The sequence below is a fragment of a genome, unplaced genomic scaffold (assembly GCF_019419815.1).
Source record: "Pyrus x bretschneideri cultivar Hongxiangsu unplaced genomic scaffold, Pyrus_bretschneideri_v1 Contig27, whole genome shotgun sequence".
NCBI lineage: Eukaryota > Viridiplantae > Streptophyta > Magnoliopsida > Rosales > Rosaceae > Pyrus > Pyrus x bretschneideri.
Window position 1 is genome coordinate 1,346,076 of NW_025999579.1, and position 108,512 is coordinate 1,454,587.

General features: G+C 36.3%; 11 protein-coding genes across 18 annotated transcripts; 6 read left to right on the plus strand and 5 right to left on the minus strand.

Annotated features, from left to right (window-relative positions):
* Window positions 1-620: 620 nt before the first annotated feature.
* On the plus strand, window positions 621-6,040 carry LOC103950644 (synaptotagmin-5). 3 transcript variants are annotated; one of them, XM_048588058.1, is made up of 15 exons: window positions 621-832; window positions 994-1,228; window positions 1,772-1,846; window positions 1,936-2,043; window positions 2,392-2,424; window positions 2,534-2,623; window positions 2,781-2,906; window positions 3,040-3,183; window positions 3,399-3,806; window positions 3,990-4,124; window positions 4,213-4,428; window positions 4,541-4,813; window positions 4,934-5,071; window positions 5,174-5,476; window positions 5,604-6,040. In XM_048588058.1, exons 2-15 carry the CDS (start codon window positions 1,028-1,030, stop codon window positions 5,823-5,825), a joined length of 2,472 nt encoding a protein of 823 aa, XP_048444015.1. In that variant the 5' UTR covers window positions 621-832; window positions 994-1,027; the 3' UTR covers window positions 5,826-6,040. The 3 variants fall into 3 exon arrangements, with proteins under 3 accessions (XP_048444015.1, XP_009360151.2, XP_048444016.1); XM_009361876.3 differs by having other exon boundaries at window positions 621-1,228; XM_048588059.1 differs by lacking the exons at window positions 621-832; window positions 994-1,228; window positions 1,772-1,846 and having other exon boundaries at window positions 2,534-2,615.
* Window positions 6,041-7,125: 1,085 nt separating this feature from the next.
* On the plus strand, window positions 7,126-12,171 carry LOC103950646 (CRM-domain containing factor CFM3, chloroplastic/mitochondrial). Its single transcript, XM_009361879.3, has 9 exons — window positions 7,126-8,153; window positions 8,787-9,252; window positions 9,337-9,467; window positions 9,872-10,216; window positions 10,469-10,625; window positions 10,706-10,998; window positions 11,103-11,162; window positions 11,414-11,497; window positions 11,708-12,171. The coding sequence occupies exons 1-9, from the start codon at window positions 7,305-7,307 to the stop codon at window positions 11,795-11,797; spliced, it is 2,475 nt and encodes an 824-aa protein (XP_009360154.2). The 5' UTR covers window positions 7,126-7,304; the 3' UTR covers window positions 11,798-12,171.
* On the minus strand, window positions 12,081-14,652 carry LOC103950645 (cleavage stimulating factor 64). The gene is made up of 7 exons (XM_009361877.3): window positions 14,493-14,652; window positions 14,284-14,361; window positions 13,809-13,847; window positions 13,137-13,718; window positions 12,955-13,047; window positions 12,553-12,732; window positions 12,081-12,448 (listed from the first exon to the last, which is right to left on the minus strand). Exons 1-7 carry the CDS (start codon window positions 14,583-14,585, stop codon window positions 12,323-12,325), a joined length of 1,191 nt encoding a protein of 396 aa, XP_009360152.1. The 5' UTR covers window positions 14,586-14,652; the 3' UTR covers window positions 12,081-12,322.
* A 710-nt stretch (window positions 14,653-15,362) lies between these two features.
* Window positions 15,363-18,034, minus strand: LOC103950648 (protein CUP-SHAPED COTYLEDON 1-like). The gene is made up of 3 exons (XM_048587981.1): window positions 17,697-18,034; window positions 16,724-16,989; window positions 15,363-16,409 (listed from the first exon to the last, which is right to left on the minus strand). Exons 1-3 carry the CDS (start codon window positions 17,848-17,850, stop codon window positions 15,720-15,722), a joined length of 1,110 nt encoding a protein of 369 aa, XP_048443938.1. The 5' UTR covers window positions 17,851-18,034; the 3' UTR covers window positions 15,363-15,719.
* A 5,610-nt stretch (window positions 18,035-23,644) lies between these two features.
* Window positions 23,645-31,269, plus strand: LOC103950649. The gene is made up of 8 exons (XM_048587888.1): window positions 23,645-23,981; window positions 24,098-24,255; window positions 27,837-28,074; window positions 28,191-28,672; window positions 28,792-29,139; window positions 29,246-29,623; window positions 29,791-30,011; window positions 30,357-31,269. The coding sequence occupies exons 1-8, from the start codon at window positions 23,836-23,838 to the stop codon at window positions 30,603-30,605; spliced, it is 2,220 nt and encodes a 739-aa protein (XP_048443845.1). The 5' UTR covers window positions 23,645-23,835; the 3' UTR covers window positions 30,606-31,269.
* A 2,452-nt stretch (window positions 31,270-33,721) lies between these two features.
* On the plus strand, window positions 33,722-35,647 carry LOC103950650. The gene is made up of 4 exons (XM_009361881.2): window positions 33,722-33,888; window positions 34,113-34,293; window positions 34,410-34,476; window positions 34,941-35,647. Exons 2-4 carry the CDS (start codon window positions 34,154-34,156, stop codon window positions 35,220-35,222), a joined length of 489 nt encoding a protein of 162 aa, XP_009360156.1. The 5' UTR covers window positions 33,722-33,888; window positions 34,113-34,153; the 3' UTR covers window positions 35,223-35,647.
* Window positions 35,648-41,429: 5,782 nt separating this feature from the next.
* Window positions 41,430-48,516, minus strand: LOC103950651 (kinesin-like protein KIN-14P). 4 transcript variants are annotated; one of them, XM_048587592.1, is made up of 23 exons: window positions 48,155-48,516; window positions 47,109-47,312; window positions 46,858-47,015; window positions 46,662-46,754; window positions 46,300-46,516; window positions 46,039-46,166; window positions 45,857-45,955; window positions 45,654-45,731; window positions 45,480-45,572; window positions 45,342-45,371; window positions 44,631-45,188; window positions 44,470-44,551; window positions 44,292-44,387; window positions 44,032-44,211; window positions 43,781-43,887; window positions 43,510-43,688; window positions 43,244-43,408; window positions 42,888-43,141; window positions 42,593-42,756; window positions 42,403-42,503; window positions 42,016-42,276; window positions 41,813-41,913; window positions 41,430-41,711 (listed from the first exon to the last, which is right to left on the minus strand). In XM_048587592.1, the coding sequence occupies exons 2-23, from the start codon at window positions 47,221-47,223 to the stop codon at window positions 41,653-41,655; spliced, it is 3,318 nt and encodes a 1,105-aa protein (XP_048443549.1). In that variant the 5' UTR covers window positions 47,224-47,312; window positions 48,155-48,516; the 3' UTR covers window positions 41,430-41,652. The 4 variants fall into 4 exon arrangements, 3 of the variants coding, with proteins under 3 accessions (XP_048443549.1, XP_048443550.1, XP_048443551.1); XM_048587593.1 differs by lacking the exon at window positions 48,155-48,516 and having other exon boundaries at window positions 45,857-45,940; window positions 47,109-48,122; XR_007259644.1 differs by lacking the exon at window positions 41,430-41,711 and having other exon boundaries at window positions 41,835-41,913; window positions 42,016-42,079; window positions 42,185-42,503.
* Window positions 48,517-52,881: 4,365 nt separating this feature from the next.
* Window positions 52,882-54,766, plus strand: LOC103950652 (NADH dehydrogenase [ubiquinone] 1 beta subcomplex subunit 10-B). 2 transcript variants are annotated; one of them, XM_009361885.3, is made up of 3 exons: window positions 52,882-53,267; window positions 53,353-53,394; window positions 54,552-54,766. In XM_009361885.3, exons 1-2 carry the CDS (start codon window positions 52,979-52,981, stop codon window positions 53,382-53,384), a joined length of 321 nt encoding a protein of 106 aa, XP_009360160.2. In that variant the 5' UTR covers window positions 52,882-52,978; the 3' UTR covers window positions 53,385-53,394; window positions 54,552-54,766. The 2 variants fall into 2 exon arrangements, with proteins under 2 accessions (XP_009360160.2, XP_009360159.2); XM_009361884.3 differs by having other exon boundaries at window positions 52,926-53,267; window positions 54,421-54,766.
* A 7,999-nt stretch (window positions 54,767-62,765) lies between these two features.
* LOC103950654 (zinc finger protein CONSTANS-LIKE 6-like) lies at window positions 62,766-64,907 on the minus strand. 2 transcript variants are annotated; one of them, XM_048587945.1, is made up of 3 exons: window positions 63,769-64,906; window positions 63,590-63,720; window positions 62,766-63,187 (listed from the first exon to the last, which is right to left on the minus strand). In XM_048587945.1, the coding sequence occupies exons 1-3, from the start codon at window positions 64,634-64,636 to the stop codon at window positions 62,897-62,899; spliced, it is 1,290 nt and encodes a 429-aa protein (XP_048443902.1). In that variant the 5' UTR covers window positions 64,637-64,906; the 3' UTR covers window positions 62,766-62,896. The 2 variants fall into 2 exon arrangements, with proteins under 2 accessions (XP_048443902.1, XP_009360161.2); XM_009361886.3 differs by having other exon boundaries at window positions 63,590-64,907.
* A 4,230-nt stretch (window positions 64,908-69,137) lies between these two features.
* Window positions 69,138-71,279, minus strand: LOC103950655 (ethylene-responsive transcription factor ERF118). Its single transcript, XM_009361887.2, has 3 exons — window positions 71,098-71,279; window positions 70,680-70,880; window positions 69,138-70,460 (listed from the first exon to the last, which is right to left on the minus strand). The coding sequence occupies exon 3, from the start codon at window positions 70,283-70,285 to the stop codon at window positions 69,260-69,262; it is 1,026 nt and encodes a 341-aa protein (XP_009360162.2). The 5' UTR covers window positions 70,286-70,460; window positions 70,680-70,880; window positions 71,098-71,279; the 3' UTR covers window positions 69,138-69,259.
* A 36,030-nt stretch (window positions 71,280-107,309) lies between these two features.
* LOC103950685 lies at window positions 107,310-108,047 on the plus strand. The gene has a single exon (XM_009361912.2). The coding sequence runs from the start codon at window positions 107,310-107,312 to the stop codon at window positions 108,045-108,047; it is 738 nt and encodes a 245-aa protein (XP_009360187.2).
* The last annotated feature ends 465 nt before the right edge of the window (window positions 108,048-108,512 follow it).

Sequence of the window (108,512 nt, forward strand, 5' to 3'; positions counted from 1 at the left end):
AGGATCCTCGCCGGATCATCTTTGTGATGATCTCGGAGATCCTCCAATCATATTCATTTATCGTACATCGTGTTGCCAGTTTTTTTTCAGGTACTATTTATATTCAATTTTAAATAAAAAAAATTTACAATGATTTTTGACCGCACAATGTATGATGAACATAGGTGATTGCAGGATCCCTAGGATCCTCAAAAAGAGGATGAGGATCCTCCTGGTTCAAAGACCAATAGGTAATTAGTACTGGTTTGGTACTGATGTATTTTTATAAAATGTGGGTATAAAAAAGCTGAGCTCAAAAAATTAAAAACGTGAAGCAACAAAAATGAACTTACTCTCACAGTACATTAGAAGCAATTTTTTATTTTTTTTAAAGCACAGTACTACCAAACCAGTGTACTGGTCGAGCTCCAACGTTGAATAGCCAGCGGCCAACGAGTTCTGACATCACATACGCCCACAGCCGATCCTCAGCCGATCCTCAGCCGTCGGATGGATTCCACCGAACACACGATTCCTCCACCATCATCAGAGGACAAATACTAAAAAAGGGTTTACGTGGGGTTCACATAGATAAGTGCTTAAACGGGGACCAGAAGCACTTTTCATAGTAGTTAACGAATTCTGGAAAGAATAAAAAAATAGGTCATTTTCATTTTCTCTTCCCCGTCTCTCTCGCTTGACTTCTCCTCTCTCCTGTTTCTCTCTCTACAAAAGTGGAAAGCCGGAGCAGCCAACTGCTTCTGATTTCTCTCCCAGATTCTTTCACCATCTAAAAGCTTCTTCAACTGGCTCGTTCGAAAAAAAAAAAAAAAATGCCTCTTCTACTGGCAAAGTATCTCATAAATATTTCTCAATTCTCCCTACAACACCTCACACCTAAAAACTGAGAATTTGTTTTTTGTTTCTGGGTTTTTATTTGTTCCTCAATAAAGCATGAAACTTTGGAGATTCTAGTCAATATAATTAACCATATATATATTTGTATATATTTAGGGGAAAAGTGAAGTGTGAAAGTTGGTTTACTTAGATGCCTGCTCAGATGAATAGAAGGAAGGGGAGAAGGTTGAGCCTTGAGGATGCAGTGGAGTTCTTCAACCATGTGATGGCAGAGAAGCCTTTTCTTCCATTTTTGTTACCTCTGGTTTTGTTTGTCTGGGCTTTTGAGAGATGGGTTTTCTCCTTCTCCAATTGGGTTCCACTTGCTGTTGCTGTTTGGGCAACCCTACAGGTAAAAATTGCTTCTTTTTGTAATCGTGTTATGTATTTCTCGATTTTTCGATTCGAGAGCGATATTCTACGCTAAATTAATCTAAACTTCGGAGAGCGGAATTCTAACTGCGGATTTTGGATGATCTATATTTGTAGGTTACGTTAGTGTTTTTTTTTTTTTTTTTTTTGAATACATAGATATTTTTACACTAAGGGGAGGGTGTTCGGCTAAAGCCGAATAATGGTCAACTTAATTTGGTATTGAATTTGCCATCCACGATATTCGAACCTACGACCTCTCACTTCCAAGGGAAGATGAATACTATCGGACCGTAGTACTGAGTGGCAGGTTACATTAGTGTTAAGTGGAAGAAGAATTTACTGGTCAATTGTTCAGAATATGGTGTTTAATATAATCTTCGGTTTTCGTTTGTTCATTGGTTGTGATTATCTACTGACTTAGCAACTGTTCCTGTTGTGTTGCATTTCATAATCTTTAAGGATCACAACGATCGAAATCATACTAGGATGTAACATAAGTTGTCACTAATTCTGTCTGCAGTACGGGAACTATCAGCGTCGGATACTTGTTGAAGACCTGAACAAGCAATGGAAGAGAGTCATATTGAACAACTCGGTACCATATTTGTTCCAGAATTTTCCTTGACTTGTATGACATTTGAGCTTTATTGATGCTGAATTTTAGCTTTGTGGTTGTTTATATAGTCTACGACTCCACTGGAGCACTGCGAATGGCTGAATAAGCTGATGACGGAAGTATGGCCCAACTATATGAACCCGAAGCTCTCAATAAGGTTTTCGTCCATTGTTGAGGTGAGAATGTGTCCTTGTGTATCAGCCGGTTATATTAGTTTTTCTGTACGAGGTTAACAAGTTAAGTCTTCCACTTGCATTCTGTGACCATGTCATCCTTGGCCATCCAGTGGCTTTCTCATATTGCAAGAAAAATCATCTTAAAATTTCAGATACTCGTTGATTGTCGATTTTCCTAAATTACTTTTGAATCCACTAACTGAATGCTTATAATGCTGAAAGAAGTTCCGGTGATTATCATTGCCATTTTCTGATTTCGGTAGGATGTCTCGGTCTGTCCGTTAAACATTCACGAACACAAGTTTTGTTAATGGATCATGCTAACTTGTGTAAGTTTTGTTTATGCAGAAACGGTTGAAGCACAGAAAATCAAGGCTTATAGTAAGTGATCTACGCCTTTTGTTTGTTCATAACAATTTGAACCCTTGAATTCATCCTGACTGTATTGAATATCTGATAAGTAATTAAAAAGTAACTGTTTTTTATGCAGGAAAAAGTTGAATTGCTGGAGTTTTCACTAGGTTCATCCCCGCCTAGCTTGGGTCTTCATGGGACTCGTTGGTCAACTTCAGGTGATCAGGTTTGGTTTCTATATATTTTACTGTTTTCAAACTTTATTACGATTCTTTTGTAGTGTTATCTTAAAGTATATTGTTTTACTTTTTCTCGATGGCTCATTTGTATGACTACTAAATTCCTGACATCTTCGTATACATGGTCTCTGTTCATTTTGGCAGCGGATCATGCATTTAGGTTTTGACTGGGATACAAATGATATGAGTATTTTGTTGCAAGCAAAGCTTGCCAAGCCACTTATGGGGACGGCACGGATAGTTATAAATAGTCTCCACATCAAGGGCGATGTATGTAAAGTCGCTTCCTTTTCCATTTTTCTCATACGGTTCAGCTTTGAAAGGATTCTATCAAAAGAAATTAGAAGCTGTGCAATTATCATTTTTTGGTAGCTATATTCACTAAATTGCCTCTTTATTGCAGCTTCTCCTGATGCCGGTCTTGAATGGGAAAGCGATTTTGTACTCATTTCTGTCAGTTCCTGAAGTGAGGATAGGAGTTGCCTTTGGAAGTGGCGGAAGCCAAGCACTGCCTGCTACAGAGCTTCCCGGCGTTTCTTCTTGGCTGGTTTGACTCCCAACCCTGAAAGTTATTTTGTACTGCATTATGTTTTGCCGACTTAATTCTTGACCAGGACCATTTTAATCGTACATTTCTCTCTAAAATACAGTAGTATGTTCATAAATTAGTGTTGCTGTAAACAAACATACGGCCATACATCTAGCTACATTCCAAGCAAAGCTTGATAATTTGATAAATAATAAATATTGATTTCTCTATAGGTTAAAATTTTGACCGACACGCTAGTTAAGACAATGGTTGAGCCTCGCCGCCGTTGTTACACTATGCCAGCTGTGAACCTAAGGAAAAAGGCTGTTGGAGGCATTATATACGTGACAGTCATTTCTGCAAGTAAGGTTTCTAGGAATGGTTTGAAAGGAAGCCCGTCCAGAAAGCAGTTTGATAGAAGTTCAGATGAGCAGTTTGTCGATAAAGATCTACAGACATTTGTGGAGGTTGAACTTGAAGAGTTAACTAGAAAAACAGGTGTGAAGTTGGGTTCAAACCCTAGCTGGAATTCGAAGTTTAATATGGTGTTACACGACGAAACAGGAAATCTTCGATTTAATCTTTACGAGTGTACGCCAAACAATGTGAAGTATGACTATCTGGCGAGTTGTGAAATTAAGGTACTATTTTTACGTTGCAAAATTTAATCTTTTGACAGATAGTCATGATCACCATATGATACAGAGTTTTTATTTTCTTCTTTGTTTCCGACCAGAAACACATGATAATATATATTCTCTGCACATAAGTTATCATCAACTTGTTGAGTGTCAACTAAGTTGAACTTTTCTTCCCTTGAATAGGTGAAGTATGTTGAGGATGATTCAACGATATTCTGGGCAATAGGACCCGACTCTGGAGTGATAGCAAAACAAGCTGAGTTTTGTGGAAAAGAAGTTGAATTCGTTGTTCCATTTGAGGGGGTCAATTCGGGGGAGGTAACAGATTTTAAGGTTTATGACTGATTTATGTATCCCTTATTTTTATTTAATTTTAACATATGTTTTTTCTCAATGCATCATGTAGTTGACGGTGAAGCTTGTCCTAAAAGAATGGCAATTCTCCGATGGTTCACACGTAGACAACTCTCTTCTTACCTCACGAAGATCACTTTTTGGGTCATCAAATTTTCTACCAAAAACTGGAAGGAAAGTTAACATAACTGTTCTGGAAGGAAAAGATCTTGTTTCAAAAGACAGATCTGGAAAGTGCGATCCATATGTTAAATTGCAATATGGAAAGGTAGATTTTTTTTTTTCCCTCCCTTGATGATTTCCTCTCATGTGTAAATTAAAGTCTATATTGCAGAAACTAACATTATAAACACCCTATATTGCCGTAACCTTCTTTCCAGATTCTCCAGAGAACAAGGACTGCTCATGATTTAAATCCCGTCTGGAATCAGAAGTTTGAATTTGATGAGATTGGAGAAGGTGAATACCTGATGATAAAATGCTTCAACGAAGACACATTTGGTGATGACAACATTGGCAGCGCACGAGTTAATTTAGAGGGACTGGTCGAAGGGTCAGTCAGGGATGTGTGGATCCCTCTAGAAAAAGTGAATTCCGGAGAACTAAGGCTTCAAATAGAATCAGTCAGAGTTGAAGGCTCTGATGGGTCAAGGGTATGGAATCTTTTTTCAGTCTGTTTGGTCATATGCGCGGGAATCATTCTGCTCTCAGTGTGTGTTGTTTAATATGGTTTTGTAACTTTGTTCCTCCTTTCCCCTTGTTGGAATATTCAGGGTTCGGCCACGGGTTCAAGTAATGGTTGGGTTGAACTTGTTCTCATAGAAGCAAAAGACCTTATTGCTGCTGATATGAGAGGGACAAGTGATCCATATGTGAGGGTTGAATACGGGAACTTGAAGAAACAAACAAAGGTTTGAGCAGTCACATTTATGTTCAAATATTGTACAAATTGTCATTTTTTTCCTTATTACTTTGCTTTTGATCTCTTATTACTTTGATGTCTTGCGTTGCAGGTTATGTACAAAACTCTGAATCCGCAGTGGAATCAAACCTTGGAATTTCCTGATGACGGCAGCCCCCTACTCTTGCATGTGAAAGACCACAATGCCTTATTACGGGCATCGAGTATAGGTGATTGCGTCGTGGAATATCAGAGATTGCCTCCGAATCAGATGGCAGACAAGTGGATCCCTCTTCAGAATGTGAGTAGGGGGGAAATCCATGTTCAGGTCACACGAAGAGTCCCGGAGTTGGAGAAAAGAGCAAGTTTGGATTCTGAACCATCCATAAACAAAGCACACAAAATTTCCAGTGAGGTGAGAAGACTCGTTTTTCGTTACTAGTTTTTCGCCTTGGGCCACATTGTTAGCATTGTACCTAGGAACAATGTTTTGAACGAGTTCAGTTCCTTTCTGACATGCAATTTACAATGAGTTTGGTCAGATGAAACAAATGATGATGAAGTTTCAGTCTCTAATCGACGATGGAAATATTGAAGGGCTCGCAACGGCTATGTGTGAGCTAGAAGCCCTAGAGGATACACAAGAAGAGTACATGGTTCAACTGGAGACCGAGCAAGGTCTACTTCTTAACAAGATAAAGGAGCTTGGTCAGGAAATCCTGAACTCATCTCCTTCCATCAGCAGTAGATTTTCCGGAACCTGAGCCGTTTGTTTTCGGTTTTGAGTTTTGTTGACATGGTTATATCTTCCGGTGTGTAAGTAATTTCAGTTAATTAACAGGAGTGCGTTTACAGATAAGAGTATGTACATGGAGTTCTAACAGTTCACGTCCATCTTCATGCTGTGTAATTGTGTAAGCTCCTTGATGCTTGACCAATTTTTCTGCAGCACTTCAAGTCAAATGTTCAAGTTTTTAGCTTTGACTTTCATGTATTACATTTACATTACAAATTTACACTTGTACCAAGAGAGATAAACGCATCTTTTATATTTAAGTTTTAATTTTATAGTTTGTGTTCTTTTCTGAATTTTCATCTCTAGATGAATCGAAGGATCCTTCGGCTGGAATTCGTTTACTTGAATGCAACCAGATCCGTATTGAATATTTGACCACGCACATCGTACCTTGTTAAAAAAAGAAAAAAAAAAGGGATCTCACATTTGCGAAGTGCGAAGAATAACAGTTTTCTTAATTGCTGAAATCAATCAAGAAATAGGGGCTTCTATTATGCACATCAATGCTTCATGAATAGCTCATATCGATTATTTAAATTTAGGTCATCTCCAACCGAAGGAGGGTCAAAGGGCTCCCTTTAGTTTTATAGGCTATAGCCCTATAAGAAATTATATTTTAATATAACCATATTTTATACCATCTTCAACTGAGGGGGCCATATGCCAAACATAGCCAATTGACAAAAAATCATCTCTAACCGAAGGGGCCAAAGGGACATAATTTATTATTTTAATTAAATTAATATGGTTAATTAAATTAAACTATCATATTAAAATAAGATTTTTGGATATATTTTGAGTGCCACTTGTCGCCAAATGAATAAGCCTTTGGATTTCTTATCTTTATATAATATCAATAATTTTTTTGAATAGGATTTTAAGTGACATGTGTCGCTGACATGAGTAACATTCTAGATTTCTTATTTTATGTAATCTTAATAATTTTTCGGATAGGAAATGGTCAGCCCGCTAGCCTAATTTGAAAGTTTGGGTTCGATGGGTCCTACAAGCCTTTTGTCCTAGCCCTCGGTTAGAGACGATTTTCGTTTCATTCCGAACTATTTTTAGCTTTATAACCCTTTAACCGGATCGGTTGAAAATAACGTTAAGTTCAATGATATGTGTAATCCGATTGTTAAATTCAGCAAGTTATGTCATCTATTGATACGCTCGATAATTTCCGTACTAGTGCAAGAATGAGAGCTCTCCGCCCACAAAATTACAGACCTGCCCTCGATAATATTCCATATGTACACAAGAAACAGATATACCCGAAATTTTCCCAGAAAAATTATCTTATCGTCTCCCTCCAAAACTACAAACACAGTCTTCGTCTCCAGCCTCCCGTCGCTCCACCGCTTTCCGAGTTCCGACCAGCCAGACAATGACAGCGCACCGCCGTCAACAGCGACAGTAAGCGCACTATTTAATTCAATATTCACCACAAATGGCCTTCACAACCGCGAAAATATCCGAAATGCCACTCATGAACTCACTCCCAACCACCTCTCACTCGCCCTCCTCCCTCAGACTCCTGTTCTCGGCCCCAAAACCGTCATTTCGCCTCGTCAAAACATTCTCCTTCACCGTCGGAACCACCGAGCACGGTGGAAGTGCGAACGCCAAACCCCCGCAGCACAAATCCAGACCCGCCTCCTCCGCTCCCTGGCTCAACAAGTGGCCCAATCGTAGCTCTCCCGCCGAATTGTCCCGCCAGAAAGTCAACGATAAGGTCAAGGAGTCGCATGAGCAAGATGGCAAGGCGGATACGACTCGGTACTTCGACAAGGATAAAGGCCAGAGCGCGATCGAGAGAATCGTGCTTCGGTTGCGGAACTTGGGGTTGGGGTCGGACGATGAGGAGGAAGATGATGGTATTGGATTGGACGGTCAGGATCCAGTGCCGGCGGCAAGCGGAGAGGAGAAGCTCGGGGATTTGTTGCAGCGGGAGTGGGTCCGGCCGGATTATGTATTAGAGGAGGAGAAGAGCGGTGATGAGGTGGCATTGCCGTGGGAGAAAGAGGAGGAGGTGAGTGACAAGGAGGAGGTGAAGGGATTGAGGAAGAGGAGAGGGAAAGCACCGTCGTTGGCGGAATTGACGATTGAGGACGAGGAACTGAAGCGGCTGAGGAGAATGGGGATGGTGCTTAGGGAAAGGATCAGTGTGCCAAAGGCCGGGATCACGCAGGCGGTGCTAGAGAAGATTCACGATACCTGGAGGAAGACGGAGCTGGTGAGGCTCAAGTTCCATGAGGTGCTGGCATTGGATATGAAGACAGCCCACGAGATTGTTGAGGTTTGTGAAGTTCTCGAATTTTCTGATTTTGGTGTTATATGATCAATATTACATTTGTATATAAGTGTGTTGAGTATAAATTATAACCACTGTTCTAAAAATTCCACCTAGCCCAAGCTAGGCGGCTGACCACCGTCCTGATTAATGCCTAGACGTTTGAAAAAGTAAGAAATGGTGCCTAGACCGTCTAGCACCCGACTAGCCCGTCCAGATTCGCCTATGTTCCGACTCACTTAGACATAAAATAGATAACTTTTATTTTGCATTTTATTTTTTTTAATAAATTGTAAGAGACTTGTCGTATACTTAAATAAACATACTTGTTCCTATGTTTTCATTATGTTCCAATACTTTATAATATATATGTCATTATATTTTCTAGTTTATGATGAAATTATAAATATTTTAAGTATGAACAGGCATTTATTTACACGAAATATAATAGATTTACTTAAATCCGCATAGTCCGCCTAGGCCCCGGCCCGCTGCACGATTAGTGGCTAGCGTCTTTTAGAACCTTGATTATAACATTTGGTGAATGCAACTTAGAATTGTATGTCTATAGTTTAGAAATGAACATGCAGAAGCATTTTACTTTCGTAATGTAACTGACTGCTTGTAGTGATTGGTCAGCGTCGAACAGGAGGGTTAGTTTTATGGCGGTCAGGAAGTGTCATGGTTGTGTACCGAGGGAGTAATTACAAAGGACCTTCTCAATTCCAAACTGTTGATGGGGAAAGGAGTGGTCTTTTTATCCCAGAGATATCGTCATCTGAAACATTGGAGATGAGAAGTGGCAATGAAGCAACTTCAGGTCCAGATAACACTGAGCAAGCATTGAAAATCCCAGAGCGTGATCATAACATGACAGAGGAGGAAGCTGAGTTTCACAGCCTCTTGGATGATTTAGGTCCTCGTTTTGTTGAGTGGTGGGGTACTGGAGTACTTCCTGTTGATGCTGATTTGCTTCCCAAAACAATCCCTGGTTACAAAACTCCTTTCAGGCTTCTCCCTACTGGGATGCGGTCGCGGCTGACTAATGCAGAGATGACTACTTTACGGAAACTTGCCAAATCGCTTCCTTGTCATTTTGCCCTTGGTAGAAATCTTCTTCTATGTACCTTTCTTCAGTTTTCCGTGTCAGTATTTGACGTAACACTTCATTATTAATTTCTTGATGAAGGGAGAAATAGAAACCATCAAGGGTTGGCATTGGCTATTATTAAACTTTGGGAGAAAAGCTCTGTTGCGAAGATTGCTGTCAAACGAGGTATCCAGAATACAAACAACAAGTTGATGGCTGAGGAGATAAAGGTCTGTCCTACATTGTCTCTTATCCTACATTACCATCAAACCTTGTATTTTTTGTGTGACTGTTTACCTTTCGTTCGTGTCCGTTAGGGCACTTCTAGTTCTTCCTGCTAAAACTTTCTCAAGCTTAGTCTGCATTATTATTTTTTTTAAAGGCCAAAACGAGAAACACCATCCTCCTAATTAAGGAACCTGTGTAAATCTGTTAATACTTGTTAATGAGTTTGCCGTTATGCGCCTCTGCCTTGCATTTTCTACCAAATCTAAGGTTGAAGAGGCACTCAGCATATTTGGTTTTCTCTTTTCGTCAAATAGTTTTGAGGTTTGTTTTTGTAATCTTTTTTCTGATTGTTACCTATGGAATAATACCAGAAGTGTACTGATTTAAAGCTCCTTCAATTTTGCAGAATTTAACAGGTGGTGTTTTACTGCTCAGAAACAAATATTATATTGTCATTTACCGTGGGAAAGATTTTGTCCCAACAAGTGTCGCTGCTGCTCTGTCTGAAAGACAGGAACTGACGAAACAGGTCCAAGATGTTGAAGAGAAAATGCGGATTAAAGCAATAGATGCGGCTTCTTCAGGTGCAGTGGAAGGACAGGCACTTGCAGGGACTTTGGCTGAGTTTTATGAGGCTCAAGCTCGTTGGGGAAGAGAAATATCTGCTGAAGAACGGGAAAAGATGATTGAAGAAGATTCAAGAGCTAAGAATGCTAAGCATGTCAGACGAATTGAGCATAAACTAGGTGTTGTAAGTTTTTTCTCTATCTTTCTATTAGTGGACGAGCCTGTGAGGGTCTCGTTCTCACTCCTTGTGAATACAGTAGTTTTGGAATTGACTCGACTTAATGAAAAAGACCCAGGTACTAGAGTGGTACCTTTTTGCAACATGTTTTTATCCAAAATATATCATTAACTTTCATTAGACATAACTTAGTTGCGGAAGAAAGGATATATGTGGATTCATACATACCTTAGTTTGAGATTCTGAATTCATTGACAGGCCCAAGCCAAAAAGCTAAGAGCAGAGAAACTGCTATCCAAGATAGAATCGTTAATGCTTCCTGCAGGTCCTGATTATGATCAGGAAACAATCACTGATGAGGAACGGGTTATGTTTTGTAGGGTTGGTTTGAGAATGAAAGCATACTTGCCTCTGGGTAAGTAATCTTCTAATTTTTGAGGTGAAGATAAAATATTTAGCTGAAACACTGATGGCCTTTATTACATTTTGTACCAGGTATACGTGGTGTCTTTGATGGTGTCGTCGAGAACATGCATTTGCATTGGAAGCACAGAGAACTAGTGAAATTAATAAGCAAGCAAAAGACTCTTGCTTTTGTTGAAGATACAGCTAGGTTATTGGAATATGAGAGTGGTGGTATACTTGTGGCAATAGAAAGAGTTCCAAAGGGATATGCTCTCATTTACTATCGTGGAAAGAATTATCGGCGACCCATTACCTTGAGGCCAAGGAACCTTCTAACTAAGGCTAAAGCATTAAAACGCTCAGTGGCCATGCAACGCCATGAGGTTACTATTTTTTTTCCCAGTTTTTTGTTGAAATACATTTCCGCTGATATTTTTCTCTCGTTGATGTCCTTCGCCTCACACTAGATCTCATATGTCCCATGCAGGCTCTCAGTCAGCACATATCTGAACTGGAGAAGAACATAGAACAAATGAAATCGCAAGTTGTAAGTTATAATTTCTCGTTACAGCACATATCTGAAGCACTGTTGATAAAATCATTGACCACTATATGTTTATTCATCTTCATCTGTTCACTGTGCGATCCAAGCGTATGCCCCCCTCCCACACGGCCAACTTGGTGTTGCTATTACAGTTATTGTTTCTCCAATAATATGCATGATATAATTTTGTGTTTTTGTATGGGTGTTTGCTCATGCCCATGACCATTGACCATAGCTTTGTTGATTGTGAACAGGGTATTTCTGAAGATGATGTTGATGAGAGTTCCTGGAGCTCAAGAGATCCCGAGCAGATTCATCGTGCCTTGGAATTAGTCCAAGTGAGATATTATACTGTTTCTCATTGCCATCTATTTACTATCAAGTGGTCCTGATCTCCAACCAGATTGTTTGTATAGTTCTGTGACCGGTTTAGAGGGCAAAACATGAGAATTTAAATTTTTAGCATGCCTCTTCTAGACAGATTTTGGCTTTCCTTAACTATTTCCTTATCGAGCAACGAGAGTAAAATGTTTGGTTCTTATCTGCAGAGCGAGGGTGAAGATGAGGATGAAGATGAAGATTCATACGTGGATTCAGATGGCAACGGTGAAGATTCTGATTGGGAAAACGAAGAATAAAACTTTCGCGCATTTGAACGCATGATCAGTTTCGAGCATGAGCAAGAACTGTTGACGACGGCAAAACATGGGATGCTTGTAAGAATTAGTGTTGCAGTCCTACCTGGTGGCTTCTGTCTAAATATGTGAATGATTATCTGCGACTCGGAGCGTAAGATGGTTCCAATTACTTCAAAGAGGACTGCGTTGGAAGCAAGGGAGTAAAACTCCGACATTGAAACAGAAAGGCTTTTAGCATAGACAAAATTCTGATGTATTTCGTTGCTCGACGACATTTTGTGCATACCACAAATGGATGTAGATTTAACATCTCAAGATTAGTTAAGTTGTAACGTTCTGAAACAGGAAAATCAAATTTTGAAAAGTTAAAACTACTACACGTCGTTTTTACAAGACTATTGCATCAAGTAATAAATTAAGTCGCACAAGTTTGGATCACTGAATGGTACAACGATATCTGGGAGCAAAAATTGAAGTAAAACGCGGTCCCTAATTCCGGCTGAAAATATTGAAAAATTCAAGAGTTTATTGGCGCAGTATCTGCTGTAGCTGTAGCACCTGATTCCTTTGTTCTGGAGGCAGGAGGTTAATTTGTTCCGGTGTGAGGCTCATGACCTGCTGAAGCAGTGCCTTCTCCATCTCAGGGGACAACTGCACAAATGCGCATAAGAGTTGAATGATGAATAATAGGAAAACTCAACCTATAAACAAAAGCTCCGGCTCAAGTCTAATATGAGAAGTAGCAGATATCTTACCGGTGCCTGGCGAGGAGGCTGGCCGCCAGGGCCCATTTGACCAGGACCTAACGGTGGCGGTGCTGAAAGTTGTGGCACTGTCGAACTCTCTGGTGGACCGGACATCCACGATCCTCTATCAACTTGCATGGAAGATCCAGCTTGATTGTTGAACTCTGAACCTAAATGCATGCCTCCACCCTGAAAGATAAAAAAGCCTTAGGCTAGGTTAGATTTTTGTCCTCCACCGATCCTTCAAACATGGGATGACAAAGAAAAGTGGAGTAAACAGGGCATGCGTTTTTTATTCTAGAAACTACTGAAACATTACCTAGAATCAAAGCATCCTTAACTAATAAACTAATGATTTACAAGGCAGTTGCAAAAGAGAGAATAAAAAAACATAAAACCAAAAACGTATACCTGATACATAGATTGAGGTGGTGGTTGACTTGGAAGTGGTGGTTGTCCCTGTGGAAATGAAGGCCCAGCGCTAACAGGGGGTTTCGTACCTGACTGAGCAGATAAGAAATAAAAGCAATTAACCTAATCACATATATGCCATACATTTGATAACGACTGGTGAACTATAAACTTCAACTTACATGAAACATGGATTGTGAAAGATGTTGGGGAGGAGCATGTTGGTAACCCATGTTGGGCCCCATTTGCGGCGGATACTGGTGATGGAAGTTAGGCATTGAAGGTGGTCTTGGTTGTGGTGGCAATGGTGGTTGCAACGGCATATGAGAAGACACTCCAGATGTCTGTAATGACTGTTGCAACTGGCTGGAAACAGCAGGCATTTGGGTTTGATGAAGCGAAGGTGGCTGTGAAGAAGAATGAAGAGGATGTGCAGGCATATTTGGGAGTTGAGAGGACTGTGGAAGAGAAGTCGGTGTCATTTGAGGATTTAGATGTCCCTTAGGCTGCTGTGGGCTCAGCAGGGGACGTGAAGGCATAGGCTGAGACTGAACATTTATAGATGGAGCACCAGCTGATGAACTAGGCATTGCTGGTTGGTTTTGGTATTGCTTTCTCAGAGGAGCTTGGATCTGAGATGGCCCAGTTTGGTCCTGCAAACCAACTTGACCGGGCAATGAGGGAGCAGCCTGAGTGCTTGGCTGCTGAGTTTGTTGTGTCGACTGCTGAGAATTATGTGACGTCAGTGGCTGAATGCTGGGAATCTACAGACAACCTCAATTTAGCATGTAACATAAGTGGAAAAATATGAAAACACTTAAACGACAAGCTTTCTGGAAAAAGAAAAAACATACCACTTGAGGTGGCCGCACCATTCCAAGCATAATCTGCGCCTGTGAACGAATACAAAATGCAGAAACACAATCAGCAATCATATCAGTAGTTAAAGGTAAAATCGATAATTCCAGAGCAACAACCTACTTAACAGCGACCACGAATCAGTAATCGCTTAATACAAATGCCTAACAAATATATTCTCCAAACTCTCAAACAGCATGATACAAAAACATAAATCACACATTAATTTAGCAATTAACAAAAGGAAAATCAAATTTTCTCATTCGGAACTAAATTAAGCAACTTCCTAACAAAGCCATTCGTACCATTTGAACTTTGAACCCTAATCGCACAAAATTATCTCAAGAAAAGAGAAAAGCACCAAAATTGACACAAACGAAATCCTAACTACACAAAATCCTCTGAATCAAAACCAAATAAAAGGGGAAAATTCGAAATAAAGGAACCCTAAAACCCTAAAAAATTAGGAACCTGGAAAAGAGCTTTGGTGAGGGGCGGATTCTGAATGAGGATCTGCCTCGCCTGCTGCTGGTTCTGTTCTATCAAATTCTGCATTCAAAGAAATAAAGAAAACGAACGTCGACATTATTCGTAGGTCAATTTTGGGTGTTTGGAGTGACAGAAAATTTCGGAAGGAAAATTGGAGAAGAAATAGAAAATTCGAGGGTGGTAGGGGATACCTTCATTTGAGACATGATGTCGTAAAGCTGGTTCTTCGACATTCCGGCGATGTTCGCCGGTAGGCCGTCGCCTGAGAGTTGCTTTCCCGCCATTGTGCACTGAGACTGCGAGAGAGAGAGGAGAGAGGAGAGAGACGGAGACTAGAAAGCGCGCTTCTGGGGTGTGCTGGTTATTTTCAACGGTTAAATGGGCCTGGGCCGCGTTTTTAACGATAATTTGTTATGATTTGGGCCGCGTTTTTTATTTTCATTTTTATATAGTCGACTCGATTTGTTCCATCAATAAAATCCTGACCGTTGAAATTATGATGATTTATGATTCTATAGGGGTAAGTCGTGGAATCATCGGATGAGTTAGGAATAGGTGGAGAAGAAATTAAAATAGGATAAACTATTCTCTCATAATTATTTAATTATTGAAAACAAAACTATTCTCTAATAATTGATTTAGTTACATTTTTTTTTACATTGTAATGTACGTATTTGTTGGTTTCATATTTGTTACTAAACGTAGAGAAATCATGTATCATATTTATTTTAATACTGAATACAACTCATTCCAAATAGGTTCATATATACAAATATTCCTTGAGAATGTTTTAGTCGATTTAAAGATAATTAAATTTTTTTAAATGTGATTAGCTAGGTATCTCGTTCATACACAATTAACATAAATTCACTCCTCATTAATTAAGACATTGTGTAAATCTGAATAGTTTATATTTCTTTTGAGATCTCGAAATAACTTTGCATTTATCTGCTAATTTGGTTCGAATTTTGCAATAATATTAAAAAACATTCATTTTCTTAACCATCACCTTCATTGTGTAGACTACCGTAAGAAATTTGAGGGAGAAATGTGTTGAGATGTTTGACCATGAAAAAGATGTTTACATAATATAAGAGGGCACAAATTGAACATAGGGAGTTTTCTCTATACCAGCATGCATTGATCATATCTGGACCAACATAAGTAACAGTACTAACTCTTCAACATAATTATACCCATAAACTAGGGCAAGAACCCTATTATTTTTCGATATTAGTCCAACATAGTTATAAATATATGGAACATTATCGAACTTTACTGCGTGCATGTGAGAAGTCTACTCTCCCTGTGGTACTGCATTTGTTTCATAACCAGTACTTCAGGATTAATACAGCAACGATGCTGAACTTTACAAGATGTGAGCTTATTCGTTGGATCAGGCCGTACACTTCACAGCTTCACCAGATGGAGTCCAAATTGAATGGTTGCTCCGAATGCTGCAGCGGCATCGATTCCATCATTTGATCATTAGTACTCGACGAAGAAGCTTGGAAATTTGAATTTATATGATCCATAGTAGTACTGGATCCAAAGTGATGAGACATTGACGGCATCATTCCTTGCTGCTGGATATGATCATATGATGAGTAATCTAGAGTACTAGTGCCTGCTGTAGCTTGAACATGATTAGTAGCTCTTGGTTGATAATTACTACCATTATTATTAGTACTACTCCTAAGTTGTAATGCCCTAAGAAGCAACGAATTCACCGAAAGATTCGAGGGACTTAGCAAGCTTGACGGCAATGAAAGAGCGTTGGCGGCTGCCTCTCTTGCCGCTGTTGCTGCCCAAGTCATTTTCAAACTCATGTTGGTAACGTCGTTTATGTTGTTCTTGCTATGATCAAGAATATTGCTGTAATAGCTTTGGGGTGAAGAAATGTTGTTGCTGAACCCGCTGGATGAATTTGCGTTAATATTGCTGTTTAGGTTTGGCAGCTCGATGTCTCCGAATTCGTTAACAATTGAGTTCGTATCGTCGCATGGAGACTCGTTGGTTGGCTGCTTCTGTGAGGATGTTGTTGCTTGTTGTGGCTTTTTCAATGCACTAATGTTTTTTTGGAAAACCCTACAAACCACCCATTCTTCCTGCATAAATTAAACCTAGCAAGTTAAGGAATTATATATAATATAATCGAGTTATAAAGGCCAAGTGTTTAAGATTGTTTCTTAAATGGCTTAAAGCACTTTATGGCAGCCAAAAGTGCTTATGACTATTTTTTACAGAAAAAGTTTGGAGTTTTTATGTTTAATAGAAGACTTCTCTGAACAAACACCTTTTTAATTTAGAAGAACCTCCAAGTGTTTTTCAGGCACTTCTAGCAAAAGTGTTATCAGTCGAAGAGGTTTTAAGATAACAGCCCCAAACGATCCAATTGTTGTACTTCTGTAGTAATTTGTACCTTTGAGGATTTGAAAGGATGCTTGTTTTCTAGTCTGTATTCATGCATGACCCAGTTGCTTTTCTCACCCCTTGGAGCTCTGCCCTTGTAGAAAACTAGGGTTTTCTTCATCCCAACCAGCACACCTACACGACGTATTTCCTTGTCTTTCCCAGTTGTTTTCCAGTAGCCGGCTTCCGTGGCTCGGTTGGTTCGAAGTCCAGTTGGATATTTTCGGTCTCTCAGGTTGAAGAAGTACCATTCTTTCTCTCCCATCGAAGCCTTGCCTGCACCAACCGCATAATAATTTAGTTTGTTATAAGTTGCATATATCCCTTAAATACTTTACCGTAAAGAAATTATTCCTATCAAAATTATGAATATTTAAGCTAAGAACGTTCGGAAAACATAGTATTCAAGTATATCTTTTGGTAAATTAGTATAAGAAAAAATGCATATTGTGAAACAATTTTTAAAGGTCTACTTGCATTTTTTAATAAAAAGATCTACTGTAAATCTAAGAAAAGTCCACTATATGAAAAAATGTCGGGGGAACTGTGTATTTGGTGTGGTTGGCAAACAAATCAGAAAGGAAGGAAGAGAATGGAACATTTCATTCCCATTTTGATCCAAGCAATAGTCTATATTGAAGTAACCCAAATTGTAGGGAGAGAGACTCGAACTTAGTGCTCTAGTCAACTTACTAAGCCTAGATCTGCTCCCCAAACTATCCCTTCTTCCTTTTTGGATTACATGTAGTGTTCAGGAAAGATTGCTTTACTTGCGTAAATTCAACAAAGGCAAATTTAAGAAATACAGATTGTGATCTCATCAAGATCGTTACTAAAAGCAAGGAATGAGAAACGAAATATCATAGAAAATTAGGTATAATCAGATGAATTTAGATGAAGAGGCAAACATGTAAGGCTGATATACAGAAGAATAGGGTTGAATATGATGCACATATAAACATATAATCTGACCATATATATACCTGGGAGGTCCCAAGGTTCACACTTATTAAGATCAACGACTGCTACTGCTTTCGACGTGAAACTAACATCGGAAACCTTGTGGCACAGATAGTGCGTTATCAGTTCTTCATCTGTAGGATGGAATCTGAACCCTGGAGGAAGACTCTCTTGCATTCTTGATTCGATAAGCAAACCAAGTGGATTTGATTTCGATGCGAAATTAAGAAAAGGCAAGCAGCTAGCAGAAACCCTAGTATGGATATCTGATGCTAGCCGGCCAGCTTAAAAGTAAAGCTCAAGGTGATCAGGTATTAATGGTTTGTACTTTGTGTTGTATAAACTCAATCTTCAACAAGAAGCAGCCTAGCCATTAGCCACATTATTCTTATTATATTTTGATAACTACAGCTAACACTTTGACAAAGATGGTAATTGGAAAGTCCTACTTTTCTTAAGAAATTAAATAATTGAATTTACCAAAACACCCCAGCTACTACTATACTTGAACAAGTAAGAGGGGTATGTATATTTTCTGGTAGTCGTCTCTGAGGCTTGAGATTATTACCAAGCTCCATACGGCTGTGGCATTGACTACGAATGATTCAATCAAGGTGGATAAGACAATTGTGTCGTTTTAAATGAAATTTGGTAGAAGATGAGTGGCAAGGCATGAGGTTTTCTCTTTGTTGTACCAGATTTCATGTATTTTGCTTCTAATTCCATGATCCAGTCCAACAACCTTCACCCATTTCTACCCACCAAACCTTGGCTACGCTATTACCACGTACTATCAGTCCAATGGGAACCTGGCAATCTATACAGTATTATCCCTTTTCATCCAATCATAAATTACCGACATTTGTCATCAATTGACATCTTAAACAAGTTGAGGGGAAAGTTCAACTCCTTAAAAGAACACATGTAAAATCCCTCAATTTCTTGACATGAATTCACATTCTCAACACACCCTTCATGCATGATACTATTTAAGTCTAAAACGTAGACAACACATATTGGAAGCAGATGAGCAGTATATCATAAATGAAGTTGATGTTCTACCATAAAAGTGAAGAAAATTGAATAACAACTATAAAACCAATTGACAATAAAAGAAATCACTCAACTCTTTATAAACACGTATATAATTCCTTAATTTCTGTATCAGATTAACACTCTAAACAACATCATCTCTCTTCTAATTGTGAAAGTCGTTGCAACTCTTTGATTACTATAGTATATGAAGTTTAATTAGTTTATTTATTATCTTAAACAATACCAAATATAGCCTATATACGGATACATTCATGGATAGATTGCTTGATATGCTGCAAATTTTAATTAATTAGATTGCATGTTTGGAAGTTTGCATGATATGATAGTTTGTTTATGGCAAAGAATATTGCATAATTGACAGTTCAAAGATCTTTCAATGCATATATAATGGTTGGCTGTAGGTGTAGGCTATAGGTGTGGCTTATGTTCTGATTCTGATTTATTTAATTAATTATAATCAGTGTGCACAAGTTTACCAAGAGTGGTTAAAATGGTGACCAACCCGCACGACCGTATCTAAAGCGTTTCTGTTGGATCTTTTTCTTCATTCACTCACTCACCTCCTTTTGTCTTCGAAGCTTTGCATAAAATTCAATCCTAACTCCAGCTTTTGATGTAGTACTACATCCATCTTTCCTGCATGCTAGGGTTTCTAGAAGACTAGAAACATCTCTCTCTCGGGTGCTCATTATTATATCTTTGGGTTAAAATTTACACGATGATCACTGTATCATTACCTTTTGCATAAGTTTGATGATAAGAAAAAATAAGGATGGTGACTTTTGGTCAAAGTTCTAAAAGACGTTAGGCACGGCTGACAAAGATTTAGCACCTAGGTGTCTAGGTGGTACTTTTTTATAATTAAAATATATAACATATAAATAAATGTCTACTCATACTTAAACAAATACATAATTATATGAGGATATATAAATTGCAAAATAAAATGACACATAAGTTATAAAGTACTATAATATATTGAAAACATTGTGAACAAGCATGCATATATATAATGAGCATTTATCTAAGTACCTAGCAAATAGCTTATGATTTATTGAAAAAATAAAATGCAAAAAATTGAAAGTTATTTATTTTTTGTCTATGTGAGAGTCGAGACTTAAGTGGTCTAAGAGGGTGTCTAGGCAAGTTTAGGCTGACCAGGTGGGTACCTAGGCAGATATAAGCATCATTTTTTATTTTTTAAACTCCTATGAATTAATCGTGGCAATCGACAATTGTCTAGGCGATATTTTTTAGAACATTGCATTTGATTTGAAAATTTAATTTACAATGCCTTTTTGAATTAGAAGCTGGAAACTCCCTCCTATTTTATTAAAAAGACTTTTTATTAACAAAAGCGTTATTTATTTATTTATTTTTTTTTTTTGTGAAAAGAAGAAAGAAGACGTGATGGTGATCTTCCATTGGCACCTCCTCCTTGCCTGATGATACCACCAGCTAGTCCATCCCCACTGCATCCGACCACCTATCCACCAATACATCTCCTTTATCTCTCTCTCTCTCAATATCGAAACTCCCTTCATTTTTACTTATTACCAAAACTTATTGGTGCTTAATTTGAACCGAATTGAATAACTCACTACATCCAAGCTACTTTGAAAGAAAGAAACAAGAAATGTCGTCCAGTTTAAAAGTAGAAGAATGATGAATCATAACAGTTTTACCCTTCATAGAATCATGCAATGGAGCTTTCCGTGAGTTATATGGTGAAATTCTGTTTACACTCAAGAATTGTCTTTTGACATCCAATTTTATTAAAAAGAGTTCAAGACAGTTTTACCCTTTTACATGTAGGAGCCCCTCTATCTAATAACAATTTATTAAAAGTGTTAATAATTTTTTTATTTCATTTATTTTTAAATTTTTTTTGTAAAAAGAAAAAAGAAGACATGATGGTGATCTTCCATTGGCGCCTCCTCCCTACCTGACGACACCACCAGCTAGTCCATCCTACAGCATCCAACCACCTATCCACCAATACTTCTCCTTTATCTCTCTCTCAAAATCGATCCAATGGTGGTGGTGGTCCTAAAGGAGTCCTTATGTGCTTCATAGCTGAACAGTGAACACCATAGCCTTCTTAGCCACTGCTACTCACTCCAATCGCCCGACCTCCTCTTCTCAATCCTAGTGCAAGGCACTCTCTCTGGTTAGTCCATAGCCAAAACAACAGGCAATTACTCAAAATTAAAAAGGAAAAAACGTTGCTTGAAAACCTTGTGCATACAAGGTGTTCCCTAGTCTCTATCCCCCCCTCTCTTCCAATGGAGGCTTGGCCATCAAAAACTCTAATTTTCTTTTCTCTTTTTAATTTTGTATTTGTTTTTATCAGTGTTAGGTTGTGCAGGCAAAGATTGTCAAAGGAAATAAGTGTCTTTATGGTCAACATAGTTCGGCCATCTGAATACTAAACTAAGAAGTGCAACTGAGAGCAACCGTTCATAAAACACCTCACTTTGTCAGGGCTAATGAAGTGACCCCGACCTAGATGTAAATAGAAAACCAACCAACCAGAAACAGTGTTGTTTACTTGTCCAAAGTGAAGATGCTTCTATATCACTCAACTTTCAAGTTCCAGTGTTGCTTACTTATCCAAACTAAAGATGTCGCTAGTTGTCAATGCAGTGATGTTTACTTATTGAAAGTGAAGTTGTGTTGATAAGAGCATTAGGATAGTATTTTTCTCAGGGTTGTGAAACAAGTTTGGGCTGTGAGAAGGGTTTTTTGTAGAGTAAGGGTTTTCAAGTAGAGCATTTTGAGTTGTTTGTTGAGTTGAAGAGATCTCTACATTGCAAATCCTCTCATATTTATAGGAACAAATTTTCTTGATGCCCAAGTATGCCGAATTGTAATATTATGATAATATTCCAATTCCTCAGCATATTCTTTGAATATGTTCAGAATAATTTTTGGCCAAAACTCTAGCACTAATTCTCACCCTTTTTTTATTAAAACTCTGAACCTAAACTTATTATGTGACTTATTCATTCTTCATCCCACCAGCCACAATCTTCAATCTTTAGAATATTCTGATTCTTATCAGAAAACATCTCAATCTCAACGACTCTAACTTACCCGAGACTCGGCTACTCCATCAACGATGCATTTTACTTCTGGCCCGAGACTACCGAAACTCAATTCTGCCAAAATCATGATTTAGGCCCAAACACGTTCCTTGAAAACCCTTGTGCATACAAGATTCTCCCTAGTCCGTCTCTCCCCTCTCCAATGGCGGCTTGGCCGTAAAAAAATTTCATTTTTTTATTTCTAGTTTTTTTTTTATTATTAATTTTCAAATTAATAAATCTTTTTTAAAGGTTCTAGTATATTCTTAAATGTGTTTGGGTGTCCAGAGAAATTAAGAATAATTAGGGGTACCCAAAGAAATTGTGTGTCTAGAGACAACTTTGGGTGTAAACAGAAATTTCCGAGTTATATTTAGGAATGTATTTAGTATTGGGGAATCAAGAATTGGATAAATTTTTCAGTGTGGCTAGAACACGAACACATACGCCATATGTCACTTGAAAAAAAAAAATCCCATGACCAAAAAAAAAAAAAAAAAAACACAACCCTCCATTTGTAGAACAACATATGGCGTATCACCCCGTGTTTCCGGCCACGTTAAAAATCTCTTTAGGAATTGATGTTTTTGGGGCTTGTCAAACAAAGGTACGAAGTTATAGTTAAAAGCTCAGTCCATTGTAGTCACTTAATACTACGGTCTAGTGATATTATATTCCTCTTACCTTGTAAGTGAGATGTCTTACGTTCGATTATCGCTAAAGCGAATTTGAACCACATTATTGCTAGCCTATTGTGAGACGCTCACTCCCCCACCCCTTTATGCGGATAATATCGTTTGTAAAAAAATAATAATAAAAGGCTTAGTCCAGTGTAAACTAATTAATTAATACAAATCATAGTTTAGTGCTTCATATTCTGGTGATTTGATTCGTGCCTGATAAAGTAATCAACCGCTGATTGGATCGACAAACATGTCTGCAGAAATCTTAATGGCAAAGTTAAAGACAAGAAGAAACAACTAAGAAGATTTCCAAAAGAGAAGCTCCAATTGACACCGCCTCTAATTCATAGCTTTATAAAAAGGTTCTTTATATATTATAGGAGGCAAAGAATACTAATACCTTCAAGCCTCCACTAATTATCTAACCAAAACCTTGTCCAGAAACTTATGTCATGTCCTCTTTTTTTTTTTTATCTAATTACCTAATTGAAATTATTATTATTTTTTTCGACTTCTTTTTGTTTGGAAATAATATTATCCTAATACTTCTTTTAAAAAGTAGCATGCATACATGTCTACCAATGCGTGTGGCTTGGTTTTGGTCTCTTCCTTTTATTTTTGTTTCTAGTTATATTTGTTTATTTGGATATATCATAGGCTCCTTTCTTGTAGAAGAGGATCACGATTTGTTTCACACAATGTGAGCACATGCAAGAGAACTATTTTCATAGGATTGACCTTCTACTTCTACCCAATTAGGAATAGATTTTCATAAGCAATTTACTCAGTAATTATTGTAATCTCTTTTAACAAAGAATAAAAAGAATAAAAAGTTCGTGCAATCTCAACAATAGTTGTTGGTGTTAGTGAGAAATACTTACAAATCAAAGTGCAATCTCAACAATAACTGTTGGTGTTAATGAGAAATACTTACGAATCAAACTTTAGAGAATTTTTTTTTTACTTCTATGATGTTAACAATAGTTGCAATAATAGTTGAGTTTAAGAATTTCTTTTTCTTTTTTTTTTTCAAATAGTGTTTTAAGTATTTTTTACTATAAAATAGACAATTTAAGCGACTTATATACAATTATATCTAATTATTAATATGGAACATATATAAGGTAAAGTTGGCACTTGCAATATTGGAGGACACATGAGACATTTCCTTGGAAATCAAACGAACTATTTCGACCAACAAGGAAGAGATTTATGAAAGCAAACCAAAGCAAAGGCTTTAACTTTTTTCAAGTACTACTCCCATTTTGCCGTTGTGCTTTGTGAAGGAGAGAGACTACGAGAGAGGCTCCATAGAAACTCATTTTTTGGAGAAGAAAATGCCATGTTCAGCTGAGGAAGCACTTGTTAGGCTCTTCTACAACACTTCCTCCTCCTTCCTCCTCCTCCTCCTCTTCCTCTACGTCTCCTCCATTTTTCTTTTCAAACTCTTCTACTTTGTCGGCAGCAACCCTATTTTCCCAAGGTTTTAATTATATACTAAAGTTTTAAGTTCTTAACTGCATGCTCGCTTTTGTGTTTTACTTCTTTAATTTACTTAAATCTTCACCCTTTTGTATGCATTTATTTGTTGGATTGCAGAAGCCAGAATGGTTGCGAAGACTATGTGTTTTCGGATGAAGAAGAGGAGGAGGAGAAGGAGGAAGAAGAAGAATTAGAAGAAGACGAAGACGAAGACGAAGAAAGGCAGTTTCATGTTCATAGTCACCAATACTGCAGAACCATAAATTTTTTTAAATGTGATTAGCTAGGTATCTCGTTCATACACAATTAACATAAATTCACTCCTCATTAATTAAGACATTGTGTAAATCTGAATAGTTTATATTTCTTTTGAGATCTCGAAATAACTTTGCATTTATCTGCTAATTTGGTTCGAATTTTGCAATAATATTAAAAAACATTCATTTTCTTAACCATCACCTTCATTGTGTAGATTACCGTAAGAAATTGAGAGAGAAATGTGTTGAGATGTTTGACCATGAAAAAGATGTTTACATAATATAAGAGGGTACAAATTGAACATAGGGAGTTTTCTCTATACCAGCATGCGTTGATCATATCTGGACCAACATAAGTAACAGTACTAAAACTCTTCAACATAATTATACCCATAAACTAGGGCAAGAACCCTATTATTTTTCGATATTAGTCCAACATATAGTTATAAATATATGGAACATTATCGAACTTTACTGCGTGCATGTGAGAAGTCTACTCTCCCTGTGGTATTGCATTTGTTTCATAACCAGTACTTCAGGATTAATACAGTAACGATGCTGAACTTTACAAGATGTGAGCTTATTCGTTGGATCAGGCCGTACACTTCACAGCTTCACCAGATGGAGTCCAAATTGAATGGTTGCTCCGAATGCTGCAGCGGCATCGATTCCATCATCTGATCATTAGTACTCGACGAAGAAGCTTGGAAATTTGAATTTATATGATCCATAGTAGTACTGGATCCAAAGTGATGAGACATTGACGGCATCATTCCTTGCTGCTGGATATGATCATATGATGAGTAATCTATATCAGTGTTAGGTTGTACAGGCAAAAACTCTAATTTTCCCCTCCCCCCCTCTCTCTTCCAATGGAGGCTTGGCCGTCAAAAACTCTAATTTTCTTTTCTCTTTTTAATTTTGTATTTGTTTTTATCAGTGTTAGGTTGTACAGGCAAAGATTGTCAAAGAAAATAAGTGTCTTTATGGTCAACATAGTTCGGCCATCTGAATACTAAACTAAGAAGTGCAACTGAGAGCAACCGTTCACAAAACACCTCACTTTGTCAGGGCTAATGAAGTGACCCCGACCTAGATGTAAATAGAAAACCAACCAACCAGAAACAGTGTTGTTTACTTGTCCAAAGTGAAGATGCTTCTATATCACTCAACTTTCAAGTTCTAGTGTTGCTTACTTATCCAAACTAAAGATGTCGCTGGTTGTCAATGCAGTGATGTTTACTTATTGAAAGTGAAGTTGTGTTGATAAGAGCATTAGGATAGTATTTTTCTCAGGGTTGTGAAACAGGTTTGGGCTGTGAGAAGGGTTTCGTGTAGAGTAAGGGTTTTCAAGTAGAGCATTTTGAGTTGTTTGTTGAGTTGAAGAGATCTCTACATTGCAAATCCTCTCATATTTATAGGAACAAATTTTCTTGATGCCCAAGTATGCCGAATTGTAATATTATGATAATATTCCAATTCCTCAGCATATTCTTTGAATATGTTCAGAATAATTTTTGGCCAAAACTCTAGCACCAATTCTCACCCTTTTTTATTAAAACTCTGAACCTAAACTTATTATGTGACTTATTCATTCTTCATCCCACCAGCCACAATCTTCAATCTTTAGAATATTCTGATTCGTATCAGAAAACATCTCAATCTCAACAACTCTAACTTACCCGAGACTCGGCTACTCCATCAACGATGCATTTTACTTCTGGCCCGAGAGTCGAGACTACCGAAACTCAATTCTGCCAAAATCATGATTTAGGCCCAAGCACGTTCCTTGAAAACCCTTGTGCATACAAGATTCTCCCTAGTCCGTCTCTCCCCTCTCCAATGGCGGCTTGGCCGTAAAAAAATTTCATTTTTTTATTTCTAGTTTTTTTTTATTATTAATTTTCAAATTAATAAATCTTTTTTAAAGGTTCTAGTATATTCTTAAATGTGTTTGGGTGTCCAGAGAAATTAAAAATAATTAGGGGTACCCAAAGAAATTGTGTGTCTAGAGACAACTTTGGGTGTAAACAGAAATTTCCGAGTTATATTTAGGAATGTATTTAGTATTGGGGAATCAAGAATTGGATAAATTTTTCAGTGTGGCTAGAACACGAACACATACGCCATATGTCACTTGAAAAAAAAAAATCCCATGACCAAAAAAAAAAAAAAAAAACACAACCCTCCATTTGTAGAACAACATATGGCGTATCACCCCATGTTTCCGGCCACGTTAAAAATCTCTTTAGGAATTGATGTTTTTGGGGCTTGTCAAACAAAGGTACGAAGTTATAGTTAAAAGCTCAGTCCATTGTAGTCACTTAATACTACGGTCTAGTGATATTCCTCTTACCTTGTAAGTGAGATGTCTTACGTTCGATTATCGCTAAAGCGAATTTGAACCACATTATTGCTAGCCCATTGTGGGGCGCTCACTCCCCCACCCCTTTATGCTGATAATATCGTTTGTAAAAAAAATAATAATAAAAGGCTTAGTCCAGTGTAAACTAATTAATTAATACAAATCATAGTTTAGTGCTTCATATTCTGGTGATTTGATTCGTGCCTGATAAAGTAATCAACCGCTGATTGGATCGACAAACATGTCTGCAGAAATCTTAATGGCAAAGTTAAAGACAAGAAGAAACAACTAAGAAGATTTCCAAAAGAGAAGCTCCAATTGACACCGCCTCTAATTCATAGCTTTATAAAAAGGTTCTTTATATATTATAGGAGGCAAAGAATACTAATACCTTCAAGCCTCCACTAATTATCTAACCAAAACCTTGTCCAGAAACTTATGTCATGTCCTCTTTTTTTTATCTAATTACCTAATTGAAATTATTATTATTTTTTTTCAACTTCTTTTTGTTTGGAAATAATATTATCCTAATACTTCTTTAAAAAGTAGCATGCATACATGTCTACCAATGCGTGTGGCTTGGTTTTGGTCTCTTCCTTTTATTTTTGTTTCTAGTTATATTTGTTTATTTGGATATAGCATAGGCCCCTTTCTTGTAGAATAGGATCACGATTTGTTTCACACAATGTGAGCACATGCAAGAGAACTATTTTCATAGGATTGACCTTCTACTTCTACCTAATTAGGAATAGATTTTCATAAGCAATTTACTCAGTACTTATTGTAATCTCTTTTACCAAAGAATAAAAAGAATAAAAAGTTCGTGCAATCTCAACAATAGTTGTTGGTGTTAGTGAGAAATACTTACAAATCAAAGTACAATCTCAACAATAGCTGTTGGTGTTAGTGAGAAATACTTATGAATCAAACTTTAGAGATTTTTTTTTTTACTTCTATGATGTTAACAATAGTTGCAATAATAGTTGAGTTTAAGAATTTCTTTTTCTTTTTTTTTTTCAAATAGTGTTTTAAGTATTTTTTTTACTATAAAATAGACAATTTAAGCGACTTATATACAATTATATCTAATTATTAATATGGAACATATATAAGGTAAAGTTGGCACTTGCAATATTGGAGGACACATGAGACATTTCCTTGGAAATCAAACGAACTGTTTCGACCAACAAGGAAGAGATTTATGAAAGCAAACCAAAGCAAAGGCTTTAACTTTTTTCAAGTACTACTCCCATTTTGCCGTTGTGCTTTGTGAAGGAGAGAGACTACGAGAGAGGCTCCATAGAAACTCATTTTTTGGAGAAGAAAATGCCATGTTCAGCTGAGGAAGCACTTGTTAAGCTCTTCTACAACACTTCCTCCTCCTTCCTCCTCCTCCTCCTCTTCCTCTACGTCTCCTCCATTTTTCTTTTCAAACTCTTCTACTTTGTCGGCAGCAACCCTATTTTCCCAAGGTTTTAATTATATACTAAAGTTTTAAGTTCTTAACTGCATGTTCGCTTTTGTGTTTTACTTCTTTAATTTACTTAAATCTTCACCCGTTTGTATGCATTTATTTGTTGGATTGCAGAAGCCAGAATGGTTGCGAAGACTATGTGTTTTCAGATGAAGAAGAGGAGGAGGAGAAGGAGGAAGAAGAAGAATTAGAAGAAGATGAAGAAGAAGATGAAGAAGAAGACGAAGAAAGGCAGTTTCATGTTCATAGTCACCAATACTGCAGAACCATAAATGATCATGATCTGGTGGCTGACATCATGCGCGGCAACGAATCACTAAGGTTTTTGCCCAACAATAACCTTCAGCATCATCATCAAAAAAAAAATTCCGAAGACCAGTTCATTAGCGCACGGGAGAGCTTAATAATTGAAGAACGCCAAGATGAATCTTTGCATGAGTCACCACAAGGTTCAGAATCTGAATATGACGATCAAGGTGTGGAGGAAATCCCAGTGAAAGAAACAGCGTCAGTTCTCAATTCTGTCGCGAATGATCGAGTGTGGTCCACATCTCCGATAACTATAGAACCACATAAAAGTGACAAAAATGGTGACGGTATGTCACATTATATCAAGCACCAAAGTTTGTTACACTTAGCTAGCTAGTCACATGATGTACTTCTAATACTTGTACTATCTGCAGCCTGACATTGCTTATGTTATTTGATCATACAGATAATTGTGATGAACACAACACTGAAATCAATAGGGCAGATCAGACGCATTTATCCGGTGACGAAAATTTTGTTGTTTATGGGCCATCACAATTGAAGAACAAGAAGTTCCAAGTTCAAGACAATAAAGAGGATGAAATTTTTGGTGACTCAACCGTTGGATCAACTTCTAAGAGCTCTTCTGAATGGAGAAGCTCAATTAACTGCAGGGATTCTGCCACTGAAGATCCTTTTTCCTCCTCGTCCCGGAGAAGCTGCCCCAAATGGGAGTCTTACACAGTCTTCCAAAAGTATGATGAAGAAATGATGTTCTTAGACAGAATTAGTGCCCAAAAGCTCCATGAAACAGGTAATTTTAAATTTAGTTTAATTTAGCTCTATTTTCTTCCTTTTTGTAATGATTTGTTTTATTAATATCTTAAGCGGACATTATACGTGCTATATTTTTATTTTAGAATCACTTAAGTCTATTCAAGTTTGTCCAAGATCAATTTCGGAAAGGATAGTTCATAGAATCTCTATGGCAACAAAAAGGCCGCCTGATGTACGTCACAACCCTTATCATGAGCTGGAGGCTGCTTACGTTGCACAAATTTGCTTAACATGGGAAGCACTTAATTGGAACTACAAGAATTTTGAGCAAAAAAGGGCATCACGACGTGATCAGTTTGATGCCGGCGTTCCTGGCGAATTAGCACAGCAATTTCAGCAATTTCAAGTGCTTCTACGAAGATATGTAGAGAATGAGCCTTATGAACAAGGCAGGAGGCCAGAGATTTATGCCAGGATGAGGCTTTTGGCACCAAAGTTACTTCAAGTGCCAGAATATCAAGGTACATCTGCAGAGGAATTGTACTTTAACTTCTTTTAATTCACTCTTATTCTTTAAAAATTTGATCAATGTTACATGATAGGATTTTTAAAGTTGTACCAAAGATATGTAAAATGTCTAGGGATCAAACAAAGTTAATTAACTAATGCATGACTTCTATGTCTTAAGTTTCAGAAGATGGTGAGCATGAAAAGGACGAAGGTTTTGGCTCAAAAATTTCATCAGCTGCATTTTTAATGATAATGGAAGACGGAATCCGAACGTTCATGGATTTTCTCAAGGCTGATAAGATAAAACCCTGCCAGAAATTAGCATCCATGTTCAAAAGAAAACGTAAAGGTTCAGTTGATCCCACTCTTCTCCATCTGATGAAGAAAGTAAATCAAAAAGTAAGTTAGTGTGTGTGTGTGTGTATCACAATTCTTGATTATGTTATCATTATTTATTACCATACCAAATAGAATCTAGAATGGAAGTCCATCATTTATTAAAGAACTGACAGTCGATATGTCAATAGTAATATCGATAATACTAATACCAAATATAGTCCAGAACGTAAATCCTTTATTAAAACTGATTGTGGATATGTCATTAATAATGTCAATATTACTATTGTAAAAGCGTACCAACATGTGATTGATACATTCTTAACAATATCAATGCACGTCCGTTCTTTTAAGTTAATGTATAATAATTTTCAAATATATTCTTACTTCTCCCAATTTCATGAGCAGAAGAAGATGAAAATCAAAGATCTTCGACGTTCCCACAAATGCCTGAGAAAGCGAAGCTTGAAGGTGGAGGAAGAGATGGAGATACTGATGGGTCTAATTGACCTAAAACTGGTATCTAGGGTTTTGAGAATGACCGATCTAAATGCAGAACAATTACATTGGTGCGAAGCAAAGATGAGCAAAGTGAGAGTTCTGGATGGGAAAAGATACCAAAGAGATTCCTCCCCACTTTTCTTCCCAGCACAATGACCCACGTACCACCATTGTGTTGCCTTTATGACTAGACATCGTGACATGAATGTGCATGCATGACTGCGCAAAGAATGAATGAATATCCTACCCACCCAGCAGCAGGTACCCTTTTGTAAATACCACTCTAATATATAATATTATGTTATGGAGGTAGGGCCTATAACTACATATCAAAGTAATAAGCACACGAAGGTGACATGGACTTTGAAGATTTGGAATCCAGGAAAGAATGTTAGGAGAGAGAGAAGGAACATGAAGAGATAGAGACATGAGGAACTTTAGCTTTAGCTTTTTTAAGGGTTTATCTACAAGCAGGGATTTGAGCTGAATCAAAAGAAGAGAAGACTGAAGAGGAAGAATAGCAAGAAGGCTGCTGCAAACACATGATGAAGATGAAGTGGAATAAAAAAAGGTAGCACATGGTACATTCAAGGGATTAGGGTTATGTCATATATTTGTGGTTAATTTAGGGTTTAGGACCCACTTAGTTGGGGGATGAAAAAAATAAATAAAGTCTAATAAATCAACATCTTTAAGATTTTTGGATCTGGAGGGTGGAGCTACATTGAGATTTCATGACTTTTTTTAAAGGTAATGTCCGATTGACTATTGTAGTTGGGCAAAGGAAATATATTCATTTTATACTTAGTTAATTACCGCATAAAAATTTGAAATATAATCTCAAATATGAAATGTCATAGATATGATTTGCTGAAAATTTTGTAGTATGACATAGCTCGGAGTATATTTGAAAATCTCGTCACTACAACATCAAAACAAGAATGTGTTCCTTAATCCATTACAATTAGAACAGCTAAAGTTAGTCTTGTGCACATGATGTCAATCGTAACTGATACCTGATTATAATTCATACGCAACAATAATCTGATATCAGCTGCACGAATTTGCGCCATCAACCCTATCACTCTCCTTAATTTATCATATAAATTATAATCAATCATTGTTTTGTTTGCTAACTAACAGTATAATGCATACTAGGGTTTGGGAATTCCAATCTCTCTTTATATGGTTCGTATCACTTACGCATATATTTCAGAAGATTGAAATAATAAAAATAACAACAAAAGCTTGAGAAACTACTTACCAAACTATTGGTTGCCAAGGTTGTCCCCGGCCACACCATCTGCCTCTGTCTTCTGAAACATCATCTCCATCTGGAATTGGCGTTGCGCCGAAGATCGAGTTCAAACGTAGAGAGACAGGCCTATCAGGCCCTTAATCTAGTTTAGTGGGCCGTGCTTAAGCCTACCCAAGACATTGTACAGGCCTATCAGGCCCTTAAATAATGATGAAAATACTAACCAAATTAAACTTTTTTTTTTTTTTTTTTTTTTTTTTTTAAGTACAAGATATTTTCTACACTAATACTCATTAACGGGAGCGTGGAGAGTTTGAATCGATGATGAAGTGAAGATGAAGATCCTGAATATAAAAAAAAGGGTGTATTACTAGAATAACATACATAGCACTGGTACGTCATTAAATGACGCCATGTCATGGAACAATGACATATGAATAAAAATTTACATATATTTTTATTTTATGAGTAATGCTAGTAGACCAAATTTATAAACTATATGATATGTCATTCATAAAAAGTAAACATGTTAACTAGCACTTAAGTAATAATTTAATCGTTAACAACCACGTTATACGATTTATAAAATTTAGTTTAAATAATTAGTTTCTCTAATATTATTCTTATCTTATAACACATTACGTCACCGTAACGATGTATTCGTTTTGAATAAATATAACTCCTAACTTTACGAACATCCCCAAGGCAGTGGTATGTGGAAGAATCGAACATAAAGGAAAGGGTATGGAGCTGTGGTTCCCACTTCCATTCTGTATGTTACAGACATGTCTGTCCTCTCCAACTTGGATTGGAATCATTCAGGTTCCTTTGCAATTAGCCATTTCTGCAAGCCTTAACCCATCGGAATCTAATTAACGATCATCTGCCATGTTTTTTTACCCCCTCTTTTTTGTCGTCAAACTTTGATGTGCTTCCTTAAACTTTGGCTAATAGTTTTCAAATTCAGGTTTGGCAAAGTAACGTACTCAAAACCACGTTCGTGTAATTTGTGTCACTTTCATGGCTCCCCGAATTGCATTTCGCCTATTGGGTGTAGCACCACTTTAAGAAAAAAAAAAGTGGTTACGACAATCTGATCATGTCATTTGTACGTTATGTTTTATAAAAAGGGATTTGCTATCTACATATCATTTTTTACTTTTCTCATATTCTTTGTTAATTTCTGTCATTTAATCTTATTCAATTCATCCGAGCAGACGATCGAAAATTAAAAAAATGTGAGATAAGTAAAAAGAGGTATGTGAATATCACACCCCTATAAAAATTTGAACACTATATATTTTGATCTCACATGGTCATATTTAATGTGAAAAATGATCTATTAAAACAACGTTTCTGAATTTTTTGGACAAAAAAAAAAAAAAAACTGCGTTACTGAATTTCTCACTTATTTTAAAGACTCATTGCATCGTCCAAAGAGTTGTTCAAACCGTGCAGATACATTTATCTTCTTTTTTGGTTGATTATCCATTTCAACTTGGTCCAATCAAATAAAATAACAAGAAAATCTGCACGACTTCAAATTTAAGAGTTAGATAAAGATTTGAGTTTCCTTAATCATAATCTTTCTTTAAGTTTATCAGAAAATTTAAAAAAAAAAAAAATAGTTGGTCAGTGCACTGCACAGAGTTAATGGGCACTGGTCAATGGGAAATTCGCTATAAATAAATAGGAAAATTAATAAAAATATTTTAAAAACTTTGAATTTTAATAATAAAGATAATATAAAAAATAAAATAAATAATCACAATATTAATTTTTTAATATAAAAATATATTTTTTCATTAAAATAAGCGTTAACAGAATTTTTCGTTAAAATTTAGATATTTTCCTTTGCAGGCTTGTGTTAAAATAAGAATATAATTAATTATTTATAGTATTATACTATTATTACAGAAGAAAAGGAGCTGGAGATCCCGACCACGTGGACCAAATCGAGCTCATCTATCACCAATCTCAACATCATCCAACGGTCCATAATATAGATCGTCCTCTGTTTTCTCTCTCCGTCCCCTGTTTCTACGAATCATAAATACTCAGCCTCCCAACCCTTATCTCTCTCTCCCTCTCAGACGCCCAGAAAAAATCTCTGTTTTGCAGACCCGGTTTCTTCTTCCCCTCAAATCCTCCCGGAGGAGCCTCCTGTGGCTGCAGCTCAAGGTTCTTGCTTCCTCCCTTTATATCTTGAGTTTTCTGCAACTTTTCCATCAACAGATCTGCAACTTATTAAAAAATCACGAAGAAAAACCGATAATTTCCCATTTTTTCCTTCTGGGGTTGTTTAACAAAAGTCATATTTTATATTTAAATCTTAATGCAAAAGTTTGTATTATTTTATTCTGTTTTTGGGGTTGATTTTGATGAAATGAAATCTGGATGTGCAGGCTTTATTGTTGGTGAGATCTCTCCAACGGAAGAAGCGAAGATGATGAGCAGGTGCGGTTACGAGCAGAGCGCCATGGTAGGCTGCGAGGGGATGGATTCAGTTGTGTGCCCAAAACCACGTCGTCTGAGCTTTCTAACTCCATCCTTCAACGACAACGTCAGACCCTTCAGATACTTCAAGTACGTACCTTTTTTTTTTCTCACACTTCTCTGTTTTTTTAAGGTTTGAATTCGTGGGTCGAGTCGAAGGTTGTTCTTTCTTGGGTGTTTGATTTTTGTTGTTGCTGCTGCAACAGTCACAACCAATCGGAGATTGGAGATTCTGAAGCTGGGTCTGAGATTCTGGATATTATTCTCGCCAAGGTTCCTCTCTTCCCCTTAAATTTATTGAGCTAATATTCATGGGATGTATTTTTGAGCTAAAATTCAGAGAAAATGATTTCTACGTGACGCAGAACCGAGCGCAATAACGTTATAAGATTCATATAGCCGGCCCCACTTAACGGGAAAAGGCTTTGTTGCCGTCGTTATTCAGAGAAAATGATTTTCGCGCACCTCTTTTTTTCCGTGCACCCAGACTAATAAAGTGACATAAGTAAACCGTGGTTTGTAGGTTGTGCAGAGAAAAAGAGCGTGCGGAAATCATTTCTTGTATTCATTTTATATTTCTGGTTTGGTGGTTTGAAATTTGTTTTTTTTTTATGGGCAGGAATTAGTTTATTTTTACTTCTGTTGTCATGTTTTAGCTGAATCTTCAACATATGAAAAAATCCCTAGAACAAAAGCTAATTATTTCATCCTGTTTTGTGGTTAATTTATGAAAACAGGGGAATTGTGATGATAGGTTTAGTACTAATCAATTGGCTTCGTCGCCGCCGTTTTTCTGCGGGTCTCCGCCGAGCAGGGCATCAAATCCTGTAATCCAAGACGAGCATTTCGGCAACAGCAGCAATATGGCTCCGTTTTTGCCGACACAGCCCATGTTGTCATCGCGCAACGGAGGCTGTGTCCGGATGAAATCCGGGGACAAGCCAGTCGCGGTGCGGATCGAAGGGTTTGATTGTCTTAGCAGGGACCGCAGGAACTGCAGCATCTCTGCTATAGCTTAGACACAGTAAGGGTATGGAACAGAGCCCTCTCAGTTTCGGAAGAAGCAAGGTTTTGTGAGAAAAGTAGAGGGCTTTGTGCTTTGGGAAAATATCAAGAGGAGGAGGAAGAAGATAATGTTTTTTGGGGGGGTCTTTGAGATGGAGAGAATGTAATTTTTGTATATACAAGTCATGTGAGTTGATCTAATTTGCTTGATTTATGGTGAAGTTTTTTTGTGTAAAACTCAAAAGACGTATATGTAAATTAAGGTGATGGGAGATGTTCCATTTTGAGGAATAAAAGGGAAGAGAGGGGAGAGAGAGAGAGAGGAAGGCTTAAAGTCTTTAACTTTCTCTCTCTAAGGAGTAAAGACTATGTTTGGATTCTCATAATCCTCTCTTTGTAATTGTATCTTGGAGGAAATGAGGATTGGATCTATTTGGAATTTGATGTGTTATTGCATGGTTTATGCATTGTAACTCTCTCCTTTGGCAGTTTATTATTGACTTGGACTATTTTTACAGTTGAATCTTCAAAATTTCTTCTTGAGAAGTATGTGGATGTCATTGTAGCATTGCAACAAGCCATTCACACATTGACGTGCGTTTTAACTTTCTTAAATAGTATGTGGTGTGTCTGCAAGACCGTCACATTCGCATCTCCAAAAATATCTTCTTGAGATGCAATTGCGTTGTTATAAGATGCCATAACTTTTTCACATAACAGTGAGCCGGTGTAGCAAACATTTTCCATGAAAGGCACATGGTGTTTTAATACTTAAGTCATAAAGCTTTAAATTAAATTGATGGGTCAATGGTTGAGTAAAATAAACAACATTATTGAGAAGTGGTGGTCTTTGTGGCCGCCTAAATCTAAATTAAATTGAGATCTTAATCAAATCAAATTTCCAAGTTGCATTTGTGGAAAAAGGGAGGATTGGGAAGGTGGGTGGGAGGAATATAGGAGGGCGAGTGTGGGGTAATGGGGTTTCCTTGGAAGCATCGCATAACATGTGGTGGGACTTGGCCTCTTTGTTTGTTTGTTTGTTTGCTACTGTTTGGCCTGCTGGCTTTGGCTGACTTGGTGTTGGCGTGGAGGATTGCTGTTAGGGATTTGCACTTTTGAATGGTTCAACTCCAAAGGGTGACTAGTCAAATGTCTGGTAGCGAAAGCTGACCTACGCACTTGTGAAGGAGAAATATTTGTGCAAAGGCGCCCTAATCACGGACATTAACTTTCATAGCACTGTTATGCAGTTGAAACTCCTCTTCTTAATTATAAGAGACTATAATTTGTAGTTAGGGTATGTTTCTTCTATATTTGGAGAGATATACGCCAACTCAAGATTTCTGCCTCATTGTCTTTCCAGCTTCCGGAAGAGATGGATAACTGTGGTTTACTATCAGTTGTCTTCCTTAAAAAAAAAAAAAAAAAAAAAAAAAGATTTCCGCCTCACTATATGTCATTTTTATGGTATAATTTATGTATCCGGATACAATTATATGTTTTTTTTTTAAATATAAGTAGACATTTTTTTATATGTTGTATAATACATTTATTTAACATTAGAAACAACTGCCAAGACCTTTGCATAGACCTTGCTTAGACGTCTAGATGCTAGACTCTTACCTACTGTCCGATTAACGCCTATAACCATTTACAACCTTGACTGTATATATGTTTGCATGAAATAAGTATCATAATACTGCGTGTGAAGCGACAGAAGGGATAGAACATACCTTTTGCAACCTACCACATTCAAAGACCCATGCAAATCAAGCTCTTCTTGTCAATGTTGAGGTAAAAACACATATCAGAATTAACGAAAGAAGTAATACTTTGATTTGTTATTGTTTTTTGTTTTAAATTTCACTCGTTATGCTTGGGAGGTATATTCAATTTAGATTTTGAAGGGTTTTAATGGATTTATATATCCATAAATTTTGATAGAGTTTATTTGATTTTTAGAGATTCTATGTAAAATTTTGAGTGAATAAATATTTGAAAATGCTTAAAATACATTACGAAAAAATCTCTCTAATTCCCTCGATTTTCCCAACTTAAATTTTTTTTTTTAAATCAATTTCAAATTGGATACACCTGCAATGTTATAAAATCTTTTGAAATCCTGATTGAATACACTTAGAGCTCATTTAGATGTGCTTTTAAAATGGTTGAAAGCGCTTTTGGTGAAAATATTTTTGGAACGAATCCTTAGTAAAAATGCAAGTAAATTCTGGAAAAGCACTTAAAGTGTGACATCCCGGCACAGGCCCCCACTACATTCCAGACTCGACTCCACCGTATCACGTTATTGTTCGCTTTGGGCCCCGACCATGCCCTCACGGTTTTGTTTCTGGGAACTCACACGAGAACTTCCCAGTGAGTCACCCATCCCTTAGGGGCCCGACGTCCTCGTCAGCACACATCTGGCCAAGGATTGGCTCTGATATTAAGTGTTCTCTGGAAGAAGCACAAAATTGGTGCTTCTTGCAGAAAACACTTTAAGTGTTTTTGGAACCAAAAAACATTTTCTCTAAAAGCGTTTTCAGTCATTTTAAAAGCGCATGCAAACAAATCCTTAGACTTTCAGAGAACCACTTGAAATCTTAATCAAACACTTCTAAATTTGAGTGTATTAAGGTTAATTTTACACTTTTGAGTAATTTGAGTGTGGATATGGGGGAAAATTGTATTACTGATCAATGTTGCGGGCTCTACACACCACCAAATGTGACAATCTTCAACTGAGTGGGCTTACACATGGCGAAAGTCCGAATGCACATATTAGTATCAACGACTGTCAAACTGTCGAGGTCTCCAACCTTCATATTTTTTGCACCCGAAGATAGTCCGAACACAGATGGAATCGACATCTCTGCGTCAAGTCATATCAATACCCACGACTCCATAATTCCAACTGGTCAGAGCTCACACAATTCAAATTTGAGAAAGAAAATTTAAAATCCCTATTTGGTATTAATCCTTTTAGGAAGGGTTTACTAATTTTTTGTTATTAAAATTTTTTAATTAATACAAAAAAAACTACCATTTTGTCATTCAATCATATTAATAAGATTTTTACTTAAAATTTTAGTCAACCAAGGACCATAACCAAAGTTTTCCAATAAATTAATAGGAAAACTAACGAAAAGTCAAAAAAAAAACTTTAGTTTTAATGAAAAATGAAAAATAAACGTGTACTGAATAGTACCAGAAAAATGTAAAAATATGGTTTTTCATTAAAAATGAACAGTAGTAGGAGTGTTCCGTTAAAACTCTCTAAATTAATACTCTCACAAAGCGCTGCGCTAATTAAATTCCTAAACTCAATATTCATGCGTATAGCGTGGGAAGCTTAGGATACGGTGGTGCTCAAGAGAGAGTCGAAGAGATTCATGTGATGCATTGTAATTTCAGTAGCACACAAAATGGAGCTAGAATTAAGAAATGACAACATATTTTTATAATTAGCTTTTAATGATACTATAACTAAAGAAAATAGATAGATGGGAGATGGAAGAGAAAAAAACTAAGTCTAAACATCTCTTATAAGTTCACTAATTACTTAATTATTTATTGGCAGGTCTCTTTGTATGTGTTGTCTGGAAAGATGAGGACTCAATGATTATTCGTTAGCCAGAACTAGAAGTTAAAATTTTGGTACATAGGGTTCCCGTAAAAACTTCTTTCGAGGAATGGGCCAGACCGGATCATTTCTCAAGAACAATAGCTAAAGGATCTGATATTACCACTTGGATTTGGAACCTACATGCTGATGCTCACGATTTTGATAGCCATACCAGTGATTTGGAGGAGATCTCTCGAAAAGTATTTAGTGCCCATTTCAGTCAACTCTCCATCATCTTTCTTTGGCTGAGTGGTATGTATATTATAATTATAGTTTTCGATTGTGTTATGTGACTCACTTTAACTATTATGTCATACTTTTGTTAATTTGATTGTTGACTAAAATGTTCAACTCAACTACAATGAAACAGTTTAAAGAAATTGACATAATGACTGAAGTAGGGTATGTGATACAATTAAAAGGTCATCAAATTTAAAACTGAAGTTACGACCAAAGTGAAACACAAGTATTAATCAGTAGATCACTATCGCAATTTAACCCTAAAATAATATAAATAAAAGTAAGAGAGTTTGAATGCTATGAATATCAATAATAAATCATAAAACTCTCATCAACTCACTACATTTGGAGTTCAAAATCTCTTCATCTCTTCAAAATAGTTTAGTAGGAATATCGAATGTATTAAAAAATTTAAATATATTGCTATGGACACACAATAACATTTATTCATTAAAAAAAAAAGGAAAAAGAATTTAAAAAAATATAACACAACGATTCCGCTGCGTATCGAACCCAGGAATACTAATTTGGCAAACCAGCGCCTCACCGAATGGGCCACAAAATACTCAATAAAATTATCTACCTTTTATCATTAAATTAGGGGTGGACATTTGAAACAAAAAACTGAAACTGAAACACGAATCAAATCGAATTGCACCAAACAGTTTGGTTTTGCGGTTTTAAAACCGAACCGAAAAGTTGGAAATGGTTTGGTTTCGGTTTTAACTTTTGAAAACCACACCTCAAATTAAATGTCATGTTTTAATAGTTTGTTTGTTAGTGTCCATACATTTAGTATGGACTCAACCACACTAGAATGTCATCCTTTTCCACCCTTGAATCTATTCAACAATGATCACTTATCAATGCAGCCTTTCGAAGAGGAAGAGCTATCATGCATTTCTTTAGGAAAATGATATGGCGTGGTTAGCAACAATGTTCCAAGGATGAGCTTCAACCTCTGGTCTGCTATCAAAGGTAAGATGTGAATTCTTGACGAAATCCTCCTTACTCTCTATAGGCTATAGCAGATGGTATGTTTTGTGTCAAGCTTTTCCAGAATCTCATGATCATTTATTTTGTTGATTGTTCTTGCTATGATGAATTTGATGATACATGGTTTAGAGGGGGTGGTAAATATAGAGTTCATGGAAAAGGTAAACAACTGCATTCTGCAGTCAAAACGCTTCGCTTGGCGAAGATTGTGAACGAGAACAGGCTTCCCATGGTTGTGTTGTGCACGTACTCGTCTAGCCTTTGACTTCTAAGTTTTTCGATTATTCAGAAATGGAGTCTCTTTGTGGAATGGAGTCAAATTCTTGACCAATGGTGTAATTAACATGTAATTTTTTTGGTGCAAATTTACATACAATTTTTTTGGTATTATACCATGTCAGTGATTAACATGTAAAGGTGTAAATTTTAAAATGTATATTTTTTCTCAAAAACCAAACCAAAACCGTTTGAAACCGCACCGAACCAAACTAAACGGTTTGGTTTCATTTCGGTTTTGGTTCACAAACCGCATCGAACTGCATCGCAAAAAGTTTTGGTTTCGATTGCGGTTTCACTTAAAACCGCACCGAACCGAACCGTGCCCACCTCTACATTAAATATTCTCCTATTCATAAAAAAGGAAAAAAGTGTAAAAAAACGTTGCAACGCTACTGAGAGTCGAACCCGAAATCTTAGTTTCATAGACCAGCGCCTTATCCACTGGGACAAAGAGCGGCAAAAGGGTGAACATCCATCACTTTTTTATTTAAATAAATAACAATAGTAACCCTAAACCCAAAACCCAAAACCTGAAAGCTGAAACAAAAACCCTAAACTCGAAAGCCTAACCCCTAAATCCTCAACCCTCAACCCTCAACCCTCAACCCTAAGCCCTAAACCCTCAACCCTAAACACTAAACCCTAAACCCTAAAAACACTAAACCCTAAACCCTAAACCCCAAACCCTAAACCTTATACCCTAAACCATATACTCTAAACCCTATATCCTACACCCTAAAAACCCTAAACCCTAACAAACCTAAACCCTATATCCTAAACCCAAATAGTAAAATTATCAAATAGAACATTGGCTCAAACATGTATTCTAACCCTACAATAGTAAAATACGAAACAATATAGCCAGTGGAAAGTAGTTACTATATAACATGGTGTTTTCATTTTACAATTACACTATTACATGGTACTATTAATTACATGTTTAATATTTAATTAATGGACTTTGAAATGCTTAAATGTGATGTTTCAGATGAAGATTAGTGTTTTATATAAAGATTAATAGGTAATTTAATGATACGATTTGGGTTTGGGATAAAGATTATTAATTTGAATATAATTGATGGAAAAAAAAAATGGGATCTTGATTAATTGATTATACACAACGCTCATTGGTTTGATTATATACATTTACATAATTGCATTAGAGCTCACTCAACAAAAAGTTAAGTAATTAGAAAGCTAGGGTAGGAGATGTTAAAATTTTCAAAAAATTGCAACTAAGCAAAACTCTATACATGTATATAAAAAAATTGAGAAGAGAAATTCTTGTAGTGACAGAGTTCTAATTATTTCCAACTTTTCGCAACCGGCTTCAGCGACGAAGAACTGTTACTTTTTCTCATACCTGCAACAAGTGATTGTGACATGTTGAGAGATGTAATATTGTTGATAATTAGAAGGCAAACTGAAGTAGTAATTGGTGCAGAGAGCTCTATTTTCACGTACCTGACGGTATCTTCGCAGCGCTCTTTGATCCTGATGCCGAAGGTGAAGAAGTTGTTCCTGGTTTAAGAGAGGGTCGCGGAATCCTACTAATCCTTTTAGGCCTGCAGAATATGAGTCATTAGTCAGAGATGACCAATAGCATTTCATATAGGCCTCGTTTGGTGTCTGGATAATGCATTAGATTCAGTGCAAGTGATGCTTACCTTTCCGGGGGATCAGATTTCGTGCTTTCGGGATAATTCATGCTGTCGGTAGAGCCATCAGTTTCTGTTCCAGCAGAAAGACCACCGTCAGATAAGTCACTTAATTTCCCCTCAGAATCTGCATCCCCAGATGCTAAGTTCTCAGCATGATCTGTAGGTTTATTCTGACCTATGTCATCACCTCCGGCAATCTTTGATGATTGCCCGAGAAAAATATTTTGCTGTTTAATGTCATGCATGGACTTCTGGAGCTTATGAGTACTGTACAAAAACACAGTTTTCAGGATCAGAAGCTGCCTTAAGTCCTAAGCCTTTATCCCGCCACTTAACGGTGTTTGGTTTCACTTCCCACCTCTAGAAACTCTGCTTGGTTGCGAAGATTCATACCTAAATGAGCTCGTCCCATGCTTCTCACTGTGGCCATCAAGTAATTGCAATCGCTCAATCTCGCCATCCTTCCTAGCAATCGTGTCTTTGAGAGACGCTACCTGCAGAGGCAAGAAAAATTTAAAACAACAATTTTTTTGTAGAACATTATTTATACATATTTTCCCAATTATGCATATGAAATGAGAACCTGTTCCATTAATTCCCTAACATCCCGTCCCTCTTTGTTGCTTTTCGCAGCCCCTAACTCAACTCCGGCAGCCCTCTCAGCAAACTTTAGAGTACTTAAACTTTCGGAAAATGAACTTGCGTCAGGATTTAGCTGCACAAACATAAGCGTTTTTGCTTGCCCACCTGTTGTAAAACACCATAAATATTCTAGCATTACTACATATCTTATAAAACTTTGCATAAATCTTAGAGAAAAACAAGAGCAACTTTATTATGAGTCTTCGATTCAATGAAACTAACTAGCGAAGAAGTACCGAGAGAGCTTTGAAGGACTTGAGTGAGCTTGCTATTTCTGTAAGGTACATGAGGGCTCTTTTGTGCAAGAGCAGATATGACATCTCCAAGAGAAGATAATGATTTGTTTATATGTTGTGCTTCCTTGAGCCTATCTCCTGTTACCTCAGAACGGTCTACTCTTTCACTTCCCGCGAGATCTACAAGATGAAGGTTACCAATCAAAGCGGAACCAGTCTTCAAATCCTTCCCACGTACATGTACTGTAACAACACTGTATATAGACATTCAAGCTAAAATCATACACACCAGAAAATACATAACTAACATTTATATATGTACTAGATGGAGTTTTATGAAGATGAGATGTACAAACCTATGAGAGCGACTACTTCTTTCGTTTAAAGCAGTGGCACTAACAGCTCGGTTCTTAAACCCAATTCCCATCAATTTTATTACATCTGAGGTTGATTCCACGGGGTGCATGCTTGCATCTGGCACAGCTAACCCGTTGGGTTGAGAGTGGGTCATAATCCCAAGTGTTTGCAAGTCAAGGCAAACAAAAGACTGATACCAAATTAACTCAGACGACATATAAGTATGCAAAATAATAGGAAGCGCATTTCATAACGACAAGGATATTTCTTCTGAGCACCATCACTGGATAGCAAATCGCGCACTTGTTCGTTGTATATTTCAACCATTTGGACACCAATTTCATATGTAATGGAGCCTTTTCTACATTGAGAGATGTCAAAAAGGTCGTTTAAGGCCCGGTAGTTGACCCCCCAGTTCTCCTTAGTTGCTTGATTAGGACCAGTCTGAGAGGAGACAATAGACATAAAACATCAAGTCAGCATCCTTTCAAATTATTGTTCTGTGATGAAAATTAGGATATAAAGATGTTACATACCATCGTGTAGGTTTTCCCGGATCCAGTTTGACCATAAGCACAAATACAAACATTATATCCATCAAGCACAGATCGTATCAACGGTTGTGTGTCAGCGTATACTTCAGCTGCCACAGTTAAATAAAATGCTCAAGTTCAGAATCGTAATGTATGTCACTATACAATCATGTTCGGAGAAGAACATTTTCAAGGAGCATCAACAGATGAATCGAACAATATCTATCCAACATTAAAGACACAAAATAGAGAACCTTGAGTTGCATCTGAACCATAGACCTTATTAAACTTGAACAATCGATGACTCTCTTTTCCTGGTTTGGAGCGGTCTGCAACTACCAGTTCCCCATTTTCACCAATATGTTCTACTGATGTCTTCTTTTCTTTTTGTCCAGGAAGAAATGGTCTTATTCGACAGAAGACTCTGATGTTTCCTGTGAAAGAAATTTAAGAAGTGAACTCTAATGTTTTCCATAAGATGTAAACAAAGTAACGCTAATTTATTTCGTAGCACCTCTTAAATCCTGAATTTCATTAAATAACTTCCTATTTTCAGCGAGAAGTGCATGATAGTTCTCAGACGCGTCTGCTAATGCTTGAAGCTTCACTCCTGAAAAGCAAAGTTATAATGCATGAAACTCTTCCAGCACAAACTGCACGAAACAGATGAAGTTTTCGATAGACAACCCTACCTAAGTGATTAAAGTTCACCATGTAACTCTGTCCTGCCGTCAAAACTTCTTGCTTAATGGATTCGGATGATAACCTTAATTCCTGAATATTTCATAACTTGATTTAGAATGTGTACATCATATACAATTAAATCTTGAAATACAATTTGATCTAAAGATACCTTTAGTGAACCAAGTTGAAGATCCATAGAGGTCTCGTAAACACGCAGTTTCTTGGTCCAACTTTTATATTTTGAATCTGAATTCGCTAAAAGCTGCTTCGCCTCATTCCTTGAATCTGCCAAGAGGCGTTCAAGTTCTTTTATTCTCCCTTCAAGCTCTGCTTTAGAAAACTGATATTTGGACTCGGAACTTGCCTCGAGTTCTTTCACTTTATTCCTTGATTCTGCCAAAGAACGTTCAAGTTCTTTTACTCTCTCTTCAAGTTCTGCTTTATTAGACTGATGTTTTGACTCAGAATTTTCCTGGAGCTCCTTCACCTTACTCCTCGACTCTGCCAAGAGACGTTCGAGTTCTTTTGTCCTCTCTTCAAGCTCCGCTCTAGCACCTTTTGCTTCTGTTTCCATTTGCAAGCAACGCAGGTCATATGTCTTTTTTGCTATATCCAACTCTTGCCTCAGTCCTAAAATTTCAAGGTTGCATTGATCCTTCTCTTTCATTAATCTGATCACATCCTCATCATCGGTTTTCTTCTTTGCTTCCATTCGGGTTCTCTCATTCTGCCAATTGTAAAACATTCCCACTTAAAGATATGCAGAAACTTATATATCAAATGAGAAAAACTTTGTAACCGCAGTTTACAAGTAAAATTATACGTATTCTTTGACTGCTAAACACCAGCAATATGTTTTTTCATTGTCTGCGAAATATACCTTTATTTGCTGAAGATGGTTCATGATAAGCTGTGACAGAAAATTTTCACTTTAAAAATAAGACATTGGCTCCACATTGAAACATGTTTACGAGAAGCTGTCAACTCCTGATCTAATTTTTCGAAAAATGTTTCATACCTCACTTTCCTCACTGTTTCCGGATGCAAGTGTTTCAAGTACTCTGATCCTTGACTGGTATTTCTCTTCACGAGCCTTAAAAAGGTTGTTTTGCTGCACGAAACCATAGCGAAGTTAACACGAAGCACTTCCTAGTAAGGCTAGCAGTGAAAAGTATTCATAAAAGCATATTACAGTTCTTAAATGCTCCGCTTGAGTTGATATTCGCCGCTCAATCTCCTGGACAACTTTTCGCAGAAGACAAGATACACGCTGTGCAAAAATCGCAATGTGTCAGAGCAGATTTTCAAAATCTACATTTCTTGAATATTGTACATACTGGTATTTGTATAGATGAACTTATGTTTTAACGATCTTGTGCTTTCGGATTTCCATACATGGGGTATTTCACCATTCTTTCTTTCAACACTTTCATCGAGGATTCCATTCACGACACTCAAAAGTGACTGCGTTGGAGCGTTCTGCAACAGGAGATGCTGAAGTGCATTAAAAATAGATTAAACTGAAGAGATCACAAAAGGAAAATCTGATTCGATTTCAGGGTCCACCGAGGACTTACATCTAAACTGTTTGGTTTCATCATTTCTGAAATTTTTGCAGCAGGAAGATCCGCGTAGCCTCCTTGCTTCAACTGAAACACCTCGTGGAACTTATGTCCGACATGATGCATGAGTAAAGGTGACGTCTCTGCACAAGGTAAATTTGCGTCAAACACCAACTGTTTGAATGACGAAAACATTATGTAAAAGTTTATCAACTTAAACATATAAAAGTATATCGGCAAAAATAAATTTTGATCTGTTCAAGACCATAGCCATACCTCCTGACATAACAGGACTACGCAACGCACGCTGAAATTTTGACTCAGACAAGACTTTCCGTGTGTCAGCTACGGATAATGGAGAAAGCTGGACACGGGAAGATTGGCTGCCAGATTTAGTCGTCGGACTAGTTATAGATACACCATAACCCATGACATTTGGCATAAATCGTGCTTTAAGTGTTAAAAGACATTCTGTGACAGCCTTCATAGAACCCTGCATAATATTAATCCCCGAAAAATGAAAACCATATTGAATGTCAGCAAACATGTAGAAATTCCTCAATATCGAGACCTAAAAACTAGATATCATGTGCACATTGCAAGGGATCTGTATGCATACAAATTACATTGATAGGTACCTTCTCTAGGTCGGACATATCAAACTTCGGCAGCCCCAGTGCATCCATAGCTGCCAGAAACCTTGCAACTTTTTCTGAGGGTGGAACCGAGTTCTATGAACATTGAAAGTACAAAACCAGACATTCGATCACCACCTTGTCGAAAAACTCTTCAATAAAAAAAGGGTGGGGAAAGCCTATCAAGTTATCAACTAACCTCATCAACAAGACCAGGTCTAAGCCTGTTCAATATCCAACATAAAACAGTACCATCGATCAAGCACGATCTCAAGTCCTCATCAGGAGCAGTTGTTGGTAAACCTAGATTAGGAACTAAACTATTTAACCATTCTACTAAGTATGCTCGCCGCTTGCCTGCAAAATAAACTCGAAGGCGAAAAAAAATTTAGATCATTAAGCATTGGAGAAGTATATCGGGAACAAGTGGAGATGGCTAAATTTCCTTACCTTCAGTCTCATCATTACCATTTACAACTTGTTCGAAACTATTACTGGTAGCAGGAACACTTGAGCTGCTAGTTCCTCCATTTTCTTTTCTGCTGTAATTGGATGCGGAATCCATGATCAGCTACTTGGGCGTGGACTAGCTTCGGAGCTCAACTATAAAACTCATGCTAAACAACATAAATCCTCTGTTTAATAAGAGCAACCCTGCGAGTTGGAAACACATTACTGATGTAAGGGTACTAACAATGAACCGCGTAAAGCGAACAAACAATCTCTCGAAGAAACAAACACGGAGCAGAAATGCTATCGTGTCCCAAACGAAAGGAGATGAAGATTAAGGAGGGGTTGCACCAGCAATCATGCACACACACACACACACAAACATAGATACATACATACATACATATATATATATATATATATTCATTGCATATTTCACTGCAAATTGTAGAGGTCATGCCCCAAGTTACTGATTACTGTATTCAAAAGAAACGAAAAACTTATGAACATGGCAGGTTCGAACTTCGAAAATCAAAGATAAAAATAGCAATTACAAAATGCGAGAGACAATTTGCCCGAGCTGCACACTGGCTACAACAGAACTTCTATATGGAACAAACTTGACTTAGAACCCATATACATTGAACAACTGATTACGAAAAGGAAACGAAATCTAAAAATGAAATGGTTATCAAGCACGCCCTTAGCTATTCATACGAAACATGTGAACAACATGGTTATCAAACATAATGCCCTTAACTATTCAAACGAAACCTAAAAACAAAACGGTTATCCAACGGGCCATTAATATTCATACAAACATGATCAAGATACAATGAAGGAACTGGTTATCAAGCATGCCCTTAGCTATTCGTACGAAACATGTAAACAACATGGTTATCAAACATAATGCCCTTAACTATTCATATGAAACCTAAAAATAAAATGGTTATCAAACGGGCCGTAACTATTCATACAAACATGATCAAAATACAGTGAAGGAAATACAAGAAAAAGTGAATTAAAGAAAAGAAACAGAATCCCACCTGAGAAAACTCAAAGAGACTTGAAGCTAATGCGGCGTTGATTAAGGCTAAACCAATTTTTTTGATCCATTTACTTTAATTATTTTTACTTTTAATCATGTTTTGTTCAGATGTTTTTTGTTTGGAGTATTTTGGTTTCCACCGTTGATCTTCCAAGAGAGCTAACAACCATTGCGTGAAATTAGGAGCACAACTCTCTCTCTCTCTCTCTGCTCTACGTCTCTATTTCCATCAGCTGGGTTTCTGTCACCTGTCCTCCACCCCTCCGTCTTCTGTGCTTCCTATTGGTGGACGTCAATGGCACGTTGAAATTGGTCTTGAATTTTCACCTCCATGGCCCAAATCCATCGTTCGCCCAAGAAATTAGTGGCCTGTGTGTTAAGGATCTCTTTCATATTGCGTTCCGAAGGGTTGAAAGTAGCTTTTTGAGAACTAACATCGTTTTTGACAGCATGTAATTTTCGGTCATAAAAGTAATTTTTGGGTGAAGCACTTAATCTAGAAGTTGCTTTATTAGTTTTAATCTCACGTGTCAACCATTGTTACCAGTACAAACCAATTGCGTCGGGGGTAGGGTAGTTATAGGGGTAGGGTTAGTTTTAATCCCACATGTTAGCCATGGTTTGCCATACAAACCATAAGTGGCAAGGGTAGGGCATTTATAGGGGGTAGGTTTAATTTTAATCGCACAGGTCGACCATTATTGTCCGCACAAAGCATTGGTGCCCAGGGGTGGGCAATTATAGGTCGTTATCAATAGGGTGTAGGGATTAGTTTTAATCTTAGAGGTCAACCATGGTTGGCCAGACGAAGCATTATTATTAAGGGTTGGACATTTATAAGCTGTTATCAACCATGAAAGAATTCACACTAAAGTCGTAACTTTTAACATAGAACCCCTTCTTAAAAAAAAAAAAATAATAATAATAAAAAACATTTCTCCACTGTGCTGCGGCGATGGAAAAAATTCAAGTGCACCAGGCGTTGAAACACGCGGAACTCACAGTGTTATTATTCACACGCCCTTAAACACTTGAACTCAGGGTGTTACTATTCACACGCCCCTAAACTCTAAACCTCATTGGCCTCCACTGCTTCTACTACGCCCTGGACCTTCCTGAGGGCATGAGTTTGGGCTTGGGCGTGAGTTTGAGCTGCGTCTCCCTGCACCTAAACCATTAATTAATTTATTTTATGTTTTATTTTTAGTTTTATTTTTGTTAAATTTTCATTTTTCCCATACCACACCACCAAACTATCATTTTCATGTTATAAAATTTATCTTCGGTGAAAGTTTTCAAACAAGGATATAAATCTAAACCTAAATCTAAAGGTATTTGAATCAAAATAAAGTAATGTAGGAAGAAAAAAATTCAATGGAAAAAGAAAAAAAAAGAGGGAAAAAAAATGAAAATGATACAATTGGTACTTTGCTACCGACCCCTTTCGAAGGGTGTCGCTAGTATATGAGCGGCGTCAATGATACCAAGTCGCTATCTTCATACATATCACTCCTTGTCAATTTTTATTTTTTTATTTTTTTTGTTAATTTTTTTTATCTCTTACCATAACAACAAACTATCATATCCATATTCTTCAAAATATATTTTTCCGTGCAAAATCTATTATAATTCATATTGAAACAATTGAAATCAACGATTTAAAACCTAAATTTATAGATATTTTTATACTTTTCAACTTTAAAAATCAATAAAAACTAGTTTAGGAACTTAATAAATGGTAGGATCACGTCCAAAGTTCTTGCAATATTTTCTTTAAATCCGACGCAAATATTTCCTAAAAGTAAAAATAAAGTTTTTTTTTTTTTTTTTACAAAAACTATGAGTTATATATATAACCCACATTTTTTCAATCGATTTTGAGAATTTTTACAACATTCGTTATAAACCAAAGTTAGAGTCATATTTGTGCCACATGTTTCCTAAAATTAATTTAGGACATTCTCAAGATTTTGGTCACCTACCAATCTCTTTGGGGGCCCCGGTATTAGCTTTCATTATTTTTTCCATTTTCAACTTTAAAAAATCAATGAAAAATAGTTCCGGGACCTAATAAAGGATAAAATCACATCCAAAGGTCTTGCAACATTTTTGTCAATGCCGACGCAAAATATTCCTAAAACTAAAGGTTTCAATTTTTTTACAAAAGCTGTGAGTTATAACCCACGTTTTTCAATTGATTTTGAGAACTTTTACAAGATTCATTATAAGCCAAAATTTGAGTCATTCTAATTGCACCACATGTTTTCTAAAATTAATTTAGGACATTCCAAAGATTTTTGACACCTACAAATCTCTTTGGGGGCCTCGCTATTAGTTTATATTAATTTTTTTCAACTTCAAAAATCAATAAAAAAAAGTTTCGAGGCCTAATAAACGGTAAGATCACATCCAAAGATCTTGCAACATTTTCGTTAACTCATATGCAAAATATTTCCTACAACTAAAAATTTCAATTTTTTTTGCACAACAACTGTGACCTATATAACTATCACATCCCGCCCCGGGATGTGACAATTTTGTAGTATCCCACATCGCCCGTGAGGGCGTGGTCTTTGGGCCTTATATATCCATTGCCAGCATGTACCTTTCAGTGAGGCCTTTTGGAGCTGCGGCTTGCAAAGACAAAACCGTGAGGTAGCCCTCTGCTGCGACCTAGTCCAGAGGGGGAATGCCAAAGCGGACAATATCACTGCGAGGGAGGGCTGGGATGTGACAAATTTGGTATCAGAGCCTAACCCTAACCGTGGTGTGCCGACGAGGACGTCGGGCCCCTAAGGGGGGTGGATTGTGACATCCCACATCACCTAGGGGAGTGGATCATATAAGTCTTATATGTATATTCTCATCCATAACTAGCACAAGGCCTTTTGATTTAGGTTTAGATTAATTATATTTAGGTTCAAATACCTTTTTTTTTTTCCATTGAATTTTTTTCCTACGTTATTTTATTTAGGTTCAAATACCTTTAGATTTAGGTTTAGATTAATTATATCCTTGTTTTTGAATTTTTTGACATGGATTATAAGAAGATTTTTACCGAAAATACATTTTGTAGAACTAGGAGTTCATCCCGTAAACCTCAAAGTATTGCCCGTCATTTTTTTCTTCTTGGTGCCAAAATCTTGCCCGATGAATAAAAGTTTACCCTACGAATACTTTCCGTCTCGTAATATGTAAACCCTAAATGTTGACCAAATTTCCTCTGCAAACTGAATATTTCGTCGGGTAAAGATCTTTTAACCAATTAAAAGAGTTTCGGCGTACAAGCTGTTGTAGGGCACCTTCTGGCAAGGTAGAATTTTCTTGTGCTTACTTTTCGCTGTGTATTCGTTACGTGTTTAAAGTAGTCAATCTAATGATGCTTCTATTAGACCTTAATTCCATGAGGCTGAAGTGATTGAGACCTCAGTCTATCTGCCTTTTTCTTCTGATTGTTGTGGTTGTCTCCATATGGATGCTATGACAGCATACACTTTTGATAAATTTGATATCTAACTAGTTGTGTCATTGTGGTGTAGTGTGGTGTTGCTTTGTTATGAATGTAATCTAATAATGCCTCGTAAATATCGTATCGTAATCTAATAATGCCTCGTAAATATCGTATCGTTTCTGAAAAAAAAAAACCTAATTAGGCATATCCGAGATTTGATTGTAATAATCCATGTAAAGATAAATTATATCTTACAATTTTTGTTTGGTAACATATTTTCATATACCGTGATTCAACTTTAACAGTAGAGTACTTATCCTCAGCAGGATATAACTTAATTCTTGCTCTTTACTTCTCTTAATAAAACCAAAAAACTAATATAATTATTTGAATAACTGGAGAGTTTTCCGGTAATATTAGACACATATCCTTCAATTTTCGTATCGAATAAAATTTAAGGTCTGTAATTTGAGTGAGTAGAAGTGAGAACGAACCTCGTTTACCCTGTTCAACCTCACCCTGCCCCTTCAATCAAGTTAGTACTGAACCAATCATGACAATTGTCAAGTCAAGCAGTTGGATTCTAAATAAAGGGCTCCGACCATAACATTGGAAAAGGATCCACTTCGGATCCTCTTTGTGGGAATCCGGAGATCAATCAATTACGTCCGCTTATCATAAATCGTGCGATCAGTTTTTGTTAGATACTATTTCTATTTAATTTTAAATTTTAAATTTTAAATGATTTCTGACCGCACGATGTACGATGAACGGACATGATTGATTGATCCCCGGATCCCTACAAAGAGGATCCGAAGAGTATCCTTTTCCCATAACATTTTGTGTATCACAAACATCAAAGATGGATGTGAATGATATTTTAAGTTGCTCTCGAGCAATCACATGAATTCAAAGCCTATTGGAAAAGGAAACGGATATTGATTGTCACTTTCGTTTCTTCTTTTGCACTCTATTTTTCCCCCTTTCTTAATTAGGCAAATGCATGTTAGACGAGTTGGTCAAGGAAGTATACCAAATCACTTGCGCTCAAGTTCAAATAGTGCTTAGAGATGAAAATAGAGTGTGAAAATCACTAACATGAAAATGCACTTCGAAGTAGTCAGCACTACTAAGTAGCAAAAAATGGATGGCTAAAACCGAATTGAGAAAATACTATTTTTCTCGTCAATCTAATAGGCCTAGTGCTTTATCAATGGAGATGAGCCCAAAACTAGAGCCTCACGAATCGTAAGCCCAAAAACCCAAAAGCCCAAAAACCAGAAGCAGCTGCAGACAGCAAAGAGCTGCGAAACTGCGAAAATCGAAGCCAAAACGGAGAGAGAGTGAGCAATCCAAAACTGCGCGAGAAAAATGGGGCGGAAGAAGGGAGTGGTGGACTTCGACGAGTCGCCGCCGGACGACTTTGATCCGGCTAATCCGTACAAGGACCCGGTGGCGATGCTGGAGATGAGGGAGCACTTGGTGCGGGAGAAGTGGATTGACATCGAGAAGGCCAAGATCATCAGGGAGAAACTCCGTTGGTGCTACCGCATCGAAGGCGTCACCCACCTCCAGAAGTGCCGCCACCTGGTCCACCAGTACCTCGAGTCCACTCGAGGCATCGGTTGGGGGAAGGACCACCGTCCTTACGAGTTCCATGGTCCGCCAGCGTACCCTATCCTTTCCCGTCATTTGCCAGTTTTCTTAATTAATTGACATTTTGTTTTTGTTTTTGAGAATTTCAGGTCCGAAGCCGGAGCCTGTGGAGTCTGAGTGATCGATTTCAGGTACTTGTTTCTTGTGTTTTGAGCTCCCAATTTGGTAATGTGATTGCAATTTTTTTTGTTTGGATTTGAAATTTCAGTTTTTGGAGTGTAATTTTAATCAAGTTCGGGGCTTTTCGATTCCATTTGCTCGTTTCTGCTTCGAATTAAGACCCGGGTTTTCGTATTTTGATTCTGGTGAGGCATATGATTTAGGGTTTTAGGTTGGAGTTTTATTCAAACAGAAAACGCTAGGAAACATGAGAACACTTGGATCGAAACGAGACTGTCAGCAGGAACAAATGCTTAACAGTTTTAGTTTTTGAGAATTGATAGAATGGTCAATCCAATTCTGATGAATCTTTGCTACCTAGCGATAGTTCGATTCAGATAATAAACATGAGAACACTTGGACCATAAAACCAAAGACATGAATCTACAAACTTCTGGGGTTTACTCCTGCAACTTCCTTTATTGCGTTATGGGGCATTTTTCCTTTATGATTCTTTGCATATAATGTCTATTTTTCCGCATCTAAGTTTTTGGACGGTTCATTGAAAGGCTTGAGCAAGTTGAAAGTCTTCAACTTGGAATGCTTATCATCTTTAATTTGGTAGGGTCTACGGTAACTTTTGGAAACAGAGTTATGGTAAACAAATCGGTAATGGTTCAAGTTGAGAAAGCATAAAGCATGCGAATATTGTGTATATATGCGTTCTGGTGTTCAGGCCTGTTGGTGGTATGATCTTCAAGTCTCTCAATCTACTCATTTGATTTTGACTTTGGAGTTGAGTTATGGAACTAAGAAGGTTGCTTGGGCAATCTTGCTATGAACCTTCATTTTGTTTTGAACATTTAAGTCAAATTTGTTGAATGACATGAATACTGAGCTTTGCTAGCATCACTCTTCGTGCAGATTTAACATGAATTGTGAAATTTGTTGCTCGACTTGGAGTCCAAAATTTCTGTGGTGTGATATGTTCGGTGTTGTATGTGAATGAAGAGGTCGGCAGTTATAACTGGTTTACTTATTATGTTTTCTTCATGCAGGTGAGTAAGTTTGGGCTGCAGTGAAATGCAGAAATTGGAGGGAAGTTGGGGATCACAACATCACGATTTCGTTGTCTGTTATCATCTCTAGACTTTGTAAAACCAGTCTTATCTCTTCTTTGTTGTTACAGATTTCGGGCCAGATTTCAGGCTTCGACTTTTCACTAGATTATCTTGCTTGTTAGCTTCCAAAATCTCGATTTCAACCAGGCCTCTGCCTATATAGAAAAGAATAAGTTTCTTGTTTTTTGATATGTAAGAATGATGGATCATAAATCTTGAGCACACTCAAGTCTCACGGAAAAACAGTTGCTAATTCTCTAAAGCATTACAATTTGTGTTTTTATTGCGGTCCTTTCGGCAGTTGTTGCTCCTCTCAACTTGAAGGTTGTAACCCGACAATTGCCGAGTACTTCAAAGTGTTGGTAGTTTAACATGCAGGGTGATTGGAAGAAGAAAATCGGAAAACCCGAAAAGTTTTCAATTTCATCCGGAGCACACGTTCTTGTGTTGAGTAAAACCGCATCATCCCCGCTAGCTCCAAGTCTCCTTCTTCTTTCCTGTCAAGCAGATTAATCAAATCTTAATGAAAATTAAGATAGTATAAGTAACATCCGACGATTATCAGCGACGAGAATATGACAACTATGAGAATGGTTGGTCTTTAAAGCAGACAACAGAAAGAAAAGAAAATCATACACTTGACTCTGTTAATTTGGCGTCATGATGCCGGTGGTGGCCGGAGCTCCCTTCAGTCCAATGGGCAGACCAAGCGGAAGGAGTTGCTCCCACACCGTGCACCGGGCCAAACCCTTAACACTCAGTATATCGATCATCTCTCATGCAACAGCTAAATTGAGTTCTACAGCTGCGCAGGCAGCACAGCAGGCTCCTAGGGTTGGGAAAAGTAAAGGGAGTAGCCAAATGCATGAGAGGACAGCTCTAGCCACTCCTCAGCCCTCTGAATTGGTCCGAAGGGAGTTCCCTCTCCGTCGATCCATCATATTCACATATCGATATCAGCTCCTCAAGATCGATCGCTTATATTGCAAGTAATCTAGCTCGTCCCCTCGCTCTCTTCTCTCTCAATGCTAGAAAATGTCCCTCTCTCTCTCTCTCTCTCTCTCTCTCTCTCTCTCTCTCTCTCTCTCTCTTCCTTATATAGTACACAACGAACTTTTAACTCCCGATGCTAGAAAATGTCCCTCTCTCTCTCTCTCTCTCTCTCTCTCTCTTCCTTATATAGTACACAACGAACTTTTAACTCCCGATGATGATCACAGTATGGGAATATTCTTAACCATGATTCTCTCTCTCTCTCTCTCTCTCTTTCTCTCTCTCTCTCTCTTCCTTATATAGTACACAACGAACTTTTAACTCCCGATGATGATCACAGTATGGGAATATTCTTAACCATGATACATAATAACGTATTGAGGAGTGATAGGTTTTGTCCTCAACAAATATATCTTCTAGTAAGAGCAAGGAGACGCATGCACCTCATTGCTTTGTTGTTGACATTCTAAATGAATCATTCTACACTGATCATATGTAATGAAAACGTAATTTAGAAATTACATTTTGAAGATTACATGATAGCATTTTTAGTGCATGCTCGTATTAAAAAAAAAAAAAAGAGAGAAAAAAAAAAGGAAGAAATAAATATGAAAACTGGTTTTACATCATGGTGGCTTTCTTGTCATCTTAACCTTCTTCGGGCACGCCACGGCAAGACAACCAATGAACCGAACAGTTATACAAGATTTCTTTTCAACGTTTACTAACGGCACTGGAAGGTCTAGATATGACATATTGAATCAGGGTTTTTTTAAAGAAAAACTTATAGAATCAGAAGTGATCTTCACACTATCTTTTGACTTTATATACTTTCTACTTAGTTATGTCTCTTATTTTTCGTTAAGAATAAGCTACCCCATGTCCTTGAGTGGGAGCAGAATCCAAAGTATTAATCTAGACTCTTAACAAAGTGACTTTGTTGTATGATCGCTCTTAACAAATTGATTAGCTAGTTAATATTCAAGTTACATAAGGGTTCGTTTAGAAGTCCTTTTAAAATAACTCGAAGTATTTTTGATGAAATTGATTTTGAGTTTCAAAAACACTTTAGTTGCTTTTTAGAAAAATGACTAAATATATGTTTCTTGCAAAAAGTACTTAAAAGTTTTTTTTTTTTTTTTTTTTTTTTTTAGGGTTCACTTGAACTTTTACAAAAGATTGGTTTCAAAAGTATTTTTCCCCAAAACGATTTTAATCATTTTAAAAGTACTTCCAAACGAGCCATAATTCTACATCCTACATATACATAATTGGTTGTGAGGCAAACACTACATCGAACTTCAATAATCCAAACGGTCTATTTTTCAGGTTGCACCTTATAAATTATCCGTGCAAAATATTAGCCAAATCGGAAATATGTAAGATATCTAATTGAGTTCAAAGAAATTAATGAACACTTTGTTCTATAAGACACAATGAAATTTCATCGTGATAATTAAATAGGCAAATGGTTTCGAATTGAATTGAATTTTTACAAGCATGATCTATGAATAGAAACTTACAAAATCAACAGTTAGGATTGTTGAAGTTCAATGTAAAGTGAATTCCACAATTAATCCCTATTTAAAAAAAATAATAAAATGAAATCTCATTGCATAAAGAACCTGTATGTATGTATATACACAAACCTACGTGTACTTGTCGATGTCAATATAAGGCATATAATCAACTATAAAAATATTATGGAAGACGTGTAAGAAGAAGACGTAATGGAAAATTTTGATTAATTTTACATATAATTAGTCTAAAATCTTGATAATAAGCTGTATTTTAAACTATATTAGTAGTTCACATCGCATCCCATGTATGCAAAATTATAATAATTGTGTTGATTTTGTATTTATTTTTTATATTACTTGACTTGAGAAAAGGATTGGTGGTTGATTGCTTTGAAAGAAGCTCAATAAACGAATAACCTTCTTAAAATCATAAAAAAAATATTCCTGTTCCAGGTTGAGATCAGTTATATATATATAGTAACGAACTCCATGTTAGAAAAGGACTGGTGGTTGATTTTGTATTTATTGTTTATATTACTTGACTTGAGAAAAGTATTGGTGGGTGATTGCTTTGAAAGAAGTTCAATAAACGAATAACCTTCTTAAAATCATAAAAAAAAATACTCCTGTTCCAGCTTGAGATCAATTATACATACATACATACATATATATAGTAACAAACTCCATATTAGAATAAGTTATAACTTTTCTTTATCTCATCATAATTAATGAAACACGTCTCCATATATTGTCAATCAGTAAAAAAAAAAAATAATGCAATATCACAAAAAAAGTTTAAGATGAACTATAATATTTATCTAAACTAGTTTGGGACAATGCTTTAGTTTTAAGAGTTGATGCTATAAGCTTGTACTTACATATGTGCAAGAAATAAAATACTTGGCGCCCAAGAAATTCTATTTAGAAAACACTAGCATTTGTTAAGGGTAAATAAGTCAACAAATAATAATTTTTAACTACACTTTTATTAATATAATAACATCCCTAGCTATAGATTCGATTTGGTCACAACTTTATAACTTTATAGAAGTTTTACTATACTAAAATGGTAATGGAGTTGAACGCTGCTTAAGATGTTTCCATTGGGCTTTCACTAGAGTGGGCCTAACTCCAAGCCCAATTGGTCATCTATGGTTGGTAACCCCACTGCAAGTACTCCATAGTTTTCTCCAAGGTTTTCAAAGACATAAAGCGCAAATCGGGTAGTGAGTTGGGGCCTAGTGGTTAGGCGGTTAGGCAGGGCTAAGGCGGACTAGGTGGATTTAAGTATATATATTCTATAAATAAGTGTTTATTTATACTTAAAAAAAAAAACGTAATTGCATTATATAAAATAAAATGACATATAGAATAAGGTAATAGAACATGTTAAAAATATGGGGACCAAGGTGTTCATTCAAGTATTCAACAAGTCTCTTACAATTTATTGAATAAAAATAAAATGCAAAATAAAAGTTTTCTATTTTCTGTCTAAGTAAGAGTCATGACCTATACAGGTCTAAGTGGGCAAAGTGGGTGCCTAGTTGGACACCTGAGAAAGCTTAGGTGCCCTTATTAATTTTCAAACTCTTAAGAATTAATCGGGAGGCAACGCTAAGTGGTGATTTTTAGAGACGTGGTTTCCTTTATGTATTATCTTATTTTTAGTTTTTTATTTTCTTTTTTTTGGTTGTCACCACCACCACAATACTACTAAACCACTACCACCTCAACCATACCCGCTATTACTACTACCACAACCATAAATGCCAGTTTAAGGACTGAATTAAAAAAAAAAAAAAAAAAAACACCATTCATTCATTTATATCCATGTAATAATTCAGAACCAAATCAGTATAGAATGGGGCTTAGGGTTTTTGTTTGGTGGTCCTCACCCACGTGCATTATCACTTTCTCCTTCTCTCGTGAGAAACACAACCACGTTTTTCCTTTTTCCACAAGACTCTATTGATGCAAATATCTGACAAAAAAAGATCGTCTTCTTATTGGTATTGCTTAGCTAGTAGGGAGAAACCCTAATTCTTATTCCAAGACATTTATTTGCGTTAACTGAATCTACCAATTAACAACTGCATGAAATTTACAGTGGTGAATGTCACCCAATGCTGGAATCTGTTGATCAACTTGGCCAGGTTTTGTCAATCTTTTTTTTCCCTTTTCTCTCTTCAAATTTAACTTTTGCCAGTAAAATGAATCAAAATTTAACCGTGCTCCCAAAAACGTGGATAAAAAAAAGGGAAAATTAGGTTCACATCTTTCTTTTTGTTACTCCATTGATTAAAATCCTATTCATTTTGAATTTCTGATCAAGGTCCTTGGGTATTAATAACATCATTAATTATTTGAATAATAAAATGTTTTTATTTTTAAATATATTCCTTTAGTGTTAAAAATGTTACAATTAGTATATTTATATTTATGGCTAAATTTTTATCATATATTTTTATTTTTAATTTGTACCTATTTTTAATTTGCAAATATTTTTTAATTTGTACCAATTTTCTTTTCATTTTTAATTTGTACCCATATATTAGTATCTTTTTGTGCCCATATTTTTTAAAGTTTTATTTGTGTTTGAACTCATATGTACATCATCACGTAACATTGTATATTTAATCAATGGTAGAAAAATTACATATGGTATATTTATGTTTCATGCCAAAACTTTGTATCATATATTTATATTTTTAGTTTGTACCCACTTTTAATTTGCAACATTTTTTTTTTAATTTTTAGTATTTTCTTTTTAGTTTTATTTTGTACCCATGTATTAATTTCTTTTAGCGCCTATATTTTTAAAAATTCATTTGTACTCCTAATTTTTAATCTTTTATCTATACCCTAATTTATTTATAATTTACCACTTTGTTATATGTGAAATGTACCAATTTTTTTTAACACTATGGATACATTCTTTTTCCATTTATTCAATCAAAATGTTTGAATTTTTTTATTGTAACCATTTCTAATAGTATTATAATGAGAGATTTTAAATTTATAGGATTATAAATCTCATAAAATATCAAACAATTAATGTCAAAACTATAAAAATATAAATATTAATAGTAATATAATGAGGTTTACAAAGTCAAGGGACCTTGATCAAACTTTGAATACTATTAAGGTTTTAATCAAAGAATGTTAAAGATTAGGGACCGCATCCAAAGTATTCCTAAAAAAAATATATTGTGACTTGGTTTCTGAATCGTGATTTCTATTTCAACTTATGTGATGGCTGTGCACAAAAGCTTCTTAGGGTACTTATCCACGAAATTGACTTATCAATATATACATACATACATACATACATATATATATATATATATATTGTACCATCATATTCATAACAACAAAGATATATATGATATTATGATTGTACGTGTATTATCTATGTCTTGCATCAAGTGTTTGAAAGATATTTTTTGTATCTCTGTAACCGTTACGACTTCGTTTTTGGTTGAACGCTCACATTTAGGCATTCTAATAATCAACTTTCAATTGCCAATTTGATTAAATGTGATGTAGAGAAGTAAACTAAAATATCATTATCAACCCAGGAGTACCGTTAAGTAAATTGTCAAAATACTCCATGAACTTGTATTTGCCTTCTGATTTACTCTTAACTTTTCTTTTAGTAAATTACGGACTCAAATTAATGTTTGTAGCCAATTTCCCCATACCTTCTATTTTCTTCACATTCCATCCAAATTTTCATTAGATGAAGGCATGCACAACCCACATAAGGGTAATAAGAAGTTAAGTACGTATAAGTTCAGGGGGGATTTCAAAAATTTCACTCTTCTGTACATTTAGAAAACATGAATGTTGTTACTCAAGTCTAGTAGCTATTGCCAACAAATTGTTAGCTATACCCCTCTGCCTAGTAACTTACGCCAACAAACTCATGCAAAAAATGAGGAAAAACATCTGATTAGCCCTTTATAACACTACCTCTGTTTCTGTAACAGATTACCCTAACGCTAGACTAACAATAAAAAAAAAAACATACATAAATTAGCACACATATTTTCAAAGTTATATTGGTTATTGTATTTTTCTAAGTATAAGAGAGACAGAGAGAGAGAGAGCTCTTCTGATCTTGTTCAGTGAAGCTTCGGATTTCCAGGACTAGCTAGTTATTAGTAGTGAAAAAGAAGGACTAAGCCCTAATTTGGTACCAATGGCGAAGCTAGAAATTACCAGAAGGAGGGGCGGAATATAAAAGAGTAAACTTTTTCATTTTAATTATGTATTGCATTTTAGCCAAAGGAAAAATTAATAAAACATAAAATACAAAATACAAAATAAGCAATGTCTGCACCGCCCCCAATGAATTATGATCTGCTTGATCACAGCTGATTTGGGATGCAGAAAGAATGCCATAGACTAAGTAAACAATCCTAGAGAGAGAGGAAAGAAGGCAGGGAATGTCTAAGAAATAGAAAGATACGGACACGCTTCCAAGTTTTCAACCCAAGAAGGAAGCGAAGTTTCAAGCTTTTATTCAGTAAAACGACATCGTTTCAAATTAATTTTAAACCCCGGTCCAAAATTGCATCGTATGACTTGTGTATTAAAAAAAAAAAAAAAAAAGAACCCTAGCAGCCCCACACAGAGCAGTGCAGCCACTGCAGAACCAGATTCTCCGACGAGCAAAGAAGAACCAGAGGGGCGGTTCCTCAATTTCAGTGTTGATTTCCGGCAACCGGAGGGGCGGCCGCCCCTCCTTGCCTCTACGTGGCTTCGCCACTGTTTGGTACTAAGATGATTCCGAAAAAAGTGACTATCACATATTTGGGTGAAAAAAAGCCAAAAACACAAAGCTGCAAAACTCAACTTTGAAAAACCAGCTTTTTTTCACATCTGTTTTACAAAAAAGTTTATCAAACACTATAATACTGCTTTTTTTTTTTTTTTTTTTTTTTGCAAAAGCACTTTTACAAAAAATTTTACCAAACACTCTGCTGCTTTATTTCATAGCTGCTTAGGGTTGGTTGGGTATTACTGTGCTTTGAAAAAAAACTGCATCTGCTTTGCTGCTAGAATAAACAATTGTGAAATAAAGCAGCAGAATGTTTGGTAAACTTTTTTGTGAAAGTGCTTTTGAAAAAAAAAAAAACAGTATTATAGTGTTTGATAAACTTTTACGTAAAACAGATATGAAAAAAAAATTGGTTTTTCAAAGCTGGGTTTTGCAGCTTTGTGTTTTTGGCTTTTTTTCACCAAAAAATGTGAAAAAAAGCTGAAGCTGAATGTTTACCAAACATAAGCTCCTAGCTTTTTTTTTATAACCACTTTTTTCAGAATCACCTCAGTACCAAACTAGGGCTTAGGGCTGGTTTGGTATTTTTGTGCTTTGAAAAAAAGTTGTTTCTGCTGTACTGTGAGAATAAGCAGCTGAGTGTTTAGTAAACTTTTTTGTAAAAGTGCTTTTGAAAAAAAAAAGCAGTATTATAGTGTTTGGTAAACTTTTATGTAAAACAGAGGTAAAAAAAAGCCAGTTTTTTAAAGCTGGGTTTTGCAGCTTCTTGTTTTTGGCTTTTTTTCACCCAAAACTGTGAAAAAAAAGCTAAAGCTAAATGTTTACCAAACACAAAAACAGCTCCCAGCTTTTTTCAGAATCACATCGGGACCAAACCATGCCTTATTCTCACAGCACAGCAAAAACAGTTTTTTTTTCAAAGCACAGTAATACCAAACCAACCCTAACTGTGTTAGTTATAAGCTACCAACTTACTTCATTTATTCTACAAATGCAGGCCTTATATTTCTGGCACATTGCATATATACATCAACGTCAATCCAATTTTGCCATGAAATTAAACAAGCAAAATTGGGATGTTCATGAAAATCATCACGAGAGCTACAGCTACGTACTGTTATTTATTGATCATAAGGTAGGGAAATGCAGCTGCAGGAGCATTACTACTACTACTTCCCACCCCTCCAAAGCTGGACGTTGTCCTCTTAACGAACCGACCTTTCATTCTAGGCCGCTTCTCCGCGTTCAGCTTCCTAACTTCGTATCTTATCTTCTTCGAAAACAATCGTGTCCTTCGTTTCTCTCTGTACCTCGAAACTCTTGCTTCTCTTCCCCGGTTATCGCCTCTTCCACTTACACATCCTGCAGTATCTCCATGCGGTTGAGGAATTTCTGTAGGCCACATACCCTGCAATAACCACATAATACATAACCCTAATTTTTTAACGAAAGGAAAAAAAACCTAGTTAGGTTTTGTAAAAATTTTGCTAGCTTAATAATAGTCTTACCTAAGTAACACAAGGTAGATAGATTATAATTATACAGGCAATCATCCACACAGAATTAATTAAAAATGTCTAGTGGATTTGATATGTAATTATGAATCATTGAATATAATGTAATCATATGCACATGATTTTTTTTACTCTTTTCAGTATTCAGTTGACAGTAATCACATGCAGAAGAGTACACCTGAGTGATTCAAATGAGTATGCTTTTGTTGTCTAGTAGTCTAGTTGATCAGTAGGACCAGAAAATGGAGAGAGAGAGACACAGAGAGAGAGAGAGAGAGAGAGAGTAGTATTGTTACCATGCAGTCTAGCCAGCCGTCGTCAGGGTTGAGTTCCGGTCGAGTTCCGTTCGTCCACGGAGAGCCTTGACTTGCCCAGGCAGTGATGACTGTCTCATAATCTAGCCTCAAACATATCTTCTTCCTCTTCATCACCATCTGCTTGTTCTCCATGAATGCCATCTCATCACTACTTTGAGCCCCCGTGAGCAGGACTAGCTTCTCCTCTTCCTCCTTGTCCTCACTTCCCATTTGTACCGGTACAGCTGATGACTTATCGTAATCCAAGTTCCAATCCAAGATAGAAGGATTAAATTCCATCCCTTCAACCTCCTCTTCAACCTTCACTTCTTTACCATCGTCCAATAGCCCCAGGACTCCTTTGATGTCACTACAATCCTCATCTAGTCCCCCTCCAAGGAGGTTCTCCACATCAGCAGCAAACTCCGCGAGCTCCATATCCGTCGGTAGAAACCCTCCCAGTTTGTCCAAGTCATCCTGTACTCCTTCATGAGTATCTCCCATATTTCTGATCTCAATCTCTTCATCATCGAGATTAATAGCATCAGTATTGTTCTCAACTTGATCAGTTGATGAAATATTGCAAAGCTTGGCCGCAAAAGGGTCGTAAATTGGAACCCTATAAAGAAGCTGCTCTAGATCTTCATTTTCCTCATCCTCCATTAAATTTGCTTCTTCGCACCCAATTTCCGGAACAAAAGGTAGAGGAGGGTGTAACCCTACTTTCTCTTGCTCCTCTTTGAATCCAGGCTTCTTGTTGTGGCGAGGGGTTCGTGCCTTGCGCTTGAACCCCCTGTGCCAAGCCGGTGTAGCTTGGTCTGCAGTCAGCTGCATCGGCTCATCGGCCTTGAAAGATGAACCTTGGAGCCGAACCCTCTCGTGTCTGCTTGCTAACTGGTTCGCCGAGTGCACCGAGGCATCGCATCTTTGGCAAAGAAAAGCATCATCAGCAGCACAAAACCATCGTGCCCGTTTCACCAAACAGCTATCGCAAGCTCGAGCTGTGTTGCCTCCCATTGCATTCGCAGCTTTCTTATCAGTGATCATATTGCAGCAGCAGCAGCAAACTGCAAAGTGTTTGATAAAATTAGCAAGAATCAAACCGATGAACAAGTGCTTTTGTTATAAGTCACAACTGAACTCAGGAGGAATGTTGAGGTGAACAAAGTGCTTTTGTTGTAAGTAGTCACAACTCAAGAACAAGGAATATTAAGGTGGCTTCACATATTTATTTAGGGGCCCAATTGGTTCAATAATTATAGTGTGGGGACAGGGAGAAGAGTGTGAGAGTAAAAGGAAGATCCAGCTTTTACTCTTACCTTCATGCCCCTGCAGTTGTTGTGGTGCTTTGCTACATTAGGAAGCGGGGAGAGGATGTTGCTAAAGCTTCTCGGGACCCACAAGGAGGTAGTATATCACTGCTCATTGGCTAAGCTTCTGAGCTTCATCTTTTTCTCTAAACTCTTATTGGCTGCAAGTCAAATTGGGGGGTCCATGTGGGACCAAACTAGGGTTAGGGAAGGCCACAATTGGCCTCTTTTGTGTTTTTTATGTACTGTGTTTTATGGGAGAAAAATGAGAAAGAATATTTTGTTGGTTTGTTTCTATAATTTCATTAATTCATATGAAGACCTTTAAAAACTCGGTTTTGGTCCCCCCCCCCCCTCTCTTCAGGGTTTCTTTCAACTCTCTTGTGGCTCCCATCTCTCACTTTCACCCTAAACCACTATGTGGATGTGATTCTGTTCCAAATGATGAATTTTCTGCGGGACCATCTACTAAATTCAGTTGTGTTGCTCATTACTTATGTTGGTAAACGAATCTGAGATAAAAACAGTAATAGTACAACTACGAATTAAAGAGTAATTTTAGCACTAACGAGCGGCTATGAGCGCTAAGGAGCGGCTTTAGCACTAACGAGTGGGCTATGAGAACTCCAAACTACAAATCAAGAGATAAATTCCAAAGTATTACCCAAAACCAACCACTTGATCGTGAATTGAATCCATCTTTTTGTGTCGAGAAATTTTTCATTGTGATCGAAACACGAGTGGTATACCACATGTTTTTATGTAAGTGGTGGAAAATTTTATTTTTTAAGTTATTAACTTTTTGACACATATCCCACTATTTGTATAATAACACGTGGTGTATCATCCGGTATTCCGGTCACATTGAAAAATCTCTCTATTGTGTCACCGCCCACAATCGTTTGCAGCAAGTTGATTGACTAGGACGCCTTGGGAATGTCTCACACGCACAAGTGCAAAACAATTGAATGGTAATATGGACACATCCACATTTGCTAATTGTGTGTGATTATTTGGTAATGAGAAGATAAATTTTTTTCTTTTCAATATTCAGCTGAAAAATTGCTAATCAAGACAAGTTTACAGTTGGTGCGTAAAGCCAGGACGAAATTTCATTAAATTTCTGTGCAAAAAACCAATCTTGGCATGGGCTAGAATGCTGCCAAAGTTGTACAAAACCATAAAAAAAAAACTGCCCATGCCAGATCCAAACTTTGTTATTGTAGCATCTATGGTTTTCGTACTCTTTATAAAAGCTGAAACTTAACTCGAGTCTCATTTAATTTTTTTAAAACTCAACTTGAGCCTCAATTCTCTAGAACTCAAATTGCGGCCACTAAACCCCATAATTTGAGTTTAAGAAAGCATAATTATGAAAGATTGGTATTGATATCACGAGGGAAGAAGAGTGATGGGTTCGACATGTATTAAGCAAACTATCCTGCAAGCTTATCATCCATACGTGATACATAAATCATGTCCAAGAACAATAATAATCGTAGTACAATGTTATTGTCAATTTGACCATGATGGCTTGAAATCTAGGCAACTGATGAAATAGTGGGATCGAATTCGCTTTCGACGTCTGTGTGCTCTAAGAAGAGATAGGTGCCACGTTAGCTAGCTTTTGGCTTGGGACAAGAACGAATGGCCAGTACTGGTGAGGGAACTGAACTCCACATACATATGTTCATGGTGGAGATTTGCGTGCTGTCTCTAACACACTGCAGGAACAATTTAGACTCAATTGTCAAACAGTTTGGTCTAATGGGCTATTTGATTAAGGGCTGGTTTGATATTGTTGTGCTTTGAAAAAAAACTGCTTCTGCTGTGCTGTGAGAATAAGTAGCTGTGAAATAAAGCAGCAGAGTGTTTGGTAAACTTTTTTGTAAAAGTGCTTTTGAAAAGAAAAAAAAAGCAGTATTATAGTGTTTAGTAAACTTTTATGTAAAACAGATGTGAAAAAAGCCAGTTTTTCAAAGCTAGTTTTGCAGCTTCTTGTTTTTGGAAACTGTGAAAAAAAACTGAAGCTGAATGTTTACCAAACACAAAAACAGCTCCCAGCTTTTTTTGATACCAGCTTTTTTCAGAATCACCTTAGTACCAAACGAGGTCTAAAACTACTCACACAACAACGAAAACAGCCACTACACACTGATACAAACAGTCCATGTTGTGGGTATTTGGGACTGATTCAGTCCCTAATGTGGTCTGTATTACGTTTGGTATGTTGATTATAACAACTCAGGTTTGGTTAAAAGAGCAAAACTCAAATTAAATTAAACAAATAAATAAATAAAAAGAAGAAGCAACATTGAGTTTGAAATGGTGTTGTGAAAAGGGGCAGATTTTTGTGGTACAATCTCTGATATTATTTCGCACTAGTATTCCTCTATTCCGTGACACGTGATAAGAAAAATACTAATACTAATGGCGGTGGCTAATACACACAGTTACAAGCCATATTTCCTCATGAAGAAGAAGCAGTCGATGTGATGATTAGATAATCATTGGACTTTTTGGATAGAGTTTGGACTGAAATAGTATGTGTAAGTTTTCCTAGTGGGATAGCTCAGCGACCCCAACCCATACCAATTTATAATGGGTTGAGCTCGTGTAGATTTCTGATTTGTGAGCATAATTCCGTTGACACATTTTAGCTGCTAACATGAGTCGGCGGATTAGGGTAATTATGATCCATGGTAGTCTGCACAAACAGAATTTGACATGTGCGTGGAAACTTAAGAAGCCTGAGAATGTTCCAAACAAATGTAACTATTAGGTTACAAGTTAAAACGACACGAATGAAAAGGGGGAGAAGCCTATTACATTGCAAATGTTGCTGCTTTTGACATTTTGTGTCATTTCTTTGATTGGATTGAGCCTCTAATTGCAAAACATCAATCAAAAGAATAAGAAGTTTACATGGGGAACCTTTAGAACCGGCAATGATTAATTTTATCACAAGAAAAAGTAGAGGGAGGGCAAGGGCTACCAACAAGATGTAGTATGAAGATTGAGTAAGCAATCTGCTGTGATTAGGGATATTGGGGCTGTGTGTTCTCGTACGTGTATAAGCACCCATTTCCATGGGTGGATAAGAACGTGGTGATGCTGATGGAGGTAAAGATATATATGCGATTACAGGATTAATTAGGAGAATTTTTTATTTTTTATTTTTATCAATTAGGAGAATTAACATAATTATTTATGCTTTATCAGTCACATAGCCTGCTTTAAAGGAGAATTAAAATAATTATTTGAGTTAGAGAGCATCATAAGCTTTTTCACTATGTTCAATACAGTAGAAAAGTGAAGAGATCGATAAATAACAAGTGAAATACTCATAGATATTGACCTGAAAACTTGTAAGTGTGATGAGTTAGCAAGGGATTGTGTAATTCTCCTAAGTTTCGGTTTTGCTTTGCAGCATTGGGGCAGCGATCATCTTGCCGTTGTATGTGAACTGGCTTTTCGTAGATGATAGCAGCAGTACTGAAGTTCCTACTCAAGCTGGGACCCAGGGAGGGTACTTACGTTTTATTCCGTACAAGTTTAAATGGTTCTTTTCGAAATGCTTTTAAAATGGTTGAATAGACTGTTGGTGAAAATATTTTTAGAATCAATCTTTAGCAAAAATACAAGTGAATCCTCAAAAACAGTTGAAATGCTTCTTACAAGAAGCACATAACCGATACCTGAGGAAGAACTTCAAGCAGTTTTAAACACAAAAGTTTTCTCTAATACCGTTTTTAGTCATTTTAAAAATATTTTTAAATGAACCCTTTGGAACCTCTATACATATCATAATTTACTTGGTCATCTTTATATTATTGAATGTGGCTTCGGACCCATCGAAATCGAACCGTGCCGGCGAAATCATGGATGGTTAAGCATGTGGACTCAAAAGTTTTTATCAATTGAAAGTGACAGCTTAACCTCAATTAGCCGCCTTTCCAGGCCATATTAGTAGCCCTTAATTATCCTTCAACAACACGCCTCCTCAGACACACACTATACACTAATCCTAACCCACTGTTTTTGTCTCTTCCTATGTTACATGATTCTTGTCTGCCAAGTTGTCTTTCGCTTAAACATTTAGCAAAGCAACTTTTTACATTTGAGAATCGACAATGATTCCGAAGTCATTCCTACTTACCTGAAAATCATAATTTGACGAATCAAATCATAGTTTGACACAGATGATTCGTCGTTACTAACTTAATACAAAATGAAAAGGAGGAAACAAAGGTTCAATATATAATAGCTTACTCACACATATTACCTCAAACACCTGCTGCTCAAACATTTCTTGAGCTTTTTATTGTGCAACATGTACTAGATAAACTACTGGTAATTCCTAACTACAAAACTTCATGGACATAACCTGTTCTGGTTTCTGATCAATCCAAGAGAAATCCTGCTGACCAAAATCTGAGTCGAGTGGGGGAAGACATATAACCTCGCCTTTTTTATCGTTGCAAACGGGATAATCAACTATGTCTGTCGTACCATCATCAACAATACCACACATGCCATCACAGAACTGGTCCAAGCTAGAAAACACGTAATTGTCCTTGCATCCCAAATTCAACTGTTCGACATCTAATGGTGGTAACATTGGAATGGATTCCTCTTCTTCAAAAACTGGTTGCTGCACAGCGCCTTCTCCCCCAGAAACTTCCACACAAGATTCTTCTTTCAACTTTTCGAGTTCAAAACTAAGCGAAGCTGAACCAGATATTTCAAGCACAGATGATGGTGACGGATGGCAAAACGATGAATCCTGACTCTCCTCTGATGAAGGAACGCCCTGAAGCTCATGCTTGGCTCCCTCCATTAATTTCGAACTCTCAAACTCATGCTTATCTGATAATTGAATGTTTCTGCAGCGGCTCTTAATCTTTTGCTGTGACTGTATTGTTTCAAACTCACGCTTCTTTTGCTGATAAGCAGCGGCAGCCTCCTCTGCTGTATTAAAAGTGCCAAGCCATTTTCGAATCCCTTGGAAAGGATCTTGAATCTCCGCTGCATATTTTCCCCATTTTCTACGTCGAACTCCCTTAGGGAGCACTCTATTACTTTTCTTAGAGTCATCAAAGCCCATCCTATGACCAATTTTGCCTCCATTGGTCCCTGCAGATGATTCACATTCCGTTTCCACAACCAAAATCTCCGAGACAAAGCGCTTACAATGCTGAAATAGATTTCCCTCAATATCATACTCCTCACCATCTTCACTCGAATAGTCGGTGGCATCAGGATCATTGTATATAATCCGAATTCTCTTCATGTAACCTGCATTCTCTTCCATGGTAGGTTGCTTTTTCTTCAATTTGTTCCAGCTCACATGTTGATTCAAGACTACGGTTTTCATCCCCGGCATTTTGAACTCAAACCCCTAAACCCCCCCTATACCCAAAAACAAGAAAAAGAAAACAAAAATTCTCTCAAAATATCAAGAAAAACCCAAAACCCTCAAAAACCCGAGTCCAGAAATCGAAACTGAAATCGAAAATTGTATTCTGAAAGCCTCAAAGCACTTCACTCCAGAACAACTCCTGCACAAAGTTCATCAACGCAAACAAAAATGACAACAAATCCAAGACCTTAAACCCATCAAAAACCCCTAAAACAAAAAACCCATCAAACAAAATTCCACAAAGCACAAATATTGATGTTCATTCGTACATTAAATATCATAAAAATTGAAAATTGAAAACACATAATATTAAACACTAGAGTAATAAATTAATAATTAGTAAATAAAACCCACATACCTTTGTGATCTTAATGGCATACCAAAAACAGATGAAATCTGTTCGTGCATGCAAAAGAGAGACTGAAAATATTTCCAGAGCTTCTTCGGAGCTCCAGTCGATAGATAAAATCTAGACGACATAAATCTTCTGTGCCAACCTCCTCTGTTTTCTCGAAAAAGAACTTAATTTATGCAAGCAGAGAGCAAAGCAGGAGAGAATCTGGGGAAATAACACAAGAAATCGGAAACCCAGATCAGAAAAAGATCCCAGAATAAAAAACAAGCAGAAGATTTGGAATCAACGGCCGAGAAAATTCAAACTTTTTTGTTACCCAAAAGAAAGCCTCAAGAACTTTACAGGAAAGGGAGATAAATCTACGAAAAATCCAAAGAAATTCGATGGAACCAAAATGGTAATGGGAAAGCTTGATTCTTACTCAAGGTGGTGTGATGATTCTGCTTTCTTGGTGTTATCTCTGAAGAAGAACACACACGAGCCCCATTCTCCCTCCCTCTACTTTCTCTCTCCTCAGTCCCACCCTCTGGTTTTTTTTTTTTTTTGGAGGGACTGAAATGGTAATTTGGGGGAAGAGCCATTTAAGAGGGAGAGAAGAGGAGGACGAATTTGGGAAAGAGCTTGTGTCTGCTTAAGTTTTGCGTCACAATTACAATTCAGCCTTTTCCCTACAGTAGCACAAGAGTGGGGCCTCCACCAATAATAAATGATTGTTTTGTCATTTTCAACGCTCGTTTTAAGATTGTTTTGGGTATTTCAAGTTTAAATTGAAATTTTAACGAAAAGTTCATAATACTGTTTATTTTAACGGAAAATCACATTTTTATACTAAAAAGATAAATGAAATTTTATTTAAACTCATATAATATCTTCCTACAACCAACTTACTCTTTTCACTCATATCAACTTGAATTAAACTATCAATATCTCTTTAAACTCATATTTACTATCTAAATTACCCTCACAAACCCAATTCAATTTGTAGATTTATCCGTACACTCATTTAGAAATAAAAACCCAAAATTTACAAAGAGAAGTCCATTTCAAGTTAGGACCACAAAAAAGTGGACAAATTCTTAATCCAAACAATATGATCGTCCTTGCAATCATATTGCAAAAGAGCTTGTCGCACTAGTTTAAGGGTTTTCTGGTTTGTTTCAAATGGTCTGAATCTGAATTCTAAATGCTATTGTTTCTTTATTCTGATTTTTCTTCCTGCTTTGGTTTAAGTTGAAGTCGTCTCTCTGGTTGTGACTATCTATCAATTACGTAGAGGATTTAAGCAACTACTTTTAGGGATGAATATTTATCTTTAGGATGTATTTTGTTGGATGAAACTTCATATCTTTTAGTATGATTTACCGCTTGCATGCAAGGATCAAAATAAAGGTAGGAGGATATATCATATATGTTTGTGATGGTGAGTTGGATCAAAGAGATAATTATTCTCTTCAAAGCTCCCACAGCCCCAAGATTTCCAAGCCCTTGGCATTTTCAACTTAAACGATTCATGATTGTTCCACCTGATATATCATAGGAAATATACTATGATATATTTCCTGGACGATCTCAGCACTATGGCATCTCTCCTACATATCATTTGATTTGTTTGACCTCAGCACAATGGCATCTCTCATGGACGATCTCAGCACTATGGCATCTCCCATTGTTGTTGTTGTTGATTTGTTTGCGCTTTGGTGTTTGTTTGGGTTTATTGATAACTTTAATTGTATTATTAAATTTATCTTGTACTTGATGGTAATTATGTATTAGGATAAAAAATATAATTAACATTTAAAATTTAAGTTGGGTGTAAAAAAGAGATTATATGGGTTCAAATAAAATTTCATGGTACTATTCATTTTACCATTTATTTTATCTTTATCGTTAAAACTGAAAGTTTTTTAGTCATTTTCATTAGTTTTCTTTTTAAATAAACCAAAGTGTTATCTTCACTTCTGAAAAAATAATTGTTATCTTTTACCACTGTATTTCAATTTCCACGTGTTTACTTGTTTAGAACAGGGGAAGTCGTGAATTGAGAGGAGAAAGTAAGGAGTAGGAATGAGATCACTTACTATGGATTGCAAATTCTGAAATGGAACTAGTATTTTCCTTGGATTTCATATGTGTCATTATACATTTGAGAGATACGTGAAGTAGAATAATGCTCATGATAAATGAATTGAATCAGAATGCTTCAAATATCAATTGGAAAATGTTAAAAGTGCTTCAAATTGAAACATACATTTGAAGTGTTTTTGAAAAAGATACTTGTTGGGCAATTCTTGAAGATAGTACTTTAAGTTGAATTTTTTTGTTTTTGAAAAAGCAGAAGCGTTTTGTAATTTTAGTTCTAGTTCTAGCTGTTGGGTGCCATTTTCTATTGCAAAGTAGGCTCAAAAAGATTTTTCAAGAGTGGTAAAGTTATGTGGTCGCCACCGTGGCCACGAGGCAGCTGTGGTGGTGGCAACGACGACAATAGAATAGTGGCGGTAGGACGTTGTGTTACAATGGTGATGGCCTGTTAGGGTATCGGTTTAGGTCATGGCAATCATGGTGGTGGTGGTAAGTTTTCTAGGGATGGTCATAGAAAGATAGTGATAGAAGTGGAGATGGTCGTAGTAAGGTGGTGGTGGTGGAAGTGCGGATAGTGAAAGTCATTACATATTGCAAATAGGGTGGTAACTTATACCCAGTGAAGATGTCCAACGTTGTTTCTTATGTCCTGAACTTGTCCCTAATGAGCTAGTACTTGACCATTGCGTCAATGTTCACAGTGTCAAGAAGTAGAACAGTTACAAAGAGAAGCCCTTAGGGCAAGAATTACAACAAAAGTCTCAAGACCAAGCAGCACGAGCCTCACAAGGGAGAAGTGTACCGCCAAAAGGGACACTCATGAGAATTGAAAGTTATAGGATGGGTATTAGTTTAACCTAGAGGGGGGGTGAATAAGTTCCGATTTAAAAATTCAATTCAATTTTAATTTAATTTCCACATTCACAACACATATCAAGTGTATGTGATAAGCTCATATCTATATATATTTTATATCAAATTCACTTGTCTTTTCTTAGTTAGTTCCTTATATTTTTGAGCTATTTACTTTGTTTTTGTGTTTTGTAGGATTTGTCAAGCAAAGAGGGGAAAAAAAAGTGGAAAAAAAAAGATAGAAAAAAAAGGAAGAAAAGCAAGGAAAAAAGAAGGCTGCTGCGTTGGGGAAGGAAAGAAAGGAAGGAGGAAATCTTGGCATTCTCTTCTTTCGGTTTTATCTTCTCAAACTCATGTCTTTCTTTTGGTTTAATTTGAGAATTATGTATAACTAATTTTTAGTAGTTAGGGGCTGTTTTGAAGCCCCGAATATGATTGCAATTTTGTTATGACATTTTGTTTGAATTACTTTTATGAATGGATGAAAATTGGTTCACTACTTGTCTCATTGATGAATTCTTTATGTGTTTTCTACGGATGCATACTTAGTAAGCATATCTAGGATTCTAATGCTATGAATTTGTGTGTGCATGCCCTTGTCGAATGAGGACCTACATATGTTCTAGAGTAGTACTTGTTAATTGCAATTAACATGTGAATCAATTTCTAGGATAACTAAGACAACGCTAGTACTTACGATGCCTTGTGATGACTCAAACTCTTTTCATTCTTAATGATTTCTATTTGTTAAATCTATGAACACACCATTCTAGATTGCATGTTAGGGACTAAGTTAAGTTGAAAACGTCATTCTCTTAACATACTACATAAGAAAGAGTAATAGGTTGAGTTCTAACATTGAGCCAACTTGAGCATCTTCATCCGAAAATCAAAGGAATTTGAATGAAACATAACATGTTTGCATGATTATTTGGTGGTGGATAGCAATTCCCCTAATTCGTTTTTCTTAATTTCCGAACTACTTAAAATTTGTTTTTGTCTTGTTTTTGTTCGATTTAATTGAAATATCAAATCAACTCCAAAAATCCCAAAAATTTGTATAAGTGTAGCTCTATGTGTCTAGTGTCTTCATATAAAATTTTGTTGACTTTAGATAAGTGTAAGTCGGTCTAATAATTATTTTTCAGTGACTGGTCAGTAGAGACAGCAACACAGTTTTTGTGACATTTTAAGTAGTTAGATAAAACAATCTTCTGCGGAAAAGACCCTTATTTTCATATGCTACAATTAACAAATCTTAGTGTTAATAAGGAAAATCAATAGGACATTTGTGTGCTACTTTGTGGTATGCTTTTAATCTTATCAGTATGCAGTTAAAAACAATAAATAAAATGTGCACACAAGATATATGATTTAATGAGACAAAACCCACTACTAGGAAGATACTCAGGCTCCCAAGCCAAAAAACACTAAGAGAAAAACAAATATTGTTTGGACTCGATTTTACATTATTAGCCCGAGCAATCGAGGTCGTTGAATGAGCAGAATTTTAGACCATTGAAAGACAAAATGGTTGAAATAATTTTCAATTATTGTTGAGAAATACTATTGTGATTTTAATCATAATGTTATCTCTTAGTAATATATTAAATTATTTGAACCTAATATTTGTCTAAATCCCAATTGATTTGAATGATGATGGAATATGGGGATATGCATTAAGGTATGGTATCAGATAATGGCATGCAAAGATATTGGGGATATGTTTTGTATATGTGGTATTGCGTTGGCCACGTGACACATACATAATTAGGACTCCTATGCAAAGTGGTATTTGATGGTAGATGGCATCTCAAGTGATTAGCTGATATTGTAATTAAATTGCATGCATGGTTGCACATGTGTCGTGGGAAAGAAAGCTTTATAGTTTGCATTGGGAGTCTTGGTTATGAATGACAGCTTAATGGGATAAAGCAAAGCTACTGATGGAGTTTTGATGATGAGGTAAGAAGCCTAGGTGGGCTAGGCTTCTGATGTGATGTGATAAGCCTAGATAGGTTTTTATCTTCTTTGAAAAGTCACAAACAGTAATATGAAGAATATGCTTTGGCTTCTGACACGAATCAATTTAAAGCCCGCGAGTTAGAGTTGCAACTGGACTCTAAGAAATATCATGTCGTGCCAAGCAAAAAGTATGGATGCTATAAGCCTCTAAATACCAAGGTTCTAAAAGACGTTAAGCGCTAGTTGGGTGGCGAGCTGGGGCCTAGCGCCTATGCGGCTAGGCGGGGTCTAGGCGGACTAGGCGGATTTAACTAAATTCATTATATTTCATGTAAATAAGTGTATGTTTATACTTAATATATATATATATAATTTCATCATAAACTACAAAATAGAATGACACATATATTATTAAGTATTGAGACATAATGAAAACATGGGGAACAAGCATATAATTAATGTGTGTTCATTAAAGTTATCTATTTTTTGTCTAAGTGAGTCGATGCCTAGGCGGGTGCCTAGGCAGGCACCTCAATAGGTCTTGGGTCATTTCTTAATTTTCAAATGCCTAGGCATTAATCGGGGCAGTGACCAACCGCCTAGTGCCTAGGCAGGGATTTTTAAAACAGTGATAAATACAGAGTTGCAGGCAACATCTAGGGCCCCTCCAATTCAACACACAAATTGCCCTGCGCAAACTCTCGCTCTATGCAAAACCTCTCAACAACCGCGAGATTTTTATTTTCTTTTTCCCGCCGACACATCTTCAATTTGGATAAACAACATTGTGAAGGCAACCGACGAACATCTTCAGTTTGGATGAACAACACTGTTGCCGTAGAATCAGCCAACCGTGGAGTACCTTCAGTTTGGATAAATAGCACTGCGTCGAGGCTGACTGGTTATCTATCCAAGTCTCGGTCGATAAGGATTTTCAAATCCTTATTGACAGAGGTCATCTCATTAGCCTTCTCGGCGAAGTGAGGTGTTACAGGTTATTACATTCGACATATTGAAAGCCAAATTTGATATTGAACTTCGCAGAATTAGCAGTCTTATCTTATGGCTTTAGAACCCGAAGGCCGAGACGTGTTCCTTCCTCGGCCGCAATCACAAGATCAAGAAGTTAGCAACGCGCCCAACACAACATCAACACATTTTACTCCTCGGCCGACGAGTTGGGACGCTCCGCACACAACCGAATGACTTAGTTAGCTTATTAATTACTCGGTCTGCGCGTCACATAGGCTTGGTAGTTTTTAGGGTCAACAAATACAAAAAGACTTACAAAACTCATCAACTAGACATGCATACTAACTGGCAGCTTTGTCTTTGCGTTTTGCTACTCGATCTCTCTTCAGCCTTCGAGTGGATGTGGCACAACACTAATGCGGCCGTCAATCATTGCCGCCTCGAACTTTGCAATATACTAACACGATCATGCAGAACGAATGAAATGAAATAAATTTAAAAATCAATTAAGGCACATTTTCGTAATTGATTTCGATTAAAGCACAATGAAAAATCAGTGAACAAAACTAAATTTTTCTTTAAAAGAAACACACGTGGATACAAACTGATTTTTCTATCATAAACCTCACGGGAAAAATATGATTTTTCTTTTAAAAACATAGGCTGCTGACCGACATGGAAAACAAACTTTCTGCTGTTATATGAATGACGATGCTTTCAGTGCATGGTGCTGCATCAAATGCAAACTACAATACATGCCTTCTGAGCATGCAGCTAGCAATATATAAGAATATATATGTATTCTAAAACATGCAGCCAAAACCAAAACCCAAACGCATGTTCTAATACATGCAACAGCAAAAATTATGATATGATGATTACTTGTAAAAAACCTAACGCATGCAGCAATACTCTGAAAAAACAATGAAGAAAATATGATTTTCTTTTCTTCCTAATGCATGGCTGCCGACTAACATAATAAGGAAGCTGCAAAAATCTCTTTTACCAGTGCATATATATGACCGCAATTGAAAAGCATGCGGCAGCAGCAGATAAAACCCTAATCTAATGCATCCATAAATAGGTTGCAGTAGGAGAAGTCAACACGACTTAAAAACTCTAGAAGATTAAGATGAAAAAGGAAGAAATATGACTAGCAAACTAATTCCAGATTATCACCACGTTTTTCTCAGCATGTGATAGACATCAAATAAGCTCCAAGTTTTAATCAGATAAAACTTATTTAGCTAACAATATCTTCCAATTGGCCACAACGACCAAATGGGTTGTTAGTTAAGTCCAAACTAAAATAACCAAATTAATCAGTTCGCATGCAGCCAAAAACTAAATGAATTTGAACCAAAACAAACCTAACTATATGTAATATACATGTATATAGTATATGCATGACAAACTTACCTGAGTGGATCTCTTGAAACGCTTATTATTTTTGTGATCGAAAGCACGAGAGACATACGCAATTACAATTGAGACATGTACTAATCTAAAACATTACAGACTCAGACGTTTTGTTTAGGGATTGCTAATTTTACTCTAACACAGGTGTTTAGTTCTAGCTAACGCATCAGCAACAAAATTAGCTTCTCAATAGATGTGACTGATATATTATATTCTGGAAGTTGCAAGCAGTCCTCTGAATATTGAATACCAAGGTAGTGAGATGCTAAGAGTAAAACATGTCCCGTTAATTGCATCAATGAGAATCTTCGAATCACCTTCCACCACCAGACTACTAACTCCAAGTGAAAGGGCAGCATGCCATCAAGATATGCTATTACGCTAGGAGAGGTCCAACCCGGTTCAAATAAAGTCACTTGAGGAATTAGTGGCATAGCTGTATTTGTTTTGAGATCCTAAAGATTACGACTAAATTTGGCATTGGTTTTTCTGTAGGGAAGCAAAACGCTAACCGAAAATGTAACACCACTGTGAAAATGCCAGAGCCGCCTTCGGGTGAACGGTCTTCTGCTTTACATCCTTTGTTTTTCGCTCTTGAGATTCATACCTTTTTTTTATCTACATTTAATTGATGTGCCAAACTTAGTGATGCTTCCATATAAATTAGGCAGAGGCTAAAGAAAGTTGATAAAGTAGCGAACTAGTTACATCGCAGGTGGTCCTTCAGGGTTGCGGAACTATTAGATTTTGCTCTCCATATCGATGTTGCATTCGCCGTGCAATTCCGTTTAAAGTTCGGTTAGAGTGATGATGTGACACGCATGTTAAAAATTGACTTATGATGTAATCTTAATAACGCATTGAATAAGATGTGACAAAGTTCAAAAGTTTATAATGTATTATATGTAGGGCATGAATTCTTGACAATTTTTTGTTCGTTGTTAAGATTATTACATGTGATAAAGTAACTATATCCATAGGCCCGTCTGGATGTAAGCTTGTGTGTCATTCTCTTCGCTTACCTAAGCCCCAGAAAAATGAATGAAAATGATTAATTGCTAATTCCCAGATTGTAATTCCAAACTAAGATTTTATGCATGGTTATGTATCAGAAGAATTGTGAGGGAAGAAGAGGAAACCCGGAGGTGGAAAAAAAAAAAACTCAGATTTTGGGTCGTCATCAAGAAATGTATTTTCGATGAGAAAAATATGAATTTGGGTTTTTTTGGGAGAGGGAGGGGTGGTTGGGTATTTGGGTCTTGCATCCACCCCATATGAATAAGAAGTGCAAGTGGGAAGAGGGCCAACAAGCTGTAGCAACACATGAAGGGGGGATTGGCGGGCTCGCGCGTTAGAAGTAACAGGGACGAAGAATTCGCTGTGGGCGGGCTTACAACAAGTTGAGATTGGCGAGCTGTAGGATTTGTCACGCCTCCTGATAATAATAAAGATTCAACAGCTCAAATTTGAATCCAACAATCACACAGTATTATTAATTAATGAAAATCATATCTCACACCAAAACTCTATAAATCTCCATCCATTTGTTTACTAATAAATAAAAAAAAACAATTTTCTCATATTTGACTACCAAAAGTTCCATTTTTCGGAATTTGAATTTTTTACATGAGAATGTTTGTAAAAAAAAAAAAAATAAATAAAGATAGATTATACAAAAACTAATTCCAAAATTGTTAGCAAAGAAAAAACACATTCAGAGAAATACAAAATTTTAACAAATTATAGAGTTGAGGGTGGAAATGATAGGTCCCTTACCGTTAGAGGACTGAACTGATTAACCTCATACGTATATATGAATTGTTGAAAATACAAAGCTAAATTTTAAGATTTCTCATTCTTGGGTTGAAGATAGCCTAATAAAAGCGAAGATTTTTAGAGTAATGTCAACTCATCATCACTAAGAAACGTAAATATTGCAATATATATGCATTTCCATGCAATTACGTGCATGTTCCTTGCTCCTCATTGGATTTGAATCCCATCCAGATCCCCTTTAGGATCCTCACATTCTATCCGTTCATCATACATCATGCCAAAAATCATTTTGAAGTTTTTAGTTAAAATTAAACATAAATAATATCTAATGAAAACTAACCGCATAATGTACAATGAACGGATAGAATGTGAAGATACTCATCCCTCCTTGTTGGTTGCGGGTTTGCTGTCCTTATTTTGATGTCTCGTTTGTGTCTCATTCAGATTGAAAATTAACAATATGGGGTAGTGCACAGACGGGAGGAGTTTATTCTTGTGTATTTTTATCTTTTATTTTATTTTAAGTTTTGTATTTTAATAGATTGAAAGTTAACAGCGTTGATTTTTAAGTTAAATAAATGGACACATGTCAACCAACTAAGAAGAACACATAAACGAGACACTAAAACAGGTACCGCAGACCCCTTCGTTGCTTTCCTTGGTCTCTTTATGAATTAGTCTCATCTATTATTTTTTACTTTAGCTACGATTGTTAATTAATTAAGGCTGAGAGTCTTGGTTTCGTGAGTTGTCGGTGCAACAAATTAACTTCAAAGACGCCGGCAGAAAAAGTTCTTTGGTCAGTAGTCCACCTTTCGAGAAACTATGGCAATTTAGGCAAAAGACTAAATTAATTAAGAAGCAGATTTGAACATCATTTCTAAACGTCTCAATCAAGTTTCGCATTCACCATCGATTCAACTGTTTGAAACTGCCCAAAAATTCAACTTTCTATTTGACGAATAACAATATTATTTTTCTGAACAAGGACGAATAACAATTTAATTAAAAAGAAGAGGAGGCTTTGTATCCACCCACCTCTCAAATTTGTAATTGTCTTTATTATTTATTTAAGAGATTTGCCTTTTTAAACAAAGAAGTACAAGAACAGTAAAAGATTCATTTGACTAAGTCGTTTTTTAAGTTATTTTAGTTACTTATAGTCAATAGACTTTGGTTGATTATGTCTAGTAATGAACTTTGTATCTATTATTATTCAAATTACGGTTATTTTTCGCAAATAGTTGAAAACACTTCACAATTAAGATTTATGTCAACAATTTTAGTTTTATCAATTCTTTCGTTGAATACACTTCACCTCTCAAAACCAAAAAACTCCCACAACCACCCACCCTACCGTCGCCGGTGGCTTTCTTTCTGATCAACCGAAGACAAGAGCGCTTCCTTGATATTATAATTGAAGGAGCCATATTCTCCTGCATGTATTGTTGTTTTCAAGTATATGAATTGAAATTGTGTGCCACTCATCGCATTATTCCTAATTACTCAAGCAATCGCTTTTTGCTTTTTCGTTGTCCATCTTCTTTGCTATAATTACGTTTCTTCAATTCAATCCATTTGATGCACTCATAGAAACTGTTCACAAGAACCTAAGGATGTGTTTGTTTCTCTTCACCAGTCCTCACTGAACTGGACTGGACTAAACTAACTATTAGTCTCATATTTATTAGCAACCAGGATTGTTTTTAAAGAGACTAACTCTCACTCGCCAAGACTAAAACAAGGGTTGGCCGGTCTTAGCTAGTTCCGTCTCCAAACCTGACGATCGCACGCTTTTATGAACGCTGCAAGTCTGCAAGCATGCTTCTGGGCAACTCCGTTTGCCAGCCCATTTCCCAGATCTGAAACCCAGCCCCACCCATTGTCTAAATCTCAACACCAAAAAAATTGAAAAACAAAAACAACAACAATCCCCATGTAAAAATTCTTCCTTATTCTTGATAAGTCCCAGAAAAATCCCAAGAAATGGATAGAGAAAGGAAGAGAGTGACTTTGGTACGAAGAGAAATGGAGAGACAGAGGAGACAATAGCTTTAGGGACAATTTTGCATGAAAAATCACTTTGAAGGATATCGTTTTGCAGGAAAAAATGGAAAACAAAGGAGTACCGTGGGATGGCACTTACGAGGAAGAAAAGAAAGAACTCCCAGGAGAGTCCAGAGAGATGCTGAGAGTTCTAGACACTAGAAAACACACAGAAAAAGCTTGAATAAAAAATAAAAAATTATTGAACTAATAATAAAATATTATTAGATGTGTATTAAATAGTATAATATTATATCAGTTAACTATTCTGTTTTTTTAGTCCGGTATTCTACTAAACGTTTTATTAAATTAGTCTATTTTAATTTAGTCTAAGTTAATTTAACTTAATTTCTAAAACTAATTTAATTTAAATTAATCCAATGGAACAAACGCATCCTAAAGCTCTTCTCGTGCACTTTTGCACCATCTCCCAACAACTTGCAAAACTTGTTTCGACATAAGCTCATTAGGGAAAAGCTGAGGAAGTGAGGATCTTACAAAGTTACAATCGGTCACCGATAACAGTGTGATGATGGAGTCGAAGGCTCTAGAGTTTTTTTTCTGTTTTTGGCAGGTGGGGTAGATTAAAGAAAAGGAATGGTAAAGCTAAAATTGTTGAGGCAAAATTTTCACAGTGAGGTTTTTTCAACAGTTTTTGAAGAGATTTTTCAATGTGATCGATACACGGAATGGTACATCATATGTTATTATACAAATGATAAGATATGTGTGTTAAAAAACTAATAACTTAAAAAATAAAATTTTTCATCACTTACATAAAAATACATGATGTATCATCCGTATTCCTGTCATAATTAAAATTTTCTCTAGCTTGTGGCGTGTGATTAACACAAGCTTTGAAATTAACATGATATTATACATGCATGCATACATACATGCATGCTCATGGACATGCATATTTCAATACTTGCGTCTCTTACCGCTGATGATTTGACATCACCACCGGCAATCTAATTTCTTTATATTCATGGCCCAAGGGAGAAGAAAAGAGGAGGTAAATAAAGTGGAGGCAGATTCTCTGCCCTCCCGTTTTATGTGTCTTTTTTTTTTTATATGATCACGGTTAAGTGACGTAAATATTTTATATTACTATTTATTTTTATCTTATTATTTTTATAAAAAAATAATATAAAATATTAACATATCTTAACCGTGATCACACAAAACAGGAAGGCACGGAAATGGGAAGGGTAGAGAATCTACCTCCAAATAAAGTAGTGTCCTCTCTGCTATTGTTTTTTAGTGTGGTATGCTCCACCTCTCTTTTGATTGATGAAGAATGACTTATATAACACGTGTACGTTATAATTGTAATGTCTCATATAACTGATACAAGGACATGTACAAATTTTTCTTTAATAAATAATATTGTATCATTAACATGTTCCAATAATAATATACCCTGACATATAAATTATTCTCATGAAGCAAACATTCAAAGGGCTGCTAGGATAGACCTGAATTGAACAAGTTGCTTTATGGCAACTGGTATCATAGTAGGAGGAAGGTGTCGAAGATCTAGTCATGGCAATCTTTTCTCAATGGCCCCGCTAGTCCGCGACGTTTAATAATTCAATCGAACGCTTAGCGGGCATCGGAGGACTCACATAAATCGAGAATAATGACACCTAACACTTTGGTGTCCTAAGCATCTGTTGTCATTCAATACAGTTATAAGAGAAATGCTAAGAATATTTTTAAAAGTGAAATTTTATGAAATTTCTATTGATTTATATTTTTGATATAATATTTTATAATTACACGCATTAAAATATTTTATAATTATACGAGAATTGATGTTAAATTATAAAATGGTAGAAAGTTTCGCTTTGAGAGAATCTCCTTAACATTTCTAAAAATAAAACAAATGTCTAGATATGAAGATTTAAAACGCCAAAATAACAGTGTTATGAAACCTCACCATGAGAATGTTATAATTTCATCCTAAATTTCTATGTGATAGTGACATTATGTGTCGGACAGAGGTTTTGTATCTATATTATGTTTAATTTTTAATTTAATTGTGCCATCTTATTTCAATAGGCTTTTGGGCATGTGTCAATATATTCAAACTCCGATGTATTCTAAAACTTTTTATCTATAATATAGAGTAATGTGTTTACTTGAGATAAAAATATTTTTTTTGAAAACAAAATTAGGTATATTTTACAAAAATGGAATTTACTTAGGAGAGGTCATCATTGTAAAAATCACCACGAAATGATTCAGTGGTTGTAAATGAATTTTAGATCCGTATTTCACATTACACGTTTTAGATTCGATTTCTAGTACTGATGAATTACACGATAATCATCAAGATAAGACTGAAATACCTCTATGAGTCTTTCCAATTCTCAAACGAGTGGATTGTCCGTAACTTTGAAAAGAAAATTATTAAAGAAGAACTCACCTACCACGCCTTGAAATTTAACTTCTATTTTTCTCGATTCAACTATGAATGATTGTATATTTGTTGATCAATGTGAATGATTAGATTAATTAATCACATAACCACACCACCATGATCAACGACAATGGGACCCCACAAAGCACTATCTGCTTGATTCTAAAGCGAAGGGAAAAGAGGGGTTTGGTTGGTTGCTTTTGAGTTTCCATCAATCAATCAAACTCAATCACGCGGCATGAACAGGTGCTGGTGCATGATATTATTTTGGTCGTACGGAGTACCATAGCGACGCCAAAATGCCTAATACATTTTCATTGATTAAAATGTTGACTTACGAGTTGTGGATCATGTTTTAGCCCACCTGCACCATCCAGGAAGGAGACCACATAAGTTTGCTTTGTCCGTCCACCGTCCCCAACCATCTCCACGCGTCTCATTCCTCGCTCGTTGTCGATATCAAATCTTCTTCACTTATAATTAGTGTGGTCTTTCTGTAGCTTCAATTATTATTTAATACATACTAATTTTGTGATAATAAATGCAGAAAATTTGATCTCTTTGTTGTCCGACCACATACGTTGCTTACAATTTTTCAAATAGTATTGCAAACAAGATGAGTTATACCTTCGTCGAATAATACTTAGATATTCATTGGTAATTATTTACTTTTTTTTATTTTGTTCATGATATTATAACACATTTTATTGTTTTAAGAAATAATAAACATGTTATTTAATTTTTTTTTAACTTAAAAAAAAAAACATGTGATAATTTTTTATTTGGCCAAATCGAAAAATAAGTATATAAACCGCTCACCAGTTAGTACTTTCCATATTCGTGTGCCTACATGCATACATGTGAGTAAAGGTAGATGAGTTAGAAATTAGAATAGTTCTAGTAGTTATTTTCTGATAAATTGTGAGCAAACCATATAAGGGAATGAAAGATAATTACACAGTGAGTCAACAACGTTAATTGTAGCTATTTGTGAGAATGTGAAAATGCGCCTCAAATCAGGAAGTTAGGAACCTTAAGTGAATTTTATAAGAGTTGGACTGCTCTTTCCTTCGCCAAGTAAGTTTTTGAAAAATGTTAAAGAGATTCTCTTAAAATGAAACTCTTTATCACCTCATCTTTTTAACACATTATTTTATAATGTTGGTACGAAAATTATGTTACAATAATAAGATGGTGAAGAATCTTTAAAGAATCACTTTTGAAAATCTCCATAACGCTTCTCTAATTTTATTGAACCCAATCTTTTTTCAACGTTCATATAATTTCATTTAATGAAGTCGAACAGTTATATGAGTATGTATTACTCACAATACATGCCCTGAAAGAGAGATATACACCGCTAAACAATGAATTGTGTACTGTCGTGCGCGCGTAGAATAGATGCGGTCGTAATGGTAAAACAATTGGTGCGTCGGTCAGCATTACGCAATGGAATGACATCAAGGGCCTATGCGCATCCAACGGTTGAAAATAATCAAAGTACCAATAAAATAACATGGGATTGACAGAAAAGTCTCGATCATGATCACCCAACCACCAAAGAAAGAATCTTGAGAGACAACAGCTACCTCGGCCGTTCTATTAAATTGCTTCAACGAAAGCTACATTAATAAACACGCAAATCACAAAGAAAGTGGTTTAAGGAGTTCATAAATTGTGATTAGTTGGTAATTATAATTAGTGGGAATGAGTGAAAAAATGGACAGAAGAAAAAGGGTAGAGACAGATGAAGAAATTGACAAGTGTCATGGGAGGAGAGCGAAGAAGGTGCATCAAAAGCAGCAGCAGCAGCGGGAGGAGGAGAAGGGGGTTGCCGGTGACGAGGAGGTGGAGGAGTTTTTTGCAATAGTGAGGAGGATGCAGGCTGCGATCAAGTACTTTGAGAAAGCTGGCGGGGTTGGTGTCAAGGGACAAAATGGTAATTGCAGAGCTGCGTTGGAGTCGACGGAGCAGTTTGTTGTGGAAGCGGCGGCGGCAGATCATGTCCAGGTGGTGGAAGATGATGAAGAGATTAATATTAATGAAGCTGATGAGGAGGAGATTAATGGGGTTTTAGACTTGAACGAGGCACCTATGTAGTTGTGTATGTGCTGTGCGACGTCGTATGTGGTTTTTGCCTGCAGGTTGGTTCTTCTTCTGACCGTTGTAAGTTCGTGCATGCACGTGCCGGACACGGAACTCCGGCCGGCTTTTTACCCAAAAGCTTCGTTCCCGGGGTTTTTTTTTTTTTTTTTACTTTTTTCTAATTTTTTTTTTTTTAAATATGTTGTTACTAAAAGCAAAGGTTGTCTTTGTTCGTCAGCTGGCCTTAATTATCTGTGATCTACTTTTTATTTATTTAATTTCTAATTTCGACTTTCTCTTCCACCACGCAACTTTTTTGTTTGCTGGCAATTAATCTATTTTAGTGTTGTAATTAAAGATGAAATCACCTTTTAATTTTATTTTAATTCAGATCCTGATTTATTTTCTGTTAATTTTTTCTGGTGTGTTGATTTTATCTTAGTAGATGATACGTTCGAAGTTGAGATAGCAGCTGGCTGTCTTCATCCATCCACATGCGTAATTCTTTAATTATGGAATTTATCATCACAAAATTATATCAATTATCGAAGAAGAGTGAGCAGTAGTCATCACCTTTTGAATTTTGATCCATTTTTGCAGCAATCATATTCATATTTCTATCTGACCAAACAAAAAATAAGACGTGTAAACAAAATGTAAGAGTATGTACGAGCAAATTGCTTTTGAACAAATAAACTAATTTACATATATTGTAAAAAAACTTATTTACAATCGAAATGTGAAGATAGTGGTAGTTCATTCGTTAAAAAACTTATTTACAATCGAAATGTCAAGATAGTAGTAGTTGAATTGTAATAACATCGCATCTCGACATCCGAGGGATTAAGAACTGGTGTATTAGTAAATCTCAATCCGGTTTTGGTAGCACTTGACGAATTTGACTCTTAACAGTTTTTAGTTAAGCTCAAGAATGAAAAAAAAACCCATTATTTTAACTTCTAAAATACTCTTATTTAATTTCTTCATTTTTTATCTTTTGATTATTAAAAACGTGTGTGTGAAAAGTTAAAAGGAAAGTTGAGTCTAGTCTTCATATTTGTTGTCGAACTTTGAAGCGTCATTGTTTCTAAATTGGCTTTTTAACCAAAATGATCCCTGAGATTTGCATAACACATTATTTTGGTCATTCAAATTGAAATCCAATAAAAATGGTCCCTAAGATTGTCCACCATCCATTATTTTGGTCATTCCATTAAAAACTCTGTTAAGTGTCCTGAAGCTTTTGGCCTAAAGTTTAGGCAATTTTCAAAGCTTGGTAACTTAATCTTTTCTTAACCAAATTCGACCCATAATATATAATGAAGATAGGAAAATGTAAAACAAGATTATACCTATTTGCAAGCCCAATGGTTGCCAGAGATGACCGGAAAATAGGCTGAAAAGTGACTAGTCCGCGGGAAAACTGGAAAACTCGCTGGAAACTAGGTTAACTTTAAACGTTCATAACTTTTTCAATACTCAACAAAATCGAGTGATTCAAAAATGAAAATCATACTTCTGGACAAGACAAAGAGAATGGTACCTTTCTTGATGGCTAACTAATCATGGTTTGACCGAAATACGGATCGAAAGTGACCGTCTTGGTCTCAAGTTAGCCACTTTCGAGCCATTTTTCAGAAAAATCACGGTGAATTAGCCATCTAATAAGGTACGATTCTCTTCGACTCGTTGAGAAGTATGATTTTAGTTTTTGAATCATTCGATTTCGTTGAGCATTGAATAAGTTATGAATATTTAAAGTTTACCCAATTTTCGGTGAGTTTTCTAGTTTTACCGCGGACCAGTCACCTTTCAGGCTATTTTCCGGCCATCCCCGACAACCATTGGGCTTCCAAATAGGTATAATCTTGTTCTACAGTTTCCTATTTTCATTTTGATATATTATGGGTCGAATTTGGTTAAGAATTTATTGAGTTATGAAGCTTTGAAAATTGCCCAAACTTCCGAACGGAATGACCAAAATAATGGATGGTGGACAATCTCAGGGACTATTTCTATTGATTTTCAATTTCATGGACCAAAATGATGTGTTATGCAAATCTCAAATATCATTTTGGCTAAAAAGCCTTCTAAATTTCTATTTTTCCAGGTTGAATGGGCGGCCATTTATGAGGTGTCCATGAAGAGCTCACTTTGAGAAAGTCTTTTTAGCACTTTTCAAGATATTTTTGCATCGAGGATGACTAACTTGTTTAGTACTGAGCACTAACAGCAGAATTAATCTATTCAAACCAAATTATTTATCTTGCTTTATGGGTTTTGTCAGTTTGATTGGATTCAAGAACAGAAAAAGCTTCGTGCACATCCCAATGATTTCGAGTGCATTTTTGCTAATCGCCCGTAAATGGTGGTGAGGTGATATTCATCAATTCATTGATTGTTGTTAGATGAATTTAAATTTTAAATTTTGTATAGTGAATAAATTAAATCAAACTCATGTAATAACATTAATAGAGCGGCGATATTTGTTTTTTCCTTTCTTTTTTATGTTTTTGGACGATATATAGGGGTATGGCAAATGAAAATGTATGAATGGCAAAGTGTCCCTTGCTCTATACGTAGATTTTCACGCTTGATATTGGCAACACCGACACGTAGCAAGAGTTAGGTATAAACCTCAAACAGCCAATTTTAATTTGGGGTTAAATTCAGAATCAAGCTTGAAAAGGCCACTAAAAGCCAATTTCGATAAAATGGCCAAAACATATTATAATTATAACTAAAATTTACGAAGGAGCGTTTATTAAAGAGAAAATCTTTTAAACTACTAATATATCGTGAGGAAAATTCAAACTTTAGTACAAGTGGATAAGCATACTTACTAGCCTAATCCACATTTACAGCCATATACCATGTTAATTGCCATGCGGTTTACATATAGGTCTTACAACAATCAAGCCATATCCCATTAAGTGGGATCCGCTGAATGAATCTTAGAACGTTATTACGCTCGGTTTTACGCCAAATCCTTTGCTAGCTCCAACTCCAAGTACTTTATATCTTTTCTTATAGTTTGCTTCAAAGTCTTCCTCTACCTTTTTTTCTATGAGCTTTCGTCTCAGAATCGCATACTCTAATTAAAGTATTTGTAGGTCTTCGATCTATGTATTCAAACCGTCTTCATTTTACAAATAGGACCTAATTAGTAAATTTCTTCTGACAATGAGGCAAGGAATCAGAATAATAAAAAACAAGTACAGTCAATGTATAAAGAAACAATAAAAATAATGAAAGAATATGTAATATATGGCAATTAATTTAGTTGAAGATAATAAGGAAATCATGATGCAACGAGGAATGTGCAATTAGGAATCCTTTAACAGTTTAACATTGCCAATTAGTATTAAATTGAATATATCTTTGCTTAGAAAACCGAATGCATGGGTCGGGGTGATTGATGAAGATTGATTAAGTTTGAGTCGCCATTTTGTTATGCTGATCACTAATCTCAACCAATATTAGAAGGAACTGAACTGATTAGAGTTATCAAAACAAGTTTATAAATAATTGAGTGTAGACATGAGCTTTTCTTTTAACTTCAAGCGATAGTGATTTCATTAACAAACAAGAACAAGCATGGGCTATTTTTCAGTGACTAATTCAATGATTTGGAGATAATTCGTACAAACAAGCATAAAAATATTATCCTAATTGGCTATCACAAGTACAACAGCACTAGCCACAAATACAGCAGACACAACAAACCTAAATTAGGCACATGTAATGTCATCGCCCACAAGTGAGACCACATCTAACCATCGCTGACAAGCAAAGCCACATCAATTATTGTTGACATAAGCTTAATTCAGTTGGTTAGAACATTATGCTCGCTTTATGAATTCAAGTTAGAATCTTTTTCTTAATAGTTTTGATTAATTATGTGTAGACTAATGTTCAAATCAAAAGAAAATAAATAATTGAAAAGTTGGAATTTTTTTTAGGTTTGGGCTTAAGAATCAAACACTAAAAGATTCCAATCAAGTGTTTATGTTCTAAGAACAAATATTGAAAATGCTTGAAGCATCTGCATCCGTAAGTCACCAAGTCTATTAGTGTATACTAATTAAGGTAGGTACTTAGAAACTGCCCTTGGCAAATTTGGCATCTCTGATCCCGCAAATTCAAAAGGCCAATGTAGCAAAAGCAATTATATATATGCTCCGCTATATATATTCCATTTCTGGGATAAACAAGCCTTTAGGCTTTAGGTAAAGAGCGGACGTAGGAGGGTGAAGTGAAGCGATATATAGAGGCAGAAACTGATTGGATTCTGATTCCCTTTACAAGCTGAATGTAAGTGTAGACACATAGGTTTCTTGCAAGTGCAGTTGTAAAATAAATGCTCGTCTTTTCGCAAACGAATACCAAAAAGAGAATCTTCGATGTAACAAGAAATATGTATAACTTCTTCTAAATGCATATCTCATCAAGCATGAAAATTTCAAGTGATCAAAGATGTATACAAGGGCGAATCCACCTTAGAGCAAGGTGGGTCAGCTGACCCCTCCCCCAGCTTAGAAATCTTCCATGAAAGAGCTGGGTGGTGCCTTTTGAAAATTGGAGATGTGCTTAAACATTTCTCTTTAACTGCTCCACGAATTGCCTCTATGGGCACTAGGGATGGGTAGCTGTTAGCCTTGTGCCTTTATATGCGTTACTATGAGCATCTTTCATTAGGTTCACTTGGCATATGTTGACATTAGTCCACATGCTCGCTCGAAAACTATTGACATTTGTCACATGCCTGCAATATGACTTGACAAATGACCTCAGGTTTACCAGGGCTCAATGAAATGCCATAATGCATGTTATTCCGTCTAAAATATTTTGCGCACTACATGCTGTATTTATGAAACCCCCCACCCAATACCCAACATTTCCTGGATGTAAATCAAAGGAGATATATCTTACACAACAAATTCCCTAAATCAAGAGAGATAAATATTCTAAGAAATGGGAGAAGTTTCAACAAATGAACTTGAACTTGACTTTGAGACAAATTCAAAATTCATTATGTTAATTTATTTATCATATATAGGAGAGGAAGATGATCCTTTATAAAATCTAGAAGCTTGGAAATATTGGAACGGTTCTAATTTCTAGCGGGACTTGACTTACAATTGCGTGTTTAAGGCAAGCTAGTGACAATTACAGGCATAGACTTACAAGTTAGAAGAGGATGAACAAACACGCAAATGAAGTAATTAGTAATGGGACCATTTCATTAATTGAGTAATGATAGGGAGACTAACTCTTTTCTATTAAACTATAAACGGGCTTTTTAACATGTACTCGGCTACGATGGTATGACCCAAGGTTTTGAAGGAAGTTCTTTTATGGTAAAATCATAAAATTTTGTGCTTATGATTGCAACTATAAGGATTAATTATGTAAAAAAATCAGTAAAATATGAGATTGTTAATCATCAAATTGTATAAAAATAGATTATCGGAATAGGTAAAGGTATTTCAAATCTTTTATCTATTTGCTACATTAGTTGCTCAAACGACTGTAATTTGAATTTATTTTTTGTAAAGATGATCTTTACATAACTTTGTGCTTACGATCGGAAGTTCATATTATAAAGCATTTTATAAAAAATATCTCTTCAAGAATTGGAAAGAGAACTTTCTTCCAAACCTTGATAGCTAAGTATTGCATTTTTCTAAATTCCACATATAGCTAGACTTTAAGAATTGAGCGCAACTATTATCAGGCAAATGAGAACTTCCTTTCAAACCTTGATGGCTAAGTTTTGCTCTTTTCTAAATTCCACATATAGCTAGACTTCAATAATTTAGCGTAACTACTATCAGGCAAATGATTTGATGGACGACTACAAAGACAAGGTCCAGACAACCATTTTGGGTATATGGTCTTGTTGACGTTGACCCATGTCCTAACAACCGAAATTTTAGTTGGGAGTAAAAACGAAAAGAATCAAAACCCTTAAAACTCGGCAAAATTTATTAACATTGTCCATAATTTCGAGTCAAAACCTAACCCTAGCGTTGCATTAATAAGATTTTTGTTGGATTCTTAGTGAGGTAGGCTGCAGGCCGGCCATCTCTATCTGTCGACTCTCTCCCCGTGCATGTTATTAGATTCAAACCCATATTAGCACGTCATCATAATAGAAGATTTTTTTAGTCAAAATAGTTATGAGATTGTCATAACTCTTTACTTTGGTCATTGAAATTTAAAATCGATAAAAGTGGTCCATAAATTTTCCACCATTAATAATTTTGTTCCTTCCCTGAAACACCTTCATTAAATAAGGATAAAATGATAAAAAATATCCTCAAGTTTTGTCAAATTATTTTGGTCCGTTGCTCTGTTATTAATAAGAATGATGTCTTATGTTCAATTTGATTGAGCTGAGACTTAAATTACCGGCACTTTGTGTTTATGGATTGTGCATCAATCACCATGCAGAGGAATACTCTTTTTTCTTTCTTTTTGAAAAGAATCCCTATTGATTTGTTGTTTAACATGTATGCCTCTTGTTTTAGGACTTCCATGCTCCACGGAGTACATGGAGCTATTTAACTCAGAAAAAAGAAAATCAAGATTAGCTGATAAATAAAGGGAAATCGGATGCTATTGTTGTTAGCTTTGTGAGGTTTGGTGTGGATAATTCCCCCGATCTTCACGTAAACTTGAATTCTGTATTATGCTAATCAAAACACATAACCTTACTTATCTGGAGAAGACGGCATGATGAATTACTAGATGAACAAACTAGAAAATGGAACAGCTTGAAGTACTTCTACGCACTGCTGGTTCTTACACAAGGAACTGATGTGGAGTTTAAGGTTCTGGTTCTTAGCAACATGCATAGGGACCTAAAATTAATATAAGCATCACGCTCAAGAATACTATACCCACTAACAGATTCTAGAAATCCTAATGCGCATATAATTAGAATACTAAAGCCCAAGGAATTGTATTCCACATAAAATTAGCCAATAGGAAGTAATCTGTGTTAGACAAATAAGGAATATGGTTGGAGTCCTTGTGTAATTGTATATAATATTATTATTGGAAGAATAAGCCGTCCTACAGCCGTCAAGCCGTCCTACAGCCGTCCTACCTTGTCCTACCTACACACTAGGACGGCTACCTTGTCCTCTACAGCCGTCCTACCTTGTCCTACCTACACATTTGTATCATGTATATATATCCTTGTAATCTTGTAGAGAAAGATAATGAAAAAATAAGCATTCTCTTCCATTTGCATTCTCTTCCATTTTTCCACATTCATGTATCAATAACAAATATAATTTTTAGCCTACATACCTTTTTCTACATGGTATACAGAGCAGGTTTATAACCCTAGCCCTAATTTTTTTTTTTCGGCAGCTTTCTCTGCGGTTCCCATGGCTGTTCGTGGCCCATCCCGTCCCTCCTCTGCTCGTCCTCCCCTCCACTGCACCTACTGCAATTTTGATTATCATACCCGAGACACCTGCCATAAACTTCATGGCTATCTCGTTGGCCATCCCCTCCATAGCCAACCGTGGCGACCACCGCGCCGTGCCACTGCTTCCAGTTCTTCCCGCAGCCATGCACCTTCCAGTCCTCCCCAGCAGCCACGGTTTTCTGCTTCCCGGCCCCATAATTTCACCGAGGCCCATCACGTGCAAGGCACCCAGCCCCCGCCTCCTCTTCTACTCCAGCGACCCACCAAGTGCACGGGACCCAGCCCACTTTGCATGACTTGCAGCTTGCCATGCCTGACCTCTCTGCCGAGCAGCACTCCCGTGTTCTAGCTGCTCTACGTGACACCACCACCCCTCCTCAGGCCAATGCCGTGCTCACTACTGATTTTGCCCAAGGTTTGTTACCTGTCACCTCTCGTCATGGTCAATGGATTCTTGACAGTGGTGCTACGGATCATATTACTTCTTCCGCTTCAGGTTTGGTTAATCATTCTCCTTCACATTTGCCGCCTGTTTCTTTGCCTAGTGGTGCTTCCGCTCCCATTACTTTTACCGGCACTCTTCCTTTAAATTCCTCAGTTACTTTGAAGGATGTTTTATGCGTCCCTAATTTCCGAGTGGACCTTTTATCGGTTGGTAAACTTACAGATGGATTATCGTGTTCCATAACCTTCTTTCCTTCTTGGTGTGTTTTGCAGGACTTGGTTTCGAAAGCGATGATTGGTGTGGGTAAGCGACGTGGCGATCTGTATTACCTTGTGGCCCTTACCTCTTCTCTCCCCACCCGTCAACCTCTCTGCAACATCATTACCATCCCCTCCTCCCTCTGGCATAGGCGTCTTGGTCACCCCTCCTCCACTCGTTTGCAAGCTTTAGCATCTAGCTCTCTTAATTGCACTTTTGATTCTAGTCATATTTGTGATGTTTGTCCGTTGGCAAAACAAACTCGTCAACCTTTTCCTTTGAGTTCAATTTCATCAACTTTCCCTTTTGCTTTAATTCATTGTGATATTTGGGGCCCGAATCGTCAATCTTCTCTTTCTGGTGCTAATTATTTCTTAACCATTGTGGATGATTTTTCTCGCTTTACGTGGATCTTCCTCATGAAACATAAATCCGACACTCAACAATTAATTAAGGATTTTTTTGCTTATGTCACTACCCAATTCCGCACTACCATCCAATGCATTCGTACTGACAATGGTGTGAATTTTTATCTCTTCGTAGTTTTTTCTCTGATCATGGGGTGCTTTTACAAACTTCTTGTGTTTATACCCCCAACAAAATGGCGTTGTTGAAAGAAAACATCGTCATCTTCTTGAAACTGCTCGCGCCCTTCGTTTTCAATCCCATCTTCCTATCAAGTTTTGGGGGGAATGTGTTCTTACCGCTACTTATCTCATCAATCGTCTCCCTACCCGTCTTCTCCATCATAAATCCCCATTTGAGGTTCTCTTTTCGAAAACCCCATCTTATGACCACTTCCGCGTCTTTGGTTGTCTGGCATATGCCACCTCTGTCACTCCCACCACCAAATTTTCCCCTCGGGCTCATCGTTGCATTTTTCTCGGTTATCCTCATGGACAAAAGGCCTATACCCTTTACGATCTCGACAATCACCGCATTTTCACTAGTCGAGACGTCATCTTTCACGAAAGTACTTTCCCTTATGCCGTTTCTCACCCTCCTATCCCATCCTCTTCGCCTACCCTACCCATCCCACCCCCTCTGGACTTTACATATAACCCACCCCTTCCTGCCCCGACGCCTCACCCTCCTCCACCTTCCTCCCCTTCCGCGCCTCCCACAGATTCCCTTGCTGCCCCATTACCCGTTCCTTCACATGCCCCTGCCCTCTTGGCATCCCCTCCTCCCCCCCCCCCCCCGGCTACTTCCTTACCTTTCACCCTTTTACCCACGGACATCCCTACCCCCTCACTACCTACCAATCCTCCCCTTCCCCGCACCTTTTCCCGCGCCCATAAACCTCCATCCTATTTAAAAGACTACGTTTGCTCGCAGGTGATTCTGCCATCCCACCCATCTTCGACTTCGCAACCCGATTCTACACAAGGTACGCGATATCCACTTTGTAATTTTCTCTCTTATCACCGTTACTCTCCCAAGCATTTTTCTTACATTAACTCTGTCAGTCGGACTGTGGAGCCTTCCTCCTTTGCCGAGGCTGCCACTGACCCCAATTGGCAACGTGCTATGACTGAGGAGCTTCAAGCTTTACATGCTAATGGTACTTGGACTTTAACTTCCTTGCCCCCTGGCAAAATTCCCATTGGTTGTAAGTGGGTGTACAAACTCAAGCACAATTCCGACGGCTCTATTGACCGCTACAAAGCTCGTTTGGTTGCTAAAGGCTTCACTCAGGCTGAAGGTATTGATTATCATGACACTTTTTCTCCTACTGCTAAGATGATTACGGTGCGTTGTCTTCTGGCTCTTGCTGCTAGTCAGTCTTGGTCTCTTCATCAGCTTGATGTTAATAATGCTTTCTTACATGGTGACTTACATGAAGAAATCTATATGTCTCCTCCTCCTGGTCTTCGGCGACAGGGGGAGAATCTTGTGTGTCGCCTTCACAAGTCACTTTATGGTCTTAAGTAGGCTTCTCGCCAATGGTTTGCCAAATTCACTAGTGCCATCATTTCTGCCGGTTTTCAACAATCCAAAGCTGACTATTCATTGTTCACTAAAAAGTCTGGTATTTCTTTCACAGCTTTGCTCATTTATGTGGATGATATTGTGATTACAGGCAATGATGCTAATGCCATTAATTCTCTGAAGTCTTTTCTCCGTGATCATTTTCGGATAAAAGACCTTGGTGATTTAAAATATTTTTTGGGTTTTGAGGTTTCTCGTTCCAAACAAGGGATTTATATTTCTCAACGCAAGTATGCATTAGAGATTCTCAAGGACTATGGTTTTTTGGGAGCACGACCCATTGCTTTTCCTATGGATGACACAAAATTATCTGATAAAGGAGAACTTCTCAAGGATCCTGAAAAGTATCGACGATTAGTAGGTCGGTTAATATATCTCACTATCACTCGGCCGGATATCACCTATTCTGTGCATGTTCTAAGCCGTTTTATGCACGAGCCAAGGATATCTCATATGGATGCTGCGCTTCGTATTGTTCGTTATTTGAAGGCTACTCCAGGTCAAGGTTTATTATTTCGTTCTGACAACCAGACCAAGTTAACTGCGTTTTGTGATTCTGATTGGGCAGGTTGCCCTATCACTCGCCGTTCGACTACTGGGTATTGTGTATTCTTGAGCGGTTCTTTGATTTCTTGGCGGACGAAACGACAGAAAACCGTTTCGCTCTCTTCAGCAGAGGCGGAATATAGGGCCATGGCAGGTGCTTGTTGCGAGATAGTTTGGCTTCGTTTTTTGTTGAAGGATTTGAACATTCCTTTGGATGGTCCTTCCATTTTATTTTGTGATAATCAAGCAGCGTTACATATAGCTGCCAATCCTGTTTTTCATGAACGAACTCGTCACATTGAGATGGATTGTCACTTTATACGAGATAAGATTGTAGATGGCACAATAGAGACCAAGCATGTGGGTACGGCACAACAGTTGGCAGACTTGTTTACCAAACCTCTTGGGAAAGAAAAGTTTTCGGGTATGTTACGCAAGTTGGGAGTTCTTGATATCTACTCTCCAACTTGAGGAGGAGTGTTAGACAAATAAGGAATATGGTTGGAGTCCTTGTGTAATTGTATATAATATTATTATTGGAAGAATAAGCCGTCCTACAGCCGTCAAGCCGTCCTACAACCGTCCTACCTTGTCCTACCTACACACTAGCCGTCCTACAGCCGTCAAGCCGTCCTACAGCCGTCCTACCTTGTCCTACCTACACACTAGGACGGCTACCTTGTCCTCTACAGCCGTCCTACCTTGTCCTACCTACACACTAGGACGGCTACCTTGTCCTACCTACACATTTGTATCATGTATATATATCCTTGTAATCTTGTAGAGAAAGATAATGAAAAAATAAGCATTCTCTTCCATTTGCATTCTCTTTCATAAGCATTCTCTTCCATTTGCATTCTCTTCCATTTTTCCACATTCATGTATCAATAACAAATATAATTTTTAGCCTACATACCTTTTTCTACAATCTGGGCTTTCGCTCTTCCTTAAGGCACAAGGAATAGCTCATTAACTAATACTCAAACCTTAAATTATTCCGCAATATAAATATGTAAATCAATTAGGATTGGACTTTAGTATTTAACTTCTATTGAGAAAAATAAAACTTTCTCATTACTCCAAATGATAAATCGCAAATATATATATACTTACATTCTAAGGAAAGTGAAAACTTAATTACTGACTAAGGGAAAGGTAAAAACATTTACCACACTATAACTAGTAATTTTCCTATCTAACTTTTAACTCTTGGTTACTTTAGTATTCCCTTCAACTCCAACACTTCAAGCTCATTTAAGTGTAAATACACTTATCCGAAGTATGATATATGAAGTATTGGGTCCCATGTCCATTATAATTAGATTGCACAAATAGTTAAGTTATTATTAGTATGATTAGTAGCGGAATGTTGATTCGCTCTTTAAAGTTTTATTATTATCTAGTCATTATGCATTTTGCTACTTGACAAAAACCAGATAGATAACGTTGATGTGCTTTTGACCTAGAAGATGATCGGGAGAGAGGCCCTTCCAAATTCCATATGTCTATGTTTTTGGTATTGTTTTTCAAGGATAAAGTAATAATTTGATGCAATCATAGAAAGAACCATTGAATTTAGTAATGAGCATTTCTTTTCTGGGGTATGGATAGGATTAAACAGTCAAAAGATGATTATCCCATTTGTATTTAGCACATATGAGACGTTATCCATCATCTAACAAGGACGTCTAAGATATTTAGGAATTGTCCTCCCAAAATTTCAATACCAAACGTCTCCCGAAAATTCTTGCGCATATAATATGCAACCTTGATGTCCTCACCAAGCAAAACTTCAAAGTTGGATATCAGGATTATTCTTTCATTAGCTGCCTTTCAAATAGGGACATTGAGACAAATGAGAGAGATTGAATGGTCCAGAGCTCAATTGCTTCCTCCAGCATTTTTCATTTTTCAAAGTTGGATGCGATTCCCTCTAACTTTCGAAAGCGAAACAAATTAATCACATAAGTTATGACTGACAACAGTACTTAATTAGTACCTAATTTTTATATTAGTAAATTAGAAAAAAAAAATCCCTGAACAATCTATAAATAAACAAAACATTTCAAGAGTTATACAAAGGAGTTTTTATAAAATGTTTGGTTTGAAAGTTTTTTTTTTCCTGAAGTGTAAACTTATCAAGAGCTTGCATGTAAAAAGTTTCCAAAATTTCATAAAGACTGATGAATCATCAGTCCAATACTAATTGCATTATACTGTCTTCTAACTTGCATCTCATCACCTGCATAGTACGACATGTATGAGAATTTTATTACGACATGTATGAGGGTTTTATTACAAAATGTCTGAACAATTAGACATATAAACCACACAATAATAATTCAAGCAAGGCATGCAAGGTACATACCTAATTTAGACCGAATCAAAGATACCATTCATACCATATTGAAATTTTAGAGTGACGAGTGTTTGGCCTACTGCAGATCACTCAATCTTGTATGTCAACTATTGTATCTTACTACAATGCACATCATAATACGTATAAGATTTTTATAAATAAATAAAAAAAAATAGATATAATTAAAACGAAACTACACAAGATAAGTCATTACTAATTTGTCACTTTTTTTTATTAAATTCATGTAGTTTTTGTCAAAAAACCATTTTCTCAAAGAAAGAAAGAAAAAACAAAAAGTCTTTTCAAATTGCAGTAGCAAAAGTCTTTGGCCATTTTAGACTTTGTGAATGCGTCGACTACAAGCTAGGTTACCAAACCTAGCACTCAACTCCTTGATGAGATTGAATTTTATGGAAAATAAAAGGTTGAAGAATGACGTATGTTTGTTAAAAATAAAAGGATCTATTGTAGTATGAATCTAGTGAGGAAAATTGGTCAGAGAAGGGTGTGTAGGACTTGAGAAATTCTGTATCTCATATTTCTCATGTTTTGTGCATTTATTTATACTAATAATTGAGATAAAATCTTTATTCTCTAAGTAATACAGTTACAACTAAAAAACTAAGACTGCACTAGAATCATACATATTACAATCACCTGAATTTGTCAAAGTGATACTTTAGTTCTCCAATTATTTAAGTGTGTTGTCTAAGACCTGTTAATTACCTCCCTTGTAAGTATTCATCCAAAGTTAAAATTACGACTTCTCAGACAATATTTTTCCTTTCTCCCTGGATAAAGAAAGCGTAACGAAAATAAAGAAACCCCAATGGTAATATTCTAATTGATAACTTTAAGCAACATTAACTTAAGGGTAATGCTAAAGCGATTAAATTTGTAGATAAAGTTTTGAAAACTAAGAGACATGGAAGTTGATTATTTTATTACTTAAATGTTGGTAAACATGATTATTCATGTTGGTAACACATCATTTAATCTTCAAATTTAGTCTTCCTAGCATTACTCTTAATTTAATTTGGTAGACCTCGCCGCCCAGGACAAGAATTTACTAATACCTTTTTCCTAATAATCTTTCAACTATTTTACCACCAGAAAGGTAAAATAGTTAGGTTTGATCGAGTGGATGGTGAAATGAGAAAGAATACTAGTATACCTTGCAAAGGGCTTGAAAACTTTGAGTTTTAACAAAAATGACAAAATAAAGGGTAAAGTGAATAATACTAAAATTGACTTTTTAAAGTAAAAATGTGATTTTTTGTTAAAATGAACATTACCTGAAATTTTTCGTTAAAGTTCCCTTAAAACTTATGCACTACCTATTTCTTAAACAGAGAATGGCATGCATGATCTCTCTCGCGAACAATACAGTGCTACCACAAATATCCATACAATAATCCTTTCGAACAAGTAATATAGTACAATCCAACAGCAAATTGGTTCCACTCCATTTCATTCCACTCACATCAGTTCAATTCGATGCAAACTGTGTATCTTGACTTGCAAATTGCACTGATCCATCGATTATCACACCTTTTATAATACAGAGGCTAAAACTAGTGCCACATGGCAACGTCGAGACCCTTGATTTTTTTTTTTTGTTGGGGTAGATATTGCTTCTGGATCTTACATTTATATATTCAGTATGATGTGGAATTGCAGATGTGCATGGTTGGGTTGTTGCAAGTGGAAGAAGATCTAAAAGAAGAAGTAGGGTTTTGGGATGGCTTTCCGATGAGGAGGACCACACGTTCTTCTTGCACGGCACTGCATCTGCATGGACCCAATTCTTCATGTTTTGCTTCATCCCAAGGACCTGGCTTCTCTGCAAAAGATGAAGAATTGGGTCCATGCAGATGCAGTGCCGTGCAACAAGTACGTGTGGTCCTCCTCTTCCTTCAGGACAGGACCATCATAATTCATAACATAGTAACTGTTAGGGCATGTGACTTTGGTACTACAAACTTATCAATTCCAGTTTCTTCTGCCAGATTGCTACGGTGACCCACTGTTCGTTTACCTCTCTACTAATGTTTGAGCTTTTTCATTATTAATTAGCTAGCTTGGTATAGCAGCAGGCTCTGTCTGTTCGAAATTTGGTTGCATGGCAACCTGATTATATTCTCTATTAGTTTATGTTAAAGAGAGAGGGAGATACATTGAAACTCGAGATGAAGTGTCAAGAACAATTGCATGTTACGTGTAATTTCATTTTAATGTTTTATTTGATTATTCCATTGTGACTTTTAACAAAATTCCGGATGAAGATTCCAATCTTATTTAATAATGAAGAAATGTACATGTCGCTGGTATTATTTTCAAGGATGTTGAATGATTTTGAGCTTTTGCCAAACTTTCTGTTTAGTTCGTAGCTTTTCTTTTTTGTCAAAGATTTTGTTATATTAGGTATTAATTAGCCAACGACGAAGTTTAAACTCACGTCGTCATACAAATAGCTGAACTCCTTTTTACCACTGTGATCAAAGACCACTTGCATTTAGTCCATAGTTTTTTAGTTGTTGAGATTTAAGTATTTATAAATATCGCAATTTAATATAACAACATATTTTAACAATTCATATATAAAATTAGTAATTAAGAGTGATACACAAAACTGACACACGTAATTACATATTCCAACTATAGATACAATTAATATTTAGCAAAAAAAGTTAATATGTGTGTTAAATAATTGTGTTAATTGTGCGGGAAATAAGTTGCATTTTAGTAACTCGAACTCCCTATAAATAATATCATTCTTATGGCTGTGAGTGAGTCGAACGTTTCTTTCAATTTTTTAAGACGTACGGAGTACTCTTACCCTAATTCAGTTCAAATTAAAAATCGAAAGTTGATGTGAAATACATCACAAAATAGAATGAATACCGGGTCATCTTTCAAATTTCAAATCCTTATCTTCAAATGGTTGGTGTGGCCCATGATGCGGCCTCATCCATGACATGGAAAGATCTCCATCAACCAAATTAGATATTCCTAAAATTTTCTAAATATAACATAACCACCAGATCACGGAGATAATTATTTTGCCCACGGCGTCACGCCACCCCTAACCACGCCGCCGCCGCCCCCCATAAAATGAATATAAAATGACAACGCTAAACGTGTCACTTTCGACGCGCGGCCACGCAGACGCCCCGGTCACCGGAGGATCCGACGCTTTAATAAAAGACTGTAAAAGGCGGTGGTAGGTCGGTCGGGTCGAGTGGCGATGGCGGACGTAGTGGTTCTCGTAATACGTGCCGCGGATTTAGATGATGCTGCGATGTGCATGCTTTGTAGCCGCAGAAGCTGACTCGGACTTTGTCGGGGATTTTCTCAAAAGCCGCAAAAGAAGCTTTTCTTTTGTTTCTCATGTTGTCGGCGCCGTTTAGATGAGTCGGCTTCGGAGTCGGCTGGCCAACTGGTTTGGTGTGGATTTGAGATCTATCACGTACAGACGTGTTGGCAGATGCAATGTATGATTGTGAAGATGTGTTTTTTCGTAAGAATTTTAACAAAAAGATTTCATATTTTTACATTAAAGTCAATATTAGTATTATTTATTTTATTTTTTATTTTATCATTTTCATTAAAATTCAAAATTTTCAAATTATTTTTATTAATTTTCATTTTACTTAGTTCTTCGAAATCACATCAGCCTTACCCTTTTATTTTTCTCGATTTCAACGTTTAGCAAGTTTTTGATTTTTCTCACGAAGGAAATTAATACTCACCGATTCAGCCTATTCATACTTATCAGTTATTATTTTATATCTTTAGTCACGATATCAGAGCGGTACGTAATATGTTATCATATAAGTAGAGAAGTATATTTTGAAGTATCCTTCTATTTATATAATGATATAGAATGATGTGTTCGTATTTCGAGCATAATAAAAAATCTCAATTATGTTGATTGACTACGTAATGTTATTTGTGTATTTTTTTTAACAAACGATATTATCTATATTAAAAGGGAGGGGGTAGCCTTAGTCTCACAATGAATTAGCAATAAAGTGGTTCAAATTCGCCTTTGTCAATAATTAAACAAAAGATATCTTACTTATAAGTGAAAAAAAATATCACTAAAATATAGTACTAAAAATAACATGTTATTTGTGTATTTGATATTAGCAAGCGTATCGGTAATCTATCAATAGTAGTTTACGTTACGAGAAATATTTTAAGTGCACAATGTCATGTTTGTCATGAATGTCCAATCAAAAGTGACAAGTAATATGGCATCATTTTATCAGGTGGTAGGGCCTAAATTGAGTCAAGTTATTATTTGTTACAGAAGGATTCAAATATAAGTGTGTCTTGTACTAATAATATAATGTCATGTGTTTTATATTCTGCTTAATCTACATTAAAAGACCGTATCTGAAGGTTCTATGTATAATTTAAATGCTTCAAGAAGGCATGATATTTCTAGAACGCAAATTAATCTCTATCTTGGAAGAGGGACTTATAAACTTTGGTGAAATGATCTTAAAATTTGTTAAGAACGTGCAACAAAATTTAGATAAAAAAATTTGAAAATATGATTAGATAAATATATTTGAGAGAACTCGACTTCAAATGATTCCTTGCAAAATCATATCCTTACCGTCCATCTTATTATCCTTTACTACTTTTAGTATGAGTTTTGTAGTGATCAAATAGTTCATTACTAATCTTCTTAAAAAATGGTTAACTTTGTAGTGCTTAAATATTTCATTACTAATCTTCTTAAAAAAGTGTTTTTATCTATTAAAACTAAAATTAGTTGGTATTTGAAACTCTCTAATCCAACATACATATAAGTGACAGTTTAGTTAGAAGCAGATTGTTCACAAGAAGAGTGCTAAACCTTCTTAACTCATATTCTCATTTCAACTTTTTTATTTCTACTTATATCACGTGTATTCAACTAGCACATTAAAACTTTAATTAAATTTAAGTTTACAAAGAATAAAAACAGTGGGATTAACATAGGCTAATTTTAGATTGAAGTGCTAATACAGAAGCACCAGCATTTCCCAATTCACAAATTGCATTTTGTAGATTTAAATAGAGGAATAACGTAGAAATCAACGATCCTTTTAATTTTGCTAAACTGACTAAAATTAAAAACAGAAAAAAGAAGGGAATTGTTGTTGGAACTCCAAAAATCTCATTTTGCACTTTAAACATTCTATAATTAGAAAAAAAAAAACTTATAATGAGTGTAGAACGAAAATTTTGAAGTGATAATAACAGTTCCTAAAAAGAAAAGCAAATATATCATTCTTCCACATTCTTTATTTTGAGATTTACTATTCAGTCTTTTTGTTTTTTAAAATTGCATTTAAAAGTTGGCACTAAATCAAATTTAGGTTAAAGCTCTAGTTTTGGTAATTTGTATTCAAATGTATCATTCTTCCATATTATTTATTTAACAAAACGAAATACTATAAAGAGAGGATCGTTGCCAAATTTAAAGACACTGAAAAGAGGTATAAATACCCCAATTTTATGCAGATGTTGAAGAAGTCACTTCTCAATTCAGGTTTATCAATTTTTAGTTTTTGGAATCCTAGATTTTGTCGACGTTTTTCTTTTCAGAGAGAAAGTTGGAATGGGAGATGATTGTTTTAAGGGTGGAATTCTTGTTCACGGATTGAATGTTTGTCAACACGAATACAATTAGGGATCTATAACCTCTTGCCACACGCATACCGGTGTAGCAATTGACACTTCGACATTAAATTCTTTTTTGGATTTCAAAATTTAATACTTGAATTATATTTTGTTATTAACAAATAGTAAAAAAATGAAGCCACTATTGACCATCCACTACGTGGGTTTCTTTTTATTTTTTAATGTATAATTTCACTCAAAATTTAAATTGTTTTGAATTATTATTTTGTCTCTTATTATTTAAATTGTCTTTTACGAAAGCTTTAATAAAGAAGAGGCATTTTTGTTGCATTTTAAATGTTTCGTTTTTTATCGTTCTCGTTTTATATATGGAGATGACCTAATTAATTATTAAACATATTACTCGAAAAAAATATGATAGAAAAATACTACCCACAATAAATAATGTTCACATTCAATAAAACAAGTTTAATCTATTGTTTCACCTTTAATTTAAATGAGTTATATGGTGTTGTATAACTTGTATGAATTTGTATTCGTCATGTGTGAGTTAAATAAGTATTGTGTTAAAGTGCGTCATTTTCAAATAAATAGTTTTTCGATCGTGTTATATACGTTAAAACGACTATGACACGAATACGTTTATAACTAACCTAAACTTGTTTTTTCTTGTTGTTTTTTAATAGAGTTAATATACATCCATGTGTGTTTTATCTTGTTATCAACCAAAATAAGAGAAGTACTAACAAAATTATGGAATAACATAAAAGGATAAACTCTCCTAACCAATAGTAATCTTAAAACCATTATTTTCTTGTTATCAACCAAAATAAGAGAAGTACTAACAAAATTATGGAATAACATAAAAGGATAAACTCTCCTTAAGCAATAGTAATCTTAAAACCATTGATAAAATAACCCAAAAACTATTGGCATTGACTGATTGACAGCGTGAACAGTTAATTAATGAAAATGTTTAAACATTGATTGTGTTCTTGAATTTTGACTTCAAAAAAAGAACTTATCAAGTAAAGCACTTGATTTTGATGAAGGTTTTACTATAACAAGACTATCATTACGCAAATAAAATAAAATAAAAATAATAATAAAAAAAAAAAAGGAAGCAAGAAATCGTCAAGAACAAACAAAGACAGCTAAGCCAAAGATCCTCATCACCATTCCCATCCAATCCTAAACAAAAATATGAAAAATCAAAACCAAACACATGATTTCACCCAACCCCGTGGGTCCTCAACGTACCCCATATTTTAAAATTAAATAAGAAGTTTTAATGAAAAGTCTACGATATTATTCATTTTAACAAAAAACTATATTTTTACACTAAAAAATCAATCATGGTACTATTCAATTTACCCTGTATTTTGTCCTTATCGTTAAAATTCAAAGTTTTCAAACCCTTTTCATTAGTTTTCCTAATTAAATATAATTAATTTACATAACAGAAAATATATTAAAATAAAAATACCTAAAAAAGTTTTTTTGTAGAGCTAATAAAAAGTTCTTTCAAGGGACCAGCTGGTAACTGACAATTCACCATTTTAAAAATCGGAAGACTCAAATCGTCTTTCCGTGTTTTTCTGATCACCATCATGTTCACTCGAATACAAAACTTGCCAAATAAAATATGAGTCTAAAATTCGTAAACAACCTTCTGTGATGGAGATATAACAAAAAGTTGGCAAACATAAAAATATGTTGACAAAATAAATAAAAATAAAAGAAGTGACTTTTTTTATTTAAAAAAAGTGCAAGACTTGCGTGAGGGGCTTCCATTCCTTCGCGGTGCCCGCAACTCTCGGTTTTCTTCCATTATTAAATTTGAATGCCAAATCCAATCCCTTATTTCCGTCTCCATTATTTATATATAAATCCTTTCCACAATTCAACTCTCTCACTCATTCTTCAAGTTTTCAAAATACCATTTGCTTTTTGCAACCCTCTTTTCTTTCTTGAGGTCCCCAAAGAATTTGCTAATTCTCTCCATTTCTCATCCACCATCCCAACTTTTCTCTCCCCCCCGCTATCTTTTTCCCATCTCCCAAACAACTTTCCTTCTCTACAGAAAACATTAACTAATATTTGCCTCCTTGTCCAACTATATATACCACCTCTAACCCCTTACTGATTGTACGTGCCTACCACCACTTTTTCTCCCAAAACCCTAATATTGTACCCCTACCTTTTTTTACTCGGTCTCTCTCTCTCTCTCTCTCTATACAGAAAAAGACAATCCTAGATTTGGGTTTTGCTTGTGCCCCTTTGGAACCAAAGCCAAAACCCACTCTTCTATTTTCTCATTGGTGTACAAAATGGATAACACCAGGAACCACAATAGGAAGCGAGCCCGAGATGACTCGGAGAACTCGGACTCCTCAGAAACCAACCATACCCAACCCGTGTCAAAACTTGTCCGAGTTGACTCGAGCAACTCGGTTGCGAGCTCCCACGAGTCCGGCACCACCGGAGAGGAATCGAACAATTTGGATGTTAACTCGGGCGAGTCGTTGACTCAGACTCCCGACCGAGGTGACTCGGACGAGTTGATGGGCTCGGCAGAGGTCAAGCTGATACAAGACGATCTACTAAACATCCTGGACGACTCTGACGCCGTCCCAGAGATTCAAGGCCTTGACTCGGTGATTAAGAGCTTCGAGGAAGAGATACAAGTTCCGGCATTTCCCGCGTCTGAAGCCACGTCAGCTTCAGGCCAGTCGACGCAGCCGGAACTTGGTTACCTTCTGGAAGCTTCTGACGACGAGCTTGGTCTTCCACCGACCAATGGAGCAAGTGAGGAGGGAAAAATCGAGGCTGCTGATTTCACCACGAGTGGCTCCGAGGCCGTTGAATTGGATGGCATGGTAGGGTTCGAGAACGACATGATTCCGAGTTACGACTCGTTCGGCTTCGGAATCGGTGGCGACTCTGAATTTGCTAATAACAATTATATTGGTGGGGTGGAGTACCTGGCTTTAGACGGTTTGTTTGATTACCCGGGCGGCGGCGTTGCGGATGTTTCGTGGCGAACCGAGTCCCTTTCGGCTTTGTAGAAACGTTTCTGGCTGCATGCCGGAGACCGCTGCATGCGTAAATTGGGGTTTTGTTTCATTTTACGTGTTAGACATGCAGATGTGCATATGATAGGTTGTAAAACTCGACAGAAAGCAAAGTAAAGAAAACTGTGAATGGAACAAAATTTCTGTAAGATGTTACCTGGCATAAATATTTTGGTTTAAAATTTGTTTACACATGTTCATCAAAATATCTTAATTTAACAAAAAATCGTTTCAATCTTTACTGCGCATGAGTGACCCTCAGTCTCCACTTGGATTATTTTTTCAGATGAGTTCTTAGTTTGCATACGAATGCAGAAAGTTATATATTTGTAATGATTTTGATACTAAAATGGTATGTTATTGATTGAGTGGCGTGGACAGAATTTTTAAATAATAGGATTATAATATCCACACAAAAAATTTATCAGATCATTTTGTTGAGCACTTAGTACATCTGTC

Coding starts and splice junctions, on each gene's coding strand:
- LOC103950644 (XM_009361876.3), top strand. CDS start 1,028: ATGCCTGCTCAGATGAATAGAAGGAAGGGGAGAAGGTTGAGCCTTGAG. Junction 4,429..4,540: donor TTAAATTGCAATATGGAAAG/GTAGATTTTTTT, acceptor CCTTCTTTCCAG/ATTCTCCAGAGAACAAGGAC. Junction 5,477..5,603: donor CACACAAAATTTCCAGTGAG/GTGAGAAGACTC, acceptor GAGTTTGGTCAG/ATGAAACAAATGATGATGAA.
- LOC103950646 (XM_009361879.3), top strand. CDS start 7,305: ATGGCCTTCACAACCGCGAAAATATCCGAAATGCCACTCATGAACTCA. Junction 8,154..8,786: donor CAGCCCACGAGATTGTTGAG/GTTTGTGAAGTT, acceptor GTGATTGGTCAG/CGTCGAACAGGAGGGTTAGT. Junction 10,217..10,468: donor TTGAGCATAAACTAGGTGTT/GTAAGTTTTTTC, acceptor ATTCATTGACAG/GCCCAAGCCAAAAAGCTAAG.
- LOC103950645 (XM_009361877.3), bottom strand. CDS start 14,585: ATGGCGGGAAAGCAACTCTCAGGCGACGGCCTACCGGCGAACATCGCC. Junction 14,362..14,492: donor ACATCATGTCTCAAATGAAG/GTATCCCCTACC, acceptor CTTTGAATGCAG/AATTTGATAGAACAGAACCA. Junction 12,449..12,552: donor AGCCTCCTCGCCAGGCACCG/GTAAGATATCTG, acceptor GCATTTGTGCAG/TTGTCCCCTGAGATGGAGAA.
- LOC103950648 (XM_048587981.1), bottom strand. CDS start 17,850: ATGCAAGAGAGTCTTCCTCCAGGGTTCAGATTCCATCCTACAGATGAA. Junction 16,990..17,696: donor TGAACCTTGGGACCTCCCAG/GTATATATATGG, acceptor CGGTTGGTGCAG/GCAAGGCTTCGATGGGAGAG. Junction 16,410..16,723: donor ATCCTTTCAAATCCTCAAAG/GTACAAATTACT, acceptor TAATTTATGCAG/GAAGAATGGGTGGTTTGTAG.
- LOC103950649 (XM_048587888.1), top strand. CDS start 23,836: ATGCCATGTTCAGCTGAGGAAGCACTTGTTAGGCTCTTCTACAACACT. Junction 23,982..24,097: donor AGCAACCCTATTTTCCCAAG/GTTTTAATTATA, acceptor GTTGGATTGCAG/AAGCCAGAATGGTTGCGAAG. Junction 29,624..29,790: donor TCAAGTGCCAGAATATCAAG/GTACATCTGCAG, acceptor CTATGTCTTAAG/TTTCAGAAGATGGTGAGCAT.
- LOC103950650 (XM_009361881.2), top strand. CDS start 34,154: ATGATGAGCAGGTGCGGTTACGAGCAGAGCGCCATGGTAGGCTGCGAG. Junction 34,294..34,409: donor AGACCCTTCAGATACTTCAA/GTACGTACCTTT, acceptor CTGCTGCAACAG/TCACAACCAATCGGAGATTG. Junction 34,477..34,940: donor TGGATATTATTCTCGCCAAG/GTTCCTCTCTTC, acceptor TTATGAAAACAG/GGGAATTGTGATGATAGGTT.
- LOC103950651 (XM_048587592.1), bottom strand. CDS start 47,223: ATGGATTCCGCATCCAATTACAGCAGAAAAGAAAATGGAGGAACTAGC. Junction 44,388..44,469: donor GGTGAACTTTAATCACTTAG/GTAGGGTTGTCT, acceptor TTTGCTTTTCAG/GAGTGAAGCTTCAAGCATTA. Junction 41,712..41,812: donor CGCTGCGAAGATACCGTCAG/GTACGTGAAAAT, acceptor CACTTGTTGCAG/GTATGAGAAAAAGTAACAGT.
- LOC103950652 (XM_009361885.3), top strand. CDS start 52,979: ATGGGGCGGAAGAAGGGAGTGGTGGACTTCGACGAGTCGCCGCCGGAC. Junction 53,268..53,352: donor CCGTCCTTACGAGTTCCATG/GTCCGCCAGCGT, acceptor TGAGAATTTCAG/GTCCGAAGCCGGAGCCTGTG.
- LOC103950654 (XM_009361886.3), bottom strand. CDS start 64,636: ATGATCACTGATAAGAAAGCTGCGAATGCAATGGGAGGCAACACAGCT. Junction 63,188..63,589: donor ACGGCTGGCTAGACTGCATG/GTAACAATACTA, acceptor TGGTTATTGCAG/GGTATGTGGCCTACAGAAAT.
- LOC103950655 (XM_009361887.2), bottom strand. CDS start 70,285: ATGCCGGGGATGAAAACCGTAGTCTTGAATCAACATGTGAGCTGGAAC.
- LOC103950685 (XM_009361912.2), top strand. CDS start 107,310: ATGGATAACACCAGGAACCACAATAGGAAGCGAGCCCGAGATGACTCG.